Genomic DNA, 144,179 nt, shown 5'->3' on the forward strand with positions numbered 1-144,179 from the left:
ACAAACCAACCCAGACATCTCTTATCTCAAGACACCCACTGGCTTTGATGAATATTGGTGGATTCCTACAGTTATCTCACTTGGAGGAGTGGTCTGCTGTCCACGCTGAGGATGTCAATATTTGCTTTACAAATTTCTGATTAATACCTTATTACAGTAAGGGAGAGGGAAAATTGATAGTCATCTAGTCAAAGACTCTACTTACACCTTATTAGTCAAAAAAAGTTTTATTGACTTTGAAAAAACAAATCCTAAGGACATACTCCTTTTTAGGAGGAACACCTGACAATCCAGAGAGGTGACAACTAGGCAAAGTACAGTGCTCAGGTGGATCAAAGCTTGTGAAACGAGGCAGTCCTTACAGTGAGCTCAAATAACATATCTGATGAGATAATCAGTATTTAACTTATTTCATTACAGCATTAAAATATACAAAACTTTTTTACTTTTTAATCTTAATTTTTGAAAATATAAAACCTCCCAAAAACAGTCTTTAAAAAGAAGAATGTTAATGTTGGTTCTTGCCACATGTGCAGTTAGAATGCATGCAGCAGCCTCTCCCCTCTTTTTCTTGCTATACTAACTCCCAAAGCAAAATGTAAATGAACAATATTTAATGAGTGATGGGGACTAGAAAGGCAGGGAAGAAAAATAAACCCTAGCCCTCTCTTTCCTTCAGAACTGAGAGAAAAAAAGAAAACAGGGACAAATTTACCTCTTAGAAATAAAAGTGAACTATGTCAGTTACCATGTCACACAAAAAAGGCATCTGCCTACCTCTCATAACTACATCCAATACCAACCATTCCTAAAGGCAAATATTTTTACACTTCAACTCAGAAATTAGTGTTCGGTTTATCTCCTCTACCCACCTCACAGCTCCTACCACCACACACTGAAACCTTACCTGTCTATCAAATCCAACAAATTCCCTTCAGCATAAGGGCACAGAACTATAATAGTCTTAGAAAACAAAAGCACACCCTGACAAAGCAAGAAGAAACACTGAGCAAGCAAACACACTGAACAAATAGCACTGTACCTGTTATGCACCTTGCAACACAGAAGCAAAACTCCACACACAGCACCCAACCCCTACTTCTGCCGAAGGACTCCCCAGTTAAGAGCTCTCAATTACCCCTTCTGGTTACCACCCACCTGTGCAGCCAGCTGGTGGGACCTGTGGTGGGTTTATCACATGGCACACAGGCAGTTCTCGTTATCCCAGGGTATTGTTTTGAAGACTGCTGCTTGCAAAAGCACTTCCAGTGTTGTTTAAGAATGCTAGGATCTTTCTGGAACCAAATGTGTAGTTTTCTTACAAAGCACTTGGAAGTCATTGCATTTCGACTGCAAAACGCACGATGACTGCTGTTAACAAAGTTTAATGGTATAATACAAACCCGTCAAATTACAGAAGTGCTTGCTCCCTGTCATAGTCCTCTAGCACTGGAAATACATGCATTCTCTCTTTTCCATTTCTGCCAGTTTTGTCATTTTAAGAGTGCCAGCTATTTCTTCAGAATTTACAGGAGTGCCACTAAGGAGCAAAAAGGAATACAGGTGGGAAGCAGAGGAAAGTTCCAAGTGACTTAGGCCATGATTAACCCATAGTTGTTCTTTTTTTCCAGGTGACTTAGTCCATGATTAACCCATAGTTGTTCTTTTCCCACTTTATTTTCCAAATAGTATATTCACAGAGGATTCAGAATTTCATTATTAGACCATTAGTGATTGAAAAAAACAGTTGTGTTGAAGTTTGGAGTAAACAGGGAGAGGGGTAGTGAGAGGGAGGGAAGGGTGAGAGAAGGGAAAGAGGAAAGGGTAGAGAGAGATGGAGAGAAAAATTCTGGCCATGCAGATGATTAGAGGGATGGCTGAGAGAATTGGGCTGTTCAGCCTGGAGAAGAGAAGGCTCCAGGGACTTCTAATTGAGGCCTTCCAGCACTTGAAAGGGCCCTAAAAAATGATGGGCATTAACACTTTAGCCGGGCTTGTTGAGATAGGACAAGGGTTAATGGTTTTAAACTGGAGAAGGGTGGATTTATATCAGATATAAGGAAGTTTTTTTACAATGAGGGTGGTGAAACACTGATTGTGGTGCCCAGGGGTGTTAGATGTCCCACGCCAGGAAACATTCAAGGTCAGGCTGGATGAGGCTCAGGGCAGCCTGATCTGGCTGGAGATGTCCCAGCTCATTGTAGAGGGGTTGGACTAGATGGCCTACAACCATCCCTTCCAACCCAAACTGTTCAATGACTGTTCTTATTACTGAATACTAATTTCCACCATTGCCTCATCCTTGGCCCGTTATCTTCAATAACTTGACAGTTTGAGAAAATGGTCGGAGGAAATGCTGGAGGGCACCAGAAGATTCAGAAATTACTTGGCTTGTTCAAGCTAAGTGATGGATTTTTTTGTTTAATAAAAAGATGCCTGATATAGCTATTGCAATATGAGCATTTACCAATACATGGAGAATGGGACTTTTCATGCTGGCTTGTTTGTTTAAAATGTTTTTTTAAGTTTTAAACTGTTTTAATGAAAAGAATTCAAAACAAAGCCAAATAAACTAGAAAAACTTTTCTTAAAGTCTGACAAAGTTATTCCGTGTGTATTTTCTGACACAAATTTGGAGTAAAATTGCTTCTCCAGTACCTAAACTTTCAGCCTAAATAGCTTTCCTTTTGTAGAACTGCTCTGCAAAACCTGTAATCTTGAAGCAATCTCAGAGGAACATTTTCAATGGTTGGAATTCAAAAATTATGCAGGAACTCTATTTAAATCTTGCTAGTAAGCAATATATTAGCTAGCTTGAACTTCATTGTTCAGAAGAAACATATTAAAAGAATTAACAACTAATAAAATTAGTTTTCTCAATGTCTTTCTATTTTCAGTAACTGTAGAGCCACCCACAAATAAGACTGGATGCTCAGGGGAGCAGAGTTCTAAACAGATTTTTCAAAGCTATTTTGCCCTTCCTGTACAGAGCTGTCAGTGTAGTGCTGCACGTTTTTGATAGCAAATGGAAACCCAAGTTACTTTAAAAATTTCCATTTTTCAGTCCTTACACAAGAACTGTCTCCAGAACCTCACTTAAAAATTACTATCTAAAATGTATCTTAAGCATTTTCAGTTCAGCCTCTTCCCATGAAGTAAATCACTTGCCAGGGAATACCTTGTCTGTACATATTAATCCATAAAACAGCAAAGCAGCTAAGAGAACAATCAGCTACCAGCAATACTAGTTCTTCATGACATATGTGAGACAAGTTTCCACATAAACACATTCTTTTTATAAACGGTCTGAGAATTGTCACAACAAAATACAGTAGCCATTTCACTTTTTGAAAGGTTTTTTACTTTTTTAAATAGAGATCAGTTAAGGAATTTGCCTCCTTAAACCCTGAACGAACTTAGTGGCTCTGGAGCAAAGAAACAAGTTCTTAAAGCATCAAGTGCTCATCTATGCTGGTCTTTTCCTGAGGATAAAAACAAGTTCTTCTCTCCAAGACCTTGAACTCCATGACGGTTTCTTCTTCATCCCTCTAAAATGCTTACCTCAAACATAATTTCTCTTCACAGGGAAAGGCTAGTAAAGCATCAAACATCACACCTGAAAGTTTGTCTTGAAATTCTGCTACTGTCTGCTGGGAGGAATGTACCACTTAGTAGGAAAGAGAGCAGCTTTCTCCCTGATGCCCCTTGACAGTGGATCCCTGTCTTTGTTGTTAAAGCTTCTCTTTAATAGGCAGACATTATATTCATTTGAAGAGTACTGCCAAAGGAATGCAGGGACTGGTTGAATGCCAAGCCACAAGAAATGCTTCAGTGAACAATTCAAGAATGTAATTTATGAAAAAACCAACCACTTATTCAGCAATTACCAAAACAAACCCACAACTTTGCCCAATTATCTCTAAAAATATTTTGCTTTCCTTGACAGTTTTAAGTTCTCTGTAACAGTTTTTAGAGCCATATATACATTTGATATCAAAGCACAGCAAAAATAGTATGTGTTTCAATGTGCTGATTATACTACTCTGGAAAACAGCACAAGTTCAGAGAACTGAAATTCATGCAAATATGCTGGATACAAATGACAAATTCTCCTAAAACATTCATGTGAAAAAAGATTTTTAATTTTCGCACTTAAACAAAGTTTTGTTTTTAAAGACAAAAGCACCTTTTAGGAATTTTTTCAAGACCTTTTTTGATTAATACACCAACATCAAGAATGTGTTAGTCACTCAGGGATAATTTGTAAATATTAAAGATCCCTTTTCAAAAACAAGTTGGTTCCCTCAAAATCAGCTCTTAGATGAACTCAAAACAAAGGGGGATACTCTGCTCCAATCGTTTGCATCTCTTCTTCTGTAAGGTTTTTCATTTTTTCATGCAGTTCTCATTTTTCCTATTACTTTTTTTCTGATTGACAGTATTAAACCTGAGTTTTAATTCCTTCTTTTTCCAAGTTCCCAGTACTTCCAGAACATTCCCTGTGTGGCAATAAATTCCTGTCATGCTTTCTTTGAAGATGCACGTGTAAATGACGGACCTTGACAGGAAGGCGACAGCGGCACGTGCTCCTTCTCCTGGATATCCGATGATTTAAATGCACCAGTCAATCACTACAAACCACTGCTGCTGCCACGGGGCCATCCTGATACTCTGCTCCTTCCCTCCTCCCAACCCCGACAGCATTCACAGCTGTAGCTGGGGGAAGGAGCACACACAGAGGGATGGGCAGCCACAGACAGGCCACTTTTTCCACAGAGGTGCTGACTGAAGCTGCCACACTCTGCTTGCCACCTTTCCTGGTTCATGCAGCTCAGCAAGACTTGCAGGCAGACTCACTGACACTCAAGCTGCCTCAATTACTCTATCTTACCATGGGGAAATCCTCTATTATGGAAAGATTTACCCAGACTGTTTAGGGAACATTCCTATTCCTTGCTATGGAAGGACCCCTCTAATATTAGTTGTCTCAACCCCTTCTGGAACAAGCAGAAGCAATTCTGCCTGATGAACAGGCCCCATTAAAAGTCTAGAGATTCCATTTCAGAAAAGCCTTTCTTTACCTAAAGCTTTTACTTTTCTTACTGACTTAGCCTTATGCTTAAAGTCTTAAGACTCATACTGAATAGATTTCTTTTTATTCCTTCAGTTTGCTGCAGTGCAAGCAGTTATTAAAATTATTTGTAATACAGAACTAGATGTGGGCTACATCAGTGGCACTCAGAATCTTAGACTGACATACAAGGAAGCATCAGTTTTCCAGGTACCTGCTGGCAGTCCTAGAAAGGACCAAGCTTAGTTAGCCTACTGTAACATACTGCACATGGGTTTAAAAAAATGCCCTAAAATGGAACAGCTGTTTCTTTTGGGCACTCCCAGAAACCAACTCCAAAAGGTTTATTTGAGTTCTACACAAAATAAATAACTATCACAGTACTTAAGAAGCCCAAACACAGGAATACTATCTTCTGGTTTAAAAATATTTATTTAAAAGAAAAGGATATCTATACTTAGATGTCCAGGAAAAAAAAAATTCCTCAGTTTTCCCCCCTTAAAACCATTACTCTGCAATTTACCTTTCCCTAAGTCTCAGCTTCAATGTTTTATTTAAAAAAAACAAAACAAAACAAAACCCTGAATTTTCATTTTCTTTTCCTATACTACTAGCCTGAGGAAATTAAGTCTCTTTCAGCAAAAAGTTGCATGGGATGCAAGAAGAAACTGCAATAAAATGTACCCACAATATACAAGTATAAAAATATTTTGCTTATGATTCAGTACTATAATTTAATAACTTTTTGTTGTTTCATAGGTATCTGGGAAAGGTACAGACACATGTCCTGATCCTGTTACAAGAGGTAGAATGCCAGCATTTGGTACAACATTCCAGGAGAGAGTCAAGGTGATATTCCTGTTTCCCCTGCAAAAGCAACGAAGACTGTCAGCACAAACACTCAAGCAATTTAATTAATAGTTACTAGTATTAAATACATTAGGATATAGATTGTTTACCTGGTTGAGCAAAAACAAGCTTTTAAATTTTAGGTAGTTACTGCCCACTTCTTTTTTTTTTTACTTGACTCCTTTGGAGTTGAGTGCATCACAGAACCAATTCTACACACACTGAAGGTAGAAACCCAGAAGCCTATTGCTCATAACAACAGTGCATCTCCTAGTCTACAGAATACATGGGGTATTTTGTATCCCAAGGCCATCTTCTAACAATCAAAGATGCAACAGAGATGGAGGACTATCAACAGAATATAGGTATCTTACCACACGAATGAACGCACGTATGAAATGCAAAATATGTAAGTAAATCAAGATACAATGAATAACAGTAATAAAACAAATATGTACTTACTTGAGACCATTTCCATCATCAAAGAAAAAGTACTTTGACTTCATGTCTTTTAAGGACAGCCTTGGGTTATCTCCTCTCAACATGATCTTGTCCCAAAGGACCACCTGATTTAGGGCCTAAAATCACAATTGTAATTGAGCAAGGTACCTTACCAGACCACATTCAGACACCAGACTTTCATTGCACTGTTCATCTAAAACCCCTGAAGTACATGCTTGCAATACATAAATAATTTAACAAAATAATGCTTCGCAATGGGGTAATGTAATACTACCGCACAGTCAAGTGTGGCGTGGAATATACGGAAACAACAAGGAACATCTTAAAACACAAGAAAAACATTTTTAAAGTCATATGCATTAGTAGAATTACAAAGCATGAAGATGTTTCCTTCTCAATTGCAAAGGTAAGTCACTTTTAAAGCAGCATTCAGACCTTGTTTCAAATAAAGAACTTAAACTGAGTTATCATGACTCTGCTTATGTATTTAACGTTTTTCTAACTTTAATGGAAATCTCTATTTGAATTGCAAGCACACCCCCCCAAAGAAATTATGAACAGTTGAAAAAGTGAGATCTGAAGTTCTTACATTACTGAAACTTTATCCTGTTCTTTTAAGTAGATGCTAAACAGTCTTGTTTAGTACTTTATGGGACAATTTAGAAAAAATACTTCTCAGTATTTGTGAGAAGCGGTGATTTACATAGAAACAAAATCTAAAATATGGAATAATACAATAAAATCAGTAGAAAGGGTGTTCAGCTATCCAAAGGTAGCTCAGAAGCAACTGCAGAAATTTAGAAAAAAAGTAAAAGGGACAGAAAAAGTGAAAAAAATCATTTACAGTATACTGCTGTAAGTATACTGTAACACAAGGCATGTGCTATTTTTCTCCCATTCTACTGGGCATATATCAAATTAGGTTTCATGGAGGTGAACTTCCCAGCCTACAGCTAAACTGTCAAGAAAATAATCATGAAGGCCAGTAAAAACATCTCAGGCTAGTAGGAAATGCTGGTGGCATTAACTCTTCTCAGCAAAACTACAGAATGTTTAAAAATAGCTGCAATACTAAAATGGGTAATTGCTTCAGACTTCTTTTTAATACTTACATTGTTTTTCGTTGAATATTCTGCAGACAAATACAGGAACAACTGTTTAACATTCCAATCAAATATACTCTGCAGATGTATGCAAGTTAAGAAAAATACCATACTGTACTTACATAACCTTGTTTTATTTTTACTAGAGCTAAGTAGTTTATAATCATAATGAGCTCTTACCTTTCAACATACCTCATCTTACTCATTAAATCTGAGCACTGCCAGCAGTTTGAACACATATTTTAATCATAATAAAGTGACAGGTTTTTAGGTGGGTATTTATTTTTACTATTTATGAAACCTAGCAGCGATTTCTTCTCCAATAATTTAAGAGATCTATATTTGACACTGTAAATTAGTAACCAGAATCCTCTCTTAGACAACCTTAAACATAAAAGTCACAATAGAATTCTTCCATAAATATCCTCAAGGCAATTTTTTATACTATCAGAAAACCCTCGTATCCAAATACAATAACGTTAAATAATATATAAATACATACATAATATATAAATACATTTATATAAATAAATGGTGAAGCATAGGGAATTCAAAGAGCCCTTAATGCCCATGTTAGAGAAATTAGAATATAGGAAATATTTCGTATTGGAAGGGACCCTCAAAAATTAGCAAATTCAATTCCCTGCTGACAACAAAGAAAGCTCATTAGACTCAAATAAAACTGCTCAGATTTTTCATCAAGAGTAAAGAACTGATGACTGCCATTTGAGACAGTATAATAATGCTGGGATTCTACAGAATTGTTTATTTAACCATAATGTGTGACTGCTAAGGAAAATACCTTTTAACAATAGAGATTAGCTGTAATATTTTATTTCCTAGTCCTCTTTTGTATTCTATTTGCCATTATCTCAAAGAATAGATTCCCTGTCCTGCCTCAAAATCTGTTTTTTGCTTCTTCCACTCATCCCAAGACATGTTTTTAACCTATTAATTCAAAGGGCAAGAAAGGAAAGAAATAAATATTTAACTGCTGTCACTGCAAGAATAGGTGGAAATATTTTACTTGAACAATTTTTGTCATCTGGCTCAAAATATCAAACAAGATCTTGAAGTTCTCCTTGACAGGATTTCTTACCATTTGCAAAACTTAGCAATGAACTGAATAAGCGTAAAGGAGTTTGTGAAGACTATGTTTCCCTTTCCTTTGCCTACTTCCTTCTTCTAACTGCCATTTTATTTAACTTCTCCCAGGGCTAACAACTTCTTTCTGGCAGTTGAGACAGTCCATGTACCTGTATCTCTTTACAAATTTTGAACAAGAAAGCCCACCAGACAGCTGCATTTTACAGCTCTAAATATTGCAAGCTTCATTTATGCCAGGCATGAGACACTTAGTCAGAAATCTTTTATAAAAGGGCTGTAACTAGTAGAAGTCATTTAAACACAGAATCTTTATGCCCACCTATTGCAGACTAATCCTTAAGAACATTTCTTTTAGAGGTTCTGTCCTGCCTTGCTCTGCTTCTCTCCATACACAATGTGTACAAGTCTATGCATCTGCTTTAGAATTTCAGTCTCTAATTTTAGTATGTATAAACATTTCAGAGATAAAAATCAGCCTTAGGAGCTTACCTCTCTGGCTTCCAGTTGATACTAAAAAAAAATATTCTTATTCCTGTGCAGACAGACCTGCAAAAATCTGATTAGCCTGTTTATCCAGTGTTGGTATGAAGAGCTGTATTTTGTGTGATCTGCTCGCACAACAGAGCGTTCCTCAAAAGAGTGAAACCAAAACACAAGGAACCAGTGTCCTGCCTAACAGTGACAAAATCCAGCAGACAGGGAGAAAAATCCCAGGACTCTCAGACCAGCTGCAAGACATTTAGTGCAATCACCTGCACATGCCACCTATTATTTGGTACTGACTTCCACAGAAAAACTCTTTCAAGAGCCTAAATCCAGATTAGCAGGGAAGCAAAAGAATACAAAAGAAAAACTGCGAAACTGCAACAGCAATTGAGAAAGAGGCCAAAAAACAATGTGATAAATTTTTCAGTAAATCACATTTTTCCCAATGAATTTCATACCATGTAATACTAAAGATTAGAGTGTTTAACATCTAAGCAAGTAAAGGATTACAATGCCTTTTTTATTTTTAGAAGACAGGTACTTCTATGCAACTGTATCACAGTCAGAACTTTGAAAGCCTCACAACAAAATGAGTTTGAAAGGTGCAGTTCCTAGATTAGGTATGACATTCAAAACAATACACTATATAAACCCTACCATTAATTCACTCCTCAAACCACTGATACAAACTTCACTTAAAAGTAATAAAGTCTAGATGTTAGACTGCACACCCCTTTATTAGATCCAGTGCACTTCACAACAGAACCTGATTTTAAAAACGTTAAACAACTTGTCATCTACTAGATGACATTAATGACATGATTGGCATTAAACAACTTGTCATCTACTAGAGACAAAACAGCTGGTGTAAGTTCTATTTCACTGCCACAGCTATGCAAAATACTATGTTTAGCTGCTTTAAATCTTTATTTTAAGACAAATTGCTGGTTTTCCCCAAGTCCTGAATATCTGAAGATTATAAGGTAACAAAAATAGACGTCAAAGTGTTCTTATTCCAGAAAGTTTGCAAACCATTTTTTCCATTAAGGATATCTGCAGTAATGTCAAATGTGACGAATCCCAGATCACTTCTTTCTCTAGGTCCAGTGAAATCTTCTACATTTTTTCTAAGAGAAAACAAAACACAAACACAAGATTATCCTTTCTCATTATTTACACTACATAAATTATGGTTCTTATTAGATATTTCCCTCATGCAGTTTCTGTATTTTGTTTTAAATACTTCTGGTAAAATATAATCAACATTACAAACTAACACCTACCTTCTAGAAATTCTGGTGTCCCAATTTTAATTATGTCAGGCCTTGCCACCACAGTGTCCAAGACATACAAATAGCGTATTGACTTTTTCCTGTTAACAAGAACCTGTTTCTAAGCTGGACTACATTTTGTTTTAGTAAAATATGTTTTAGCATCCCCAAATATGTAAAATTGATTGGAATACCATCAGCATAGCATAGCAACCATTTCCAACTTTATTTCTAAATTATCCTTGAAAAACCAAAGGCTCTTGTGCTCCAACCATTCGAATACAACAGCATACGGGCATAGTTCACACAAGTTTCAAGACTTATTCCTGTACTCTATTTAAATAACAGCATGAAGAAAACAGTTATTTTCCTCTACATGCTGGAAAATGGTATCACTTTGAAAGGCTTTATAATAAACCTACATTTGGAACAATACCTCACGCTGCCACACTAAACCACAATAGAAAGAGCAACAGGGAAATAACAGATACACAGCAGATATTTCCATATGCATTCATAAAGCTTATCAACTTACCCAACTTACCATCTACAAAGAGGAATACCATAAGCAATTAGCCTGGCAATCAACTATGAACCTTAACTCCTCATGGAACATATTTTTTATGAATTATGAACTTCACAGTTATATTTATTCCAGTTGGGAAATTAGCCAATTAAAACATAATTTCATTAAAACTAAGTTTAGTAATCTCAAAAAACCAAAACAAACAAAAAAAAAAAACAAACAACTATACAAGTGAATAAAACACTTTTGGGATAGCAGTCAAGAAAAACACCACCAAATCTTCCCAAATTAAGCCTTGGTATGAATTTTCACTCCTTTGCAAAAAGCAGTGTCTTTTTAAGTAGTACACCTTATCAAGCATTTGACTTCACCTGTTAACCACTTTCAGTCAGGTGGAGCAGCAGGCCTTAAGCTTGGGATCTACAGAACTTCTCAGACATTCAAAGAAGCAGGTTAGGTATACCAGTAAAACCAGAACTGTCCATCACAGAAGTGAGTGGCAATACACACTTCACCCAAATTAGGCACTATTTTGCTGCCTTATATATATGCTGAGCTCCCCATAACACTCAAAGACATGCTTTTATGCCAATTTTATGCTGCTGCAATCCTCAGTGTAGGACAAATACAGGATTGTTTTTTTTAACCCTGTGCTATTAAACCAGTCTGACAGGTGATGGCAGTCCCTTTATTTGCATTCATCTGTCCTTTCAAGTCCTGCATCCACTGGTGCCACTTCCCTTAGGGCAGTTCCCAAAGCTCCACAGAACCATCACCAACTCACAGAATGACCTAGGTTGGAAGAGACCTTAAAGATCATCAAGTTTCTATCTCCCTGACACGGACAGGGACACCTTTCACTACACCAAGTTGTGCAGAGCTCCATCCAACCTGGCACTAAACACTTCCAAAAGCGGGCAGCTTTAGCTCCCTAATCTGGGCCAAGAACAACGAAACAAAAAGCCATGAGCTGAGTTAAAGCAGCTCAGTAAAGTGTCCTATGAGGCAGATTCCCCTGAGGAGCTCTGGTAAAGCACGACACGGCAAAAATGGGAGCAAAGACCTCCCTCTCTCACTGAAGGCCCTAACAGCTGCTCAAATGCTTGTGAAACGACTGTCCTCCACATCACACATACTTAACTCAATGGAAGCTTTCTGTAACTAAGTCTCAGAGAAAAAAATCCCCACCCCGAATCAACACCAAAACTGGGGGAAAAAGGTCTCCCAGCACAAGTTCACACCAGTTCATTTTCTGTGTAGGCAACATGTTTTGATGAGGCATTGTGTCCAGCACCTGGTGCATTTCGCAGAGAACAAGGCACCCCAACCACTGAGCTGCCATAGGACAGAAAGCACGCTAGGTTATCAGTGGAGAAAATCAAGAGAACTACAATTAGTAGTTCTTTTCTTTTAATTAAAAAGAAAAAGGTACTACGATCGGATGTCCATAGAACGAACTCCACGTTCCGGTAGGTCTCTGCCTGTCCACAGCCGCGGGCGGCAGCTGGCTCGGCTCGGCTCCGCTCCGCCCCGGCTCCCGCCCGGCCGCGCCGTCGTGGGGCTCCTCCATTGGCCCGGCCGGCAGCGCAGGAGGCCGGGCCCGAGCGCCGCGCGAGGAGCCGGGGCCGGCCGCCCCTCACCCGCCCCGGCCCCTGCTCTCGGCTCCCGAGCCCTGCGCTTCCCCAGCGGGCAGAGGCTGCCGCCCGAACCGGCCCTTCCCCTGCCACTCCCTTCCCTGCCCCCGCCGCACTCACAGCGTGACCCGGGAGACGGCGATGCGGACGGGCACGCTGCGCTCCTTGAAGGCGGTGGTAATGAAGCAGCCGAAGGTGAGCGCCGCCATCACGCTCAGCGAGAAGGCGAAGAGCGAGTTGGCCCGGGACAGCACCGTGTTCATCTCCCCGCTGGGCCCGGCCGGGGCTGCGGCCGCTGCTCGGGCGGGCGGGGCGGGCGCGCGGACGCGGCAGGAAGCGGGCGGCGGCGGGCGAGGGGCGCGCGCGCGCGCGACCGCCGGGAGGGGGCGTGGCCCCCCGGGAGCCCGCCCAGCCGGGGCGAGGCCACGCCCCCTCGCCCGCCCAGGGCCCGCTTCCGCCAGGAGATGGGCCGGGCTGGCGGCCGGGCCGCGCGCGCTATGGTGGCCGTGCTGGGCCCGGCCCCGCGGTGTGCGCTCACTGCCCGCCCGCCTGCCGCCGCCGTGCTCCCGGGGCACTCCTGCCTACGGGGGAACCTGTCTCTCTGAGGGATTTTTGCAGTCTTACAGAAAATCGTAAGTAAGGTTTAGGCGAAGGCTTGCGTTTTCACTTGATGTCTGTATCTTGCTTTCACCGGCGCTGTGATTTGCCATTCCCTCCCTTGTTTCCTATAGGATGTTCCTGTTCATTCCCACCTTGTTGCACACATGCTCAGTACGTCAACCTTATTGCCTAGAAATTTCCTTTAGCAGCTGGGCTTTTTCCTGGAATCCGTTTTTTCCCCAGGTGATCACACACACCGTTGGCAGGGTGAGGCAGCTTTTCGCCTTGCCCCGCCAATTTGGTTGAAATTTCAATTTAAATTGGCACCAGCGAAGATCACCTTATGTAGTGAGGTGATTCCTGACTCCTCCCGGGGGCCCCTATTTGGTGCCCATTTCTGCTTCCCGGACTTGCAGCATTATCATTGTGAGAACCAAGGGGAACGAGAGCTTTTATAATGCTTTGGGGTCAGATTTTTTTTTTTGGTGTTCCCAAGTGCTGTATTCGTCCGTGTTAACCACGGCAGGCCCGATTAGCGGGGGTTTCTCGGGGCTGCCCACAGGTGTCAGCAGTGATGCAGTTATATTTCATTTTGCTCTTCCCAGCCCTAAGGCTCCAGTGCTGCCAGTACTGGGAGTAGGAACAGAATGCAGGATGTCTGAAAGGCTGGAAGGCTTCGTGGTGACTGAAGGGATAGGGAGAAGAAGGTGGCGTCTGTCAGGCCATTCTGAAATACTTGTAATTCTACATTAGTGCTGTTTCTTTTCCTCCCTGTAGCCAAAAGGCAGGTCTATGAATCAGGGAAGAAAAATCTTTGCAGATAAAGGTAGGAAATGGAAAAAGATCATACTGCGGCTTTTTGTTTTCCCCCAGACTGAGTACCTGCAGCACATGTCTGGTTAGCCTGTAGGATGTGAAGGTACCTATGGAGACATTCCTCTGGGGACTCTGTGTTCCACTATGCAGTTGGTTTCTGTGTGCCTGTGCATTTGCCACATTGAAATCAGTCACAGGCCCAAAGAGAGTAGGCTCCTTTCTGGTTTGCATTTCATAATTCTTGACCTTTCTGATATTTTGTAAGAGTTTCAGCAGCCCAGAAAGTTTCTTGTTTAAAGATTTTTGTTGGCTTGTTATTATTTTATGCTATTCAAAATATTAATTATTGTGATGATTTATGGTCTGGAAGTTGTTAATTGAAACCTTGGATTACTCATACTGAAAAGTGGGTACTTTTCCCCAAAATATTTGAAGACTTAGAAGCGTTAAGGAAGTTTTTGCAGTAAGCTAGGGAGCCTAATCATTTTAGAAGTCATAAAATGTCTTCTGCTTTCAAAAGGATAATTCAAATGTGAATAGCATTTTTTTCCCATATCTACAAAAAAAAGGCTTAAATCACCCTTGTTCCTGCTTTTAGTGCATGTAGTTGCTACTTAAAGAGTTTTTCTTACTAGACATCTGTTTAATTAAAAAAATGGCCCTTGGACAGAACTTACAGGAGTGAAGTAGTGAAATTTCCAAGGCACTGGTTAGGTATCTGCAAAAGACCAAAATCAAAAGACTTAGCCAGATTCATGTTTTTAAGGTAATGGATGAATACGGCTATTGCTTGTGGAGGTTTGGATTTATTTTAGTACAAACCTTAAATATATGTCACTTAAAAGCACAGTATACAGGGGAAGACAGATGGTGTAATTTATTCAAGGACTGATCTATTACTGTTTCAAAATACAGAAACCTATAGCTTTTTAATGATTGGCATCTTGCAAAATCAAAACAGGAAAAAATTTTGAAACAAGGCAGTTGTGGAAGAAGAAGGGGAGATAATTATTCACAATAGCTGTTTGCTTGTAAGTTCTAGGTTCTTTGAAAGATAAAATCTGATATTTTGTGAAGAACAGTGACGTAATATTAATGTCAAAAGTCGCTGTCAGCTAAATAAATTGTGTTGCTGGGAATTGAGCAAATGCTATAATTATGGGATCTTGGGGAAGCAGAAAAGTTTGGGAGTCCATTTCCAAGGTGAAGTGGAATGGTATTCATTACACCCAAGCAGTATCCTTAAGCCCAGACCAGCAAGCGCAAGACATGTCAGTGTTCAGGCTAGCTTCAATTACTTCAAGAAATGTCGTATTTTTCATTGCAAACTTACTGAAAAAATGCAGAGATAGGAGTGGCAGCAGGTCTGAAATGTAGAATTTCCCATCCTTCTCCAGTCCTTACCCTAAAATTATCTGACTTTGAAAATGAGTTTTTGTGCACTCTTTGATCTATTAAACATGTGTTCTTTTTTTATAGTGCTGGCACTTCAACAGGATTGATCCTTGTCAGCAGCTGATGATTAGTAGTCTTTTGAGAGAGAGTAGCTTGCTTTCTTTGGTTGACATGTTTCTACTCTGATCAAGTTCAAGTTACCGAGCAATTCCTTTCATCATCTGTAAACAAAATAGCAAGTGTTGACACTGATCATCAACAGAGATTGCTATGAGTTCTTGGTTTTCCCAGTGAAGTCATATTGGTTCTAACATGGCACACATAGATGGGAGCTTTGGGGTGGTTGACACTTTGGAGTGTATGTTGTGAATTTCAAGTGAAAGGGAGGTGTTAACTTCAGCCCAGCACCTTTAGTTTTCTTGGGGCTTAAGTTTCTGACTAATTTTACAGGTGAAAGTTTAGATACCTGTGGCATCTTTGACACCTAAATAGATGAGGACCTTTTTTCAATCTAGGGGCATGTATGTACTTCCTGATTTTTTTACCATAAATGTCTAAATACTTCCTTGAATTTTTCCTTTATTTTTTTAATTAATTGCTGAAATGTTAATTCTTTAAGAGTCAGTAGCAGCATATAGCCTCTTAGGCAGCTGTGGGTAGGAAGATGAAGATTAAAATAAATGTGGCCACAATCAGATGTCTCTTGCAGCAGCCCCCTTTCAGTTAACACCTCTTCTGGATGGCTCATTTTTACAGCTGGTGTGGAAAAGCTGTGATGAAGAGAAGAGGCTTTTTGGACTGCTTTTGATTCTAATGTTCTTTTCACCTCCATTTTTTTAGCGTTGGATCTACACAGTATGCAGAATAAGAAGATAAAGAAGAAATTTTCACTTGCCTTTGTAGTATTATTGTGAGTCCTTCAGCAAGAAAACCTTGGGGAATTTCAGAATGAAGCTGATATTTTACAACATTGTCTCATTTAGTGGCATAATATATGGCAAAATAAAAGCTGCATCACAGAGTGAAACAAATATTCTTTGCCCCAAAGTCAATATATTTTGGAGCCTAACACAATTAATTTTTGGCTTCTGTGAGGTTTGCCCATTCCATAGCCTGTGAAGCCAGGTTAGGTAAATTCATTCAAACATTACTGATTTAGCTTAACCTTTCTCACTTCATTTTGCTTTGCATTCTGGGCAAGAAGCCCGAGTTCTACTGATCCACCTCACCCAGATTTTAACCTCATTTGCTCAGCCAGTTGCAAGCCTTCATCACAAGGTATTTTTATGTCTCTTGTAAAAGCACCAAGCAGAGACTCGTCATGCCTCAGCTTGAAGAAAAAGATGTTTTACTAGCTCTGTCACAGTGATATCGTTTAACCGATACCAATTTTAGTGGATGGAAGAAGCCTTTCTGTTATGAGCACTAGCCATGGGAATCAGCATATAATGACATAAGCTTGCAGAATAAACTTTTAACTCTCTACTATTTGACTGTGTAATTTCCTCTTATTAACAACATTCTTAGGCACCAAAATACGCTTTACACAGTAAGAAGAAAAATTAAACCACTTAACCACTTTTACTTAGTCAAGAAGAAAGCCTGACAAAGTTTGAATCAAAGTAAATGGGTGATTTCACTGTTTTTAGAAACAAAAATTATAAAAAGTTAAATGGTTAAAGAAAAATCTAGAGAGCTTGTAACGTAGAATAAAATTAACAATTTTGAAAGGAATTCAAATTGATGACAGAAGTTTCACAGCTCAAGGATTGTTTTTATTTAGAGGCATCTATTTAATAAGAAACTGTGTCTTTTTGCTGTTCATTGAGGAAAAGATTAACTGTAAAAACTGTAAAAATACCAGGTTTAGTTACATGAATTTAGATGAATAAGGTGGTTGCACTGCCTGCTAGAGAATTAGCAAATTTAGTCAAGCTAGTTGAAATACCGAAAGCATAGCTCCTGTGGTACCACAGTCCTAAGGAAGAGGTTGAATTAGTTGCCAAAGAGGGAATCTCTGTTCTCTAGACATGGTTGGTAATGAAAAAAATCACTTGGACCCAAGAAAGGAGCTATACAAAGGGAAAGAGGTGAAAAATGAAGAGATTCTTCCTATGAATCACTGGTACAGCTGTATCAATACATAAAGCCTCAAAAATTATGCCTAAGTGTCCTTCTGAAGAGGCAGCGTGCATGTGCATTTTGACATATCTCTCCCCTCATAGTTTGCTACAACATTTTCCAGGGTGTCATTGCCTGTCGCAGAATGGGTTGTAAGGGGTGGGTGTGAGTGTTTTTTTCAGTGTAAAGTCCAGCAGGTTAGTTTTAACTTATCAACAGTTTGAATTGCCAGGTTTTGAGCTGAGGAGTGTACCAATACACATTTTTTCCTGTTGATTTCCAGGAAGGGGAGAGCGCGGCAGGAACATTTAGCTGAGGAATGGAATGGGCAGCTGGAGGTGGTAACTTTTTAAACTTCTGGGGAGCAAGATTTGCTAGAGTTTGTCTGTCAGCAGGCTGTGTGTGCCTGCTGTCTGACACGTTTCTGGGTTTAGTAATATCTCTAAGTACACACATGACTTATTTTTGAATCTTCTATAATACTCTTAATAGTTGAGTTATGTTAGGTATCCAAAGAGGACTGCAACAAATACTGTAAATAAACTTACTATGTTTCTAGCAGAACTCAGATTGAATTTACTTGTAAGCTTGTTGGTCATACCTACTTCCCTTCTGGGTAGAACTTAGCTGTCAGTGATTAGATGGACTGGTTAAGCATATCAAGCATGTTCATGTGATAATGTGGCAGCAGAATTGGTTGATGCCAGACTTGTAGCTGAAGGGGTATCTATCCCCATTACGAGAAGCAGCTGTCCAGTGGTGCATAACAAAGGGATACAGATTTAACATTAGTATGTTATTTTTTCATGAACTGAGAAAGAAAGCTAAAATTTCATAATCACTTAAGTATCTTGAGTTACTTTTTATGCTTTTAAATACATGTTATATGGAGAATGTCAGTTATGTGCAGAGATACTGATTGATATTTAATCCCTGACCAGTAATTCCATTCTCTGGAAATGCAGACATACAAGTATGTAAACTAGAATTATTTTCTAAGATAGGAGTAGTATTTTCCACTACTAGGAAAGGCAGAACACCTCAAATAAACTATTTTGAATTCATTAAGAGTTAGCAGTAGAATAAGCAATCTTTTAATGATGTTAGAAATGAAAGGTTGCATCATTCATGTACTCAAATAACTTGATTTGTATAGAGCCTAAACTGTGTCAGACCAATGATTTTAAGACACTGGAAGAAAAAAAGTACCATCATACTGCCCAAAGGCATAAATTTGAACTTTCTAGAGCAGTTCAAGAACTGGTGAAAATAATGTGCTACACCAAAATACAGAGAGAAAGTATACATGTAACAAGACTTACAAGTTTTTGTGCATTAAAGCTCTTTTAAAGGAACTGTTGTGCTTCGTTATTACAGAAGACAAATGGTGTCTAAATATCTTAACTGTTCAGTAGAGTGGGTGTCAAAAGCCAGAGCTCAACTATGAGAAGTGTTTTGAGACACTCATTTTTCCCTGTTGTGCCTCTAAAGATGTCATTGCACTCCATTTTGAAGCAGATTTTTGGTTAAAGTCTTTGGTTGCGGTATCAGGCAATATATTAGCAGGGATGATGAGAACTGCAGAAATCTGAATGAATCATAACTTTGGTTATGAGTTGTAACTTCATGCTGTATGGTTTGTGTAGATCCTGAGTAGACATGGCATTCAGTAAGAAAAGCTGTAAAAAGCAGATATGAGCCTTTCATTTGTTTGGTTTATGGCGTTGTGTCTGTTGTAGTTAGCAAGATAACTCTCAGGTTTTTGTGCTGGATAGTATGGCTTTGTCAGGATGCTCAAGTAATTCTGTAGAATTCTTAAGGATAGCAAGGGGGTGCAGTGAAAAAGCAGTTCAAATCTAAACCAAGTTTCATCTTTTCTGGATGAAAAAGTTTGTGTTCTCTCATTTTTATCTTTTCATTCCCCCAAAACAGTAGCACAGAGTCTGTACTTCAGCCACCTGTTCTCTTCATATTTTATGAAGAGTCGTGTTTGGGTTGTATTAATGGGCTTGAGTTCCTGTTTAGAAAAGGATGCAGCAGCTGCTTGATGTTTTCCAGTCAATCCAGCTTCTGAATTTCTTGGAGCTCTCAGGTAAATATGACATGTTTGGGTTTATTCTCTATGCATAAGCATAAATGCATGACATCCTTAAGAATGATATTAATGAAAAGAACATGTAATACTTTTTGAAGATTGTTTTATGGTATGTATGCCTTTTTTTGTCTTCAATCCAGTGTTAAGGTAACATTTTGCATAATGAGGAAGTAAATTTTGCAATATTTCCTCTGAGTCTAGATTTCTTCAGTTCAAATACTTCAAATATAAAATAGTAAAAATTGCTGAACATAGATCAAGGAGGAAACGACATAGCATCTGTCAGTTTAGATAAGTAGGTAAAATTTTTAGGATTAGCATCTCATACACTCATTAAAAATTAGCTGATCACTAAGCAGGTCATTTTTCATGCTGAGTTAGACATTTCCTTTTCAGTAGCTCATGCTTCTCTTCAGTCTTTCGTGAAGCAATGTATGCTTACATCTGAAACTCAGTACTAAAACTTGATTTGTTACTGATTTTGTTATAAAATCTGTTTCGAGGGCATTGCTTTACAAATTTCTACTGGTTGGTTGCCTCTAATGTATAAAATAATAAATTCTTCAAAGCACCTAAGAATTCCTGTTCCTCTGCCTGATATCTTAAAATCTTCTGTTATACCTGTTATTAGACAAGTTTCAGGACCAGGATGACTATCAACTTCTTGTGTATGTTTAGCCATCTCTTATATGTGGAGAAAGACATGCAGATGAAGTGTCATACAAATAATTCCTTGAACCATACTTCATCTTTATCTCATTTTTAAAATAAACTTTTACTTAAATTTAAACTTTAAATTTTCACTTTCAGACATTTATATGCATCACCAAAATACAGAAGAAAACTGTTAAGACTAACTGTAATGGAATTTGTGCTGTGAATATAATTACTCTTTCACATCTTCCATAATTTAATTTAAATATATTACTTTAAAAATATAAATAGAAGGAAGTATGTTTTCCAAAAGCAACAGCACAAAGAAATCATATTTCTAAGGGTTTTATAGTCTTTGATGTTAAAAAAAATACCTTCAAAGACTAAATATTCTATAAGTTGTGTTAATTTTCTTATGAATCTTGCCTTACTGAAAATTAAACACACCCATCTTCTTAAAGCATAGATGAAAAATTGCCAGAATAAAATAGTTTATGAATGTGGTTACATAATTAATCATAGATGATAGAGCACAGGTTTGTTTGTTGGTTGGTTGTTTCTAAAAATTACTTCATTAGGTTGAGGGTAGATTATACACTAGATTTTGGACAGTTCGAATTAGCACAAGCAGGTGCCACTGCTGAATACTTTATTTCTGCACTTGGCTGCTACACAGCGAGGCATTAACGGCCAGGCTACTTTGTCTGAGCTTTGGAGTTTGAAATGAACCACTTTATAGTCATTATAAACAGCAGTACTGCTATCTTGATTATACAGATTATGTTCTTGAGAAATGATAACTGACCAAGCTAAATTAAAAGGGAACTCTAATACCATAAATTCCAGCATTTGAAGTTTCTTAAGTGGTTTTAAAATTAGAATAGTTAATTGCCAGAAATGGCGAAGCATTTTGGAGGAATCTTTACGTTGTTCTTGTTTTATTTGCTGGAAATGTGCTAGTATGTCAAGGTAAGGGTATGCTTGTCTGCCACAGTATTACAACATTCTTAAACAAAATAAAAATCCAAATATTGTTAATCTGCAGTGTGGCTTGTTGCCATTTTCTTGTGTGCTATGATAAAACCCTAAATGCTAAAATAATTTTACAGCCTATCTTTTCTGTTGACATTAAGTGAATGAACAGTCAGGATTTCATTTTATTTAGGTTTATAATCTGAATTTTATATTAACATAAAAAATATTAAATACCTAATTAGTTATTCTTTTCACCAGGGCATCTGAGTGGTTTTTTAACAGCAATGAAGTTATCTTTGGAATACTCCCCATTTTACTAGTGAGGAAATGAGGCCAGGAAATTTCATTCCCAAAAGTCAAAACTACATGGGAAATGTGAATATCCACATTAAGCTACTGCTCTTTTCAAGTGTTTTGATGTCTTTATGATGTTGTACATTTGTTACATATGGTGCATTTCCATTCGGAAGCTCTCATTATTCTGCAGTGCTGAAAGATCTGATTCAGTTACTTCACGTTGCCACGCAATAGAAAATTTTGGACACTTTACATCCCACTTTTTTCCACTCCTTCATGGCATTGCGTTGACCGTCAGATCCTTTATTTACTTACATATGCTTTTGCTTTCTGGCTTCCATTACAACAGCTGTAGCTTTCTGTTTCTGGTTTTCCCAGTTTGCAAAGGCTTCCTCTCAGCTACACTTGTGTGTTCGGATCTCAGCACTCACGTTGTTGGTTCTCCCAAAATGCCATGTGGGTGTTAACTTCTAAGCAGTTGCTCAGTTTTCATGACTGGCTTTCATAGCATGGCTTTGCCAATTAGCTGTAATGGTAATTTCTCTAGCACTTTAGAACCCTTAGATTAGGATAGACTTGGTTCTGTGCAGCTGGGAGAGTTTCCAGCTAAGCTGACACATAAGAGTTATAGAGCTCTAAAAAAAGAGAGAATATTGTGAGAGTAATAATTTTTCCAGCTTCTGATGGGTATGTGTGAACTGGAATTCTCAAAACCCATGATTTCATATAGTTTTTCATCCTTATATAGTTTACCACTGATGAGGGAAATTTTTGAAAGGACACAAGGCAAGTTTTGATACAGGAATAGCCTTCCTATTCAATTTTCATGTTGTTCATAAAAGCAGTTTTACAAATCCATGAGGTTATTTGAAACATCACTTACAAAATGCATATTAGCCTTATTGTAGTTTTAAATTTACTTTTTTTGAACCTTAATGGAAGAATTCAGCTTGAAGAAAGTGATCTAATAATTGAGAAATTTATTTTGTGATTTATCTACTGCAGTTATAAGAAGCAGGAAACGGTATTGTAAGGAGAAGATGAATTCTGAGCACTGCTAACTTCTGCTGTTGTTTATGGTAATTGCTATTTGGAGTTTTGCCTCTACAAAGAAAGGTTATTTTGTTCATTAAGAAAATGTGGGAGAAGTCTAGGTAAGAAAGCAGATACTAGATGGCAAAATATGAAAAGAAGGAAAAAGGGTCAGGGAAAACACTGAATGGAAGAAAAAACTTTCCATAACGTAATTATGGTTTTTCCTTGTTCTGTGTGGTAAATTTGTAAAAGAGGTCCATAAGATGGCTGGGGAATTCTGTGGACTGATCAAGTTAGGCTTAATAATACTAGTACAAATATGGAAGAAGTAAGAAATTCCAATATTGGTTGTGCTACTAATGAAAATACCATTTCTATTAATGATTGAAACAGAAATTGGCAGTGGTAGCTCAGAACATAATGCCTTTTATACTTGTGGAAAATATGACACCTCAATTCAGTGTCGGATAACAATGTGCCAAATATAAAAAGGGATTTTCATTTGGCATTTTAAGTACTCATTCCCTCTTCTGATAATGGTATGAGGAAAGCAGTTCCTATTCTGGCTGGATGAGGAAATGTCTATAAATGAAATTTAGTAAAAAATTTCATTTTTTTTTTTTTAACCAACTTATACAGTTTACAGTGGAAACTCTTTTTTAATTGTCTTTTGTTATGATTGACTTTTAAGTGGATTAAATTTTTTCAAAGAAAAATACCCAGTGCCTGTTTCTCTCAAGATAAGCACAATTCACTTGCTGTCTGTTAAAAATCTTGATATTTATTTCTGAGAGCGTTTCCATTTATCATTGTCTTGTCTTCATTTATATAGGTTTGTTTGAATTTAGTTTCCAGAAAACATTATAGCTTCTTACTCAAATAAATTACTCTGAGAGTCTGAGGAGAAGAGGTGCCCTATTGTTTCCACTTTCAGAAATACAGTTTTGTATTATAGTGCTTAATATCTGCTATTCTGTTCATTGAAGTCAGGATGATCTGTGGATGCAGTGACATTTGGATCATACCCTTCTATTCTGATGGACAGCTGCCAACATTCTAAAACGTTTTTTTTTTTCCCAACAACCAAACAAGAGAATCCAGGGTAGCATAGAAAGGTTTAGGATCACTTCGGCTAGAGCATTTTAAGTTATAATTTAAGACACTGATTTTTAATTTAGAAGGAAATATAAAAGTTTAGAGCAGGACCCTTTCTTGTGCTGCCATGGTTCTTTACTTTAGGATTATAATTCACTTAGAAATCTGGTTCTGTCCTGCAGCTCCTCAGTTTGTATCATGTTGCAACTCAGCAATTTACTGAGCAATTACTCACACTAATGGAACAACTTGTGAGTGACTGCTGATGACTGTGAGTAATAGCTTTATGGTATAAAAGCAAATTAATTCTTAAAAAAATGGAGGAATTTAGATTCTCCACTCTAAAACTGGCCAACAAATAAAGCCTGTCATGTCATAGGTTTAAAATAATATAATGCAGTGCAATGAAATACATATAATAACTATTAGAAAATTTCCATGTTGTATATTTAGCATTGCTTTTTAATTAATTTAATTTTAAATGCTCCAGGTCTTATGCATAAAAATACCTAGATGTTTGATTTGTATTGCCTGCCCTGATATTGTTTTTTTGTATAGTGCTAAAGTCTTTATATACTAGATACTTTTCATTCAGTCTGAACGAAATAATGAGACTGTCTAAACTGGTATATATTAAATCTCTGTTTATTTATTAATGTTTACATCAATTATTTACTGGTATGATTCTAGTTTTTTAAGGAAAGATATTAGTCTGACATAAAATGAAATATCAGAAAAGAGCAATTGTACTTAAGCAGGAGGAGAACATATTTTACCAAAAACAGATTATCTGAGTTACGCTGTTTAGTACATGAATTCCAGGAGCTTATAATAATATTTCTGAAAATGTATTTTAAACATGTAAGTAAGTGAATTAGAAATGCAGAATTTGGAATGCAACAGACCTTTTAAGTGGAACAAGTACAATCCAGGATCATGGAACCTGCTGTCCCACATGAATATCACCAGGCTAGCGAGAGCGGTAGTGAACTCAGTACTATGTACAGTATAAATAATCGTCATATTTTGAGCAGCAGGCATCATGACCAGCTGATATTTTCTTTCCTCAGGACCAGTTGTTCCCAAGAGTGCATGGCTAGAGCCATATGATCTTATCAACACATTTGAGAGCCTGACCCAAACACTGACAGAGATTTTGCTGCAGCAATGACTGTCATAGAAGAAAGTCGCCCTTTTGCACAGCAGTTATCCAATGTCTACTTTACTATACTTTCACTTTTTTGTTTTAAACTTTTTGTGAAGATCAGCCTTGCTATACTTAGTCATTTCTACATTGTGAAAGGAAACCGTAAGGAAGCAGCAAGGATAGCTGCTGAATTTTATGGAGTTCCTCAAGGACAAGGTATATTTGTACATACTCTGTTATCACTACTGTTTGGGGATTTTGTTGTTGAGGTAATTACTTATCTGCTAGCCTCATTCACATTCAGTTTTTCAAGTGATATGTGTGAGTAGGGTTTTTTTTCCTGTAGTTGTTGCTGTGTTTTGTATAACAGAAATTACATGTATGAGTGTTGTTAGCTCATGTGAGCTTTTTTTTTAACTTCTTTTTTTTAATTAATTTTAAATTCAGAATAAAACTGAAATATTACAGCCAGTTTTCTGTTAGGAGGGAAGCCTATATTTAAAATGGCTGTATGCAAATAAGATTGCCGAATACTTTCCAATCTGGGAATATTTTCCCAATCGCTCCTAGTTTTACCCAGCTTACCATGCATAGTTGAAATTTTCCATGTTTTGCATATGATTATTTTACACCACTCTAATGAAACTAGTCCAGATATTTCTGACAATTATGTCTTGATTAAGGTAAAATTTTCTTACAGTATTTTTAATTCTTTGAGAAGATGTAGTCCTCATGTACTTTGAATAAGTTGTCTCTTGGCACATATCAGAAATCTTAGAGACATTTGTCAGGGCCAGCTTTTGGGCATGTGTGTGGAAAACCCTTCCAGTTTTACTGGATTGAAAGCTCTTGTGAAAATTCCTTTTTCTGTTCATGTGAGCAGAGCTCTAGCACTGTTGCCCCAAGCTCACCTGTAGTGAGGCACCATTTTCATTCAATTCTTCTTTGGCATTACAGAGCACTGTTCTAAATTGTGGCATGTTGGTAAATGACTGAGCCCTGATTTTGGTCAACTTGGGATCCCTGCTACCCCACTTGTCTTTATTGTTGTTCCTTGTATTCTGGGATGGCATCAAGCTGAGTTAGGCAATGGAACAGGAAGACTTGTCTTTCCTCTTACTGCCTTTACTGCTCATCCCTAGGTACCACAAATGTGAAGACATAGCCCAAGTTAAATGTAAAGGGAGAAACTATAGAAATGAGCCAGAAACCGTTTCAATCTCAAAAGATTTTTCAGTCCTCAATGTTGGGACTAAAGCTAGACATTTTGTGTGAGGGTGTTAAAATTTGCAATCCAGAAATAAGGGCTTAAATGCTAAAGTAGGAATTAGCTTACTTTGCAGAAGATTAACTTGAGATGGATTTATATCATGTGTTTTCTGCACGAGCTCTGAACCCCAGGGTTTTTTACATCTGAGTCTGTTAATTGACACCATTTGAACTACTGTGCATGTGTGTGTGTATGTGCAGATACATATGTGTGGGAGGGTGTGGGTATGTATGTGTATATTCACTACAATGGAATAGCACGAGCAGAGACATAAATATGTGCAGAGAATGGGGAAGGCCTGACTTGAAATCAAGATTTTTTTTTTGCCAAGAGCTGCTGGCTAACTCTAAGGCCGCTCTTTATGGGAAGACTGATATATGAGCTGGGCACAGAAGGAAAGAGACTTGGGAGAAACTGGAGAGAAAGGAATAACATGCATCAGGCTGGAGAGTAAAGTATTGTCTATATTCTATGTTCTATGTCTATAGGTTCTATGTTGCTGAACCAAGGAATCTGTAATTCAGTCATTCGTCAAAAGTCTCATCTATTATCCCTAAATAAATATATTTTTAAGCATTCTAGTAGCTGGCCAATGCAAAAGATGAAAATCTATCACTCTTGCAGGTTACTGTTTTGGTCAGGCAGCAGAGGTTTTTATTGATTTAAAGGATCAAACATATGGTAGATTTTCTAGTTTTCTGCTTGTATTATTAAAAGAAAATAGTTAATGCAACTGTTTTGTGTTAAATCATACTTTTTACAGTTCAACATCAGTGTGCCTTCATTTTTCACTGTCCAGCCTGTAGTGATTGTGCTTACAACTGAACAGTTGTAAGCACATGTTCAGCTAGTGTTACATAATCTGCTATTCATCCATTTATTGTGACTAACAGCAGCAATCCTTGCTCTTTGGGATGCAAATATTTCTCCTCAAAATTATTATTTTATCTTACCTTTTCTGTATTTTAGTTCTATGTCTGTGGAAGGAGGCATGCTAGTGTCCGAAGTCACAACTGTGTCATGGGGTTTGATATGTTGGTGTTGGTGAGACACAGCAATGCCTCAGTAGAGTTTATAAAATACATGTAACAAAATGCCATGTTAAAAGTGGTATCTACAAGATGTACAGCAAGTAACATGAAGCATGAAACAGCTTGAAACATTACTTTGTAAAATAAAATACTGTGTATCCTCCTAATTAGTGATCCATTCTGTGCTTTTGTCAAGTAGCAGAAAAAACTTTAGCAGAAAAAAGCAACACAAAGAACCACCAAAATTAATAACTAGCCTAGCATCTCTCATTAGCTAATCAAAGTTTATAGTGTTTTGATAAGTAATTCAAATTAGAGGAAATGTTTATTTTTATTTTCTAGTTTTAACCTGATTAAATCCTCTCAAAATTGTTAGCCCTAGCATTTTAGGTTTGCTTTTTATAACAGAAAATTACTTACTGCTATTATAATGGCTTGGCTAGGACAGAATGCTGTAATTCTGAAGGAAAAAGAACCTTTGCAAATAATGTGCTGCTAGGCACAGGAATTATTTAATACTTTCTAAATTGACCCCTTGAGTTAAAATAAGTCTTTCTTTTATGAAGTCTGTGCAATTGAGGGTGTTTCAGGTACAGAGGAGTAGTTTTTTGGTGTAGAGGTCAGTTCAGGAATTGAGGCCCAGGGATCATACATTTCAAGGCTGACTTGCTTTGTTTTGTCACTTTTTCTCTATTAAATATAAGGAGACAGCTTTGCCTGTGTCTTCTGCTTTGTGTGGTCTTGTTGCTGAATGTTAGTAGTGAAACAGGTCATACTTTGTTCCTTAATATTTCAGGAATATTTTCAGTTTGATAGTCAGCAATCTGCACTCCATTTACCCTCTGGATCTCAAGTGTATATGAATGGCTGGATAATGTCACAATAATTAATTAGAAATTATTAAACTGTTTGTGTGGCATTGAAATAAAGGAACTACATCAGTGTTCAGCATCAGCTAAGACCAAAAATGGACATGTAAAAGCTCTACTAATTATGTTGTATTAATTTCTTTATGGAAATAGTTGAAAGGTACCTTCAGAGGTCAATTGAATGCCTTAGGATCAAGTATACATGAATTATCTGGGAAATGTTTGGCTTACCTGTTTTTAAAATGCTTAGTAATAGTGATTTCTGTAGCATTCTTATGCAACCAATTGCAGTTTTTCTGTTCTCCTCACTAGACTGCTTCCCACTTCCCCCAAGACTGACCTCAGTCTTTATTTCTGCAAACTAAATACATGAAATATGATTGTTTTTTCCTTTGTTTATGAGAAGTAATCAATTTAACCACTATTATCATGCATTTTCCTACTTCTGCTGTTTTTTTCCTTTTCTAGGATAAAGTGAAAAGGATTTAACTTAGTCTGTCCTCCTAAGTCTTATTTTCTAGTACCTGGAGTTACTGCAGTTGCTCTCCCTTGGACTTGTGCCAGTTCATATATAGTTTACAGACATCTTTACTGATGTCTAATTTCTCATGTTAAACAGAGTGCTCCAGCTGAGACTTTATGAATGTAACCGAGGGAGCTATTAGTTGTATACAAGTAGAACACTTATGTCATGTGCCATGTATATGGCACCCTATGTAATACCTCCTGGAATGATGCTGCCCCTCAGCAGTAAAATATAATGGATAGAGTCTGTAGCCTGTAAACCACATGTTAAAACAAAGTCACTGCATTGTGCATTTGCTTTTTCCTCTCTAAGTATAGTAATTTGTACTGGACTTCTGCTAATTTCATGCTGTCTTGGCATCAGACAATTTCTCAGTTTTACTTACCTGTTTTGAATTGTTTCCCTCTGAGCAGTTGTAGCACCTACAGTTTGGCGTTATCTACTGCTTGCATAAAAATAAATACATCATTCTATACATTAAAAGCTTGAATAGCACCAAATGTAGGACAGAATTCGGCAGTCTTTTACATTTGCTTAAAGTGAATTGAAAACCTGTGTCCTAATAAGCTATTGGAGTTGATTTTTTTTTTCAGTGAAGTCAGTGGTATTAGTACCATAAAAAATTAGATTAAAAAAGATCCATTCTATTATAAAGGTGCTGTTTGGTGTATTATTTTTAACTTTGGCACTGTTTTTTTAAGCACTTACTCATATATGCTGGCCCCATTGATTTGAAAGGGACTGACTAGTTGTTTGGAGCCAACTGCTTTGCAATCAAGGACTAGAACTGTGTTGGAAATGGGTTGTGCCTAGCATTTTTAACCTGTTGCATTGAAGTGAACATTTACATATTCATTCCATTTGAAACTTTGCAAAAGTCAACATTTTATTAATTTCTTTCTTAATGCATAAAGTTGTAGCAAGTATGTCTTTGTTCCATTTAAAAATTCTGTGCCCTGAAAACTGATACTATAAACTAACTTGAAAATTAACTTTGGGTATATTTATCTCCTTCTCAAGCTATGTGTAATGACAGTGATCTGCTCAGAAACATTTCTTCTCTCATGGTATTTCCAGATCTATGAAGAGTTAATAACTCAGCCTTTGTACAGCTGTTGCTGGATGAACACTAGAGGGTCAAAAGCAGCTTTTACATTCTTCCTACTGTACCAAATTACTGGTCTATATCATGGATGTGCTCTGTGTATAGGAGCACTGGGTTGGAGCTTCAGATGAGTTTTATAGTTTAGTTGCTTTGGGATGAGGTAGTAGCGCTATAGTATGAGGTGATTTCAAAGTTTGTGTGTCAAATCTAAAGAATTAATCAAGTATCAGATGTTTTGAGTCTGTAACTCTATAAACTCTGCCAACAAATACTGGTAAGATCTTGGTTTGTATGAAAGAACCTATATTTGTTACCACAGATAACTAGAAGGAGGCACAATTCCCACTCATAAACTTTTTTTTAAGGCAGAAGGTGTCTATTTTATCAAAAGTAAACCTGATACTCAGTAATTGTCAAAATGTATTTAGCTACAAGCAGAAAGTGATAGAGAGTAGTGTTCTTAGGAAAAAAAAATTGCAGAGATTAATGTAGCATAAACAGCAATCATCTAGTCATGTACATATACAGATACCTGGGGTCTGATAGACAAGCTAAGTAGTTCTGAGAATGTAAAATAATTTGTCTTAAATATCCTATTTTTAATGATGTCATCTCTATTCACAAAAACGGTATAAAATGCCACTTTATCCATAAGTGTATGTTAAAGTTATTTGAAAGTAGAAATTGTGTTTATAATATGCTTCTTAAAATACATACTGTTTTGCAGAACAGGAGACCTGAATATGCTCTGGTTCCTTCTAAGCTTAAAAAAATCTACTCTTGAATCACTGTAGCAAATTTTGAGCTACCCATCTTTGCTGTATCTGCCTTGGTCATGCATGGTAGGAAAGCTCAGTACACTAGTTAGGCTAAATTAAGCCATCGACAGGATTGTGGTAGCTCAGTCTACTGGAGTCTCCGTCTTCGTCCAGACTGGTAAATACTGTGAAGTTTTCTGTTTCCTTTTTTTGTTGCACACTGAGAACTACTTGGGTAGTCCCAAGAAACTGGTCCTTAAAATACAGCTTATAAAAAAGGCAATAATGCTGTATTTCACTGTCAGAGATCTACTGTTTGGAAGGCTTGTAGTGAATGATTAGAGCAAAGTTTTCATATTTATTTTATCCTAACAAGCTGGAATTGATAATGCCACTCAGCAACAGTTGTTAGGTAGGGAAGATAGGCATGAGGCATTTTCTCAACTTGCATTCCACAGAGATCACAGTTCTATTAATAAAAGCCATACAAGACCTCTCTTAGCTTCCTGGATACAATAGAGATTCATTTAGCAATGATAGGAATATTGTATGGCATACCTATTCACCATACCACTCGGTGTAAGACACCACATTTAGCATTTGTTTTTCATTTGCAGCACGTACACTAATGGTGTAAAAATGCTTAAGATAGCTTGAATATTCTTTTTTTTAAATTTAGAAGGGGGCGCTCTTTTGATGGACCTCATCACTTTCTCTTGTAGGCCAAAAGTATGACAAATGACTGCCAAAGAGGAGTCATACTTCAAAATAAAGCAAATAGGGCACTTTCTTTGAAGGAATAAAATGAGACCACATATTAGATAAATATCAGAACATTCTTTTTCGAAGAACATGCTCTACCTTAAGGAGGTTTTGCTCAAGAGTTAATATGATACAACTAAATCAGCATGGCCAGAGCTCTGATTTAGTTGCAGCAGCAAAAAGCAAGAACATCTCTTGGCAAACATGTTACTTTTAATTTAAAATTTTCATTTTTTACCTTTCTCATCTTAAAACTTCTGAGGCCACAGAAACTTTTAGTGAGTATGTATGCTGGAGCCTGTTTGCACACTTGCCTCCCTGAAATAAACTGATACAGCCTGTCATGTGTATTTGTGTGTGGTTTTTTACTCTTCTGTGTATGTCAGGATCTCCTTGAGGCCCACCAATTGCATTTTTTATTGGTTTCATTCAGGTGTGCCTCCTTGAAACGTATTTTTTTCGGAATATGGACCTTGTCACCAGCCTAGGTCCTATTTGCTTGCTTGGAGTGTACACTCTAAACTCAGATGGAAATGTCCTTCATCAATTGATTTCTGTATTTTTATGTGTGAAATGAATTGTAAGCTTATGAAATAATATAAGTACAAAATTAACATTATGAACTCTGATGTAGCTTAAAACCTGGGGTGTTAAAGGTGCACAGCAATACGACTGAAAGGCAATCCTGGAGCAATCTCTGCAAGGCTTTAAAGAGAACTGGTGTTAAAGAAAATATGCAGAAAACTGCAGTATTGGCTTCAGGCAAGCTCAGTTGTACCATCTGCACTGGTCTTTCTTGCATTGGTGGGGTATAAGGCAACAGGGGAGGATCAAAATAGCATAGCTCCCTGAAGGTGGTGTTCCTTTCTTCAGCCACTGGATGCTTATGGCCAGGGTTTTGCTCTTCACATTCCTCTCTTGTAGGGAATCTTCTCAAACATTTGCAATGCAGGCAAAGAGCGAGTGAACTTCTGCCAGTTAGATGATGATGGCTTGGGGGGAATTGCATAGCATGCCTAAGTACTGAGCTCTGCTCATGACTGCAGCAGAGCTGGCTGGTTGGCCATAAATCCTTTGTGGCATGCTGCATCTGTTGCACTACTGGATGTTACTCTCTGCCATGCCTAGAGTCTTTCTGGCAGTAGGTATGTTCTCTCTCTTTATCACTGTTCTATCACTGTAATTGATTGAAGATTCTCTCTGAGGTGCCCTTTTCCACTCCTGTGCTGACTGCTGGTTTCATGCCTGTGTCTGTCTTTCTGTCAGTATCTTAAGCTTAAGCCTGCTTGCTGACTGATTTGCTTAGGTTCCACCCCATAACTTCTGTGATTTAGTTTAGTTTACTTATTAGCAAGTACTCTATATCTTCTGCCGCCTTGTCTGCATGAAGAGTCTGATAGGTACACATTGCAAACAAGCCAAGAAATGTAATAAATGTATCATTATTCCGTGTTTGACTTCTGGGAGGCTGAGACAATGACTTTGTCATATCAGAACTTTAAATCTTTTTTCAACCTTCAGTTATGATTCCCGGCATCCAAGGACACAAGGTGTAACAACTATATAAATCTGAGGAGAAGAGGTAGAAAATTACTAGTCAGCCAGCCATGCTGTTGTTATCATCATCATCATCATCATCATCATCATCATCATCATCATCATCTTCTATTACTATTAAAATGACTACTACTGGTATGACTGTTTTATATTTCCAGCTAAGAGACAGTGATGAGATTGTATTATGAGTATGTAACAGACTTTTTCAGTGCTTATAATGGTGTAAAGAAATGTTTCATGCTTAAGTAACTAGTGACTGTTAAAACATTATTTACCTATCTGCTGGTATTTGTCAAGAGGACCAGTTGGTGACCTGGATAAGGCCTAAGCTTCTGCTGGTTGCCTGGTGATGACTTATATCACCATCATCCTGGTCATGAAGTATGGCTTGATGCAAGAATCTATTTAACAAACAAATAAAAAGTTGTTCCAGGCCTTTCCCTGTCCTGCTCCTAGAGCTTTAATCCCTGTACTTTTGTGGTGCATTTATGTTCCTTGGTATTGAGCTGGCACTGCAGAATGTAACAGTGGCCTTGCAGGATGCTGTTTTTGTCAGTAACCACAGTTCCTCAGTCCTTCCTAAAATTTGCTTAGTCTTGGTAACTCTTACAGGGAGGAATGTTCACGATTTCTTCTGGTTCATTTTTGGCAATGCCAAATGACAAGGCCACTCCTGGGGTACTGGCACTGAGCCATAGGGAGCCTGTCTGTCATTTCAACTTCATGGTTGCAGGGTGTGGATCACACATGAGCAGGAAGAGTCAGTTTCTAGTCCTGTTCCAGAATTTAGTGTGGCAGGCTCCATGCAGTCACTGTGACCCCATAATAATCCTGGTCATGAAAACAGAGTAACCTGAAAGTACAGAACAGTTTGGGAAGCAAGGAGGCTCATCAGTTTGCTGGTTTGAGATGGTTGCACACAAAATGCTGATCTGTGACATTTGAAAATGGTGCAATTTTGTGCAGTTTTCCTTAAGATAAATTACTGTTATAGGAATTTGGACTGTAATGCATTGGACTGCATCATGTGTTGAAAGATCAAGGGGGGTTTGGGTATTGTTGGTTTTATTGACACTTTTTTTCTGTGTTACCACAATTGCATCTCTATTGCCTTAAAAATAGTCTTGAAAATAGAATGAGTTCCCTGCTGAAAGGGAGGAAAAAAATTTGCTTTCTTTTCATTCCCACCTGTTAAGGACTGCTGCCCTTTTAAACTCAGAACTATGTGCAGACATGGAAATTTTGAAACTGTACTGATATTTCCTTTTACAAAAATCTGGGATAAAAAGACTTTTAAAGTTTCCTTTAATACTTCTTCCTCTGGGTTATAAGTTTGAACAGAACTAATTATTAATCCAGTGTAACTTAGTGCTTTGTATAAAGCTTGTATGCTAAATTAGGTGAGAATTCCAAACCCATCCTTACTCTCAGACTGTAGCATCTGCCACTTCCCCTGGCTGCTTTTTTGAAAGTAACTGCTTCTATGAGTGTCTGTGATCTAAATGCTAATTGCTTGTTTTCCAAGTCAGGAAGAATAATGGTCAACTGTAATTTTTATATGCTTGGACACCTACTTAAACCAGACTTCTGTTAGAGGTTTTCTGGCAGGTTTTGGAAGTGTTTCAATAACTTCTATAGAGAAAAATCTGAAGAACAGAATCTCATAATCTAAGCCTAAGTATTTTTGTGGTTTTGAATGTTAATGGTTTTATTACCTAACAAAGTTGAAGGATACTGATTTTTTTTTTTTTTTTTTTTTTTTTTTTTTTTTTTTTTTTTTTTTTGCTAATGTGGTCCAGGGTATAGACAGTTGACGTGAGAAAGATCCCATAGAAATTCCATGTCAGAGGTGCAAGTGAAGTAGCATGGTCTTCAGCCTTACTCCATGGTTTTAACAATGTTCATTTCCTCATCTAAAGTATTTTTTTAACATAATTTCAGGTGGTTTTTGATGCTCTTTTAGTTTTTCTTGGTTTTTCTGTTTGTTTGTTTGTTTTATCTTGCATTTGTGAACTTTTTAAATAAGAATTTTTAATAGTTTTTGCCTGGAGGTTGAATGGTTGGGCCTAGCAGAATTTAGTGAAGAGTTCCTTCTAGAGTTCTCAACTGGATAAGCTTTGCCTTCTTTAAAAATCTGTATTTTTTAATGCCCTCTAGAGTATTCAAAGTAACTCAATGAGTTACCCAAAGCATCTGTGGAATATCTCTGTGTAATAGAGATACTTTTCCTATAAGCCATACTTTGAAGGGGGAGGGTTTTGGGGGTGATCTAACTGCCCTGGCAGCTCACAGCTTCCTGTGCAGTTGTCTGCACGAGAGAGCAGGTGATGGATGCTGACTCCTGTGGGGCTCTGCCTCTTTGAAGCCATGGCAGCTGTCCGTGTACCTGCTGCTTTCCTTGCACCACTCACCCCTCTCAGACTGGTAAGAGGGAACAGAGACTGGAATAAGTGTGGCAAGCATTTGTATGAAGTACGTCCTGTACAAAGACACAGATTCATTCTCAGCTGACAATCTCGCCCACAGAACTCCTACCAAAAAATGTAGATTTTTTTTTCTTGCCAGACCGCTGTCAATTCCTGCTCTGAAGTCCCAGATGCTTTGCTTGATCCTTATCCTCACCATCTTGTCCTGAGAGTCCTAGAATTCCATTCCAAATGGAAATTTAAAACTGAGATGAGCCTCAGAGCCATGGCAAGTGCAAAACCCATGAGTGTTGATTTCTCACAGGAGAATAATGCTGGTATCTTCCTGCACAGGCACGTGTGTTCCTGTACAGGCACTTACATCCCTAGGATGCTCTCCTGTTAATTCCTCTTCCAGTATTTATTTACTTGGAAGAAAGCACTACAAAGTAACACATAATTCTAGTATTAGAGTTGTACAACGTCCCATTTATAATGAGCCCTTTTGTGAAAGCTGTTTCAGATTTACACGCAGAGTCTCTGGGTATGTTGAGGTGTTTGTATCAGTCTGGGAGATATTCTGACTCATTCAGCTAGATAAAACCCGAGGAAAACACTTGTCTGAAAGCAGCCTAATGTCTGTGAGATTGCTGTTTTGTTCTGTCTTGTGAGAAGAGCAGTAGCCCACCTGCTTTCTGTTCTGTGTGTAGCACCATTCCAAGTAAGACAGTTCTCATGTGCTGTAATTTCAAGGTAAAATTTGCAGCTGCTCCTTCTTCCCCTCACCCTATCTAACTATAATCTTGCCTCTGATTTTCTCCTTAAGAAAACCAAGAGGGATATTGAAAATTTCATTAAATAGCTGAGCATTATAGAATTTTAGGGATTAAGTTTTGTCAGGTACCTGAAAAGAGTAGTATTAGTGAACCTCAGTAATGTTGATTTGCTTGTTAAAAATTTACAAGTGGCTAGTTTGTGTATCTGTAGAAGAGCATAATGAGGAAATTCTACAAGGAAATGCCAGGGAGGTAAAGGTGATATTTTAACATGTTATTAGTACAGAGAAATCACTGTCTTGAACAATGATGGAATTTTATCATGGATTGTTTCTCTCTGCAGATTTCTGTTGTATAGTATCAGCCTGGTACATAGTAATGAACTGAAAATTCTAGCATTCCTTGGTTGGTTTTGTTACTATTTTTAAGAAATATTGATCTGTGCTTCTTCTGACAAGACTACAACCTTATTTTCATAACAGGATCAGACTTTCAAATTTTTTTCTTTTTTATTTTTTAGTGAAAACATTCTTTTATTCAGGACTTAGTTTCTGTTTACATTCGTAGGATGATTTGCCCCCTACTAAAAAAAAAAAAAAAAAACCAAAAACCAAAACCAACAAAACAAAATAAAAAAAGCAAACAACAAATCACAGAAAACCAGGAGTGTTTCATAGTTTCACGGATTCTCCTGAATTCTAAAATCACTCTTAACTGCACATTACATATGAGTAAAACCTGATGCAGCAATAATTGTTGTTACTATTATTAAATTAATTTCCATTCTGATAAAATAATTTGGGTTTTCTGTTTTAAGCTGCTTGGTATTCAAGCAGCAAAACATTTGAACTCTTATGCTTTAAGAATCTGTTTATTTTTTGTGTTAAATGATTAAAAAATTATCACTTTCTTTCCATTTAAATCATGTAAATAGTTAAGACTCATGCTGTAGCTAAGCTGATTCTTTCTCTGTTTTAAAAATAGAAAATGCTGGAGCAGTCCTTCCCTTCCCCCACTCTGTAGTCACTAGTCCAAGCTAGTAAATGTTACTGAATGGATTTCAGTGTTGTAGCCATTCTACAGTAAGTACAGCAAGATCCTTTGTGAAAAAGCGAAAGGAGGAAAAAAGGTAGTAGAAATCATTTGTGGATGTTCGTCAGACCAGAGCACCTGCACCAATGACAGACAGGCTTTCCTCGAGAAACAAATCATGACAACAAACACTGCTGTGCAGAGGAGCCAGAATCTCCCCAAAAGACGCCTAGAAAGTCTAGGGGAGTGTCCTGCAAAACGGAAAGCTAGCTGGGGTATTCTGACCAGCCAAGGTTAGTACAGCAGCCATTTCAGAAACCGGGTACTGAAATAGGCTGAGCTGACCCAATTTATGATGGTCTCACTGTAAAACCGATTTTTTTTTTTCCCTAGCTGTAATGTAAATGCATGCTTTTGTTAGTGGCACTTTATTGTCTTGCATGGGTTAACACAAGGGTACTGAGGCTATTTTCCATCTTTCTGCTCTCTTATCAGCTGATCTAAAATACCATTTCTTGTTTATCTGCCCTATTTGTTTTATGCAAGTGTTTGAGGCTTGGCTTTCCCTGACTTTTGCTGTCCTGTCACAAGGTAACTGGATACTGAAGGTTAATTATTTACTACGGGGAACCAGGGAATGAAAGGAGGTGGAGGAGTAAACTTTACATGTAACTTTATGTGTAAGGAGTCTATAGATAGCTGAAATAGGAGGCAACAGAAGAACACAGGTGACAGAATTACTGTCCTGTACTAAGATACTAAGGACGAATATATAATTGTAAGGCTTTGCATAGAGAAGTACTTAGGAGGTATTTAAGTTGCTGAGCACTGACATTTTCAGCAATGAGGAATAAACTCTGTTAGAAGTGTTTAGGGCTCCTATTGCCTGTGTCATATTTTCCTGTACTTTTTTTTTTTTTTGTAGTCCAAGTGTGTAAAAGGGAGCTTTGAATAATTGCAAGAGTCTTAACAGGATTTTTTTTTTTTTTAAAGAGTGATCATAATTGCATTTGGTATTGATGATATTGTAAGGTTTAGAGTGAAACAAAAAAGAAATTAAGGAACTCAAACTTGAAATTCATGATAATATGATATAAAATTAAAAACTGAAAATGTTAAAATAGTCAATGAAAGGAGTAGACAGGAGAAGTATGTTGTGCATAAAGGAACTTTGAATCTACCATATAAAATACAGCTATATGTTATTGCAATCAGTTATTAAAATACCTTTGATAAATTCCAGCATTGGCGGTTTTAGAACTAAGCAATATTCAAGATTTTAAGCACCATTTTCCTTATCTTCCAAGTAACCATTTGAATGCAGTGATACTCTATGGTTGTTTTTATTCATCGGTATTAATATGCAGAGCATCTTTTGCCCTCATATTTTTCTCTGGTTGAGCTAAGATTTCCCCACCTAAAGAAAATTTTATTTATGGTCATCTTGGCTCGTTAGGTGAGTCGTTTCAAAAGAACTTGGACAATATCCCTCAACTGAAAAGAAATTTCACAGGAGTTTATCAGTGTTAGTACTAGCCACTTCATTATATGGTTGAAGGTTAGGCTCTCTTGCTCCTCTTACAGAGAAATAGACACCATTAGTCTAGTTTTGAAATTCTCAGAATCTAAGTAAAATATGGAAGGTAAAATTTTCTGAAGAATCCATCTTAACAGGGTGTAGCTACTTAGAGCCTCTTGGTGATTGCCATACTGGGAATATACATTTATTGATACACATCCTGAAGTACTGAGAGACTTCTGTCTCTCACTTAAGCACTTAAGGCTTCTGATTGTTGGAGTTCACTTGAATAACAAGTATATATTTTATCAAGCCTGAAGGATCCTTTTTTTCCTTTGTCTCTGTTTGATCCATGGAGATATCCAAACCTGACTTGCTCTGCAGGCACCCTTACAGAGCAAAGGAAGAGAAAGTCATACTGCAGTGCAGTCTGTAATTAAATAGGCAGGTTGGAAAATGGACTGAAAGTGATCCAGAGGGTGGAATGTATCATAAGATTGGATAGAAGGGTGAAAGGATAGAGTCAAAATGGGAAAAAGCCTTCAGCCTACTGGCTTGAGGGGCCACAACTCCAAAATCCTGTGGATGTGACAAAAATCACACACTGGACCCAGCTTTGCTGAACAATTTCTTGCTGTTCATAAGGCTTGGGATTAGGCCCTGTGCTGCATTCACTCTCAGGCAGGCTGGGAAGATGCAGTGAATTCTCAGCAGAGTTTGGGAAAAATTGCTTGTACTCTGGATTAAGGCTGAGACTGTGTTTGAGGAGCAAAATTATTCTAGACTTAAATCTTCCGAGTCTGAACTTAGCTCAGAATGTCCATATGCCTTTTCTGCCACCTTCTAGTTGGGAAGGGGACTGAAAAACCCTTACTTTGTTTTAGTGACTTGTTCAAGGAAATAGTAACAACCAAGGATTATTACCAGCTGCTTCTCCTCCTCAGGTCAAATCTGATGTGGTTCTAATAGATTACTGAATTTGGAGATTTATGTGATTTTACATCATGGTATTCTAGCTAGGGCACACAGACGTTGCAAGCTACTTTAGGTTAGAAAAATATCCAGACAGTAGTTGATGCTTCAAGAAGATGGAAAAAACAACCGGTGCCTGAGCAATGGACGTGGAGCTGTGGTTGTGCTTTCGTGTGGCATGAGAAGGTGCTCCTGACATGCTCCTTTCCACATGTGCAAGGCCAAGCAGTGACTGCTGCTGCTCCTACCCTTGTCATTGCCACCATCTTCACACAGCATAATGCTGCTTCTGCTGGGAGCCGAGCAAGCTGTGCTTGGAAATGGCCTGTTGTGTCCTTCCAGGCTTCTTTATAGAGCTCAGGTGACTTGTGTTTCTGTGTGAGATGTGCAGTGCTAAAGTGTAATGCCAAACGCCCAAAATGTTACATGTGCCACACTGATTTGAACACTCAGTGCATTATACCCCAGTATATGACAGCATGGTCACATACTGTGGTCTTCCACAAAGCCCCAGCCTCCTCAGCTGTACAGCATGGATGATGTTCTTAGAATGGATTAGGTTTAGAGCCAGAAAAAAATATATTCTATGTTTTTCTGTTTGATGCAAAGGTTAGAAGGAGTGTGGTGAATGGTAGGTAGAAGGTAGAAGATGTTTTAATGTCCCTAAAAGTAAATTCCATTCTTGTCTTTGCTTTGGCACCTATGTGTTTTAATACCAGTTATCTAGTGTAAAAGCTTTTTGGCTGATCATGGTTATTATTATCTAAAGCTGAAATTTCAGAAGCTCAGAGCTCTCAACCATAATTAAACTGTGTTTTTAGTGTACACTTTATATAAAGAACTCAGCAATAAAAAATAAGCAGCTGTTAGAATGATTTTATAATTCAAGCATTAAAACTCTGTCTTTTAGTTCCTGAGTTTTAAAATAGTATGAATGGATGGTGTTCTGATATAGGTTCAGCAGGGGAGTTGAAGTATTCGTTACTGGGACAATACCATGAAAAAGGCAGTGAAAAATTAACAATGTTACAGTGAGTTTATAGTTTGGATGACATGTCTTAAAGAGATCCTGCTGGATATGGAGATAGAAAAAATTTCGAATACTAACTCATTCACTGAATGCAACACTGGGATGGTAAAAGTAAAGTGTAGTCATGTGGTGCGGGTGCATTAGAGACAGAACTGTGTGGGAAAGTAGATTTACTTTGTATGGTTTTTAGGAATAGGAAATTGTTAGCATTTACACTTGGAATGAAGACCCCAAATTGTGAAAGTCTACGTTATGATAAACATTGGAAAATATACTGGTTTGAACCATTCAAAGTTTTAATTGTTTGTATGCATATATATATATATATATATATATATATATATACGCTCACATATATGTAGACATATATATACACATATACACACACACATATATATATACATTTAGTTATATAGGTAGAGAATTTTCAGATTATTTGAAATATTGAAATGGCGTCTGTAAATGCCACTTGAATTACATCTTCTCTTTCAGACATTTTTAATACTCTCTAGCCTAAATTCTGATTCTCTTGGAGTTCTTCAGTGTCAACTATTTAAACTTAATTTATTAAAAAAAAAAAAAAAAAGTGGCTTCTGTTTTTCTGGTCATATCTAATCGTGGTAGTTAAGCATCATAGGTATATTTCTTAAAGTTTAAATCCTTCATTGGAGATTTTTTCAATAGTTTTCAACATCAAATATCAATTAAGTAGTTTACATGCTTCTTTATCCTACAAGGGATTTAGACAAATGAATAATCTTGTAGTGCCACAGTAGAGATCTGTTAGAATGTAATTAGATATACAAAATATCGGACACTTCCAACAACTGAAGTGATTCTGTTATCTTGGGATTTTGATGTTGCCAAGTTTTTCTCTTTAGTTATTGATCCTGTCTGTTGCTTCAGTTGCCAGAAGCTGAAGCACTCAGAATACATCTTAAGAAATAAAAGGTAACAGTGCTTGTCTAAATACATAGCATTTGTTGGTTTTGCAGAAATAAATATTAGCTACAACGTTTTCCAAATGCTCTGTGTTTCTCATGTGCCAGTAATGACCTGTGTCAGGCTTCTATTTTCAGTTCTTCTTTGATGATAGTGCTTCTGATGACTGGGACTAAATCTATTTAGCCATAGAGCAGTAATTTTTTAAAGTGCTGAGCTCTGGTATAAATACTCTGCCAATGAAGTCAGTGCGAAGAACTTCATTCATTGCAGTCCTCCTTTTGAAAATCTTACCTTTAATGTACTTTTTATACTGAATTGGGGGTTGTTTTGTTGGGTTTTTGGGGTTTTTTTGGAGACATCACAGATTTTTAGAAATAAATATTAAAGGAATGATATGACTGGAGGTAAAGTCTGTTGTGAAAATATTTTTACTTAGTATTTTTCTACTATGATTATAATTGCAGGAATGACTTATAGATAATTGCAGGTAGATGTAAAGGGGTGAACTCTGTAGGGCAATGTGAAGAAAAGAATGTGAATGACTTAGAAATTAATAAAAGTCAGAATTACAAGTCCCTATTTTTGGACATTTTCACCGCTGAGAATAGCTGTCAATGCCCCAGTTCAACAACCAAAGAATATCTAAAATATAATTGAACGAATAGTGAACTACTAAAAGAAAATCACAGTTCAGGTACAGCTCAAACAGCGTTTGAAACATGTTCAGAATATATTTGCTTTTCTTTTCTAGATGTATTATGAGCAAGTAGTAAAATATCATAGGGACATTTGGCAGTGTTTCCCTTAAAATCTTTGTACTGACACCAATTTTTGAGGATACAAAGCTGTATATCTTTGCATGAGGTTAAAAAAGGAGTCTCTCCTGCAGTTTATTCATGTCAAGGTTCTCTTGATTTCACTGTGAATTTCTCCTGTGTTGAAATTCCAGTTAATTTGTCTTGGAAAACCAATGTACAGATACTGGCCCTTTGAGAAGTTGTTATGTTAAAGAAAGAAATGTGAAAAACTGACAAAAAAGGGCAGCAGTCCTTTAGCATAAGAAACTGACAACTTGTACACAGTCATATATTCAAAGCTGTGTTTGCTAAAGGCTGAAAGTTCGTATTACAGGGAGCTTCTGAGCTCCAAACATAGCTGGAGTGTTTTAAGAGCAGGTCCAACTAGCAAGAGCAGGGGTTTTTTATTATTATTATTTTAATTTTTTTATTTTCCAGATTGAAAGAAATGAGTAGGATTTATAATGGCAGTTGGCTGGAAGTGCCATGGGGAGATGGAGATTTAGGTATTGTATAATTGTAATTTTTTAAAAACTTTATTATTTAATGCAGTGAATATATTTATTCTTTCTTGTTAATGCTTACAAAGCAATGATGCTTTGTGATAGTTTACCCTTCTGATAAACTATACATCAAGAACTTGGAACTAATGTGGCTTCTGTATATAATCAGAGATGCTTTGTGTTCAGCATTATCAGAGACATCATCAATAGAGAATGAATGCATTTTGAATTTTGGAATGGGCTATGTTTGCTAATACTGCTGTTACGAACAATGAATGACAGTATCCCTGTTTATGTTTGCTAGTGACTTCTAAGTGAGAGACATTGTAGTTTGTAGATTAACAGAGGGCAGTAATCTAGGCAAAGAATTCAAGAACACCTTTGATGTTTATTTATGGTAAATATTTATGTTGAATATATTCTTGTCCCTGTGCTATTTAATGATGAATTACTGTGTATATCAACAAATCAGTTGGAATGTGAATTTTCTTTTTCCAAACTTGGTTAGCACAAAATAGTTCTGCAATATTTTGCTTTTAGATTTTATTTGTAATAGAGATGATACAAATATTTTTCGTTTTATGGATTTATCAGAAACAGTTGGCTCCTAAATGTCTCTGCCTGAAGATAGGGATGTAAGGTGGGTCTAGGTGCAAATCAGAGCTTTACAACAGGATCTGGCATCATTTGAATATCAGATATCACTGCTTTCAGATCCTACCTGCATCTTTGTTTTGTTTATACATGGCTACAAAAATGTCTGAAATGTAAGTGCATTTAATGGGCATAAAAGCTTCATAACTCTTATGATTTTATAAGATGTTTTTCCATATAATCAGTGAAGCGTCTTTTTTTTTCTTTCTTTCCATTGAGTAGGATAAACTGTCACGAGAGAGACATTCTCATCTATAGAGACAGGGGGACAAAAAAACAAAAGCAACCTCTAAATACAGGTTTAAATTTAAGGAATTGTTTTCACAGCCAGCAGGAGAACTTAATGGATCTAATTAATTTAAATTAGAAGAAGTTGAGTGCTCATTGAGATACTACTGCAGAAGAAGGAAAACATTGATCAAAAGACTCATTACAGAGACTGATTACACACATACAAACCATAGTACAATAAATCTATCTGAGGTTATTGGTATGTCAGAGAATACTGATGATTTCTCAAAATTGGGTCACTTGAAGGTTTCTGAGCTCAAGTTTTTTTTAATGTGTAATACCCCTTAAAATCCCAATCAGTTTGTGTGGGGGTTTAAGTTTTCTTTTTGTTTGTGGTGAGTTTTTTTGTTTTCCTTTTGTTTGTTGGTTTTGGTTTTGTGGGGGTTTTTTGTTTTGTATTTTGTTTTGTTTTGGTTTCTTTGTTGTTTTGTTTTTGTTCTTTTATTCGGACTATTAATAAGAATTTCAAAACAACACATTAAATAAACCTGAAGTAAAAAAGTACAGGGAATAATGTGTGTGCATGTGTATGTACATGCACACACAGATGACCAGAGCATAGTACAAATAATTCTGACAGACTATTGGAAGCTGGATTTTCCCAATAGTCTATCTACTGCCATAAACGAAAGAGTTCAAGGAGCTTCACATATACAGGATATACTCTGACATAACAGAAATCTCACTGCTTTTTTAAAATCAAGTTTATAAAACCTTACTCATATTTTTAAACTTCTGTGATCAGCTTTATTTAGCCTTATGACAACCTAAATAATCAAATTTGCTTTTGTTTTGCCAAGTTTTTGATCTCAGTAGTACTCAGTAGTGCTGAGTCACAAAGTGCACTGTGTTCTCCAGGACGCAGTCGTACGTCTGTATAAGTTTTAGTCTCATTCTCTAACACCAGTAGGAAAATGGAGGTTCTGTCTGCGTTTTCCTATTGTGCAATGTTTCATATGTTTTTAACTAGGCCCTGAATTCTTTTCAGGTTGAGAAGCCTTAATCTTCTTGTCATTCTTGATGTGATTTGAGGAGGTTGTTTATAGTAAACAAAAGTGTACTTTCTCAAACAGGCTAGTGGACAGAAGGAGTCCAATAGGAAAGAGAAGGAGAGTCTATTTCTGGGGTGTAGCTATCTTAGAGCTTAGGCTGATGACTGCCAGTGATTGAGCAACAGCCTCCACATTTCAGGTTCATTCCGTTGTCAGTGGCTGGCTCTGTAGGCACACTCTGTCCATGGCAGAGTCAAACCTGCATGCATGGAAGAGTCATCCATCTGCCAATGTTACCAATTCATCATTCCAGGCTAATTCTTTACATTTCTTCTGGAATTTTGGGCAGCTTGATATAACTCGCTGATTTGTATTAGTATTTTACAGTTCTAGTGATTTTGTTCATAGAGGGATAAATACTGATAATTCATAATACATTTTGAAGATGTTTCTTCCTTGCACAGACTCTCAAAACTGATTTTTCAAAATTCCTGCCATAAATTGGTATCAGCTCTGCCTGCAGCCTTGGCTGGTTAGAAGGACCTGTCAGTGTGCTGTCTTCTAGAGGAAAGGGCAGGTCCTTCAGCAAGAGCTTCTGGATGTCTCTGGAAGCTGGCTTGGGAGTTATGGAGGATGATGTCTGTGAACGCAGGTTGTTGTTTGGTTACTATTTTTTTTCACCTTTCTTTTTTTGGGGGGTGATAAATAAATGAAAATAAAGACCAAACCTTTAAATTAAACATATCTAATTATTTTTAGGCCTAATAGTTTATGGAACAAGAATTTAGACTTTATATATTATTTCTACTATAGTATTTTTTTTTACTGTGATTGTCACTGTATTTATCTCCTCACACTTGTAGTACCTTCAAGCTAATCTCACCATACATAAAGATTCCCACATTGCTTTTCATATGCACGAGCTTCTTTGTGATTTCTTCAGGCAGCCTTATGACTGGTTTAAGTTCAAATAATGCCTATATTCCAGCTACAGAATTTTATTATGTGTATTAAAAATGAACAATGCAAAGATAGAAATGGACTATGGTAATTAATGAACTCATTAAATCAGATTACTGATATCAATATCTCAATATTTTGTTCTGTGGACCACATGATTTATTAGAGATGTTTACAGTTAATAATAGAACACTTCTTTATTGTTTAGAAACTGATCGTTTGAGTGTCTAAAGAGGAAAAATTAATTTCATAGGACATCTTACTTCATTCTGTGCATCGCTTTTTCTACTTTGATCTGTGCATTCCAAACCCTTTCTAATTAATATTGTTTATTCCATAAATGTTCTTACTGTATAGGTTCTTGGGCAGATCGCTCACCTCTGCATGAGGCAGCCAGTCAAGGACGTCTTCTTTCTCTAAAGACTTTACTGTCACAGGTGAAGGCTCTGTTTTTACAATTGCTTTCATTTTAATGTTATTTAATTTCTCAGCGTAGATTGTTAATGCAGATTTATTATGTTTGATTTTGCTTTTTTCACTTGCACTTTTCAGTGCAATACATACTTGGGAACTTTTCATATTATAAGATATAAGCTAGTATTTAAAATATTTCCTCCGGATGTTTTGACCCCCTCCCCCCACAAAAAAAACAAACAACCCCCCCAGATTGTATCTAAATTTATGTCAGTCTTCCCCTCTTGCATGGGATTAATGAAAGTTTCACTGCTTTAAGCCTTTGGGTAAATACAGCCAGTCAGTAAGATACTAGTTAACAGGAAGAATAACTGAAAGATTCTGGGTTTTGTACTGCTGTAATTTAAAAAAATAATTGCTAATATCAAAGGGAGAGACTGTAAATGCTAAATTTTGATATTAGAATATTGTCCTTTTAGCTAATTCAAAATTGAAAAATTATACTATAGAATATATTTGATGAAAGTCGGTAGATAAAATTGTTAGTTCTTAAAAATCAAACAACATCTACTGCAAAAAATTTAGAGGGCTTGGTGATTTTATCAGTCCAGTAAGTGTTTCCTTTGCTAAAATTTATAGCTTTGGATATTTCAGACCTTAATTCTCAGGATGATAGAATCACAGAAGATTTTCAATTCAGGTCTTTGTGGGATTTTAAAGATCACCAAGAGTGGAGATGCACCATCCATTCCCTTATCTGTGTTAGGGTTTCACTCCCCCAGTTAACTTGAAACTTGCCATGTTGTTACTTGGGTCCATTGCCTTTTGCCCTCTCATTGTGCATCTAAACAGTCTACATATTTTATACCTATTTCTGATTAAAAATAAATTCTCACTGAGGATTGCAAGTTGAGTTTTAAGTGTATTTAGAGTGTTGTAAACTATTCATTTGAACAGTAGTGTGAAGAAATGACTCTTAATAGGTTTTGTATGATCTTTAAATACCATTCACATCTATTTTAGGGGTACAATGTAGACACTCTAACAATTGACCAGGTAACTCCACTCCATGAAGCCTGCCTGGGAGATCATGTAGGATGTGCAAGAATCCTCCTTGAAGCAGGAGCAAATGTAAGGCTTTGGTTTTGTCTTCTTTTATATGAAGTCCAATTCTAACCTTGGCTTAACCGAGGAGGGTATATTCCTTGTTTTTAATGTAATTTGTCTCACCCTGTTGGCTGTGTTCATCTCATGTAGTTACACCATGTGAATGCTAGCAAATGAGAGTGATGGACAGCCACTGAGACAGTCATGAGTTGGAGTGAATCTTTTAGCAATATTCATTATGATATTTCTCTTCTAAAGTATGGAATGTATTCCTCTTCTTTACTGGGTTCCTCTTGCTTTGAGTGGCTTTGAGGAAACTGTGCTTTTAATCTTTAGAATGTCTGCTGTCACACTGCACATTTGTGCTCTTAAAATTCTTTGGTCCAAGTAGAAAAAGCACTGTCTCTTTTCTGTACTCATGACATAGGCTGTCTTATCTTTTATCCCAGAATGAAAATGGGACTTTACAGATCACTTTCAGTGCAATATCTGCTGATATCAGAGTTCAAGTGCATAGCTTCCCAAGTCTCTGATCTTTGTGATGGAAATATTTATTGTTCTTAAAATTCAGTTTTCAGAAGCATGTGGAATATGTCTGTGATATTATAGAAAAATGAAAAAAAGATATTTCCAAAAGCAATTGCTCCCTACTTCAGCTAGCACAAGGATTCTAAACATACAAAACTGTAAGATAAAAATTTCATTTTCCCACCTGGTATATTTTTAATATTTTTAATTGCTTTGGTGGGTGTGGGGGTTGCATGAAAGAAGATAGGCCAGAGTCCTGGAAGGAGCCTTCTCCTCATACCTGTGTTCCTTCCTTTAGTAATATTAGCCCTCAAAAAGTTGCCTACTCTGTCTCCTTACTCTCTCACACTGGAAATACTCAGTTGAAGAGTGAGGTGGCAAGGTTGGTATTAAAACAGCGAGCCTATGCTATTAACTTTGTCACCATGCTGTGAAATATCACTTGAACCTGGAGACTAAAACTAAAGAATAAAATGGCAAATAATCTTCAATTCTTGCCAGAGCTGTGGAGAGAAGATCCCTTTATCCCATCAGTAAGCAAAGTGTAAATTTTCTGTATGGGTGAATCAAGATCAGAGCAATGACTTTTGAAAATTATTTACTGCCCAGATGTCGATACTCTTTAGTATTCCAGGTGTATTTATCCAACATAGTTTAACAAGAATAACAGTCAACTAATTCCAACTGAGAAGCATGGTAAAAGGAAGCCAGTTTCACATGGGCTGGTCAGTTAACTTGTTATTTTAACTGGTACTTCTTTTTTTTAATTTTGTTTTTAAATTTTATGCAATTCCTAACTATTTAAAAATCTACCTTTCTTTCAATTCTTTTTGTAAATAGATTTTATATATTCTAGGTAAATGCTACAACAATTGATGGAGTGACACCTTTATTTAATGCCTGTTCGAGAGGCAGTGCAGCATGCGCTGAGCTCCTGTTACAGTACGGTGCCAAAGCTCAGTGGGAGTCCTGTCTGCCATCACCAACACATGAAGCAGCCAGCAGAGGTAAGAAATTACCTCCTCAATAAACACGGAGCAGTTGAGCAATGTCTCAGTAAGAGGGTTAGAAATGTGTGTGGTTTTGTCCATGAGACAGCGTACTGAAGCTGAGCAAACTGTCGTGCTTTGTACTGACAGGTCACAGTGAATGCCTGGAGGTACTGATATCCTGGGGTATAGATGTTGACCAAGATCTTCCTCATTTAGGAACACCTCTGTACGTAGCTTGTGTTTCACAGCAGATCCATTGCATTCGAAAGCTTCTTTATGCAGGTATGTAATGATTTAAATAAAAGTATTACTGGTCTGTAAGGTAAGCGTATTGCACTTGCCTTTGAAGCCAGCTGTGCTCAGACAACTGAACTGGAACCATCGCTTCCAGGGTTCTACTTCAAAGTGTGTGCTGATTCATGTTTTCTTACAGTTTACTATATCTTTTATTTTTTTTGGTGCCATAGTAAGCATAAGAGGAAAAAAGGAAGCAAGACCAATAAGAATGGATGTTCAAAATTTTCAGCACATACTGCAGCTTTATAGATATTAATTTTCTGTAGGAAAAGCAAGGGTAAAATAATGAGATTTGAGAAATTTTATATAGTAATCACTGAGATTTCAATCAAACTATTTTAGCAATGAAGTTCCACTTGCTTACATTCTTCAGCAAGTTCTGGTTGTTCTTTTCATGAGGCAGAGTGCCTGAGTTGCAGAGGGAAGAGGTGAGGTAAAAGGCATCTGATCCTAAATTTCAGATTACTTATTTAATCAATGGGTAAGAGATATTGAAGGCTTGCTCTGTTTCAGCACAAGTTCAGGGACACAACTGGCATAGCTGAAAGACAATTTACTGTGTTTCAGGTATTTACAGGCTTTTGTATCCTGGAGAACAAGGAATTGAAATGTTATAATTAAATGAATAATTCAGCCTTGCTATCATTGCACCAAAATAGTTTTTCTAGTTGATTGCATGCTATATTTAGAATTTAATCAATCAGTTAAGTGTTTCTCATTGAGTCTATCTCCTTGGATGATAAATTATCCTACGTCATGATTTTTTATGCTTAAGAACAGCAAAAGCATAATTAGCATATTTTGGGATTGAAATACTACCGTACAGAAAAATAAATAACAGAAGGGCATATTCTACATTTGTTGTTACCCTGAAGTATAAAAGGGTATGCAAATTGAGAATATAAGTTTTTACATGTTTTATCAGTTTGTGAGACTGTATTAGAACTTGAAAAGTGGATAAGCAGTGAAATAAGCAAGAGAATGGTACTGCAGAAGCATGCCCAAATTGTTACTATTAAGAACAGTGAATTATTCAGATTTCAGGTAAATTGTGACATTATAAACTTATTTTACTCAAATGGGCATTTAAAATGCAAAAAGTGTTGATTCAGGGAGTAAAGTTGGTACAAAAGGCAATTTTTGGTACCACAACATCAGTAAGAAGTTTGAAGAAGGCTGGATTTTAGTTGAACCAACAACTTGCCTGTAAGTGAATTTCTTCCATCTAGCTCATTTAGTTTAACTCTTGTATGGATGGTTTTCTTGAATATGAATGCATTATTGCAAATTAATTGAGTCCATTTTAATTTAAAACATGTTCACAATTACCTATTAATATAAAAGTCTAATAATTAGAACCCATGAATTGGGAGAATTAATTATTTGGGGTTTTTTTTCCCCTATTAGCTTTCTTGAATGTGTATATCACCTTAACTAAAATTTAAACTAATTTATAGATTAATAAATAAAGGCTGGATGGGATGGGAGTCTATCTCAAACCCTTTGCCAGCTTCAACCTGTGAAAAATTTTAAGGCATACAAGATTCTTTATTGAGTTGGTGTACTCACAAAAATATACATACAGAACTTCAGTTTAGTGATTTTTTTTTAAGACTTAAATAAGGAAAGTAGGTTTTTTATGTAGTACAGATTTTCTTAAATGTGTACAAAAAGTGCTTCTTTTGTGATTAGGCAATGGGGATGCTCATGCTACTTGACTGGTACCTGATACCTTTTTATCTGGTTGTACTTATATAATAAAACCTATGATTAAAAAACAAAACGAAACAAAATGATGTGATTTTTTATAGTTCTATGCAATAAAATTAATAAAGTGGCTAAATGCACTGAGGCATCCCAGGCCAGTGCTGGTTTTTGTTTGGTTTGTAGCCTCATCTTTCTAACTCAATGGCAAATTTAATTAATCTCTTACGTCTCTTTATGTGTGTCTACCCACCAGGTGCCAACGTGCAGAAAGGAAAGCATTTGCAAACTCCACTCCATGCTGCTGCCCAGCATTCTAGTACAGAGATTGTAAATTTACTCCTTGAATTTGGGGCAGACATAAATGCCAAAAATTCAGATTTTGAGAGGCCTGTTGATTTAGCTGCCCCAAGCAGTTTAGTGGAGGGATTGCTGCTCTTCCATGAAGGTAAGTTTTACATGTTTAAATTTGAAACTGCAACTTGTATTATCAAAAAAAAAAACAAACCCACCTAGAAAAACCCCAAACTTAGCAGTCCAAACAACCCATATTATAGAAGGTAACACTGTGCTGCATTAAATGAATATATGAGCATTCAGGTAATTTCCTTTCTAACTATAAACATACTCAGCAATATTTAGCCTCAGGCAAGAGCCCATTGACCAAGCAGTATCAGAATTTATACAAGCTGAAAAAGCATTGTTACATGTTTATTGGGTGTTTACACAAGTAGACATTAAAGCTACATTTTTATTGGTTTTTACAGACCTTGTTAAAAAGAAACAGAGTATTTAAATTTCAGGTTGAAAATATATTTCATTTCAGTCAGCTGTCATAATATTTTAAAAATATGTATTTTATGTGCATATAAAGCAAATTGTTTTGATTGTGGGAAAAGCATAAGAAGTCTAATTTTCTAAATGTTCTTTACAAAATTATAAAAACCTGAGAAACTGGAGACTAAAGAGTCTGTAGTCCCTCAAACCTCTTAAAGGTCTTTCTGCTTCAGAGAAAGAGAATATTCCAAAGGGAACTGGACTTGTTCAGACTGAACTATGTATAATGTAAAAATAAGCCACAAGAGAATGAAACTACTTCAATAACCATGGGGATCTCTTTAGATTTAACCTGTAAATAACACTGATTCACATTTTCCTCCAAAAAAACGCTCTATAGTCTGAGTGCTATTAAGAAAATTCCTCTAAAAATTGTATATTTTCACAAATTTACCAAGACTAGTAGTGTTTTTAAAAAAAATTACATGGCATGACACAGATACAGGTTTATTGTCTGGAGAAAATAGCAATGTTCATTTTGAAGGAGTGGGGGCAGAGTGATACAGACATTATAATTAAGTAGTTAGACCACTAAATATAGTCCAGGATCTCAGGGTATTTTGCCTGCTTATTCTTGTTGTAGTAATGCATTGGTAATGCAGCTGGCAGTGATGTAGCAGGTATGGAACCTGTGCTGTGAATAAAAAATTCCAAAACAAGTCTGCAATTTTTAAATTTATTGACATCAGATATTTCTGGGGAGTTGGTTTTTAATTTTAGAACACTGACCTCGTCTTGCTTTTAGTATTTCCCTAACTATTATTAATGTTTAAGCAACCCAAGTCTTCATCTTTGAGGGCAGAAAGGCAATGAAGGGAATGACAAAAAAGGTCAAATTTGCAAAATGTAAACATTTATTTATTTATTTTTTCCTTAGAAATCCCATTATTGTGCAAGGCTGTTGTAAATCAAATTGCTGGCTTTTATAGTTGTAAAGTTAAACTCATTTCTTTATTGTTTGCAGCCACACCATCTTCTCTTTGTCAGCTCTGCCGACTATGTATCCGGAATTACTTAGGAAGAGCTAGACTGCATCTTGTTCCACAACTCCAGCTGCCAACAATACTTAAGAATTTCTTACAGTACAGATAACATAGTAATTAATCGTTAGAAACTTAAATATAGCAAGTACAATTTCTTCTCTCTGTTTATTGTATGTTTTATCTAAAGAACTGCTGGGCGGGAAAAAAAAGCCTTTTGCGTATTGCTTAAAAAAATTGTATCTTTGACAGCTGGTGTTGGTAATGTAATAGTAATTGGGAGCAGTTCAGCAACTAGTGCCAAGGTGCTAATCCAGCTGAATTGAGTAAGTGTGCTGATACTCTGGGACATGATTGTATATCTTCATCTTAACCCTTAATAGCTTTAGTGCTGTTAACTTTAATTGTGTTTATGTTTTTAAAATCTGTTTGACACATCTGAACCACAAAGTTTCTTCATTATTATTTGTTAAGTTTGTCCATTTGGAGTCAGTATTTTATGTATTTCTAAATTTCTGTTGTTCATGTACCTAAAGATACTTGGTGATGGGTGCACTGTATGCATTGAAGGTGCACTATATGCATTGATAAAAATAATTAGACATCAATTCTTTTTCTTTATAAAGATAATTCATTAACTACAGTGAGAAACTTCCTTTACTCTTCCTCACTGCCTGTGCTGTAAATTGTAATTAAACTGATGTGAACATAACCTCAACTTTTTATAGAATTCTGTTCATTGGTACAATTAGTAACATTTCTCAGAAGCCTTAATGCAGAGATACTTTTGGTATCCTCTTGTAAAACAGAATTATATGGGCACTTCCCTTATCTTTTTATAACAATACTGTATCACAAGCATTTAATGGGTATATTAAATAATTCCTTGCCTCAGAGAAAGGCGTATTTTAATGTGTAGTATCTGCGAGCTTTCTGAAGGCATATAGTGGAGATGCGGATACTGAATCTTCAAGCTTGAGTTCAGGAGGTGAACACAAAGTTTCAGAAGTGTCAGTTTTCTGTATCAAGATGGGTACATCTCATGAGAGGGCATTCATTTGTAAACATTTACCCAGCTCCAAAAATCCTATTGCAAATTCCCAGAATACTCCAGCAGGCATTTCTGTGAAAAGATATTCAACTCTAGCCAGAGATGGAATGGTGACATGCCCAAGAGACATTAGAAAACCCTAAGGCTTTGCTCGTGCACTTGAATGTTTGATGATTGTGAACTGAATAGATGAAAATACAGCACTCCTCCTTTTCTTCTTCTCATTTGGTGTTCCTTTGAAAACATTATTTTTTCAGTGACTGATATTAAGTTCCTGCAAACCAAAGCACGGAACACATCTGAAAACTTGCCATTTGCCCTTGGTGATTCACCCTCTTCCATTCCTTTCAAGTGACTCCTTTCAGTATTTATATTTCTACTGGAAAGGTGCTAAGCGAGGAACTAACTATAGAGGAAACTTTCACAAAGAGGAATGCTTACTCAGTTACTAAATTATATGCATCTAATAAAAAATGTACCTGTCTTGTCACCATGTTAAATAACCACAATTTCCTTTTGTTCCCTGCAAAAATTCTAGTTAGGGGTCTTTTCTGGAGTCCTTGTAAAAGAAAGTCAAATGCAAATATGAGGAGCTGCTTTGGTGTCCATAACATCCTGATTCTGTACTGGGATGAATGTAGTGGGTTTTGTTTCCATCCAGAAAGTAGCAATTTGTGTTTTCAGGTACAACACCATTACTGTGTATTACTTGGACAAACAAGCCAACTTTGAACTGCCAAGCCAACCACAGCACTGTTGAACTTCTCCATGTGGAATGAGCTCATTTAGAACCTCACCTTCTGGAGTACACATTGCTTTTCAAGTTTGATTCGGACAAAGTGGCAAAAAAAAGCTCTCATGTCCTTTACACCTATATCAGTTTGGAGCAAACATAGCTATTCTGCAAAACACCTCTTTGGAACACAACTAGATAATGTTAAAAGTTTTGTGAGAGTCACATCAGAGTCTAAGCCATCTCATTGCAAATTAGTGTGTTCATGCTCCTGTGTCATTTGCAATATCTATTCCCACCATTCCCCTGATCCCTGGCACTATCCAGAGAGCAAATAAGACCATCTTTGTAGTTTACAGGTATTTGGTACTATTTTCTCTGTTATGTTATAGAATAGGAGACTAGTCAGAAGAAACTGGCTTGTGGTAATAGCATTACTTTGATCTCAGGTAAGAGACACTTCCATTTTTTGCTTCCAGATAATTATGTGAAAATTGAGTTCATTTTGGCAAGCTGAGCTGAGTTGGATGGGACATTGCTTCTGTGTGACAGGGACGAATAAAATAGGGAATGGATGTGGTTGGCCTGGCAGGACTTTGCACTGGAGCAGGTCTCTGGCAGATCAGAGCATGCTACTGCCACATACCAAAAACACAGAGCAGTGAAATACCTGGTGTTAGTGCTTGGTAAAATGCCTTCCAAAAATTACCCCTTGTTTAGCCAGAAATGAAAGGAAACAGGTTTGTTACTGTTCTCATGCTGTGAGAGCCCTATTCCAATGTGGCTCTGATGGACTGAATTCTTAGTATGAAATAAATGTTAAGTAATGTATTAAAATATTAGGACCCGGGATCTGAAGTAAACATTGACCAATGTCAGAACACTGTTAAAGAATATTACAATAAAGCTCTTATTAAATGAATTGCTATATGAGTTAAAAAGTGTTCTAAGGCATTTTCAGGGGAAAAAAAAGAAAAAAAAAAGAAAAAGAAAAAAAGTAGTGTAATATGTCAGTTTTGGAAAGAAATCCAACAGTGAAATCCTGTAGGCTTGCTGAAAGTATTCCAGAGACCCACAGGAAGCAGTGCACTGGTGGGTGAGAAAGCACATGGAATACAGGATTCTCCTTGTGGTTCTCCTGGGGCCTGTCCTGGGGCTGTGGGGCTGCTCAGTGCTGACCACAGCCAGTGCAGCATCAGTGGCCCAGCCTGGCAGGAGCCGTGCACAGGGTGGAACACACAGGGCAACATTCCAGTCCACACCAGGGGTTTAAAGTGCCAAATCTCCTATCTCAGACTGCAGCTGCCAGTGAAGCTGTCTCTGAAGCTCATAAACACGTCAGTACTGTTGAACAGATTATTTTCATAGAACAATGGATTTGGTTTTGCAGGGATGTTGAACGTAACTGAGATTTAATACTAATTGGAAAGCACTAGCTGTGTAGCTTCAAATGTTTTTTCATTTAAATGGAAACATGACTTTTACAGAGGAGTCAAACAGTCTTTTGAAGACAAGTATTCTTTAATATTTAGGGGGAGATATCTGTATTTGATTTGCCATACTAGACAATGATGCTACATATTAGCAATCTGAAATTATTTTTGAAAATGATGAATCAGTTGACAGGTGGAACCGCAGCTGTAACAGCAGACACAATTACAACTTTTTCTATATATTCCCCTCTCTCACCACTGTATAAACAACTCTAAGGAAAATGCAACCTCATGTTCTTCACAATGACTGTTACCTGATGGATCCCCAATATAAAGAATGCCCTTTGACTTATTTTTTGTATTTTAGTAAGGAAAGAATTCTTAACCCTCACTCAGTAATTTAGAGGGAGTAAATTTGCCCAAGATTCTATGTTAAGGCACAATTTATGTGCAACACATTGATGCAGTAATACTGCATATTTAAGATACTTTAACTGTAAAATATTAGTAAAAATCCTTATGTTACAACAAAATATTTAAAATATATTAGAATGGCAGTTGGGTCAATGCTTCAGATCCCAATCATCAGTCATGGGGCTGCGTGTTCAGTTCTTACTTTTGCTCTCCACCTCTGTATCAACAACTTTTACATACCAGGTTGTATGATTTATGTGCTAAAAGATAGATAGGCTTTCATATGACAGAAGCAAAATCAGATACTGACTGATGGAAAATTCTTTCAAAAACTATGAATTTTAATTTCTGAAACGGAATTCTTTTTCTGCAAGTTCCAAAGAGTAAACAAAGGAAAAAACATTTTCAAAGAATACTTGCAGGAAGTAAAAGATTCAGTTCCAGCAACCAATTAAAAAAAAATGGGGGTTTTAGGGTACAAAACAGCTGTGTTCCCTCCACCCAATATATTCTTAAACCAGACACCCTGTAATAATACTCCAGAACATTGCCAGAGTGAAATTTTACCATTTTAAAGAGGGAGGGAAAAAAATCCAGGATTTTCTTTTATTTCTAATCTCCATCCCAGCTTTCCAGCATGGTGGCACTGTTTTGTCTATAGTTAAATAAGGGCAAGGCTTACCTATATTGAAGACTGTTTGATAGGATCTGCTAAATAGAGTTTTCAGTTTTACAATAATTGCTATAGAAATAATTCTGCCAATTTTTAACTGCAACCTCTTAACATTTCATGTAACTATCAGGAATTTAAATAAATTTTAAAATCTATTTTAAAGCAGCAGCAAAAAATATAAGAACAGATGAAGCAGAATTCTGTTTATGTGTTATCAGTTAAGCTAATAAAGAGTATTGTAACAAAGGCATCTTTTCTACAAGTGAGCAATTCTGATTATAAGAATTATTAATAAGAATAATGAGTATAATATTCACCTTATAAATAATACCATACTATACAGAGCTTTCAAGTTTAACCATTTTTAGTATTCTATTGCCAAAACTGTTTTTCCATTTGAGCACAGGTTTAATAAATAAAAATATATATGCACAAGTATTTACTTCTGGTCTGCCATACTATATGCATGTTTATAACTAATACAAAGTATAAAAAGAAAACAAGCATTTTAAATGTACATAGCATAGTTGAATAATTTCAGTAAATATGCTGTTTGTAAAAAGAAGTTTATAAATAGTTTTAGCCTTTAGTGAAAGTATAATGGGGGATGCTGCAAAATATGATCCTATTAGAAAATAGAATTTAATAATCTAGATAATCGAAATAAATAAATAATAAATAGATAATCTAAAGAAAACACAAGTGACCTTCTATTTGAACTGCTATTAAAGCACAATAACAAGGGGATGAAGAAAACATCTACTCTTTAAATTTTACTTTTTATATAGAACCCTGTGTGTAAAAATTAGTTGAAATTAAAAAGAGGGACAGTGTGAAACAGCCAAAATATTCCAGTCATTCTAAAAACAGTTTGCAGTTGCTGTCAATAAAGTAATTCTATTATTATATATTTAAAAGAGTGTTTATGGGTTTCAGAGTTTTTTATCAATATTTTGGTAACACGTAGGTAGTTGCTTACTTTACAATGTATCTATTCATAGAGTTGACAAAAAAATTGTCTGACCACAACATCCTTGCTAAAAAAAATGAAATGGCTATATATGAAATTAGGACTTTTTCTTTGGATTATTAAATAACTTCTTTTCTTTGGATTCTCAACAAATATTTGTATAGAAATCCTTTTGTTCTCATTTTACAATTTTCAAAGTTCAAGACATTGACCTTCAGGAAGAATCAACTACTACCTTTCAGTCCCTTGACAGTCAAGGTTAAATCAGCATTAACCCCCAGAGCACTATTTTAAGCACTATAAAGTACAGAGGAACCACCTCATCAAAATGGGTTAAGTCGTATTCCTGTTCCTAGTGGTGAAAATGGATTCACTTTGGCCCACATCAAAGCATCGTTCAAGGAAATAGCAGATTTTCCATCTTCAAGGAAGAACACAGGACCCTGTAAAGCAAAAATGTTTGGGAAGGGAAAGAAAAGAAAATTATGCATGTATTGTGTAAAGGCCACAACCGAAAGCAGATCTTATCTGAGAAGAACATAAAAACCTTGTTTAGACCTATCCACTATGTTCATACAGAAATTTTTCCCTACTCATTAAAACTCTGATAACAGCTACACATAATGAATTGAGGGCACTTATGTTCCCAAATCAGTCAACCCAACCTTTCATAATATTTAAAATTTTAGTTTGAGGTGTTTTAATGTTATTTTACATGTGTTTGTCAACTATTCTAGAGTTAAATTTAGCTTGAATTAGAAATTGAGGTAATAAGCATTTTTCTTCAGAATACTGTCGATACTCATCATGTCCATCACTATTTCTGCTGATCTGTGCTTTTTCATGTCCACAAAAACACCCTTGATATAATGGCTGCATGAATTGTTTTAAAACAGTGTCTACATACAGTCTGCAGAATAGTTTGAAATATACCCTATGAAAGGAACAACGTACTTGTTCATGTGATGGAAAAAGAGCTATTTGCTGATTTATTCATTTCACAAAATCTGCTCTCAAACCTGCAGTTCAGTTTCAGTGCTTTCCTGAAGAATTATGCTCTCCAAACTTGCTACATAAAACTTGTAAACCTATACAAGTAGGCTGCTCTACTTCAGTAGAGTTAATCAGTTACTGGTTTTGATTGTTGAGCTCATCTGCATTCCTAAAGCCATGGCTCCTAATGTAAACTAATCCAGAAAGAAGGATCCTGTAGATGACAAGCTGGTGACACCATATTTGCTATTCTTGTTGAATGCATTATAACCGTGGCTGTTAGCAAATGTTGAGAGTACAGTCATAAACAGAGACCACTGATCTAATCTGCAAGTGTTGAGAGCAAGTTTATTTAGATTAGTGGTGAGCAGATGAGAATTTTGTTCACCTCAAAAATCCCACTAGCTTGTAAACTCCAACACTTGTCACAAAACTATCCGTCCTGCTTAGTCCCTAAACCACCCTTGTTACTCTTTGGGCTGACTGACATCTTACACTGGACAAGGGAAACAGACTCAGCATCACCTAGGAAAGTAAATTCTCACTGAGGCATTATCTGGAGTCAGGAGTAGTGTTTTAAGGATTTTTCAATTTTCTCTTTATTAAAATAACAACATATGCTAAAGAGGTGTTATAAGGACTAATGTGTATTAATCGTAAAACTCTATATGAGTGATGAATAAATATATCTGAATGGTCTTCTAATATCTGGATTTAATTACTAATGAATTCCAAGTTTTATAGTATGCATTTCCATAGTGATAAAAACCAGAAAAAGTTTAGTATGTGGTTGAAGAAAAATAATTTCCCGGCTTTTATTCAAGCTGTGTTGGGGGAGTAGCCAATAAAATAGATGCACTTTAGACACAACATTTGGCAAAGGAAATTGAAAGGTTTTGAATTTGAGAAATGACAGCTATTTGATTGGACAATTCTCTATATAGCCTTTCCTATATAGCAGATATCTCTGCGTGTCACCTTTAACTCTGCTCCTGTGATAAGAGGGTAAACGTGTTTCCAAACTAAGGGATGGGGGAGGGACCTTTGATTTATGGCAACCTCACAAGTATTTATCAGCAAGAAGGAACACTTCAGCTCTCTGAAACCCTACCTGGATCTTTAGCCCTGTCAAACAAGAGGTATGAACATCTGAATGACTAGGAAGATTTGATCCAGTGACACAGTCTGGCCCAAGCATTCCTTTCAGAGGCTCCTCCTGAATTCGCGATACGAGCAGTGAATACAGCGCTCTCTGCGATTCAGAGGGCGGGGTGCATGGCAACTCATCTGTAGGCCTAGGAACGTAAAAGAAATTTGGTTTTCAACTCCGCTGCCTACTTTGTGTTATAAGTTAAGACCCGCAAAGCACTGACATTCAGACTTTACATAGGGAACAAATTTACAACTAAACAATTAATACTACTCACTAGTCTCACTCACGGTAATTTTATATTTTTCCACCTACTTGTTTGATTGTGTGCAAGCTCTCCATGCATCTAACTCCTCAGAAAGCTGTTCAATTCTCAAAGGTACTGATACTTCCCGTCTTTTTAAAAGCTGACTGAAAAGGAATGCAAGCAATTGAAGTCCAAATTAATCCTAATAATGACCATTTTCTTAGAAGCAAAACATGATAGACAGTAGCAAAGGAAAACTATTTCTGATTGGATATGGAATAACTATGGAAATCAATTGATCCTTCACAATATATGCTGTATTTAACTTTAGTAATACTCACAAGTTATAAAAGTATAGCTTTAGATTTAAATTTTATTTTCATTATCCCTATTTACACCTTATTTAATTCTATGTATTTTTTTTAATTTGAGGCCATTCTGTATTTCAAGGCTATGTGTGTTTTTATTTCTTAATATTGTCAACTTTACTAAAATTAAGGATCTGTTTTGCCTACATATACCACATATGGTAAAAATGCCATTAGAGAAACATGGCTCTCTACAGATTTTGGAACAGCCTTGTTTCACTTGCAGAAAACAGTTTCAAAGCCCTTACAGAGGATGCATTTTTTATGTGTCAGAATATAATACAGGGGGCAGTTACTACCTGACCTAATGCAGCCATCTTTCATTTGTATTGGGATACCTTAAAAATGTCCTTAAAAATGTTAAAAATGCTTAAGCATGTAAATTGCCCACTTTAAGCAGGTAACTGTCCAGTTTAAGATGGGCTAGAAACTAAAAATCGATGGATCTTGAAGATATTGGGCAATCCACGAACAAAACTTCGAGCAGTATTGTTCTGTGGTTCTTTACATAATAGGTAATTGAAAGCTTTACAACCAAAAGCAGCATAAAACGAGTCTCAAAGACTGCTTGTTACTAGTCTATTAACATCCATATCAGAATAGCCCTCCTGTACAAGCTTGTTTTTCATCTTGTTGTTTCTTTAGGTTCAGAAAAGAGAAAAACAAACCCACAACAAATGCTCATTTTCCCTTTTCCCAATCCTCTCACCAATTTTCACACGTTTTAATTTTTTTGGGATGGGATGTGAAGAAGAGGAGTCAATGTATGGTATATATTATAATAAGGACTGAGATTACTCAGAGTTAATGAAAACAGTCTTACCTTGTATACTCATACAGTGCAGGTACAATGCTATTGTACTGTCTTCTGATAGCAAGTAATGCACCAATGTAACCACACAAAATCAGCAACTCATTTCGAAATCTGTAAATGAACAAGTATCAATCATGAAAAGCAATAAACATTTGTTTATTAGTTTACAAGACCTTTTAATGTGATAGAACTCTAAATAAAACTGCCCCAAATGTTAGTGTCGAATTCAGTTTTACCAGGTTTCCCCAACTTTTTTCTCCTTTTTGTTTTTCACACTTTCATATACTTGTGTAGGCACCTAGGCCTAGCTTCAACCATCCATCATAAAGGTGAAACAGACCTATTCAACTATTTTAGAGTTAATTCTGAGAGTGGCAGCCCAACACTCCTTACACTTTGACATAAAAGACCACATGGTTTGTGATACCACTTCAGGAAACTGAAACCAGAGCTGATCAAAATGAAGCTCTTCACATAAGACCACCATTGATTTACACATTGTAAATACTCCAAAGAGACAGAAGCAGTAAAATATCTTTTTTTTTTTCTTGCTAATCCGTCAACATTTGGGAGAGTCCACATTTATTCTCTAGACTGGAAACAAGTGTGTTTGGTGGATTTTTTTTTTTTGTGTCCCTATTCTGTTAAACAAAACAAAACAAAACAAAACAAACAAACAAACAAAATATACTAACACTGTGCATATATATATATATATATATATATACATATATATATACAATCTGAAAGATTCCTTTAAGGAAAGTTCTACTTTTCTAAGTCAGGAAAATATACTCACTCACTACACTTAGGCAACATTAACTGTTCAGTCCGTATGTAACTTAGAAGATCAAGATATGGAAAGACTGAATCTAAAGTCCAGTCTGAGCCACAAAGTTGTTCTGTTGAAAAATAAAATGAAAAATATCTCATGAGGCAAGTTATACATATGACTTTTGCTTTAAAATTGTTCTTCATCCAAGTACCTACCTTTCACATAATGAATGCCAACAGGGAGAGCCTTTTCAGGTTCTGTGCTTAACAGATAGTACTTTATTGTTTCAAATACATCCCCATCTGCCTGAATTGTCTCTGCCACTTGCATACATTCTTCCACATCAGGAAGATTACACTGGAAAACAAACATTTTGTGAGAAAATCATTGAAATATTCAAACACTTCTCTAAGATGCAGAGAAATACTGATGTCTGCACAAAACAATAAGAAAAAATTCTCTCTGAAGGAGTCATTGAAAGGCACACTTGCATATAATGCACATTAAGAAAGTCATCTCGACCAGAGCAACACTTGAAAAGGTTCTGTAACTTTAATTTAAGCAGTACCAGTTTTCATTGCTAATGTTTTTGTGAAGTTTTTACTACTATTTAATAAATGTGCAGTCTGAGCCGCACCCTAAAAGAGTGCAACCAAAGCAGACCCTTCGGCTGCTGAAGAGGAAAGGAGGCATTTATGGATATTACAGACATAAGATATAAAACAATTCAGACTATAAAAAGTTGATCTGTGAAAGCTGATCTGTGAAAACATGATTAGGCTGCACATCTAGCAGGTTATAAATCATATTGACAGGTAATTCTGAAGATCATAAGCTACTTCAGAAAGTAACGTGTCAGGGAAACAGTGGACAAAGGATAGAAATAAAGAAATTTGTTGTACAATACTGAAAATAAAGACAAATTCATCCTATGGTTTTATATGGCCTTATGTTTTTTGAAATTAGTAAACAAATCAATAGAAAACCTTATTAGATTCAGGTAAGTTCTTTACGTGGTACCTTTTCATGCAGGTCATTTATTTCTGCTATGCATCCAGGATAAAAAGCACATAGTTTTACTAACTGCAGTTTATTATCAGGAATCATCATAAGAAGATCAACTGCTAAATCCCTGCACAAACAAAAAATGACATGTAGTTACTCTTGATGGTTTGTAATGGAAGGAAACTATTTTACATTCATTTTTATAAAGAAGAGTTTACTGAAAAAATACTATTTCCAGAGAAGTGCACAAGCAACATCATTCTCTAAGACTATCTCTGTTCAATAAATGAGGCTTCTTTATTCATCTCTTTGGGAAAGTAATTAATTAATTTTCCATTACTTTAGTTGGTTGAATTAAACAGCCATGCAATTCTTAAGCATCAGAACCATCTCGAAGTGGAATGGAAGAATATGCGAGCAGGGATGGGAAAGGAGAATAGGAACCCTCAAATCTGAGAGAAGAAAAGATGTTAATGTGGCTCTGTGTCATAAACCATCCTCAAAATTCCAGGCTTCTAAAGCTTCATGACATCAGTGTAGGACATCTCTTGGTACTGTCCAGAATGGCTTGGAGCTCATGTGACATTGAAATAGAAATTACATGGGAAAATAATGTGATACCTATTTTTGTCCTCAAAGGAAAACTGTTTTAGCAAACTGACATTTCTTACATTTTCCTAAACTTTTTACCATTTGTTACCCTATCCTTCACACAACAAATAGCTGAAGGGAACATAATATTAGGAAATTATTTGGAAATTGTTCTATTTAAGTTTTAATAACTGGTTATTCTGTGACTCTTCTATTCATGCAGACATAATTTCTCCTGTGAACCTTAAGACTAGACTTGCCCCTGTGTAAGGCAAAAAATCCTACTGATTTCCTCTGGATTTTCAGAATGTTGTCATAACTTAAAAAAAATCAAGTAAGATATTATCCAGTATTTGCAACTGCTTTATATCTCACTTTCAAGTATTAATCACAATTGAAAATTAGGACACTTAGAGAAATTTGAAAAGCTCTTGACTTTATTAAGAGAAAAAATAAGCTTGAATTTTCTCAAAGAAAGCAAAATACCTGTATCCAAGTGAGGGGAAGCTAAAAGGAAGACATTGAAACAGTATTGAACAAAATTTTGTATTATTTTACAGAGAAAATATCCGATAGAAAAATAATTAAACTACAGCAGCAAATCTAAGGGTCATCAGGGCAACTGTCTTCAACAACAACAGCAAAGCTTTTTATTTTAAGCCTTTTGACAACGTAAGGAAAACCATGCCAGAAGGTCTTTCTAAAATCTGTGATATTATCACTGCGCAACAGCCACTTTTCCAAGTTTTCTTTCATGCTTTTCCCAAGCATTCTTTCAGAATCTAGTATATTTCACAGGTTCTAAAGCTATTTTCAAGACTGCTGACTCATATATGCTAATCTTTATAAGCAAATTAAACATTTTTAAGTAATTAGAAATTGTCTTGTCGAAAAATCAAAATCCAATATTCATTTGAAAAAAAGGAATTCAAAGAAACACTCATATAACGGCCTACAAATTGTGGTACCTGGAATGATTTTTAAGAATCAAACTGAAAAAACGTTGATTATAAAGATCAAAATGAGGTGGCTGAGTTTGCATATACAGAATTCAGTTTCTAAGGTAAAATATGACTAGCTTTTTTAATAGTAGAAAGTTGCTTTTGACAGTATTTAGGTATTAAATGCAAATAAAAATGTGTCCTTAAACAGTCACACATTTTTTCAAGGCTCTAGATTTGGGAAAGTACAGGAATGTTTAGTTTTAAATTAGTTTTTGGCTTGATTTTATATTTTCGAGCATTTCTAAAAATAACCAACCAAAACCCAAGAAATATTCCACCAGTAATTGATTTCGTTATTAACCCATCAGGATCCTTCTGGTATTCCTTTTGCTGTCTACAATTAAGTGCTTTTCTACAGTGAAATGTTTGCAACTGATGGATATCCTTAAGCATAACAACCAGTAAAAATAAAAAGGGAGCCCTTCAAATAACAGAGACCCTTGAACTCCAGCTTCCCAAAACATGATCTTATGAGTACAATTAACCAAGGGAATAATGCTGTATGAAAATCTCTTTATTAAAAAAACAAAGATAATAATGAATCTCTGATCTATTCCTACGGAATATAAAAAATACGCTGCAGTGGCTGAAAATCAGAATCCAGGATTACAGGGTGCTCAGTACAGTGCATGAAACTCATTGACAAATTCAGATGTATGCTTGGGCAATATGCAGTACACATACAATATGCAATATACAGTAAAATTTAAAATTTTATCATGTATACCCATGTAGATTTCAGTGTACCTATGCTGTAAGTTTACAGAAGCTTTATGGGCATAAACATAAATGCCATACCATCATAAGCACTAATTACAGCCCTGAGATCAGAATAAGCTTTTGTTATGGAACTGGAAAATATATATACTGTTTTTTAACTCCTCATCCAGTGCTTCCTATTGGAAGCTACATAAAAAATCACCCTTCACAATGAAGGAGCTTCAGACATCTTAAAAGCTGCAGATGGAGTTGCCAAAACAACCCTATTAAGACTGGTGCAATGCAGACATGTTAAGCCATTGCAAAATGAAAGCAGCAAGTCACCAGTTTCTTATTTTATCTTTTTCTAGAATGCTTCATTGTCTAATGAAAGCTAAGTGTTCTGTAGAGAGGAGTTCCACTATGTTTCTCTCAGGCTACCTCTAGATACATTAGCAAATACTAACTGCAGAAAAAAACCTGATCCTTAACTGTTTAAGTACACATTTCCTATGAAATGCTAATTACAAACCAGTTATACTGCCAAATACAGCTGCCAAATACAGCTTAGGAAGGTTTTGTGCTTTTTCATTGTCATATGAAAAACAAGAAGTTGTATTCTTCAAAGTAAAACCACTACAATGAGGAAAAGAAAATACAACACAGAAGGCCTCCCCTATATGCAAGAGAGAAGTTACTTCTGCAGAATTAAATAGTAATCCTGGTTCATCCTTAAATCATTGCAGGAGTCTTGTGTTCCTAATACTAATAGAAGATACTTTCTCAGACTCATAGTTTTATATTTTTCAATCAAGTTCTTAAAAGTCACTTCACGTGTTCTACTTGAGCTGTTCCTTTTGACTTTTTAACTCAATTCCAGCCTTACTTTTTTTTGAAGCATTCTTTTTACTCAGTACAAACTGGGACTTGATAAGCTACCTATTACCCAAGCAGCTAGAGGTTTTTCTCAGTGGGTTTCATACACTGACAGTGACTCCTCTCTCATTTACAATGCATAGGGAATGTATTTTGAGATTAAAGCAGAACATTTGCATGCCATGTACTTCAAAGGTCTAATATAGCTTATATACTTATATACTTATTCAAGCAGCACTTTTTATTCTCCCTTCCCGTGGTGTTTTGATCTCTACGAAGTTTCACAATGACAGACCTTGATTGTTTTGTCAGGGAGAAAAAATTTAAAAATCATCTTTGAATTAAGAAATTCTTACCATGTTAATTCTGCCATACATTTTCTTGCTAGCAATTCTAGGGCATAATGTGTTGCTTGTGCTGCACCCTCTCCCAAGACAGTACCCACACTGATTGCCAACTCCAGTTCATTTCCACGGATCAGGTTTGCCATCGCAAGCTTGCTCAATGAAAAAATTATATCATTAAGGGACATGAGCAGTTTTGCATATTCATCATGTTGAGCAACTGACATTCATTTATGAGACTTTTTACAGAAGGACAAAATGTGCAATACTTAAACTCAATTATATGTATTTTTTGTCTCTTGAATGAGTAAATAATTGTGCACCAGGTGTTAACGTGTTTTTAAACAATCAAATAGATTTCCCATAGCAGAATCTCCCTTTATTCAACTGAAGAGATCACATAAATACGATACCTAAAATGCATGCTAGGAATTCCATCAAATCTTAAGGACACTAGCATTCAGAGCATGTATTTCCCCCTCTCTTTCAATGAAAGGAGACTCAAACCCCCAGGAAAATGGGAAGCATTGTCCTCTTCTTACTCTCTAGGCAATCATAGTTACCGATAGATATAGCAGAACATCAAACCCTATGAGACTGCACAACAACTGGAAATGTGCCTATTTAGAAATACAGGCATTAGCTGATTCTCAATTTCTCTCAGAATAGCTTATTGCAATGGAATTATGTTTATTTGGGGGGATAGAGGAAGAAAAACGTGTTAAGTCAGCAACACCAAAATTCAGATAAAATGAGGAAAAGAAACAATTTCTAAAATGACAAGCCAATTAAAAACATAATAAAATATTTCCTATATGTCAGTTCTATTTTTGTACCTAGGGGTGGGTTTTATTTTTCCTCTTTACTTCTTAATTTAGACTGTAAATTCTTCAGGGTGGATGATCATGTCTTCTTTAGCACAATAACTTCCAGTTCTGAATGGGTATTTTGAGTCACCAAAACCAGTAACACATATATATATATATCTAAGGTACTTAAGTATCTTATGTGTCTAATATAACAAGATATTGTAAATAAAATTCAGCAGCAACATGCTACCTTCTGTGCATAAGAGAAACCTTGAATTTAATACAATCAAGGGAGTTTTGCTACTAAATTTAATACTATAACTATCTAACTCTGCAGAAATATAAAAAAAAAATCAAATGCCAAATACCATTTTAGACCGTGATACCTAAACTTCAAAACATGTGTGGAGATGTAGAAAGGAAGTCAATGTTGGCTTTTTCATCAGTAAAGAAAAAAAATTACCTCTATATTTTCAACAGCCAGATGACAACATGCTGCAAGCACTGCATGGCCATCCTGGAAATACCAATCTGCCAGTTCTTTACTGACCTTCTGCAGGAGACTGCAAGAACAAAAAATGAATTCTACAAGGTCACTTTAAGGTTGGAGTGCCTCGGGTCTTAATCTATGTAAAATTCACCACTTAAATTATGCAAAATGCTTCTGTACCCTAAAAGTTACTAGATTTGTCTCACAGATAACGACATTACTAGCTTGAAAAATACAATCTGAGCTTCATCCACTACTTATGTTGCTGCATACTGAGGTGGGTCACTTACCCAAAGTTACCATCAGTAGGAAATGTCTTTTCAGATTGACAGAAGAAAAATCAAATATTTGGATATCCAATCTGTACCTGTAAACTCTGCACCAGTCCTTCTCTTAACTGCTCAAAACCTGCTCATGTAAATGAAATAACTACATAGCCTCCAAACAGGTTTTATTACTACACCTATAACTTGATAGATGTACTTGTAATTCAGTTTTTTGAGTGCCGTTCTAGACAAGGAGAGGTGCATATTTGAGGTTTTTCAATGGGCATGGGCAATGAGAATCATAGAATCATAAAATGACTTGTGTTGGAAGAGACCTTAAAGATCATTCTCTTCCAAGACCCCTGCCATGGGCAGGGACACCTTTCCCAGGACTGGGTTACTCAGAGCCCCATCCAGCCTGACCTTGAACACTTCCAGAGTTGGAGCATACTCAGCTTCTCTGGGAAACCTGTGACAGTGCCTCACCACTCACACAGTAAAGAATCTTTTCCTAATATCTAAACTTACTCTCTCAGTTTGATTTTTATTTCACATTATCAGAACCTTCACTGATGACAAACAGCAAAGCTTCAGGAGGAGATTTTGTGTAATAACAGGGGATCACAGATACTTGTTAATTCTAAATCTTACCAGAAGTTCTCATTTAATATGCTATATATATTAGTGCACAGGACTGCATCTTAAATATCAAGCAAGTGAAAATGACAATTGTAATTATAATACGTACATATAAAAAAATCCATGTTGTGCCAGGAGGCACAATAGGGAAATTAGTGTAGCATCAGGTAGTTAGTAACTTTACTAAGTATTAGAAGATGCAATATTTTGCTGAACTCTACACTGCTGATGCCAAATTAAGCTACTACACTTTATCTCCCTTAATGACTTTACACTCTGCAGTAAGATGAGGTTTATAGATATAAACTGGAACTACTTACTCATTATAATCATCTGTATTGTTTCCACCAGAATTTGAAGTTCCGCTTGTTGTGGAGAGTGGTAACATCTGTATATTTCCTTCACAAGCTGCCTGGAAATTAATAAAATATAGATTAATTATTGCAGAATTAAAACTTAAGATGAAATGGAATTTTCAATAACAATAAAAACAATCCAAGATCTATAAGAAATTTCTAAAGCCCCATTATAACAAAGAAAATGTTTGAATGTTTAAATTAATAAACTTATTCAGAACTAAATCTTAGCCTAGTTTTATCTAGCTATACAAGAATTCTACCAGAGCACAACACACTTCTTCCTTCCTATGCATTTGTGCAGGAGTTTGCAGCATTTGGATATAATGGATGGTGAAGGCTACAACCTTGATTTTTACACCCCAAGGAGCAAGCAGCTCTGAGGGAAGGATGAAGTCCATAGATACTTCTCAGCAGGTGTACCTGCAAGTCTGGGAACATTTGGCATATAGTGGCTTAAGGTGAACTTTTCTTTGTATCTGGCAATAATGAATTTTTAACATTAAATACAAAGAGATCAATGTGTGCTAAAATAAAATCAGTTGACAAAGTGGTGGTTGGTCAAGGGTTGGACTCAGTGATCTCAGAGTGTTTCTCCAACCTTTGATTCTGTGATTTTTTTAAAAATTCTTTCACATGCTTTAAGATGTAGTTGGGATAATACCATTAAACCTCAGGGCTTGGTTACAAGGGAAGGTAAATCCTGGCATTTTGCTGTTCATTGTTATCTTACTAACCCTTTGAGACAAAGACTATTCTGTGAATTGTAATATCTCTGCAATACCTCTCTTACATGAAAAATTAGGATCTCTTGGAAGCTTTAACTTCCTTTAAAGTTCAAGAATTACAGCTTTTTAAATCTAAGCATGTGTCAAAGTTAGCTTCTGTTAATTATTTAGCTATTTAGCTAAAACATACTGATGATTTTTCAGTAGAAATTCAAGAGAAAACAAATCCTACATGAAGTTGATGTTAAGGGCAATACTGGCTGTTGAAAATCAGGTTCCATTTCAATTGAAACTGAACACAGTTTTCATTATGGTCATTTGGTTGCAGTTTAGAAAAATCAGTCTTTAATTCTGTAAACATGAGATACCTCCTTCTTATGATTTCTGTATAAAAAGTGGTCAATATCACTTGGAAGTAAAGACTAAGGCATCATTATTCAGCTATTTTTCCTTTTAAATACACATGTCATATTCTGAGTTACAAGCTAATAGATGAATAAATGTATTTCCCACATTGGTATATATGTAGCAATACCTGTGCAACAAGTAGAGCCTCTTTAAGTTGACCTCTTGAAGTAAAGAAAGAAACCAGTTTCTTCACATCTCCAACAGCTATACAGTATGGGATGACATCATCATTTTCTTCCTGAATTAACTGATCAGCTCTCCTAATTAAATGAATAAATAAACAAGAAAGATCTATGTGTATGAACAATCACCAAACTTATCTATATGGTGTAGGTGTTAGATGAAGTGAATCAAGTTCATTGAAACCCATCTGCCTTTCCAGACTTACAAACTGTGAATACTGAAGAGTTTATGTTCAACCCTTTGATTCTTGTACACAAAGTTATTGCTGAAATCCTCCACAGTTCTATCCCAAAGCTCACTGAACGAAAAGTAACATCACTTAGTATGCTGTAACAACAGACAAGAATATCTGGTAATAGTATCCATCCTTCCTACTTGTCTGTGTCCTTTTATGGACTGAAGCTACAATTTGCCATTTTAAATAACTTACCTTTGCATTAACTTCCTCCAGTATTTCATTGATACACCAGGTGCAACTGAGAGAGCTTTGTCCCACTAGAAGAAAGCATCAATACATTCAACTTTATAATTTCCATTTGAGAAACAGTCATATTTTAAACTAATGTAACTTCTCTTCCATTAAAAATAAATTTGTCAAGAGTTAAATAAAGAATGAGTTATGCCTTGGACTTCATTTGTTAAAAATAAGTGTAACAAGATTACTCTTTCGGGCACTTGTGACCCATTCATTGCCTCCCCATCTTTGCTAGGGTAGCTGGTTTTCAGAAATCTTCATATTTTTTTGTTCTTCAATAGTGTTCTGATATTTTACCTCTCCAAGTTCTACCATTAGCTCACAATATCGCTGAATTTGTCCTAATCTTAAATGTATTTCTGCAGCTTCTTTGAGTCTTTCTTCTTTGCTTGGTGCACCAATACCACCTCCAAACTTAGACATCTTTACTGTTGTCAGTTCTTGTGCCTTAGACTGAGGGGAAAAAAAAAAAAAAAAAAAAAAAAGATTAAGATGTTTTCTGTGATGAAAACAAGTTTCCTTAAGAACGGACCATTGCCAAATATTACAGTGGAATAAAAAGGATATAATTTAAGAAAAAATTATTTAGAGAAAAGGCTAATTGGAAGAAATTTCAATGAGATTTTAGTGAACTGTGTTTATGCTGTTAAAGTAAATGTCTTGGTGTTTTGTACATATACATTTTCCTTGATTATCTTCCTATAATAACTTAATTTTTTTTTATTCTCATATATGGGTGAGATGTCCCTCATAAAAATCTTGATATTTTGAAACTTTAAAAAAAATTTTGAACATAAACCATACAGAGCTGAAAACTGTACATATTACCATTATAGTGATGTCCACATAATGAAATAACAAAGACAGCAGGCTTAACTGGTAGACAACAGGCTCTGTGGTCTGATCTGTCATGCCCCATTTACCTTATGTCCAAGAAATGATTTATATTTCCAACAACTGCAATTTTTATATTAGTTGGGAAGATAAGACTAAATTTCTTCATTTGGCAGAGTCTGAGAAACAAGCTGCAACAGAATTATATGCAGGGGGAAAAATAACAAAAAACCAAAGGGAGATTCCATTTCAAGAATTCTCAGTTGAATTCTATTATCAATGCACAATGATGGCATTTGGCTATTCATGACTTTGCAGTACCATAATGAAAGATGGAGAACGAATTTTGAACATTCTTCACCAAATTAAACTGCCATGTAGATCAGTGGTAGCTCCCAATAATCTGTTTATTTAAAAAACATAATACATTATTTTTTTTTCCTTAGCAGCTCCACATTTTTTACTATTTTCACGCTAAAGTCTCTAATGCATCCTCTCTGTTTCCTAAAAACAAAAAAAAAACAGAGTTGCTCTACATCTTTATTTCATCCTGAAATGTGTATTTGCTGCAGTGCCATTATTTAGTTTCCTAAGGAAGAGAGAATATTATCAGTCCTTAACAAGCAGTCAGCATTACCCTACCCCATACTTTCTCCTAAAGCTCTTTAATAAGATTCTGAGTCAGCATGAAGGGGAAAAAAATGCTTTTATTTAATGTGAACACTTAATCCAGGGCCACAGAATGACCAGCAATCACTGTAGTTACTCTAGGTCACCAGAGTCATAAACGCATGAAATAACATTGCAGGGATAAACAGACTGCTGGCACTGCACAAGTCAAGATTTAATGTCTTCTCAGGCTAACTGGCTGAGAAAACTGGCTTTTTGGACACATGGGCACACAGACAGAATTTCATAGGATTAGCAGAACAGCTGGTATTATTGCAGTGAACAACACTAAAACACTTTCATAACTGGAGAGTCATAAGGAACACAGGACACTGTTAAAGAGCCTGTGATTTTACAAAAGAGACAGCATATAACAGCAAACAACAGGTGATACCTGGCAAGCATTAGTCCTGGGGCTGGCAAGTGCATTCCCTGATCTGTACCAGTAGATCATCTTTCCTCTTATTTACAATCCAGTCATGGGATGAGTAGGGATTCTTTAGTACTCCTAAGAACTTCCTAACAGAATGATGAATCTGCATATTCTACACAAACTTTGTATCCAGTTGCATATTCATAAATGCAGCTACTAATAAATTTATGGCCTAGTACTTGAATTTCCTGTTTTCATCCGAGTCACTCTTAAGCTGCATATCTGTATTAGTGACAGGTTCTTGCCATTCTTTCCTCTGAGAGCTACAGAACATATTTCTGCTGACTCTCCCCCATTTTCAGACATGAATTCCCGTCTGTACATCAGAACATAGCTACACACTTCATGTTTATACAAGCAAATAATTTGACTTTACTGAACATAAAAGCACAGTGTATATAAGGTAAGACAAACTCACTTCAGAGTTGAAACTATAGTGATGATTGCTTTGCAATTTCTTTTAATTATTTTGAAAAATGCTTTTCTAGTTAATAACTGTAACCTAGCATTTTAACACTGACTATGCATGAAGTCACACAGACTCAGCTAGGTACTACTGTAACAGACTAGTATTGCAGTGAAGAACTGGTATTGCACAAATATCTTTGGACATGAAGTTGTGGCCTTTTGTAAAACATTGACTGTTATTTTTAAATAGTGACATACAACATGGATTAACTACCATTTTCACATATTGTTTGTGCTTCACTTACCAGTCTAAATCTAATAAGGTGTTTCATATGCATAATTCCTTTGCAGTAGTTTTGTGGAAGCAAACTGTCATCCTGTCCTTTTATTACAGCAACCAAATCCCATAAATTTTTGCTGCCTCCTGGAGGCTAAAATTGTTAGGGAAGAAGAGTTTTATTAGAGATATGTTGAAGAGAGAAATTTGAACTTATAAAGACATCGGAAAACATTTGTCAGTCAAGAAATATATTTCAGATAATTTCAATATTAGAACCTTTATTATGAAAACTTGAATTGGTTCAAGATACTACAAGTCTTTCAGTCTTCTTGAAGGCTGTAAAGATACAGTGAGATTCATGAACCTATTTGGTTTTATATGGACAAAGCTGAGGGTTTTCCCTTTTGTTCTCAAAGAAATACAAGATATCTTGTGTCTACTGCTGGCACAAACCAACAAACAGCTGCTGGCATGCAGGAGCTGACCCAGGACTTGTTTGCCTCCCTGTAAAGCAAAGGCATGGGCCAGGTAGAAAAGAGCTTCAAGGTTTGACTGCCACAAACTGTTTTACTATCTTAATAGTAAATCTTAAAATACACAAATATAATATAATATAATGGTATATGCACAAAATATTATTTTAAAAAAATAAATAGATTTTAAGCATTCCTATTGGTCTAGCCTTTGAATCAATCCTTCTGTAGAAACAGGACAACAGTTTTAACACTGAATGAAATCTAGAAATGAGTGAGTATTCAAAAGCTAAAAAAAAAATCATTAGACCTTTGAACTACAGAATAACAGGATCACAAGTTTAGAAGTCCAGTTATTTCTGAGCTGGTAAAAAGCATAAAATCCTACTAGGGAAACTTACCTTCCTTCCCCCCATCCCCCAGTTCAAAAAAGGAAAAAAACAAAAAAAACCAAAAAAGCCAAAAAAAAAAAGGAAAAAAACCAAACAAAAATCCCCCCAAACTCTCTCTTTTTCTGTTCACTAAAACTCTTATTAGACTCTGTATAGTTTACCACAATATCTCATTTTCTGGACTTAAAAAACACTGAGCATACCTGATCAAAAAACCTTTTTTTCTTGGAAAATTCTAGTATTCTTAAAACAATTTTACTTTCAAGTCAACATGGGAATTCAAAATTTATAACTTCTGTAAAGCAAGGAATTCCATAAATATATTTTTAACAAAAAAAGAAAATGTCTAAATTTGAAACTGAGAAGATTGTTTCGTAATTTCTAAATTATACACTCCAGTTTAGCTAGAACTCAAACCAAATATTTTGGATGAACTAGGTATTTTTAGAACAGTGTTTTGACTTAAATTATAACAGTGTTTGACACAAGCTCCAGTAGTAGTAGAACCTGTAGTTTCAAGTCCTTTTGTCCTTGTTCTACCTCAAGTGCAGCTCCTATTCACGTTAAGAACTCACAGGAACCCATATTTTTAATTCATTTGCACTGAGAGGGAAGCAGTTTATAGAAAAATATGATTGTGCAATGGAGAAAAGGCAATAGGTGGATACTGAGGCATGGGTCATCTGGATCTACAGTTCCTAAAACACGAAGAGCAGTTTGGGCACAGACACTTGGGACAGTTCAAACCTTATCAGTAATGAGGGTGTTCTTTTGATTAACTGAATGATGAATTAAAAATTTAAAAACTCTAACGCAGTTTGTTTCAACACATAATTTCATTTTCTTCAATAGCAAATTGCTGTCAAATCAGCCTTTCCTAGAGAAAATCATAATATTTCTAAGGTAGTTCTAGCTAATCTATTATTTCTTAAGATAGTTTGCTTTTCACAAAGCTAAATTAGTGAAATTTACACAACTGACAAACAATGCAATCATGGACATTTTTATATGCCGACCTGTTAAGAAATTAACCAATTCCTGCCTATTTTCTAAGCTCCCTTCAAGAAAGAGCAGAAAAAAAGGGTAGAGAAAAAAGAAATCTCAGTTTTGGAGACTGACTTCAGAAAAGAAAGTCATGCACATTGACAATATCCCTAAATTCGCAGAATACTTACTGAAAAAAATTCTGAAAACCACCTTAGTTTTTTTCCTTGAGGATTTCCTGACAATTTTTCCAATTCTTGTTTAATATCCCTGGAAACTTTACCACACAGCAAAGGAGAAGCTCCAGACTCCACAGCACGATCTAAAACACACAAAAATTAATATATGAAATTCAAATAAAAAACAACCAAAGGAATAGGAATATTAACATAAAGAAAATTGAAACAATGGTTTATACAATTTGCTTACCTGTATTGCCAACAATATCATCCCAACACCTGTCTGTTATGATATTTATTTGTAGAGGGTTTATAAGAGGTGTCAATGACCAGAGTCTCACAGTGGAGTCACGAGAGCAGGATGCCATAGTAAATGGACGACTAGGATGACACGTTAATCCTAGGAGAGGGGATATTAAAAATGTAGTCAAATAGGTTTATCTAATAACCTGTCTGATTAAATTACTTTACAAATTTCAAAACACATTAGAATGCCTTTCAATACAGAAATAAAAAAAAATAATAGAATAGATTACCATATACATCTGCACCATGATCATAAACTGTGTCCAAACATGTTCCATCTCTTGTGTCCCAGACTCGAATTGTATAGTCCCAACTGCCAGATATTAGAAGGTAAGGAATTTCAGGATTCCACATCAGCCCCCTTACTGGAGCTGTATGTCCACTAAGAACATTTATACAAGCATCTTGTGTATAATCCCATATCCGAACAGTACTGAAATGGGAGAAAAGAACAATCTACATCAGATCACCTATTGAAATACAAAATTATCTCTCTACTTCAGCAATATTTTAAGCTTCAAATTTATCAGAATATTTATTTGCATCACAAAAAGGCTCAAAGATTCGTAGTGAAAGGGGCTAAATCTGGCTAGCAGCTGTTCACCAGCAATGCTTCTCAGGGTCCACTTCTAGGACCAGTCCTGTTTAATGTATTTTATTGTCAAGAAGTTTGCTATCAAGTTGTCTTCCTGTCATGAATCACTACACTATAAGGTAATAGATTTTGCTTCAAGCATAAACCTCTAATGAATGATAATGGGAAAGCAACAGAAGCCAATACTCCAAACTTTACAAAATATCTTTACAAAAATATCTTGTAGGGAAGATCTGCAGGGCAGTGGCTTAGAATCATAAAAAAAATGCTTCCTCCTGCTTACCACAGACTGATGTGTTCTCCCTCAAAAGCAATGACATCAAACAAAAAAACCAGAAGTATCCAACACTCATTAAAATTCTCTACAGATTCTATTTACGTATACTTTTGAAAAATATCAAACAAGAGGAGGTCTTGCACCTGTTTCTTCAGATGTAACGTAAACATGTGATATCCTCCTTGTGCTATTCCTTGCAGTAACAGTATCAGGCACTGACCCTACTCTTGGGAAAACATTTGGGAACTTGCACTACTACAGCAGTTGTGACAATTTCAGATAATGATCCTGCTGCCCAAATACTATATAAAGCTAAGAGCAAAGCTAAAACCTGGATCTGAATCAAGCAAAGATTTAGATTATCAAGTGTTGACCAACACCATTACAAATCAAGATGTAAGTTTCTTCAATAATCCTGCTTGACGTTTACATTTTCTAATAGTTCAGAAATACTCACCCATCATCAGAGCCACTGCAGAGGATTCCTTCTCTGAGAGGAGACCACCGTACATGAAACACCTTTGCAGTATGCCCAGTAAAAACTTTCAGTGGTTGATCAGAGCTGGTTGCCAAGTAGTAAACACGAACATTTTTATCTTCACAACCAGTAGCTATCATATCTCTGCAAAATAAAAACAGCAAAATCCTTGGTCACAGAGATGATGAATGTTTTTTTGATTAAAAAAAAATATTATGTACAATTTATGGCTTTTTTTTAAAATAGCAAACTTTTTGCTTCTCCTTCATCTTTTCAAGATGCAGCTATCGATAATCCAATTGAAAAATCTAAATCAGACAAAACCTGATAAAGATCCATTGGTTGCAATGGGGAATGTATTTGCACTAGTCTGACTATGCACCAAATACAAAACTATTATTAATTTGAATTACTATATATTTTATTATTTTTTTACAAAAAGCTCTCGTGTCATTATTAGGAATTATCTACAAAATTTACACATAATCACAATGTATTTAGTTGTCTGCTACATCTTCACCTTTGCAGTCATATATATATATATATATATATATATAAAGACACCAATCTAAACCCCTCTTTCCTGGTATTGAATGTCTGCTTTTTGTCCCCCCATCATATATTCAGCTAGATATTTTTTTTTTTCCTCTCATCAATATTAAATAATCCTCCTTTGAAAATTAAGAAAGTTCATGGTGGTCAATGCAACATACTACTGGGAAGAGAGAGCTGCTATAAGTATATCCTACTTTGGAGCAGATAATTTCAGTGTTTTACTATCACAGTGAATATCACATTCTAGATAACTTTGTGTTACTTTACTGGTAATCAATTTAAATAGCAAATATTGACAATTCTTTGGGTTAATTTTTACTTACTTGTTGTTTTGACTCCAATCACAGCCAAACACTGCAGCTGGATGCTTGTACTTGTGAAGAACATTGCCATCAATGGTTCGAATAATACTGAAACCAAGTACAATGTGATATATTATAAGGAAAAATACATTCTGGGTAGGCTATCCAAAATTAACTTTTTATTCTGTGCAAATAAGCCAGAGAGAAAAGAGATATACACAAAGAACAGGAGAAACACACATAAACAATATCAGCCCCTCAATTACAACATTTATCTGGATGTTGTTCATACAACATCTAACTTGATTTCAGTATCTATGTTTCTTAAGAGGGGCTTTAAAGAAGTTCACTGTGGTACATCTTTCTTGAAAGGATCCTCATAGCCCAGAATCAAAGCTGTAGTCATGCCTTTAAGGTAGAAATAGATCTTTATGAATTAAAAAGAAAGTTTATTATTTTCTAAAATTTCTGCCCATTATGTTTGAGCTGGAATGACAGGTATCAGAGGAAACAAATAAAGAAGGATTTTTAAAATGTGCTGAAACACAATATATGCAAAATTGGTTTCAATGGATGCTCATGTGTTTTTAGAAACAAGGTATTATACTCCTGTGATAGTGCATTTGTAATTATTTTATTCTAAAATTGTACTTTTTAGTCCTTGAAACAACAAACTAAAAAAGAAATTAAAATTAAGACAAGTAAAGGTGGATGGCTTTTGAAAATGTCCTCTACAGATAAGAAACCTAGAACTATGTTCTTGTCCAACTAAAAATCAGTATTTAGTTTTGCTATCACTGTGTTTAGATACTACTCCTTTTGAAAACATTTCCTTTCTTTTTTACTTAAAATCATGAAAAACATACCCTAACAAGTACAGAAGACTAATATAATTTTTGTCCAGTAAGAAAAGTTTTTAAATTAATTAATGAGAGTACTATCAAAATTTATGGACTTGAGAAGTGCATTTAGCAATTTTTTTTCTTCCAACAACACTCACCAAAATCCATCACTGCTGCAGGTTGCTATTCTTTTGGAATCTTTATGACTCCAGGCAATGCAGAAGATTCCATTCTTTCCATGCTTCAAAAAATGCAAAATACCTATCAATAAGAAATAATTCACCCCTTTTTCTCTCATCTATTGACTCATCTTTTCTACTTCATTCTCCTATGAGCTTCAGCCCATTTTCTCCCAGTACAGTATACTGTACAAACCACATTATAATGAGTACCCAATATAAGCTGACCATCAAAGTCCAAAGCACTGGGACTATGGAGATAGGCAGTAAAACTGCTGTAGCCTCCAGGATTTAAGAGAGAAAACCAGGTCAAGCTGAAGAATGAGCAATCCATAACTATATAAACCAGAAGCTTAAATAAAGAACACTGTGGACAATCAAGAGGGACCTCTGGGCCTTAGGATGACTGCTCAAGGGATGTGAAGCACAAGCTGGGTTCTCTTCTGTCCTGCCGGTTGCAGGGAATTGTTGCGTCAAGAAACAAGAGCATCATACAGATGAACAACTGGATTTGATACTGGTGTTACCAGCACAACTTGGGGGCTTTTGATCACGGGTCAGTTTATACAACACCAAGCCTGCTGGCAACAAATGGGGTTCAGCTGTCTCAAAGGAAAAAAAGGATCTTAGTACAGATCATAGGGCTCATTGTGAGAGCTTTAAACTAGTTCGGAAAGAGGCTAGGGCTAGGCTTGTCAGAGAGAATGTGTAGGGAAGAACAGAACAATAGGAACCACTCTAGTAGCATAAGGAGGCTTAAGAGGCAGTACCTGGAGCACGCACAACCAGCCAAAGACCTGATCACTAGACTGGACTATGGGGCATCCCTTTTCACCTCCACTAAGATGGAGGTGCAAATACTTGTGTAAGGTGCCTGTACTCAGTGATCTGTGTGCAGTCACAATCCTTTGACTGCACAGTGATTACAGAGATGCAGTGGGATAGCTCACACTGCTGGAATGTTGCCATGAAAGCCTACACACTGTTTAGGAAAGACAGGCCAGGAAGTCACATTGGTGGAATTTCCCCCTGTGTAAGGCGGCACTTAAGTATCAGGCTCTGTCTTGGGGTAGATGATGGGCAAGTGGAGAGCTTATGGTTTGCATAAACGACACTGTTGTAGCTACTTGCTCTAGGCTGCCTGATAGGTAACAAGAAGTGGATGAAGCCTTCGACAGCCAGCTAGAGGCAGCCCCAGAGTCACAGGCACTGATTATTGTGGTGCACTTTAACTACCCTGACATCTGCTAGAGAAGCAACACAATGAAGTACAAACAGTCCAAAAGGTTCCTGGAAAGTGTTAATGACAACTTCCTGTCACAGGCAGTGGTGGATCCCACAAGGAATGTTGTGCTGCTTGAACCTCATACTAACAAACGGGGAAAGCCTTGTGAGAGATGTGAAGGCTGGAGACAACCTTGGCTGTAGTGACCATTGAGACTGTGGAGTTCAGCAACAGGCAGGGTGGAAGCATGGCAGCAAGATACAATCATGGACTTCAACAAAGAGACCTTTAGTCTCTTCAAGGATTTTCTTCAGGGATTTTCTTCAAACAGTTCCATAGAAACATGCCTTGCAGGCAAAAAGGGTCCAAGGGAACCAGTTGATAGTCAACAATCACTTCCTCCAGGCTCAAGAACAAAGCACCCAGATGAGCAAGAAATTGGGTAAAGGGAGCAAGAGGTCTACATGAATGACCAAGGAGCTTCTGTCAATACTTAAGTACACATAGAAATAGGAGAGAGAAGTAGAGTGAGGCCTCTTGGAATTAATATAGAGAGGTTGTCAGAATAAGTAGAAATCAGATAAGGAAGACAAAGGCTTATCTGGAATTATATCTGGCCAAGGATGTCAAGGACAAGTAGTGCTTCTTCAACTCCATTAGTAACAACAGGAAAACCAAAGATAATTTAGGCCCATTACTAAATGGAGGGGGGACCCTGGTGACAGAGGATGCAGAGAAGACAGAGTTATTGAACACCTTCTTTACAACTGTCTTCACTGACAAAACCAGCTCTCAGGAATCTCTGACTCAAGGGACCAACACAGAAGAATGCTGGAAAGAAGACTTTCCCTTGATCAAGAAGGACTGGGTTTGAGAACACACAGACAAACCTGACATCCCCAGGTCCATGGGTCCTGACAGGATGCATCCACAAATGCTGAAAGAGTTCTGGTTATCACCCCAGTGAGGCTGCTCATGGTCATCTTTGAAAAGTCATGGCAATCAGAAGAGATGTCTGAGGTGAGGACTGTAAGAAAACAAATGTCACTCCAATCTTCAAAAAGAAAGAGGAGGACCAGGGAGCTACTAGTCAATTAGCCTCACCTCAATTCCTTGTAAAGGAGATGGAGTGCCTCATTCTGGAGGCCAGCTCTATCCACATAGATGACAAGAAGGTGATCAGGAGTAGTCAGCATGGATTCACTAAAGGTGTGTCACGTTTAACCAGCCTGATTGCCTTCTATAATGACAAAACTACCTGGATGGATGAGGGGAGAGCAGTGGGTATTGCCCACCTTGACTTCAGCAAGAATTTCAACACTGTCTCTCACTGTCTCTCTCATAGTCAAATTCAGGGAGTGTGGATTGGATGAGTGGACAGTGAGGTGGATTGAGAACTGACTGAACAGTAGATCCCAGAGGGTTGTAATCAGTGGCACAGGGTATAGTTAGAGACGTATCACTAGACGTGGCCCCCAAGATTCAACACTAGGCCTAGAATTGTTTAGCTTGTCCATCAATGACTTCATGAAGGGGCAGATGCCCCCTCAGCAAGTTGAGTGATGACACAGAGCTGGGAGGAGTGGCCAATAACCCAAACTGCTGTGCAGCCCTTCAGAGGGACCTGGGCAGGTTGGAGAGCTGGGCAGGGAGGAACCAGGTGAAAGTCAGCAAAGGCAACTGCAGGGTCCTGCATCTGGGGAGGGAATAACCCCGGGCACCAGACAGGCTGGGGCTGAGCTGCTGGGAAGCAGCTTGTGGAGAAGGACCTGGGGATCCTGGTGGACACCGAGCTGTCCATGAGCCAGCAGTGTGACCTTGTGGCCAAGAGGCCAATGGTGACCTGGGGTGCATTAGGAAGAGCATTCCAGCAGGTCGAGGGAGGTGATCCTGCTCTTCTGCTCAGCACCAGTGAGGACATACCTGGAGTGCTGTGCCCAGTTCTGTCCTCAGAACAAGAGACATGGAACTTGTGAAGAGGGTCCAGTAGGGGGAAACAAAAAACGATTTCTCTTAGAAGAAAAGGTTGAGAGATCTGGACCTATTCAGTCTTGAGAAGTCACAACTGAGAAGTGACCATCAATGTCTGTCAGTATCTGAAGGGAGGGTACCAAAGGGATGGATCCAGGCTCTGCTCAGTGGTGCCAAGCAACAGGACAGGAGGTACCAGGCAGAAACTGATGCACAGGAAGTGCCACCTGAACTTGAGGATGAACTTTTCTATTGTATGAATGACCAAGCACTGGAACAGATTGACCTGAGAGCTTCAGGAGTCTCCCCCTCTGAAGATATTCCAGAATCATCTGGATGCAATCTTGTGCAAAGTGTTCTAGGATGACCTTGCTTGAGAAGGGAGGTTGGACCAGATGACCCACTGTGGTCCCTTCCAAACTTAATCATTCAGTGATTCTGAATAAAGGGCAGTCACTTGTTGGAAGAATGAAGTTAGTGGGCATGAAAAATTGTGGTATGAGAAAACTTAATTGGGACGTGTATCAGGACCAGTATTACAGAAAAGATATTTGCTAGCACAAATGCAAATGTCAGTATTAGAATGCCAGAACTCCTGAAGGTAGGTATATTGGTTTTCTGCTCATGCCTCTCCTCACTCCCCCACCTCTCTTCTTAAAGAGCATCCCCTGTACATTGATGCAGATCCTCTACTTAAATAATTATGTCTGTATAATCTGAAGATCACAGCTATATACTAGGAAAACACAAAATACTGTAAAATACTACAGCATAGTATTACACAACTCCTTCTCCCAATAAAAACTATGCTTCTATTTCAGGACTTAAAAATGCCTGGATAAATTTCAGGTAATAAAAGGCAAGCCACTAAATGAATCATACTGATTAGTGCGCTGCAGAATTGAGCTTTAAGTACTGAAAGTTTTTTCTGGCCTTTATGTTTGGAAATACAGAACAGAGTTTTCATTTTGATGCTGAATCTGTATGTCCATATAGGCTTACACAGTTAAGGAATCAGCTATGCTTTTGCCAGGTATCCCTATGGGACCAGTTTTAAGATAATGGAGTCCATCCAGTGCTTCACCACTCTCATATCACAAATCTGGTCTGAGGAAGCAAAAATAATTCTGCCACACAGGTAAACTGGCACCTACCTAACTCCATAGATTTTTGTACTATAGCACCTTTTAAAAACATATGTACTTCAGCCATCTCTGTTTATGGACACTAAAGGTAATGACTAACTTATATTTCATACAGACAAAAAAAATAGTATTCTCATCTTACCTCACTGAATCTGGTTATCATTTTGCCTTTTCGAACATCCCAGATAAAGCCACCATTTCTGGATGTTCCACCCGCTATGCAGTTCAGATTTCCTTTAAAGAAAGATGTTTGCAAAATATTACAATAATTATAAAATCACAATATATTTGACAGTGGTTCCACTTTAAATTGAAGAAATGTAATGTGAACATAAGACATCAATGGAACATGAGTTTTCTATAGTTTAAGACCAGCATTTCCTACTAAGTCACAAACATCAATTTCAGTGAAAGCCTGATCTGTTTTTCTACATTCCTGTTTTGAGGAATGGTCAAATAAAAATTGTATTGCTGTAAAAAGTATCTTAATGCCTGCTGAAAGTCTTACATATAAGAAATTAATGATCAGGATGCATATGACTCAAACTGAAAGAGAGGTAACTTCAATGTTTCAAGCTAAAAGTTGCAGCAACTAGAGCATTTTCCTTTAAAGTTCTCTATATATAAAGACAAATCATAAAAATGAGAGAGAACATCTAACAGCATTTTCTTTTGCTAATCCTGCACCACTGCTGCAACTAAGACCATCAAGAATGTACCTGAATCTATAACCACACTCTACAGGGTGGAAAATCTGAGTACAAAACTCCACAGTGAGAACATGAAAATTCAATTCAGGTCTAATCCAAAAGTTACCAAATTCTCTTCACCACAGTGACTCTCTATCCCAATAAAGCAAGCAGATTTATAAGAAAGTTTTGACTGTTATTTTATTCCAAGCTTCAGAGGCAGAAAAGACAATTATGCAGGAGGAGTCTAGCAAGGTAAATATATAAAATGGGAATAAACTCAAGTAGGAGAATGATGGGGGAGTAAAAAGGAGTAATCACTTTTTTCAAACATCTTCTGAGACCAAACAAATGGTGGCACACATTAGATTATATACTAGTAACAAAGTACAGGGCAGACAGAAGCTGTCTGGGAGTAAGGTGAAAGAAGGACCAAAAGCTCTGGCTGGGAGGGACAGGAGGCTCTGGACAGGATGGTAAGAAACACAGCTGAACCATGTGTTTCAATTTTTTTTTTTTTTAATATTTCTTTAAACCAAAAGCAGCAATCCCACACCCCTCCTGCAGCAAACTACTCATTCAACATGAGATACAACTACAAATTGAATCTAAACTTCAAAACTAAATAACCAAGCATAAGCACTGTATTTCATATTGCCATGATTTCCATATAGCAAGATATATTATTTGTGAAGAAGTACAAGGTGCAAGAGACTCTCTGAAATAAAAAAGTGCAAATTTATTTCACATATGCAGATTACATTAAGCTTCCCACCACAATATTTTTCTCCTGTCATTTATTATTTCTTAAGAGTTTAAAAGTGCAGCTGACAACAGAGAGATGAATCATTTAGATTTTTTTTTAAATACATCTGCTGTCCCAAGGAATAAAACACAACAGGGAAGTCAACCTATTGTCAACTATTGACAACTATCAATAGTGTCAAGAAGTGTATTTTCAGGTACATCAAAGGGGGTCATAGAACAGTTTTGAAAACAAAATTTCCCAGTGACTCCAGTGATTTGTCTAAGCAAAAGTGGATGCTTTGCAGAAAAGATAGTTCCTATTCTAATAAGGTTGAAGCAGAGTTCTTCACTGATTAGACTCCTACACAAAGAAGAAAAAGAGCTAAATACATACATTCCACTATTTCAGCACAAAATATAATCTGAATTCCTTTAAGTACCTGCTTCTCATGCAAAGTAAGACATTTTGTCATCTGCGTAACGCCATGTTACAAATGTTCCAGAGATTTTCCTCCCTCCATTCTAAGTATGAAATACTGGGATCATTACTCAGAAGGGTAAGCTTGAGCAAGGTCTAAAGCATTGAATTCTGCTGGTTTCACAGATAATTAAGTTTTGTTTAAACCTTATAAGATGCCTTTTTATATAAAACTAGTACTTTTATATGACAAATTCTGCAGTCAATGCTAATTCAAAGAACATTTAGACATACAGCAAAATATTCTTACCTGGAGCCCAAGATATGGAATAAATAACCCCCTCATTACCAGGAGATGTATAAACCGCTGATAAAGTATTTATGTCCCAAACTTTTATTGTGCCATCAAATGAAGCTGTAGCAAGAAGATCAGGGTTATCAGGTTTGAATTTGCAATCAAAGATGGTCTCAACATGTCCCTTAAATGAAACAAATATTTAATCCATTTTTATTACATTTAACTTGTTTTCATAGTCCAACTCTAGATAAAACTCTAAAATACATTGTATTTAATTTACCTGTCAGATCAATTAAGAGTTACAAAACCCCTTTATATTTAGACCTATCAGTCAAAATCAAAAGGCATAAAGTAACTTGGACTATAACATGCTCTTTCATGGATTATTATTAAAACCAGAAAAATTATTTCCTGAAACTCACAAAGGGTACACAATACCAGGAACTTGTTAGCATTTTCTGTTGGAACTATGTTGCTAAAAACTGAATTTTAAAAACTAAGTGAAAAAAACCCACAAAAAACACCAAAAACCCCCCAAACCCTTAATTTTTTATAACAGGAATGGTTTTTCCCTTTTGGTAAAAAGTAGCTGACTGAAAAAATAAAACTCTATGTTGAGCATGTTTTACACGTTGTCTAGTACCCCACTGGATATTATGTGTTTCTAGATACAGTCTATGCTCTATTGCAGTTTAAAATTCAATCCATTAGAGATTTCATGTATCAATTGGTTGTTTAAAAAGACATGCATTTGTAGAATTTAAGTTGGCAAATATATGAAACACTATGAAGTGTTTATATATGAGGTACTATGTAAGAATTTTTTTAAGCCTCAGTTGCTTTACAGGATCAAACCCAATAAAAATGGAAAGAGAAAACCAACCAATAGCCTCTATTCACATGAATATGGGAAAATATGCATTGCTGAAAATTAGGATTTTGCTTGTTTGGAGTTTTTTCAGTGAAAAGGGAACTTGGAAAGAGGAAAAGAGAAATATCCTCAAGAACCTAAATAAGCAAAAGCCTGGTGAAGAAGAGGGTAATCTAATATGTGTTAAACCTATTTCTGAATTTCAGCTTCAAAGAAAATGCAATAATTCTTAATAATGTTTTTGTAATGTTAAACTGAGTGCATTCACCATATAGCTCTCTGATTGGACTCATTATACTGAATTATAGAAAATCCACTAGAGAAAATTTCTGAGAAGACCATCAAACTACAATTTCAGTTAAAAAATAAATAAACAAAAAACAAGTCCTTATATTTTTTATTTCTGATTTAAAACCAACCATCAGAATATTTCCGACAGAATTCAGAAATTTCCAATAAAAGATTACTTTAAACTTCAGAACTGTCATTTTGTTTCCTAGAAATTTAGGCTCTTTTTAACAATAGAAACTGCTTTAAAGTACTGCAAAGACTTCATTCTCCAGGTTTTGCTGCTAGAGGAAAGTGCATAAGCCAAATAAGCTCTCTATTCAAAGACAGAGATGAACCATACCAAATCTCTAAGGAAATCCCACTTTTTGGCTCCCATGTCATAAAGGCCCACTCCACCATCCATGAAGCAACAGACGGTATGACCAGGAGGAAGAGAAAATGCTTGGTTTTGAGTTAAAGTTGGAGGAGGAACAGCCTCACTTGTTGAAGATGTATGGTGATTTTTAGTAGGATACTGTGATGAACATGCTTAACAATATAAAGAAAAAGACAAAGAGAGAAGATTATTTCTTATTTCAGTAATAAGTAAAATTATAAAGAGTAAAATGCTTGTATTCTAATGATATTTGAAACAAAAGAAACTGAGAATTCCTGTATGAAGCCTGGCCTATTAAAGGAGGACCTTATAAAGTGCTTGATCCTTTATACATTTGTCTAATCCACTAGCAACAGAAGGTACTTTAAGAACTAAATGGCTAACCAACCCTACAGGGACTGATCTGGACATAACAGGACTCATAAATAAGATTTTCTTAAGTTGCAGGTATTACAATGAGTAACAATCAAAATTACACTTACACTTTTTCTTTGGAGGAGAACTTAGCACATGCAAGCCATGAAAACCAGTCTGCTTCAATTTAAAATTATCTACAGGTGTTGTACGTGAAACATTCCAAACACGTAACACACCAACCTGAGAATCTGAGGTTTAAAAAAAACAAAACAAAACAAAACACAGAGGCATGTAGTTTGAGGATGGATTTGTACAAAAATACAGCAGTGAATTAAACTTCAAGTCCTAAGAATAATTTTATAAGCAGGCACTGTCAGCTCAATAACACAGAATAGTTAGGATTGGAGGGGACCTCTGGAGATCATCTAGTGGTTATAACATCCATGGCATCCTATTTCACCATGGCCATATCTCTATTAACAACAATCATTGTTAATACTAGCTATTTAAACACATGATAAATTCTATGGAATCTCTCTCATTAGAAAATATTTATAATTAAGTCTTAGCTTCCTGATCCATTAGTTCAACCTGAGCCATAATGTCTATGGTGTAGAAAAGAGGCAGTAAATAGATCCTTTTTTTCTTTTAATTGCTTAAATATTTGAACTGACATCAATTAGCACGATGCATTTTTATTCCTATTCCCAAAGAAATTAATATATTTTTTGCTAAAGGGTGCATGAGGAAAATATTATTTAGCACTAAAAATTTGTAGAAAGTCATATATATATATGTAGCTAAAAATTTTAAAACATCTAAAATCTGCTCAGTGTAGTTTTATTATTTTCCAGTTTTGTGTTATGGGCTTTTTCTGTACAATTCATGTATGCATCTACTTGTAAAAAATTATGAAACACAAAAATCAAACTTGGAGTATCAATTTTGAAGACTCAGTTCTGGATTTGTTATCTTTGTAGAAATCAGGAAATAAAAGCCTTACCTCCAGTTATAAACATTCCAGGTGCACTAGAAACCCAGGCTAAACACTGAACAGATGCTGCTGCACTGGGAAAACTGAAAGTTGTGATACAGGACAGAGATTCAGAATCAACAAGTCGAACACCATTATGTAAATTAGCCACAAGAAGGTAATCATTTGACAAAGGGTCCCACTCCAGAGCTGTAACTGGATCTTCTTCATCTGTTCCTTCAAGAGACTCTGGTCTTAACACATGTTTCTGATTTTTAGAACCTTTAAAGTGCACAAGAAAACAGGTTATTTAAAAAATAAATCAAATATATCCTTTCCATAGTTACAAGGTTAGCTAACTTACCTTTTTCCTCTGTCACTGAAATTTTCACTAGCCTGCTCTGTTGTCTGCACCAGTGAAAGTAATGCAGCTATCTTTGCAATATTAGAGTACTTCTTTTCTATCAGATTTGACTCTATGTTTAATACAGCAGAAAACAGGAAAAGCTCTCAGGCTCACAAACATAATTTTATCAGAAAGGAAAATATGTTAAATCACAGACATTGTTCTAAGAATTTCTGTGAGTAAAAGTCTGCAACACAGCATAAAATACAGGGCATTTGAGTTTAAGTAAATCTGCACACCAGAGCAAATACAGGCAAAATAAAGGCAGTTTGAACCAGCAAAACTGAGGCAGTAAAGGCTTTTCCTGAACAACTGCCTCTAGACTTTTTTTCTTCCTTAAAAACTATGTGTGCAGCTATGAATTACTTATTCTAGAGCCAAAACAGACCATTAAGTATCTAGTCTGACACCTACAAAAAACATGACGCTTCATTTCATGATCCATATTATCAAAATCCACATTTTTTTAATATCATACTTATCTCCCCCTTTTTATTTTTACAGAGAGATTAATCTTAGTTTTATAAGACAGTGAACAATGTAAGTCTGAATGAAATAGATCTGTAATTTTGAAGTTGTGATCTTATACAAAAAAAAAAAATAAAAAAAAAAATTACTGTTTTTATAGAAATAAGGAAATGACACCTTCCATTAATCAGCTTCAATCTAATTTTCAATTTTGGTACTGTTTCATACACATTACATCTGGGGCAACTTCATAGAATCAGTTACCAGAAATGGGAGAAATAATTTAAGACTGCATGACAATTAACAGCATAAACCAATTTCTCAATTCCATTTTTCAGTCTTCTGAAGCACTGGGAATAACAGCAGAAGTATGATAATTGCTTTAGTTTGCCAAAAACTTGAGAACTCCCACTTTTTTAAACAGTGTCACTTGCCTACATTACAGCTCACCTTTTTGTTTTACTGCAAATCAACACTGAAATGAAAAACAAGAAAAACAAGAACAGACAACAGAGCAGAACTGTCATTTTTCAGTTAGCTATACAAGAACTAAAGGCAAAAAGTCCTCGAGGGACTGAAGCCACCCATATTCAAACACTTCAGCCCAAGAAAGCACAATCACCTGGTGGGAGAGTATTTGACAGTGTGTATCTAGGAGCCATTCAGTTTTACCTGTGTTTCAAAAAAAGAGTTTAAAAGCAAACCTCATGAAAACCCTAACTGCTAAATTTTGTTTTCCATTAAAAGAAGACATGAACAGTATGAATCATGCAACTGAGTCACAGGCCATTTAAGTAAGCTGTGCTAATTTTGAGGACAAATGAAAGGGGAAACATTTTGCTCTATATGACTGCATTGAATCTCCCTAAAAATTGGGTATTAATCTTATATTCTTGCATTAATTTTATTTACACTAAATGTTCTGGTACAATAATTCATAGTCTAGAGTTAATAAAAAAGAAAATACATCCACGGCAGAGAACACTAAGTAGATAACAACAGTGAAAAAAACTTGTAGTCTGCTACTTATGCAGACATTTTTCACACAGCTGTGTACAAACTTTCAAATTTTATTTCTCTGTTGGAAATGGAGAAGCTTATGTATACTGAGTACAGGAAACAATTTGCATATTTTTTTAATTTTAAAATTGTTTTAATAAACGTGTAATATTACAATAATAAAGAAAACTGTCCTAAATAGAGAGAAAGGCAGCATTCTTGTGATAATCTAATCTAAATTTTGAGTTGATGCAAATAGTTTTGTCCCCAGCACTAATGGATAATTTTCCTTAAACAATTTTTTAAAGCAACTTGAATTGTGGTACATACAAAACTGCCACTGCCCAGATTTTTTTAGCTTATATTATATTTTCATTTGCAGAACATATTTTTGATATTTTAAATATTTTTCTTATTATTTCTGTTTTCATATATCATTGTAGGAAGACTTCATGAAAAGTCTCAGTCTGATAAATACTTAGATGTTATATCAAAATTTATTTCCTTTTCCCAATGCCAGTGCTAATTCAGTCAGCACTACAGAAGCAAGGGAATACATTCTCTGTGACATCCTGTGTGAAAACTTAGTAGAGTGAACTGAAGGAAAAGAAATTTTGCATGGCTGTTGGAAAACAACTCTAAAATGTGTAAAATGAACACATTATTTAAAGAACAGTTTATCTCACAAAGTTGAAAATCAATTTTTATTCAAGGAAGAAGCAGCAGTCAGGAAAAAATTGAAATAGTATATTACAGACACCTGCCTTCAAAGAAAGCAATGAAAACAAGTGAAATTTTAACTTCAAATGAGCCTATCAACATAACACCTGCTTAGCAGAGAACTAGACCTTTTATAAACTATGCACAAATGTGTGTGGTGGATTTCAGACAACAAGAGATAAATATTTTCCTGTCTATCCTTTGACAGAACAGAACCATGAAGATAATATTAAGTGTGACATGATTCTACCTATAAAACCGTAGAGGATTCAAGAATATGAAACAGAGAACTCCTGAAGAAATGCAAAAGTAAGAAAATAAAAGATTCAAGTCTTTCCATTCAGAAGAAGAAACTTGCAGGAAAATATCATTCAGTAGAAGATCATGGCTGTTATTATTCTCAAAAAAGAAAAAAAAAGTGTTTATTGCTTTATTGCTGCTGTCAAGAAATTGCAGTCCTATCTTAGTCACAAAAGGGATGAGTCATAAAGAAAATGCTCTGAATTCTTTATCTAAGAAAACATATTTTTGTGATATGGAAGGAATAGGAATATGAATCAAGAAAAAAATGCATATATGTAGCTACATCATAGAATCTAACTAAAAAGTGCAGAACTACATGCATAAAGATAAACATGTTATACATACATAAAACTAAATATTTTGCCATATGAGTTTTTTACCTGGTTGAAAAAGAGATAGGCTTCCATCAATATGTCCAAATACCACCTTTCCTTTTTTCTTTGGATGCCATCTAAACAGACTGATATCTGACAAGAAACTATGTGCTTCTCTGTGCACAGTTACCCCGCTGTCAGGTCCTGAGATAGTCCAAATGTACAGAGGACCTCTGTGGGACACAAATGCAACTGCATCACCTGCATTCCAGCACCAGCCAAGGGATGCAGGAATTCCTGAAACATAATAGTTAAGCCTTGTAAGAACCAGGATACAAAATTCAGTGTAGTATTCCTTCACCCAGTATCAGCAATTGTCTTGAAAAACAATAGAAACAATTCTTCTACATAAAAATTGCTAGACTGAAATTTAGAGAGCTGTGTGAACATCTTACAGTGTAAAAGTAAACTACAGACTTCCATAGGCAGGGAGTAAAACTATTTCCGAAATTACTTTTATGCTACTTTGATGGGTGTTATTTCACGATACCTATACTTCATCAGTGCTAAAGACAATCAAACATTTGAAAGAGGGTAAGCCAGATCCTGCCAACAATACTTTATTCATTCAGAATTTCATTCACTACTGTTTTACTGAAAGTTATTTGCTAAGACATTAAAATACTGAGAATTTCAAAATGTCTTTTTTAGCAAAATACAATGAAATTTAGAGATAAATCTAACAGAAGCAGATATTTGTGACAAAATTTGAAAGTTAGCTCCATAATAAAAGGCAACTTTTGATAGCTTTCTTCTGGATACATGACAGTTTTAATTCAGTTGTTTAACACCCAACTGTGGGCAGCCCCATTTAAGAATTTTAATCTTAATGTCTCAAACCCTCATCATCCTCATAACTTAATGTGTGCCTGAAGGAATAAATGACAGTAAGACATATTCCTCAAGCTGAAAACTTAAGACTGTATTCAGACTCTTTTATACAGCAGTGTAACATGGAATAAAAGAGAAACCAATAGAAGGTTTGAATATATTATCTTAAATTAGTTTCTAAAAATATTAAAATAGTAAGAGCAACTCTTTTTTCATGTGTTGTTATCTTGGTTTGAAACCCAAGACAGTAGTCATTGGCTAGAGTAGATTTTTAAACAAGCAATGTACTGAAAATACTATTGAAAAAAGTATTTATTGAAAAATAAGTACCAGCATTTATATTAATGCATTAACTAATACAATATCTCTTTAAGAATAGATTAAATCACTGTGGAGTTTTCTTTTGTGTGACATGCAAGATCTAAAAGATTTCCAGAGGTATCCCTAAATGCTCTGGAGAGAACAGAGTAGGAAGTCCCAAAATAGTTTATGAGATCCTGAGATTCTGGCTGTTCTTGGCTTGCATCCACTTTCCAAGGAGGAAAATGTAGGAGTCAAGGACACCTGATGAGATTGACTTTAAGAACTGAAATACAGTTACTGGTTTTGAAGGAATGGCATAAATCAGAACTGGGCAGGGAAATGCAACTGTAACACAGGTGCTTAATCCCCTAGATTTGTAATATAATCTCCAGCAGTTTCAAGGCCTGAGACAAGAATCAGGTAGACAAACTGTAGGGCATTTAAACAAAAGCTGTTGTTCAAATTCACTGATGATTTATACTTGAATCTGTTAAGTCTAGCTTTTATTTGCTTTCACTTAGCTAAAGTCATTGGGAAATTTATTATTTAAAAATTCAATTATTTACCCTTTTATACAGTGATGAAAATAATGTTGATTTGGGGTTTTTTTCCTCTCCTGCTCAATAAGAAATCATTAGCAAAGTTAATTCTCGAACCAGTCAACTTCTTTAGAGAAAAAGAATAATGTCTTTCTTTACCAAATACAAAATGGTTGACAGCAAATTTACTCAAACACTATCATTATTTCCTAGAATGAACTGTAACAAATTTGACAAGAATATTGTCTTAGGCAACTGTTAAAACTCCGGCCTACCGACTATAGAGTTTACACTACATCAAGTATTTCTCATACCCATGGATCAAGCTGTATGGATAAAACAGATCTCTATTTCTAAAATACCTTTTGTATTTTCCAGCTTGGCCACAACTTTCTGTTCATTCACATTCCAAATGATCACTAAACTATCTGCACTGGCACTTGCAAACACGTCAGGATTGTGGGGACACCAAGATATGGCTGTGATTGTCTTCTTATGCTCAGACATAATCGCATGGAGCTTGAATTCATTGTATCGGTGATCCAGCTAAACAAATAGTAAAATTAATTTTAAAAATAGTTTTTTGTGAACTTACTTTAAATACCTCTGGGTTAGAGAATACTTCATATAACAGCATTAGATTTATGGATTAATTTATTGTGCATTTGACTGTTGCCAGTACCTCACGTCTCAACAAAATAAATTCTCATACATTTGACTTGGAAAGAAAGGTTGCCTAATATCCAACTATCCAAAAAACAGTTGTATGTCTAGATTCCTGTCACTTATAAATTATTACATTTCATTTAGAAGTGTACTCAATCCTAAAATACTTAATTTATACGCATGGTAACAATCATTTAGTAATCTCCAAGGGGGTAAACAGGGCAGAATAGAAAAACGATTTTGAAATGCTTTTCATTCTTTAAATTACTTAGTAAAGTTAAAAATATATATTAAAAGAATGCCCCAACAGGACACAGTAAGTTTTGTTCATTTTAATCCTACTACTAGTATAACTCTTAAAATTAAAGTAAGTACATCCTTTATTCACTCATATATTTCCCAATCTGAAAATTCTATGTCATAGCATTTCTGTTTTTCAGTTAGGTGCTGATGTACAGCAACTAGAAACTTCAGAAGAACAGAGTGCTGAGGAGATCAGGTTCCAAATTAAATAAAGGTGGGTCACTGAATCCACAACTCTGAACCATTTTAATGTATTGTGCAAAAGACTATCTAATACTACAGCTTCAAATGAAATTGTGGAAATGCTTCCTTTCTCCCTCAGAACCCAGTCTTCTGTCACTGAACTTCACTTATCTCAAGTGTTTGCTGCACTGTAAGCTGTATTTTAAAAATAATTCTTGGCACATACAACTTCAGGGATATCTTGAATGGAATACTAAGCTTTACATAGGTATCTTCTCAGCAGCAACCATACTTGCAAAAGCATCGTAGAAACATTTGTTGAAGGGTTCAAAGTGAGATCAACAACAATGTAAAAGTGTAACTAATCTCATAAACAAGAATAATCTTACCTGATAAATATAAACAGCGAGTGTAGCACAGTAGGCAAATCTGTCCCCACTAGCAGCACATATATCCTTGTTCCATGGCTGACATCCAGCAGCTAAAAGTCCCACTTGTTTCACATGTGACATTTTTGCCTTTAAAACAGCAACTCATTAGACTCCAAGATGTTAGAATATTAAAGAATACAATAATACATGTTTGTTCCCATAAATAATTCATACATGTCTACTTAAAAAAAAATATAACTCACCTGAGGTACAAATGTATGTATCTGAAGAAAGAACAAGTACATGTTCAGAGGCTACAGTGCTACACAAGAAAGGGTGTCTAATACCATTCACAACAATCCATTTGGAAGAAAAGGAGGGGAGAGGGGAGTGCCCGTAAAACCTAGAATAGTTCTTGATTTGTACTACCTGGAACCGTTCATCCTGTCCATTTTCTTCTGCAGGCTGGTTCAATACTTTCTTTATTACAGTTTAATGCCTTCTCTGCTTTCATATTCACCTTCCACTGACAGCCAGACAAAATAAACCACATACTAATAGTTTTAAGTAAAAACAACATGTAGAAAGACCTTCAAACCACTTGCATAGAAAATCTCTTTGTCATATTATCCTCCTTATTATCATCATTTCTGGAGAAGCATTCTAACTTTTCTTAATAATTACTGTTTAACAAAAAAGTTGAAGTGAGCTGTGAAAAATAAAAAGCAAATCTTAAGGTAACATTACTGTGCAGCAAGCTAGGCTTTCTATGTCCAAAACTAGTCTCACAGTACCAGCTGTGCTCAGAGTTAGAAAACTGACTTCAACATAAAAATGCAAGAAATGCTTTGCTGGGCCAGACCAATTATTTACCTAGCCCCCATTTCATTCAGGATAATGTCAACATGTTACCGAGTAACAGGAAGTCCCAGGGTCACATTTATGCTGTGGATACATTAATGGACTGAGGGAATTTAGGTGGAAAAATATTACATGGAGTATGGAGGACATCTTTAGGTCAAAGAGCTAAGACTATAAACCTGAAAGAGGAGAGCTATGTTAAATTCACCAAGTGTTAGGTACCATTTCAAGCTCCACAAAGGAAAGGCAATTAACAAGAAATGAGACTTCAAAGGCAATCAGGTATTTTGAGGGAACAACTATTGATGAAGTACAAGGGTTGGTTATGTAATGCATTGCTATGTAACAGTTTAGCACAGATCTGTTGCTGTAGATCACATTTGACCCACTTGATGACAAATATAGAGGGGGAATTATTTTTCTGGATGAGAGTAGTATTAAGGCACATACAGAACAAACTTCATACAGGTGTTGAAGCAGTGATCTACAGCACCCAAAGGAGCCTATTTGTCACTATTGACTAAAACCTGGTTGCCTAAATATTATCAAAATTGTATTTTAATGCATTTATACAAGGGATAAAAACAAAGTTGAATGATTAATTTTATTTTTATTTTTTCTCCTTTGCTTAGTGTATCTGCTTGGCACATAAACAGTAATGAATAATTATAGGTAGCAAATTCCATAACATCATGTTTCTCTCACTTTGGGAAGTGTGACAGAGAAAAAAAAAAAATTGAGAGCAACTTATTTTGGGGTCTTCTTTAGCAGAAGATCAGGATCAGTTGAATGTTCGAGACTGATCATCTCAAAGATATTACTGACCCTAGATTAAGAGCTTAAACATTCTGAGTGAATACTAAATGACTGAAGGAAATTAAATGCTCACATGTAACCTTTGAAAATTTTGGTAAAAGAGACTGCAACAGCAGAACAGAAATCTACAGAAAAATAAATTATGAGATACAGCTTTGTTGCAAACCAGTGCTATGACTATTAGACTTCCTATCTGTCCATAATACTATTTTTTCCAACTTCTGCAGCTAATTAGAGATTCCTGACATAGCATTTCTAAAAATTTTATCATCTTGAAGATCCTTGTTCTCATGTTCTAAATGATATGAGAGAAATGTATCTAATTGTTTAAAGAAACAATGTCATTAAATGGCAAAAATAGCCTCCAAATTTCTAATTTTGTCATTTAGTGTTCTTTACTGCTCAGTAAAATCACAAATTTCAGACATCCCTTCAGTGCAATTAAAGTATAAATCACACATGCAGATAAATAATTGTATCTGGGTCAGATAGAAGAACATACTTTTTCTAGTTCCCATGAAAAAATAACTGGCACCATTAAAAATCACTTCTTCTGAAATTAAAGTCCCCCAGCTGATTAGAGACAAGTATTTTGTGAAAGCACAGAATACCTGAGACTAGAAATTTTGGTTCTGTTCTTGATTCCAGGGAAAAAAATGCTTAAAACTCTAGGTGTGTCAGCAAACTGATAAAGAACATTAAAAAAAAAAAAAAAAAGCCATGGTGAAATTGGAGAGAATTAGCTGTAAAATATTATATTATCATAGGTTAGTTTTCAGGTTTACCACCTGAAAGCCATCAATGTAAGACTGTTAAAAGTTGATAACTATATAGAACCTAAGACTACACAACTGTTTACTTCAAAACAATAAAAAAATCTTCTTGCATTGTACAGATTGTACAGATACTCCTTTTTACCTTCTTATATAGGAGCTAAAAATTCCTGATTTTCTGAAGTTTTAATTTGTAAGAAAATATGACTTAAGCCTTGTTTAATTTGCAGTTTGATTACAAGTAAAATTAATCATAAAGCTAAGATCTCTTACAGATTCTAAAACAGAACTCCACAGATTTTTCTCTCAGAGTAACAACAGGTTTGTCTTGTAGGATTCTGCAGTGATTTCTACAAAAATGCTGCTAATAGATGAAATTTTTTTCAAATTTAGATGAAAAATATTGCTTTGTAATATATCGTTATTTCACAGAGTTAAGAATTCATGCTTAATAAGTATTCTTAAACTTTGACTAGATTTTCCCTATTTAAGTATATGTAAAAAAGTTACATATACAAAATATTGAGCTTTACTACAGAAAATAATTGGCATTTTATTTACTAATGTGTATTGTTTTAAACTTGTTATTATTTCCTGCTCTTTGCAATGATATTTCACTAGAAACAGTTTTTACAAGGGGAATTTTACAAGAGGAAACATTTGCCTTGAAATTCAGTATGACAGTACCCAGAAGCAATGACAATTATGTGGAATACTGACTTGCTCTCTCACAGGTATCATGTCTTAAAGCAGTTCCCTGCACATATTTTCAAACATTATAGATTTCTGTTAAGCATACTTAACAGAGGAAGCAGAGTATACAATAGACGCATTCATCAGAACAGCCTGAGTAAAATGACAAAAATGTAGAAATGCAGCATAGCAGAAAATATGTATGATTTCACACATGGTGCATTTTTATACAATGGAGATTTTTTTATACTTTGTAAAAAGGCATTATATTTTGAAATAAGGGATATACATGTAATTGTATTTGACCATTAAGTATACAATAAATAAAAACCCTGTGCATGTAAAAAACATATGCCACATTAGGAAAGCTAGCAGTGTGTGCTCATAGTTTCCAAGGAGATGAAGGAAAGAGGGAGGACAACAAAACCCTTTCTTTTCAATTGGCAGAAGCAGCAACATTCTAGGTCCTTCCCTGTTGCTTAATATAGAAAAAAACCCCAACAACCAACCACATTAAACTGAAATTTGGTATATCATAAGTATAATTTAAAAATAACAACTGAATTGACTAGATACATACCATGGCTTTATATCAATAACTTAAAGATAAATGCCTAATAATCCCTACCTTAGCATAGATATCATTTTTTGCAAAGCACTTTAGAATTTCCATGTTCATTCCAGTACCTTGCTGGTCCCAAAAATGGAAAATATTGTTCTGATTGTAGAATGAAATCACTTTACTTGACAGATAGGAGGAGCTAAACCTTGATGTTCACAGAATAATGCAGTTACTACAGGATGCAGGAGAAAAGACTGAGTGTTGTGTCACATCACACACAAAACTGCAGTGTCAGTAGCCTGGCAACTGCAGCTCTTTAACAGGCACCATTTTAATTTTAATGTAACTCCTTTTTCTCTGCTTCAGCCACTCAATTATTTCATCGCTCGCTGTATTTCCCAACTGCACTACAATAACATTTGTAGAATAATAATAGCTCTTTAAACCCATCACTTGACATGTTCATTATCAATACAGTGCTTGCATGTTATCAGTATCCATGTCTAACCATCAAACAGATGCCACGTGTGCTTTGATTGTGGTCTACGTGGTGTATGACCTATCCAAATGAGTCCAAATGCAATATGGCATGCATACAAAAGTGGATATACAGTAGCCTTATGTTAATCAATATGCTTCTGTGTATACAGAGTGTAGATTCTCAACAGCTACAAGCAGTAAAGTGTTAGTGTCCTCTGCTTCTGTTCACTCTATTTTTATTATCTTCCCATCAGTTTTGTATCTTTTCTTATGTGGAAAGCTTGCTGTCACTCCTGTATGTTTGACATATAAAACTGTTACATTTCATCCAGACTACTGCCCTGAGGTATCAATATTTTTGTCAGCAAATCAATGTTAACATAATAATTAATAAGATCTTCAGTAATATAAAGACATTACATCACATTATATCTCCTTAAAGACATTGGGTATATTTACCCCGCTTTGGGGGGAAATCAAATCCACTGGAGATGAAAATGTCCCCTGTGAACCATAGAGTTTCAAATTCATTACCCTATCCAGTGGGACCAGTTGGAAGCACCAGACAATGGACACTCATTTTATCTTGCTAAAACATGAAGATCTTTAAACTTATGAAGAAATCTTGGCATGTCTGCAAGACAGAGCAGAAAATGACTTCTGACTGATAATGTCTGCCTCAATAGTACTGAGACTCATGTAAAAACACAAACATAATTAGCACTGGTGTTCTTCCATTGGATCTGGGGTACACCAAGCACATTATAGTCACGTTAAATTAAATTCGCATTAATTTGTCCTGACCCATAAAGTAAGGGTTATTGGAAATACTCTGGTATATATGCATCTTAAAAGCCAATAGACAACTTACAATAGGAAAACTCTGACAGAACAAACAAAAGTTCTTCCTACTTTGGAATACTGCAAAACACTTAGAAATTTTCAATCTTGACATGGTGTACTAAACTGAAGTTACTAGCGCAGGTCTCCGAACAGTCTGAGACAACACACACTACTCAATCAACTGCTTCTGGACAAAAGATAAACAAAGTCTGACTATAACAGTAGTGACAATCACAGTGTAGAAGAATGTAGATAATTATGTAGGTTTACACAGGTACTACTCTACACAGGTGAAGCCCTTCATACTTTTCATGAGAATTCTTCCAAGGTAGTCTACTGCTTATTAAAGTGCCAGGCTGGTTGCTAGTTTACCACTAAGCAGAATAGTTTGCAAAAATTGGAAAAGTGTTTTCTAATTTTGTATACAATTCATGGCACAAAGGCCGTGTACAGCTCCCAGATAATGAAAAGGCTAACCATAGTAAGGAAGAGGGTGCCTTGGACAAGGCTTTGAATTTCAACAAGATTCCTCAAAAATACCATAAGCTTTGGCTAGACTCTTGCAACCAGAATTTGCAGATGACATTTCCTAACCTATGACAACCTAGAAAGTGGTCAAAACGTGTGTTCACTTATCCAGACACTGCCCAGGAAAAGAATACTCTTGATTCAAAAGATTATTTGAAATGAACAAGTGTTCTACTAGTGTTCACAGACATTTTAAACCTCCACAATAAACTTGGACCCAAATCACTACCAGAACTGATTTAACCACAGGATCTCTGGCTTCAAAAGGGAAGAAGTTGTGGACCTTTCCTTAAAGTTTGAAACTTGAAATCACAGCCTGAGACTATTTTACAGAAACAAACACTCAAAATAAAACCCAAATATATTAATCCAAGACAGATTCCCTGCCTAGAAAATATAAGGCAATAACTTTAAAAAATCGTAACATAGTAAATCTTACGAAGTAGTGGTTTTGACTGTCTTGACTACACTACTTGTACATTTAACTAGAATACCCTTTATTGTGCAACTTTAACATGATAATCAAAGGAGCCATACTACGTTTGAAACCAGTCATAGAAAATGCTGACATTTGTAACTATACATCACCAGCAATGTTGGACTACACACCTAATCAATATGAAACCACCTTGCAGTAATAACAAAGCCATTATCTATGGAGTACTGCTTAATCATAGCTTGCAGATAATGTGAGTAATACACAGAATATGTATACAATCATGTCTGATCACAGTATGAAGCACCTAGGAGTCTGCATAAGAGTCTGCTCTCATCTTCCAATCCAGAGCTACAACAATCACCAGAAGATCACTTTTCTGCTTGCAAATTGCCAAGACTGTTCTGATTTCAGATAAACTTACGTCTTGACACATTTCATATCTGAATCCCTGATGACAGCTATTAAAAGGTAATTCTACATCCAAAACATCCATATCGTGAGTGACATGTAAAATGAGAACAGTGGAACAGTAGTAATACCTGCCAGATTTTTATACTCATGAGCACATAGCTGGCATTATCCACCAATACAAGATAACAGAATGAAAGAAGCTGCTTTCAGTAGCACCTCCCGCATACTAATTCATTAGCAGACCATATAGTGTGAAAACAAGAAGAAACCCCAGAAGTATAAGGTACCATAAAAGAGCTTAATACAGTAAAAGAAATGTGACCTATATTCATTTCCCACCAGAAATCTATGAAAGCAGCTGTAGACATGCAGCTGATAAATGCTAAAAAAATCCAAGTTATCCTGCAAATGTTGCTATAGTAACAACTCCTCCTCAGAAAAATATTAATAAAAACATAAAGCTATCCAAGATAGAACTTGGAAGTTACCCTATTTTTTTATCCTGTTACTAATTATAACTATTTTATTTTAATCCATGCATGGTATGCCTTCTAATTCAATAAAATGAAATGTTTTCTTTCCATCTCATTGCATATGAAAAAAATACTACTTGTATTATGCAACCTAATTATGCAACCTAAAAAATGCAAGTAGGTGGTTGTCACACTTCCAGTACCTTTTATCCAGCTAGCAACATTAATTTTCAAAAAGCTCATTTTGAATATGCTTTATTTATGATTCGAGACCCCACTAAAACTACTAAAACTCTCTTCCTAGTACCACTATAGAAATACTACTTTTGATACTATCAATATAATAATAAAGAGCAGCTTAACGAAGAAAAATATAAAAAGTAATACAAGAGAAAATATTACTTTAAACAATTCTTACTCTTTGTTGTCCTTCATACCAATCATCTTCATCAAACCAGTGGGAAATATAAGTCATCCAAGCCATGAAAGCAGGATACACAGTTGAAATAAAAAATACAGAACCTAAACACATATAAGTACGATAAATCCTGTGCTAAAATTTACTCAACACTACAACAAGCTACTCAAAGATCAGATCTGCAGTCTGTGGTATGATTTGAGATTATTGTTTTAAATCCATAAACATGTAATCTGAAATACTTTTAATTGCAATTTAAATGTTCTACCTATTGGATTTTCTAATGGAAAACAGAAATCAACACTAAAACAATTAATAGATTATATATCCCAGTATTTAAAATTAAAACAGATCAGTGCTTCAAGATTGATTTTGCTGTGCTTCCGAGCTCTGAAAATGAGGTGCTATTTCAGTCATTCTTATCTGTCTCTTAAAAAATTACTTTCCTTTTTAAAAAATGTACAGTCTACAAATTGTAGTTCAGTGCACAAAAGCTTGTACCAAAATGTAAAATATCCTCAGAATCATGGGGAATATTTTGTTTTGGTTATGTAGGGAGTGGTTTCAATTGACACAGTAGGAGGGACCAAAATTATTGCAAATAACAAGCATCGGTTTAACATGTTTTTTTAAGGGGGGGGGGGGGGGGGGGGGGGATATCCGCAACTCCATTGTTCACAGCCAGCAGGCAGAGCCTAAAGGGCTTAGCTGTAGCCATCAGCACTGGCTGAAAAATGTGAAAAGCCTAATTTAACTAATTCATTGGAATGGATCTGCTTCTTTTCTCTTCCCCAAAAGAGTTTAATGTATCTGACAGCATTTATCACTTCCGCAGGTAGTATCCTTTTTCTGGCATGCTTCCAAGATTCACATTAGATTTAACAGTGCATTAAGCCAATGAAAATGAAAGGTAAAAAGGAACAGAAGCTGTACTAACACATTACAGTACTGCAGCAATATACTTCATCAGCTGTGCTGCTTAGGAGACATTATCATACAAATCTTCCTGACCGCATGGTTACAGCAGCTATCAAATCCTCAACAGAGATTGTGCAGACCTAAAATAATTCCCCAGTTTCTTAAGAAACCTAGGATCCAAGACAATCTCTGCCTTTCTATACTGACTTAACAAGCTGTTCCCCACCGTCTGTAATATAATAAATGCAAAAACTAAACAGGAAAGTCCATTGTTTAACCAAGATATAAACAAAGCAAAGTAGGAAAAGAACAGCTGGAAGTACCAGATACTAACTAGTTAACATTACTTACCATTTCCACAGAGCAATTCTGTGTCATTACCTGTCCTACCCCAGAATGTGTAGTTTCCGTTAAGGGTACTGGATAGGCAGGTGACATTCTCCAGGGGCATAAAAAAAACAACAATACTTTTGGTTCCCAAACTCATAGTCAGAAATTCTGATGTCCAAGGAGGGGGAAAAAAAAAAACAACCAAAAAAACCACATACAAATCACACAGGCAAAACCATCAATATTTAAATCAAGACACCCAGTAATAGGAATTAGCATTCCAAGGTTACCAGATTTTCTGTAGTTATACAGTCCTCCATGTAAATGGATGCAGACACAAGAATATACAGAATAAATTCCTACAATATTGCTGAAAATTTTCAAATTACTTGCTCTTTGAGATTTCAGCTCAAACATTAACTGTATAAAGTGCACAGAATAGCATAGTCTCATAAACTGCATGAGAAACATAGGACTAATTCATTCGCCTTGAATCACAGTGCTGGAGAAATCCCCCAACATAACCCTGATCTGAGTAAACAATAAAAATGTTACTGATGTACCACTTCTCTGAACAAAAATTTTACAAACTGTTAAAACATAAATACATTATTACTGGTTGTTACACATGAAAATCAAGCTTTCAAGTAAATTGATACTTGCCGATCAACAAATTCCTTTGCTATCAGGGGGTTCTGTCTTTTTTTTTTTATAAGGGCACATAGTATCACTGAGAATCTTGATCAAAAAAATTACAAGCAGTTCAATACTAACAGTCTTGTTTCTCTTTTATGCCTGTAGCTGTTCCAGCATCTATGTAAACTTGTTTCTCTTTTATGCCTGTGTATTGGTTTTGCAGGCATGGTTTTTGGTAGTGGCATTGAGGGGACAGAGGTGCCTTCTGTGAGGAGCTGCTGGAAGCTTCCACCATGCCCTGCAGAGCCAATCCCCGATGGCTCTGAAGATGGACACGCTGCTGGCCAAGGCTGGCCCAATGACAGAGGTTGGCAATGCTCTGTGATAACATATTTAAGAAGGAAATCAAAACAAAGCACGCACAGTTTTTACTAGTCAGAGAAGAGGAGGAGGCGAGAACGTGTGAGGGAAACGACATGGGGACACCAAGGTCAGTGCAGAAGGAAGGGCAGGAGCTGCTCCCGGTGCCAGAGCCGGAGATTCCTCTGCAGGCCATGGTGAGACCATGGTGAGACCATGGTGAGGCAGCTGTGCCTCCACGGGGGATGCAGAGATCCACCCACAGCCCGTGGGGATCCCCAGGGATGCAGAGATCCACCCACAGCCCGTGGGGATCCACAGGGATGCAGAGATCCACCCACAGCCCGTGGGGATCCCCAGGGATGCAGAGATCCACCCACAGCCCGTGGGGATCCACAGGGATGCAGAGATCCACCCACAGCCCGTGGGGATCCCCAGGGATGCAGAGATCCACCCACAGCCCGTGGGGATCCCCAGGGATGCAGAGATCCACCCACAGCCCGTGGGGATCCCCAGGGATGCAGAGATCCACCCACAGCCCGTGGGGATCCCCAGGGATACAGAGATCCACCCACAGCCCGTGGGGATCCCCAGGGATACAGAGATCCACCCACGGCCCGTGGGGATCCACGAGGATACAGAGATCCACCCACAGCCCGTGGGGATCCACAGGGATACAGAGATCCACCCACAGCCCGTGGGGATCCCCAGGGATACAGAGATCCACCCACAGCCCGTGGGGATCCCCAGGGATACAGAGATCCACCCACAGCCCGTGGGGATCCCCAGGGATGCAGAGATCCACCCACGGCCCGTGGGAATCCCCAGGGATACAGAGATCCACCCACGGCCCGTGGGGATCCCCAGGGATGCAGAGATCCACCCACGGCCCGTAGGGATCCCCAGGGATGCAGAGATCCACCCACAGCCCGTGGGGATCCCCAGGGATACAGAGATCCACCCACAGCCCGTGGGGATCCCCAGGGATACAGAGATCCATCCACAGCCCGTGGGGATCCACGGGGATACAGAGATCCACCCACAGCCCGTGGGGATCCCCAGGGATACAGAGATCCATCCACAGCCCGTGGGGATCCACGGGGATACAGAGATCCACCCACAGCCCGTGGGGATCCACAGGGATACAGAGATCCACCCACAGCCCGTGGGGATCCACGGGGATACAGAGATCCACCCACAGCCCGTGGGGATCCACAGGGATGCAGAGATCCACCCACGGCCCGTGGGGATCCACAGGGATGCAGAGATCCACCCACAGCCCGTGGGGATCCACGGGGATACAGAGATCCACCCACAGCCCGTGGCAGAAGCGCCCATGCCGGAGCAGGTGAATGCCTGGAGGAGGCTGTGATGCAGTGGGAGACCTGGTGGAGAGAGAGGCCCCCTGCTTCCAGGCTGGAGCAGCCTGTTCTTGGAGGACTGCACTCCGTGGAAGAGTGACCCACACTGCAGCAGTTTTGGGATGACTCCTACTCGTGAGAACAGACCCACGCTGGAGAGGTTCATGGAGAACTGTCTCCCGTGGAAGGGACCCCATGGTAACCCCCATGCCCTGTGTCCCTGAGCTGTTAGTGGGAAGAAGGAAGGGGTTGGGGGGAAAAAAGGTGTTTTTAAGAGATTATTTTACTTCTCATTATCCTCCTCTGATGTTGTTTGTAATAAATTTACTCTGTACTGTTAAGTTGAGCCTCCTTTGCCCTTGGAATTTTGTTTTTCTCTCCCAGTCCTTAATTCATGAACCCTTCATTAATTTTTCTCTCCTCTCCCCAGCTGTGGCAGGGGAGGGTGAGCAAGTGGTTTTTTGTGGTGCCTGGAGTTTGGACAGTGTCAAACCACAACAGCCTGTAGCTGCTCCACCATCTATGTGATCCAAGTTTTCTAGTCCCAATACCAACCTGTCAGAACAATGAATCTCCCAAGACAGACAAACTCCTTGTCTCACATTTAGTTTCAGTATCATTGAGAGTATCAGTGAGAGAGTAGCTGAGAGGGTGAGTGGCACTTAGCCGTTGGTTGGGGCATGACATACAGAAATAACAAAACATGTACAGGATGAATAAAACTACGTGTATTTAATATTATAATAAAAATATGAAACATCTCAAAACTTTCAATCCCATAAATTGTTGTAATTAATATTAATATTAATAAATGTTTTATAAGTAACTCAGTACGCTCTTAACCTAAATTCCAGTTGGTACCTCCAGTTAAGTGTTCTTTGATCTCAATTTAAGGACAACAAAATGTACTATAATAGATCAGACCAGAAGAGACATCTTCAGGGCATATACAGTCTTACAATATATTTCCCAATAAATTTGTTTACAATATTCTGGAAGGAATTAAAAAAAAAAAGACAAAACATCCTATTAATTTGATACAGAAACAGGTGTTTAATTCTTCAGCTGACACAAGAAAATGGCACAAAACTGTGTCAGGGCATGTTCAGGTTAGACATTACAAAAAGGTTCTTCAACGAGAGAGTGGTCAGTTACTGGGAGAGATTCCTCCTGAAGTTGTCATGACACCAAACCATTCAGACTTCACTGAGCATCTGGACAATGCTCTTAGTAATGTGATTTAGTGAGGAGCAGGACATTGGACTCAATGATGCTTACAGACCCCTTCAAACTTGATATATACTATGATTCTATGATCAAACTTGTGCTACAGACGTTTCACTGTCCGCTCTTTGGAACTAGGTAATCTCATTTTAGCCCATTTCAGATTGACTAGGCATAAATACAAAAATCCTAGAACAGTCAGAAGGAAAAAGTGGAAGGGATGTAGAAAATTACGATGCTTTAGCATATGAGTATCACAATGTGTCATTAAAGTTCAGCACTACAATAGTCAAGAATTACAAGAAACCAAATACAACCAACCCCCACCCCCCTTAAAAAACAGTGGCTGCTTTCTATTTGTATTTTATATGAAAATTGATCTTTTGGACATTCCAGTGCAGATATCTGTTTATTATGAGAGCAAGCTACTACCTAGCTCTTTATAAAAAGACGTGACTCTAACAATCTGCAAGAATATGTTAGAGAACAGTTGATCTTTTCAAATTTTTCCCTCACTTGCTCTTTCCCAACAAGCTGTATGGATTTATCAGGACAAGATGACATACAGAACAACCAGGCCACCCTACAGTGATTAGAATAAGCTGTTAGTAACAGATGTGCCACACTACCATCACCACCAGATCTACACTAGGCTGAGACTTTCACACAACCTTCTCACAAGCTACTTTTAAGATTGAGCTTTATCAGTTTATAGAGGAGATTAAGCTTTAGCTACCAAAAATAGCAATGGATTGGACTTGGTCATGTATCTTCTTAAAGATGTTGCAGAACTGGATTTTAAAAATAAATTCAATGAAGCTTGATAGATTTTTCCAAGAATATAAATTATCATCTCTTCAGAAAAAAATTTTAAGTTTGTATATATTTATAGTACCACTTTTACTGTGGCTTAGCAGACACCATTTTAATTCTGTGAAGAATACATATAAGAAATGGCAAAGTTAAATATCTCCAATTGTGTGCTTGGTCAAAAAAGACAAAAAGGGCACACAGTATGTTAACAGAGAAAAATTACAGTCTTATTTATAAAACTATATCTCCATTGAAATACTTGTCTCAGTTTCACAAGTCTACTTGTATAAAATTTGAATGTAGTCAACATTAAAGTGCCCCAGTTATGATTTAACTTGGCAGGTAGCTAACTCCACATGGACACTTGATGATTATTTGGTCTGTTAACTCACAGTTCATATGCCAAGCAACATATTGCATGTATATTTTTTTAGCATGATCACAAAATTTTATCTAGGTCTAACTAAGTCCTTCCATTCTAACATAGTCTTCAGATACATATTAGATTGTAATAAATTTAAAATGTAACAGTGCAAATCCCTGTCTGGAATTATAATGCATACATTACAAAGTAAGTATTTTAATTATACTGACTTTTTATTTTATAGTTGGCTGATTTGGATGTTAAGATAAATTAAATAATAATTACTACAAAGAGCATTTCTAAGGCAAATATAAGAAGTAACAAACACTCCCTCATGTACCAAAACTAATCTATGAAGAAAAAAGTGTCAGCCTCTGTAGAGCAAAAAAGACTACAAAGAGAGTAAACTGAAAGTAGGAAAAGAATTTAATGAAATAAAACAAATTCTTTCTAGCTGTGAAACTCAAGGTACTATTTAAAATCAGCTGTATTTATTAATGGATTTGCTGAGATAAGAAAGGTTGAACAGTCAAAGTAGGGATGACATCCAGCTGTATATCAACTTACTAATTTTCCAAATTTGAGCTAGTACTTAAAGCTGGACATGGGCAGTAAGAACTTGATTTTATCAGAAAAACAGGTCGACACCTGAAAAGTTTGTCTCTAATATAATGTTCTAAAACATGAGATTTTCTGTCCTGGGAAAATCTGCTAGGATTTAGAGCAGTCAGTTTAATAGGTTTGTTCAGACGCTTCAGAGCCACTCATGCCCAAATACCCATAAAGGCAAAACAAACCTCGAAAAGCAAACATCGCAACAAACCCCAAAATAAGAAACTCTATAACTGTAGAAAGACTGCCCTTGATTCTCTGGGGAACCAGAACTGGACACAACTACATACCTGCTCACAGCCAGCAGTTAGGTATAAAAGATGAGCTTAGGTTAGGAACAAATGATTAGCCCTTCTCAACACTGAGCTCACTCTTGACAGCAGAAGTCTCAATCTTTTTTTTCCTGAAATCTAAACCAATGTATGAAACTGATCTCCCAGATCTGATATATCCTCTTTCACTCAAATATTATCAGACTTCCATCACAGGTATTTTCAGATAATAAGTAACAACTTGGAAAAAAAAAAATAGAATGAAAATAGTGGCATTCATTAGTTCTCTTAGACCTTGATTAACATATGTGGGGGTAAAAAATAATTAAATATCATGAACTCTAACACAAAACTTCCAAATTCTTCTTTAGCCAGATTGAATAAGAGAACACAGAAGTTTAAAATCAAAGAATTAGGTTTCAGACTGTCAATAAACTAGGCTATTCATGTCTCATTAAGCATGAGGTTACAGAGCATGTTCTCTAATGGTACAAGTAAATGTCAATGATTACACCTAAGACAGAAACAAACTAGATCTTAAAACATACAACTCAAAGGGATGGGATAAATGCTGTGTGTTGCTCCCGTTCTCCCCCCTGCCAAAAATGCAAATAGAGGTGGTGGTTTTTAAGAGACCATAAAATTGAGTACACACTGTACAACTATAGTACATCAAGCAGAATGGAATCAGTAAAAATGAGAGAAAGAGGGAAAAAAATCTTACAAAATCAGTCTAACACTGGATGTAATAAACCATGGGGAAAGTATGAGCCACCAACAGGATGTAGCCAGAAGAAAAATACAGCATGTTAGGAAAAATACTCTCAACACAGAAGAAGGCCTAGCACCATTATACCAGTCATTCATGCACCATGTTTGGTTAGCACATTCAAGAGACATAGATTTAAACATTTAAATACAGGGGTTTGAAAGACAATGAAACAATGAGGCATTTATCAGATATATAGATATGTTATACGAATCAAGATATCATACATGCTAAGCAGCTGGGTTCAGATTGGTCACGTTGGCTAGAAGGTAGGTAAAGGCTCCTGAACCTGTGGCAAATTTATAGTTTGTAGAAGCATTAAGAAAAAAAAACTTCACTAAGCAGAGGAAAGGCAGTATTAACCTCATCAATATAAGATCTATAATATATAGCCCAAGGGAAAAAAAAAAGAGTACATCAATCCTTTTCCACTGCAACAACTGCTTCTGATAGCCTATACCATCAGTAAATAGGAAATTAGATACTGGACAACAACAACAACAAAAAAGATTCACCATCAACAAAAATCTTAAAAATCACAATTTATCAACTTGTTTACTTACACACAGTTTCCCACATACAATTAAACAAAGTAGTCCAAGTGAAAAGAATGTAAGAAGACTTAGAGGAGACAACAGTGCAGTCAAGGTCATCAGTATAAATTAAAACACCAACAAAGAAAGAACTGGAAGAAGCAAGTTTCCACACTTGCCACTGCCTTGAGAACTAGTAAAGAGCATTGTCAACAAATAAAAAGTCAGAAAAGTTCTGCGGGCCTTTACTGGCAACCAAATAAATCCCTCACATACCAGAAAAACCAAATCCTCCAACCAGTACTAGAATAGGACAAAGAATAAACAGCCCTAATGGATGCAGCCAAGGTGTACTTATAGGATGCAAGTGGAGAAAAGATTACCATAAAAGCTTCTGCCTTTCTCCCTTGCCCATAGTACAGCTCAGCTGCTGCCATAAATAATGGCTAGCCTGAGTGATGTGACCGAATTGCCTATACCCTACAGGAGAATTCATGGTTCTTGTAGCCACTTTCTGTAATTAAAATGTTATATTGATATTTACTTCTCCTCTTGTGATGCCTATATTTTGCTTTATAAAACAAATAATGTCAGTTACACAACATCACTACCAGGACTTGGTGAAGTTACTCTTACTGGCCACGTCAACTTTAATTCACAGACTGCAGGAAGAGGAAATAATGCTTTCCCTAAATTATAATCTCCTATTATCACTGCTAGAAATAAAATACTGACTTAAAAAAACATTAGGAGACTCACCAAGGACCTTCTTACATTGTCCTTGCTATGTGGGAATTTTCCTCACAGCAGATGATCAAATGACAAGTTTATTGTGTGTTATGGATCCTTGACCACAGCTAGAGCTACCCAAAGAGTCCAAGATTTGGTAAAGTAGAACATAGAGAATGTTGAAGCTGAGGAAGAAGACTGTAGATGTCTTACCAGGGAGAATAACTAATGGGTGAAAAAAAAATTAACAGTAAGTAAAACAATAGTCTCTTGATATTTTAAAATGTTTTCATTATCTGTATTCTTAAATGCAGACCCCATATTACCTTTGCAAGCTCTTTATACCACCATGTCTCCATATGGATTACAACAACTTGTTGAAGACGGCTACAGTCTTAACTGAAGCTTTTGAGCAGTTTTGAAATGCAAAATATAAATAATAACACAAAGTCATCTAGACTGATTTTTGCAAGGCACTTATTCTCTAACAGAAACCTTAAAATGTATCAATAACTTATACAGTTGTGCCTGTAATTAGGAAAGAAATGTCACAAAGGAAGTGTATTTTCCTTATTTTAGGACTGCAAAAAATAGGAAGTGCAAGGATTAGAACCTTGAACTTGTTTCAAAACAGTGGGAAACATGCCTTGCCAGAAATAACTTAAAGCAAAATAACTCTGTATTAAAGTTTCTTAGAACATCTTACTGTTTACCATGTGTTTCTTATCAGAATTCTTCCCCAGTTATACTCTTAGGAATAGCAGGTAGCTGCATAAAGTCACGACAAAATTTTTAAACAAGGTACAAGACCAGAAGGCTCAACACTCCTCTGAAAACCCTCTTGAATTAGTTAGAGAGATAGACAATGAAATTCCTAACCCATCAAATTTTTAAAAGACTAAGTGTGTGGCAATCAGAAAGAGATTCTTGAACCAACAGGGTTTAGCCGTCAAAAGGGACATTTCCAAGTGCTTATTTTCTATATCACACCATGGTTAAGCCCATTATTAAGAACAGTATAGTCTTTATCGACTCTAAAATCCAGGATTATGTTCTTCACTGCAGCATTGCAAGTAATTAAAGATCTTGCTCAGACTTTGATCTCATCCCTGCCACCTTCAAGCCTTCCAAAACAGTTTCCCAAATTGTTAAATGACCACGTCTATGTAAAACAACAACTTTTAAGACATTAGCAGAATTTACTGAACAGAAAAAAAAAAACCTTGAACTTATTTCTTCATTTGCAGAGTCCGCTGTCTTAAATTCACTTGTACAAGCTTTGCTTACTTAGCTTGTAGTTTGCTTTTGTACTTGAATGATTTTTTAAAAAATGCTCTAAGCTTGACTTTGCTTCCCCCTCCCAGAGTCGTCCCAGCTGGGAAGAGCATTTATAGTATAAACAAGCCCAAAGCTCTCTCTCCCTGCGGAGGGCAAGCGTTTGCCAAGCAGCTCGCTTCTTACAGACATTGCTGCCTCCGCCTTTTCTCGATCTTAGGTTCGTGTTTCCGCACAAGCACGTTAGTAGAGACACGCACACACAGCAGGACAGCCCCCAAAACAGTGAAAAATCCCGACAATACCGTCAGACGGCTCCTGGATGCTTCAGACACCGCCCGCAGCCCCGAGAGCTCCGCGGGGCCGCTCCGTCCCCGGAGCGCAGGTGGGCGCAGGGCGGCGGGGCCCGGCCGAGCCCCGCAAAGCCTCCCGGGCCGCGGGGCAAGAAACGCCGCGCCTGCCGCCCTGCCTGCCCGCCCGCCCGCAGCGCTCACGGCGTGGCCACGGCGGAGCCGGGCAGAACGGAGCCGGGCAGAGCGGAGCCGGGCACGGAAGAGCCGGGCAGAACGGAGCCGGGCAGAGCGGAGCCGGGCACGGAAGAGCCGGGCAGAACGAAGCCGGGCAGAGCGGAGCCGGGCACGGCAGCGCCGTCTCCGGGCAACCCGCGCGCCCGCCCCCGCCGCGCTCATCGGCGCGCGCGCCGCGGCCGCGTTACCGGGTAACGCGCCGGCCGCACGTGCGCCCCGCGAGCGGGCCGGGCCCAGCTGCTCTGCGCGGGGTCCCCGGTCCGGGCCGGGCCCCGGTGACAGCCGTGCCCGGGCCCGGTGACAGCCGTGTCGGGCCCCGGTGACAGCCGTGCCCGGGCCCGGTGACAGTCGTGTCGGGCCCCGGTGACAGCCGTGCCCGGGCCCGGTGACAGCCGTGTCGGGCCCCGGTGACAGCCGTGCCCGGGCCCGGTGACAGCCGTGCCCGGGCCCCGGTGACAGCCGTGCCCGGGCCCGGTGACAGCCGTGCCCGGGCCCCGGTGACAGCCGTGCCCGGGCCGGCCCTGCGCCTCACGGATGGGGGTCACCGCCGGGATGCTGGCCTGGCGCTTGGACTGCGTGGCCTCTGAGGGTCTCTGCCAACCTTCGTGATGCTGTGACTGTTCCGTGCGGGGGCGGCGGCTGGGGAGGGCAGGTTTCAGAGCTCGCAGGCCGCATTCCCCGTTACTGTGAGGGCACCAGGAACCAGCGCCGGGCGGGAAGGGCGAATTTTGTGCTTCCCGAGGGTCTCCGGGAGGTGCTGGTCCGTCTCCAGACGTCCCAGTTGTCAAGCCAAGCACTGTACACAGTCATGAATATTGACTTGTTTAGCTGCAGCTACGCCTCGTTCGCAGAGGTGCTCCGTGCTGAGGGACTGAAAGGAACTGCAGACTAACGCACTAATCCCATCAAACAGCAGTCCCGAAACGCATTCCGCCAGATCCCGCTCCGCCTGAGGTTATCACATAAACCACATATGTGGGTTTATGACTGACAGACACTTACTGGGCAGCATCCACTTGTTTTTCTCTTCTGCTTTTTTTCCTTCATCCAACTACCTGTTCAGCTGGATAGTGGCCTGTAGGGTGGAACCTGTTTAGTGAAACGGCGTTTTTCCTCAAATTATATTTCAACCAGAAGAATTTCCTGGTCCAACTCAGTTTATCACCTTATTATTGCAGTGTTTGTGTCAAAGTGATGCAAACAGTGGGAAGATACCCAATGAACTGTGAAATTACAGTCCTGAAGGTAGTTCTTGATTTCTTTCAATAAAGCTAACACAATCCACTGTACCTTACATGTAGACACAGTCAAATAAGAAAAAAATTATTTCTTACCCTGTTGTCTGCAAAAAAAAGCAACCTGTTGCTTGAGAAAATTCGTTGTACTGTGTAATTCCTAACAGATTTTTCTTTAGCAGAAGGAACTGAGAAGAAGTGGATAAGGAATCACTTTTTCTCTGATTTACTGGGCAGAAAATTTACAGTATGCATCACCTGCCAGCGAAACTTTAATTTGCTTCCTTCCTTTGAAGACTATGCTATGTTTTAACCTAAATGATCTTGAAGATCATAGCAACTATGCTTGGTCATAGTCTCAAGGTCTATCAATTTTCCATATCCAACAACAGTCAGTACAAGAAGTGGGTACAGACAGAGAATGGAACAAAAGGCCCTTAAGTCTTATACTTCAAGAAAACCACCTAGGAGAGGTAAATGCAAAAAAATATAAGAAAAAGAAATTTATTCTTTCACTCTTGATACTCTATCTTTTGGCAATTATAAACGATGAGAATTTTATACTAAATGTTGCATTCAAGGTCATGGTTATGTACCCTTCACATTTATCCACCATCCTAGACTTTTAATTTCCAAAACATCCCACAACACTGAACACTATTTTTAAAGTCAGCATTTGCATTTGTTATTTTTAAAACAGCCATCTGTAAATCCATGTGCTCCCTTTTTAATGATAGATAGCAAATAATTTTCTGTTCAATTTTTGTTCACTCATTCTTTGATAGCTCCTTTCAGTCAACCCTCCCACCAGTTGAAGAGATCTAGCCTATTTTCACTCTTAGATAAGATCTAGCTGATAAATGCAAATTACCACACTTGTTGCCTTTATCTTTTCTAGTTATACTTCATTCTTTTAGACTAGGGTGACTGGAACTGCCTAGAGGTTATTCCTAGAAAAGTGTCAGTCTGTGGATCAAAGGACCTGTTCACAGGACCATGATACAGTAAAAGGGGATGATTCAGATTAGAAGGACCTTCTGAGACAGTCTAATCAAACCTCCTGCTCAAAGCAGGGAGAGCTATAAGGACAGGACAGATTGCTAATGGTTTTATTTTGGCAGTCCTCCACTGAACTTACTCCCTTTTGTTGATACCTTTCTTGTGTTGGGGGCCCAAAACTGGAAGGAGTATGACAGATGGATGTGGCCTAAGAAGTGCTTAGTAGAGAGAAACAAGTTAAAGATGTAAAACAGAAAACAGTTTTAATCCTTTCTCTTATTCATGCTAAAATTAGAAACCTTTTCTTTAAATATATCTAATCACATTTGAGTGCATAAAGTAAATTTTTCTGGATTCTGAGATGATACTTAGCACTGCAATCTCCATGGTGTTTTATTTTAGTTACTCAGAAATGAAACAGAATTTTTACTATTAGGAGTCTCGATTAGCATAGGCATACCTAGTAACCTCTTTATGCAAGGTGTCTAGCTCTATCACACTACTAAGAATAAATCCTATTTTTTCTAGTTTCTCTGTGACTTTCAGCTCAAAAAATAAAGGTATCAAGGTGAAATGCAGTAGTTTATTGTCATCCATGCCCAACATACAGAGTCTTATCTACATCATTAGTTACAGTCACTAGAGCTTTTGAAGAATTTTTTCTTGTTTTTTGTCAGTCACTAAAAGCTAAGGGGAAATTTATTCATCTAGTGGTTTCTTATTCTTACCAGAGCTTTGTATTTTCTCCTGCACTCATGTTATTAAAGGAGGATTTATCCCAATTATGGCTATTCAATAAAACTAGTAGAAATTTAAATGGATTGAAAATGCAATTTCAATTTCCATCATATCAGAATCAATGAGTACTTAGAATTTTGGTGACTGTCATTCTGTTCCTATGATATGAGTGACCTCTGGTGGGAATAAGTAAATACTATTTTAATTTCTCACTAAGAATGGTTGGGGGTTTTTTCCCACTCATCATCCTATTCACTTGCTGCCTGGCATGGAACATATGACTTTCTACCTCAGGTTCACTGAGGTAGAAATTATATCCAGCAAATGAATTCATGGGGGACTCAGGCTGGTGGTTATCTTCCCCCTTTTTTTCTAAGAAGTCCTTACTGAAAGGTGTCAAAAAGAGAGAATACTTGAAAGAAGCTTAATTCATTGTGTTCATGGAGTTGTTTTATTAGGTGCACACAGTCTCTGCTGTGACTAAAATCAGTAATATTTTATAAACTATTTTAAGCAGAAGAATTGCCACCTTGGCAGTGGTGTTGATGTTTGTTGGTAGTTACAGCATTGGGATTGCCTAGAATTCATTTCGGGAAATGAAATACAATTAGTCCAACACTTGTAAATGAGATCAGTCCAACACTTGTAAATGAGATGAGTCCAAATCAGAAAGTCCCACTTGTCCTTAGTGACTTGTACAATGTAGACTTTGAACAGCCACTGCAGGACGTGAGGAAGAAGGTGACAGACCCTTCCTGGCTGATGATTAGTGGTAGTTTTCAAAAAGCTGTAGCCAGGGATAATCACTACTCTGAACAGGCTGGCAGACAGGCTCTGGTTACTAAGACTAGCATTTGGGTGAGATTTGCTTTGAAGTGCTGGACCAGTAGTTCATTACTGTTTTTTTCTTACAGGAATCCCACAAGATCTTCCACTGCATTGCACTGTGCAAGTGCTCAGTAGCTCAATTTCCTAGGGACTAGGAGTTTAGGATAAAATTAGTTGTATGCTCTAATCTACTGAATGTATTGATTAGAACATTGCTGACTGTAATGAGAATTTTAAACACCTATACTTAAACCATCTCTACAGTTTTAGTGGCAGCAGATGTTTAGGCGAGGTACCGCCTCTTTTCTGTATATTTGTTTGTTTGTTTGTTTGTTTGTTTGTTTGTTTTTTGCATATTGCAGAGCTACTGGCCCAGATAACATTATAACATTGAACCTGAGAAGGCCTGTGCTGTGCTGTGCTGTGCTGTGCTGTGCTGTGCTGTGCTGTGCCACACATCTCACCAGGCTCTAAAGCCTGTGGCTATAGAACGCTATCAGCCAGCTCACTGTGACAGAGGAGACTGCAAGTCTGCTCTCACTTGGCACCTGGTGGTTTTGCCATTACCTAGAAGTGCAGAAGGAAGTTTTCCTACTGATATCTTACTTGTTTAGGACTAGAAATTATGAATATAGTTATATATATGTAAAAAAATCCTGTAGTAGCTCAGATGACCAACATGAGCTAGTCTTTTTTACAGGCAAGGTCCTCATGGTGTGCTGCACACTGACCAGGGAGGGGCCTGTTCAATGCTGCTGAGCTTTGAGTGCTTAGCATCTAAAGGAAGGTAAGATTACCTGCACTATTCTCTATTTCTTTATTTTTTAGCTATTATAAAGAGCATTTTAACTTATGCTTTGCAGAGTTCAAGTGTCTTTCTAATTGGGAGCATAATGCAGTATCTCATAATGCAAAACACCTCCTTTTCTGATATTTTAATTTTTTTTTTAATATATACTGGTGAGATTTCTAGTCTATAGAGAAGAGAAAAAGAAGTAACCTAGAAACAAATATTTTAGAATCAAAAATGTGTTGAGGCTTCTCTGGTTCCCTTCTTTAGGTTTTGTACAGTTCCAATTGGCTCGACAAAATTCCTTTGAGGTAGAAAATGCAAGGAGCTGGCAAACGTAATTATTTGTAACTCCTTTTATTATAGATCAGAATATATAAATTTGATGCACTGGAATAGAGGTTCCCTGAGAACTTTATGCTCTTACACATCTGTATAGGAACAAGCTCTTAGCAACACAAGCAGTGTACACAAGCAATTACACAACACAATTAGTACACACAAGCCTTTTTGTTAAAGGCTACTAATGTAATGATATGTGCTCAGGCCCTGCAGCAGTAACTCCTGCCTATGTTTCGGTCTCTACAACCAAGATGTATAATTAAACCACCAAGATTCTACTTGAAATCATTATTTCCTTGTTACAATGTCTTCTGTAGTGGCCCACTATAACATTTTCATAGAATAACAGCATCATCAGGGTTGGAAGAGACCTTCAAGAACATCAAGTCCAACCAATTTTGCATCATTAAATACCAAATGCATGAACCTAAGATGATAAACCCAAGAATTAACTTTTTAAGAACTAACTCTTCTGGATATTATAAGATATGCTCAATGGACCCTTTGATGTAGAAGTACAGTGTGTTTTCTCTCTCAATTTCTTCCTTCTCCTTCCTGCATATCCTTCTTCAGAGATAAGGAGCTAACCCCACTAACAACACCTCTTATTTCACAGGTAGCAATATTTTGTCTCAAATACTTTATTTCATGTACTTCTAATAAAATTTTCTCATCTCACATTTAGTCTGTGAACACATCTCACATTAAATCCAGTAAATTAGGTTCCTTTCTTTTTCTTCTGAATATCTAGACACTATTTTGAATTAATAGATTAGGTATGAGAAGCTATGTGCTCTGAATTTTTTTAATAGCAATCAGGCAATCACTTCTTTTAGTTTTAGATAACTGCAAAAGCTGGGGTAATATCAGGTCTTTAATGATGGGCAACTTTTCTACTTGTTATTAGTAAGTCTGCTGGTAGAAAGGAAGAAGCTGTACAACTGCTTCAATAGCAGCAATAGTTCAAAAGCAACGGAAGATGCCAGCTGTGCCATATTTTTGTGTTGTTTTAAATCTATTGTTACTCATGCTGCAATTTCCTAACACTTCCAAAGAACTTTGATATTGTGGCACTGCTAAGGGCCAGATCTGCCAGCAGAAGAACCAGATCTATCATCTGACACAAAGACTGAAATCACCCCTTTGGCTGGGAAAGTCTGTCATGCTCAAACAGCAGAGGCTGGATCCAGATGAGATGGGATTAGGTGATTTCAAATACAGTGCTGTATCCAGTGTGAGCAGGTGTGTGGGCCATGGAGCTTCCTGGGGCATGCCATGGAATGGGGATATGCTGTAGGATGACATTACAGAGCATGTGGCATGTGTGGGCCAGAAATCACAGCTTTAGGAAGTGGAGACTGGAAATTGGTTGAAATCAGGGTTTTCTGTTTTTGCTGAAACTTCAGTTTTGTGCTAGTCCTGTTCATTGTGAGTGCTCTAAATTGCATAACTACATTCTGATCTCTTCCATCATGGTTTATGAAATAATTTCTTCAGTGTTCTTACCATATTCCCCCCTTCTGTTCTGCCTCCTTCTTACTTCTTTCAGTTCCTCACCTGCACCTTCTATCCTTGAGAAGCCCTTCAGTAACCAGGTACATAGTTAATTTTCTTTTAGCCCTCTTCCTACTGTGCTTTTCAGAGTGTTCAAATCTACCCCAATGTAGCCTCTCCTTAGCAGGAGATCTCTCTGCTTTTCTTTCATCTTCATCTACCATTATCTCTTGATTATAAGTAAAATCTGACAGCTTAAATAAGGGATGATAATATAGTCAATACACAGTAAAATTATGTCAGGCTGTGACAGTTCTGCTGAAGAATTAAAAAGTTAGAGTTCACACATTCTTTTTTTTTTTTCTGTAGAAAGACATTTTGAGCATTAATCCTTCATATGCAAAATATGCAAGATTAAAGAACAATTCTACTTAACTAGATTTTCTTTTGATCTTCTTTCCTTGCTCTTCCCTCCTGCTCGCACCCTGATGCCTTTCAAACTCTTCGGTTTTCATTGAATAAAATAGGATATTATGTTTCTTGTCAGGTGCTTTCATGCAGGTATAATTTCATAATGCTTTCTTATTTATCTCTGGAGGCTAAATCAGTCGTTTGCAAGAAAGCAACACAGCAGATGTAACTGGAACAGGACCAAGTTTCAAAACTGAGATCTTGTTGCTTTCAAATTTTGGAGCATCATGGCACCTACACAGAATAAAGATTATACTATAACTGCTTTTATAGAAGCAATGCATTTTAAAATCTGCCTTTTAGAGAATTTTATAGCAGTAAGATCCAAGTGTAATGAATCCCACCTTTCATTATATGAAACAAAAGTTTGGTCCCTGATTTCAATGGGAGCAAGATTGTGCTTGGACATACTTAAAAAAGAAAGATAATGTTTGTTTTCAACACACATTCAACATGATAGAATTTACTGAAACATCAAACATAGTGTTAGGAAAATACAGCAGAGCTACTATAGTAGATAAATGCATTGTATAATTCATAAAATATAATGCAACACTGAGAAAGGGTCATGCCCATTTTTTTTAGTCTGCCACACTTGTTAAATAATGGCAAATATATATACTTGACTTGCCTAAACAAATTAAACATAAGAGTAATGTACCCTTCAATAAAATAGCTAATTCTTCCTTTTATAATGCTGAACATTTAATAATCCAGTGGATACACCAGTACATTCAGTAGAAGCCAAGTCTAGTACTTGTTCTGTACCAGATGATTTACAAACACTGTGATTGTTATAATGTCCCCTTTTGCTGCATAACTGAATCTTAAAAGCAGGTAGTGCATTCTAATTTTGCCTTTTATCTTGAAGTAGTTAAAGATTTTTTCAATTCCCTGCTGTTTTTACTCTTCCCCCTACCCACCCTCATTTTTTACTTTTTTCTTTGTTCTTATTCTGTGTTATTTTTACCTGTAGATCTAAAAAAAAAAAAAAAAAAAAGTGTTTTCCTCTCTGACTGCAAACCCTGAAACTTTCAGAGCATTTGTCTCCAGTAACCATCTCAATGGTTTTACCTGGTTGCTGAGAGACCCCATCTCCTGACCCTGCAAGTTCTGTTTGTGGAATTTGAGAGTTTCATTCAACACTGCTGAGAAATTACAGAAAATAGGAAGGTTGGCATTGTGGATGGAGATGTGCTTTTGCAGGAGTATTTGAGTATTCGACTGGGGAATCTGGAAGAGTACTGTTACCTTGTTTGTAGAGGAATCAACCCACCACGGAGAGTGGTGGGCTGGTTTTCAGGATTTTGTTTGTTTGTTTTCTGGGCTTTTTTGTTGTTGTTGTTTGGCTGTGTTTTGTTTTGGTCTTGGGTTGTTTTTTAATGGCGAGATCCTAGAGGGATTTCTATATTGCTGGTGTTAGCTGCATGGCAGGATGTTGTTTTGTGAGAAATGGTCCTCGACCCTGTAAAACACATGGGAATGGTAGTAGTTCTGGCTGCTCACCAGCTCTGCACCTCATTCAGGCTTGTTTATTTACTGCACAACAGAAAGGTAATTCACATTTGGTTTGCAGCATACGCCAGTGACATCACCGATTTGGCTCTGCTAAACAGCCTGAGCAGATGGCTGCCCAGCGCCAGCTGTTTCTTCAAGGCTTTCTTTACAATCCGGTCATGTTCCGATATCAACAATTTTCAGACCAGCTATTTAAAAGATGTCCCGAAAGAGAAAAGAGAGTAAAGAAAAAGCCAGGAGCAAGGTGAAAACCCGCAGGAACATTCTCCCGCGGTGGCGGTGGCAGGGCGGAGCCGCTGCAGCGCTGACGTCATGCTGGGGGCGCTGCCGGGGAGCGCGCCCAGCAGGGGGCGCCGCGCTCCGCCGCTGTGTCCGCCCTGGCGGCGAGCGCGGTCCCTGGTGCCCTGTCCCCCTGTCCCTCTGTCCCCGCTCCCCTATCTCCCGTCCCCCTGTCCCCTGTCCCCGCTCCCCTATCTCCCGTCCCCCTGTCCCCGCTCCCCTATCTCCCGTCCCCCTGTCCCCCTGTCCCCGCTCCCCTATCTCCCGTCCCCCTGTCCCCCTGTCCCTCTGTCCCCTCTCCCCTATCTCCCGTCCCCCTGTCCCCCTGTCCCCGCTCCCCTATCTCCCGTCCCTCTGTCCCCCTGTCCCCTCTCCCCTATCTCCCGTCCCCCTGTCCCCTGTCCTCGCTCCCCTATCTCCCGTCCCCCTGTCCCCTGGTCCCGCTCCCCTATCTCCCGTCCCTCTGTCCCCCTGTCCCCTCTCCCCTATCTCCCGTCCCTCTGTCCCTCTGTCCCCGCTCCCCTATCTCCCGTCCCCCTGTCCCTCTGTCCCCCTGTCCCCTCTCCCCTATCTCCCGTCCCCCTGTCCCCTGTCCTCGCTCCCCTATCTCCCGTCCCCCTGTCCCCTGGTCCCGCTCCCCTATCTCCCGTCCCTCTGTCCCCCTGTCCCCTCTCCCCTATCTCCCGTCCCTCTGTCCCTCTGTCCCCGCTCCCCTATCTCCCGTCCCCCTGTCCCCCTGTCCCCGCTCCCCTATCTCCCGTCCCTTTGTCCCCCTGTCCTCTGCACTGCGGCTGCCCCAGGGATGCGCGGGGAGCGGGGCACGGCCGTCAGCCGGGGAGCTGCTCTTGAGCGGCACCGAGCGAAAGCGAGAACCGCATCTGGAAAAATACTGCCTCTTGGCGTCCTGCGTTTTCTTTACTCTGTTTGATTCTGTCTCTCCCTCTCCAGTAGCCTGTGGTAGATATCTCTTCTTTTATGGAAAAACAAAACAAAACGTCGCCCCACCCCCTCTTCCCCCCCCCCAAAAAAAAGAAAAAAAAAAGAAAAAGGAAAAGTAGGGATTACGTCATCTGTTTTTAAAGTGAGTGGAAATCCTTCCTTGAGGAATGAAGGGAGATTGTTTTTCCCGCAGCCGCCTGCAGGTGGAGAGCTGGAGGATACAGAACACAACGCAGTTCCTAATCTCAGACAGGAATTTCTTGAAGTCACATTTGTCGGTCTTAATTCAAGACGCCACTCCATCATAAAAACAGAAAAACACCCTTTTTTTTTTTTTTCTCCTGATTGATTAGACCTGAGCGGTTTCGGTTCACAGAGGAATGCAGTCCGTACGAAAATCAGTGCTTGCATTGGACAAAGCCGAAGCTTCTATCAGCTCCTCAGAGAAGTCCCCCTGTAGCCCCCCTCTCCTGTTAAAACCTTGCCGCATAAACCCAACACAATTGCCACAAGAAATAGTCCTGGAAGGTGTTTGTTTCTTGTCTTTATAAGCACATGGAACAACCCAGTGATTGCTTCAGGGCTGGGTAGACAGTGGCTCCACAAAGTTGCAGTAATCAATTTTCTGGTAAAGAAAATGAAATATACTGCCAGTAAGGAGGGTAAAGGGAGCATGTTGAAGAAGGCTTGTTCCAAAATATTGCTTGTGAAATATGCAATGTTTTGGTGATCTTTGAAAAGAAGAATGCTTTTGAGTATGAAAAAGCCCCAAACACTTTTTGTAATATCATCCTGAGTAATTTTGTGTTTTGTGAGAATCCTGTGATAGTGAAACCGATTAGGATATTTTCAGATAATGCTTTGATACTGTGTGAGAAAGCTAGTGCAATCACTGAAATTATTACTATAAGGAAAGAGGATGATAATAGCAAAAATGTATGAAGGGACTGGGAATAGGAGAAAATACTGATAAATACTAAAAAGACTTTGCTAATGACTTGTGTTTAAAAGTCCTGGTTTTTATTAACACAACAGATAAAATTTCACAGGTATCCTAGGTAGGCATTGTTTATTTATCCTGAATATGGATTCATTTTATTGAAACCTTTTTGGCTTTGCTTTTCTCTCCCAAATCACTTAGATTCATTGGCAGAATCCCCTTATTCTGAGAGGAAAATTTTTTCAGGTGACTTTTAAAACTATAATTATTTCAATAACATAGTAAACATAGTGATTTGATACTTTTCCTCATCTTTCAGTGTAAAAGTTCTATAGGTCATGGGACATGGCTAGTCAGCATGTTTTGTAGGTATAGACTTCTGCATTCTCTTCTCTTCCAGTTGTGAAAATGCAGTTGGAAAACTAAATCCAATTTTTCTTAGTAACCTTTTTGCTCCAAAGAAATTATTACCTGTCCCTACTGTTGAAGGTGTGGCTTCAAATGCAGCAAAAATTGGTGAATGTAGTCACCATGCAGGACACGGATGTTGAATTTATTGATGATTATAATGACAGTTTTCCTCACCCAAGTGATTCTAGTATGATGAGTGTTGATGAGATCCTGTCACTGGTTCTACTAGATTTTCTTCTTTTAGAAGGTGTTAGAGCCTATGCAGTAGGGGAGATAAAGTAATAGGAAGTACATTTTGAAGCAAAAACTCCAGGCAGAAGTAGCAGAGGAAAAAAAAGTCTCTGACTTTCAAAGTATTGCTCTTCTTATTTTGTTTTATGAATATTTGCATTGGTGCTGGGAGGCAGACAGAGAAGTAGCCTAGGGAAACACTTAACTGAGAATTATGAAATTGAACTTATTAGACCAAGTGTTTTCTTAAAAAGAGAGGTTGAAGTGTAAGATTTATCTGCTTTTGTGTTATTTGGGTAATGATGAGAAAAGGTTTTAGTTTGATCTATAGGATTTTTTCATTTCAAAGCATGATACTGATCAACAATTAAATACTTCCTGTCCAGGTCAATGTCTTTCATACCAGAAAACTGTCTGAAAGTTCAAGTCTGTCTGAAAGTACTGATATTAAGCATGGTATCTGAAATGTGTATTCATCCTTTGCCATGCCTCAGAGAATGGCATGTCCTTGGACCAGATCCCCTTCCACAGTAATCTGAGAAAAGTGTACTTCCTGAACAGTTCTCTTATATTAATGGCCCAGTGATGTACCAAATATTGACAATGAGTGTCATAAATTGTCCCTGTCTGAAGGCAGGTACAGTTTGCTTATAGATGGCACAGTTAATATACCTACTGTTTTTCCATTTTAAGATTTGAAAATCTTAAGGTGTTGTCTTTGGGCCTCTGGTCACTAGGCTCCCAGACCTCTGTGCCTCCTGGGAAAGTCTGGGGTAGAGGAATGCTAACTATGTGAGAGGAGAACTGAGTTAAATGTTCATATAAGCAAACTGAGACTGCTGGGTGTGCATCCAATATTGCTATTTCTTCTCTTTCTTTAAAGACTATGGTGATTATGAGAGGTCTTCAGTAACTGGAGAAAACTAGTTAATATGCCCACTTTCAAGAGGGAGAGGAAGGACATTCAGAGAACTGTACGCCACAAAAATCTCATCTCAGTTCCTGGGAAGAATATGAAATAAATATTCCTGGAATTCATTATTAGGTACAGCAAGGTAAATAATGTGGTTCATAACAGCCATCATGACTTTACTGAGGACAAACCATGTCTAACCTGATACCATTCTGTAATGAGGCACCTGTCTCTGTAGATGAGGATACAAAAGGTAAACGATTTTGTTTACCTTGACCTAAGCAAGTATTTTGACATGATTTCTTAAAGCATTAGGGACTTGCAGCCACAACACAGGTGAGAATGCAGCTCCACTGTATGTCTCAAAGGACAGATGTACAGCATGATGCCTAAGGAGTTGCTGGACTTCAGAGGCTGATACTGGTGCAAATATTGCTTAACATTTTCATCACTGACTTGGATGATGGCAGGGAAAGTGTCCTTTCGTTTGTGAATGACAGCAAGATGTGTGGCAAAGTGAGTCAGCCTAATACACTGGGCCATACACAGGGCTAGCATTCAAAAGGGCCTCAGCTACCCTGACTGTAAGGTACCTGGTGAAATTTGGTAAGAACACATGCTTGGGCTGGCATAACCCCATGCAACAGCACAGGCTGGTGAGTGACTTGTCCGAGACAGCTCTTTCATAAAAGACCAGCGTCTGAGTGAGAATTTAAACGTGAGTCAGCACTGTGTCATGAAGGCTGTCTGCCTGCTTGGTGGCCACAGTATGTGTAGCATGCACAGCAAGGGAAGTGATTCTTCCCCCTCATTCAGTACTTGAGTTTGCACCGGGTGAGTATGGCTTGGAGATGCATCCATCCTTCCCCCACACCCATCAGGAGATTGCTAAACTGGAACATGTTCAGCAGATGGCTACTGGAATAGCTAAGGGGATAGAGCACCATGGAGATTTTCAGCTGTTGAAAACACAAGAGTTCTTGTTTCATAAAGGGATAAATATATACATTTCTTTAATACAGAATGGATCATTAAAAATGGTGTGCTTTTAACACCTAAGATTATGTGGGTAGAGAAGTTCTGGAGTGAAGACAAAATGTAATACCTAGGAAGTAGTTTGAAAAGAATACTGTTCTTTCCAAACATACAAAGGTTAAATAAAGTAAGAAAGTAGTATTGACCCTTAGTCTACCGATTTGCATTACGAGAAAGATTAAAAATAAACAGATTAAAGGAATTTTATGATTGGCTTATTCACTATTCTCCTTTTACACTTATTATAGTCTGCTTTGGTTTCCATAGCTACTACTTTAATCATGATGCACAAAGCTATTTCTAATTACAGTATATGCCAGCATAAAATTAATTCTTTGAGTATCTCAAGCAAAAAAACCAGCTTGCAGCTTGTTCTTTGACATTTTATTATCACAATTCCTGAAGTAGCACACTAGCACATCATATTTAGTCTGTTCAATTTCATTAAAGAAAAGTCTTTAAATATATACCTGCTTAGATCTGTGTCAAGGGAGACAGATTACAGAAGGACTGTATTGTACCCAAGTCTGATGCATTAATTTCAAATTATATAGCACTCGTAAATGATCAGTGGCTATTATAGAAAAAACTTGTCTTACTGAACATCCAATGTCATCTAGTTCTGTTCTCTGTCTTTTATCAATGAGAAGTTTCTCTGACATCTTTAAATTCCTCTAAGGCAAATACACATTTTTTCCTTCCAAAATGAAGAGAATGAATTAGATATATTTTCTGTCTTGAAGAACTTGTAAGGACTTAGGTTCTGCAACTGAGTACAGGTGAACCAGACAAACAGTTCAGTGAGAAGTTATTCAAGTGCAGTGATTCTAGGCTAGATCACAAATTAATCTTCCTTTGAATTTGGTAGAAGTCTTTCTGTGAGTAAAGAATGTGAATTTTGATCTGAATACATTTCTAAGTAAGATCTAGAATTTTAAACTTCTAATACGATACACTGACTTGGCTTGATTTATGAGTTTTAACAATGTTTAATTAGTTGGAAAAGCTTATGTGCATATTTCCCTTCAACAGAATTTGGATCACGGAATACAATAACCAGTGTCTCTCCCATTTGCTACTTTCCATAAGCATCCTTGCTATATTGTATAGTGAACTCTGTCCTTTTAGAAAATGTACATTATATGCTTATATACTTAAAGATATACTTTATATATACTTACAATATACTTGTATTTCTTAAAAAAACTTTGCCAACCTTTATTGATTCAGTCACTTCTAGATTAGTTTTCACATGTACATCAAAAGATGCACTCATTGTAAGATAACCACTAGTGTTTCATCACTTGAAAAATTATCTATAGACTGAGGGTTTTAATTAGTTTTTTTTTTTTTTTTAGTATTAAACCCATCTTGCTTCACCTTCAGCCTTCATCTACAAACTTTCTAAGTTTTCTTATGCAGAATTTTACCTGCATGAGATGGCAGGTCTACTAGACTTTAAAGGTATCTTTTAACATTTTATATATATGCATTTTTGAGGTACCTTAATTCTGGACTTGCAGTGCACCAAATTAGAATATGATTTAACTGAAACATATATGACTATTTTGCTTTCTCATCTGTAAAGTATATTTTTTTGAGGATAAATACTGACATAATTAAAATACTGTTCTGTAAGCATTGTGTAAAAATTATCTTTTCCACCAGTACTGGGTAGAGCTGCCAATTTAAATTGACCTGGCAAGAAAAGGAACAAAGTTAAAAGAAACGAAACTAAACAACCAAACAAACAAACCAAATAAATAATAAAAGTAGACTTGCTAAGTTTGATGCAGAATGCTTGAAATGTTTCTTTTTTATGCTGTCTTAGCTGTTGGGCATCCTCATCCTGTTGTGATTAAAAAGTGCTGTCATAGTAAATTAGAAAGAGTAATCAATAGAAGTTGGCCTATAGCACAGCAATCTCCAACAAAGTCCAATCTAAAAACTCTCACAATTAATTATATTCTTTTATGTTTCCATGAACACTGTTTTAAAGTTGATAGGCATATATTTGTTTCAGAAACTATGGGGCCGTACTGATAACATGGAAGAGTTTGTTTCTCTTACTGGAATTAATGGTGAAATTCCTTGTAGAGTTTCCAAAAGGATTGTGGATGCTTGCCTCAAAATGCATTGACATATTTGAGTATATTGGTGTGTTATTTGAACAGAGTTGTTGGCCATCATTTATTATTGGAAGACAGAATTGATATCTCTTGTGTTACAGATTATAATCAACTCAAACCTTTTTCTGTCCTGATTCTTCAAGCCTAATAGATACAGCATAGAATAGTGCTTACATCCATTTGTTTTAAATGTCTTGAAAATTTACTTTTTTATTTCCCTTTCCAAATGATCTTATAGCTATCCTAGTGTATTTAAATAACCAAATAATTGCTAACTATTTCTCTGGCAAACTGGTGAGAGAGAAAAATAATACAGAAGATACACCAGAACCAGTGGATCATATGATCATCTATTTTCATTTTTCTTCATATTTAGTGATAGACGAAGTGTGAATTGATCCCACAAAATTAAAGAAGTTAGTGTTAGCCAGTTTAGAGTTAAAATAATATGACTTGTTTTGATAGTAGCTGTCCTGGTTTACAAGATATATATTCTATTACCATCTGAGAAGGGTGATCATCCTTATCTCTGTGGGAAGTATCTTCTGTTAATGGGCCATTCAGTCCTACTGTATAACTGATAAGATTACATCATCCCATTGGGAGATGCTCCAGCCAGGAGGACGAGCCAAGCCTTTCCTACCTAGATAAAAACTGAGGTTTAGAACGCCAAAGGCAGCCTTTTTCCACTGGATTCCAGAGGAAGATCCAGGTTTTTATCCACATCATTGCTGGACACTTTGGAGGAAAACTGCACCAGCACCCTGACTGACAGGGTATCAGGTTGTATTCTGCTCTGTCAGTGGTTTTATTTTTTATTATTGCATGTATTTTGTTTTTCCTTTTTCTCTTCCCTATTAAAAACTGTATTACTGACTTGAAGTCTCACTGGTTTTGCTTTTCAAACCAGTACAGTAGCTGAATCCAGTGAACTTTGCCAGATGCAAGGTGGCAGCTTCTCTCTGTTTGCAGGCATTCGCTAGCCAGGCTACTTCCCAGTGAGCACACACCTATACAGACGCGACCACATGTATTGCAGGGACAGCGAGCCATTGCAGACACCTGCAAAAACACACAGAGCATTCATAAACATGAACGAGATCCACACAAACCTAATGACCAGTAGCTTGTCTACATGCATTGGGTGTCTTTGATTCCCTGACTTCTCTCCATTTTGCTGGTCTTGTTGATTCATCTTGATCCTCCCTCATCTCCATCCTTGTCTTCCCCAAATTAACAATTTTTATGTAATTACTTCTACACAATGGGTCACCCAATCACTGGTTTTACACTCTCTATTTGGTAAAATCAGACCATTTGGTTCATCTAACTGGGCAGATGTTTGGTATTGTTTTGTCTAAAATGGTGTGTGTGTGATTGTTATCGTTGCTATTTGGAGGAAATAGGCAATTACCTTAACAATGGGAACAAACTTTGGTAACAATTGGATTGCTCATGTTATAGTTCAGGTTTTATCAGCTTTTTAAGTGAAACATTGATTAAAATTTTATTCTAAAAGGCTTTGAAAATGTTCTGTTTGACTCAATTAATTTTGGTGCTTTGTTCTCAATGTGAACTGCAGTGGTATGATTTTTTAAAAAATATCCAATGTGTTTGAAATACAGTGTATTCTTTGTAAGCAAAAAAAAAAATTACTGTTTAAAAAGCATGAAATGCAGATGTTTAAAATTACGCAAAATGCTTATTTTGACTCAATGAGTGTTCCGATGGATGATGATGATGCAGACATTTAAATTTCATAAATGGTTGCTTTTCAGAATCACTGTTAATGGAACTGAAAAAATATCAGTACCTCTCTATTTTAGCCTTGAGCAGTACACAAGGTCTAGTTTGAGATTCAGTTAGGAAAAGAGTTCTATGAGGGGTTATATATATGTTATTAGTAACACATTTAAATTCAAAATCATTGTAGAAATAATCCACCCATTCAGTTTAGTAGTGGTTATGTATGGATAAAAAAAATTTAAAGTGGGAATTAGAAGGGCCAAATAAATAGCTATATATATATATGTATATATATATATATATATATATATATATATATATATATATTAGAAGGGCCCAATAGATATGCTTGTAGATAGCAGGGAACGTTTTAGAATGTGGAGAAAAATAAGTTGAGCATTCTTAAGCAAGTTCTTGTTGAATGTAAAAGGTAAGTATTTTTGAAAGTGAAAAGTCTAAACACATGAAAGAGGAAAAGCTCAGAAGTAATATTGCAGTACTATATTTAATTCAAATGAAAATAATTTGAGGTTACTGTGTGCACGATGTCCCCTCTCTCCCCAGGTTATTGAAGTTGTAGGGATGACACCAGGAGGGAACTCATAGACCACTGGAGTATAAAATTTGAACTCGACAAAAATGGAGCTTACAGTTGGCAATGGCACACTTGAGAGTCTCCAGGAAAGGATTTAGGGACAAACAAGTAATGCAAATGTCGTTTGGGAGTCAATTATAGACCACTTACCAGGATGATGACACCAAGGAGTTATTCTTCGAGGAACTAAGAGACACCCCCAAAACATGTGCCCTTGTTCTTATGGAAGACTTGAACTTGCCAGAAATTAACTGGGAGCATCACACAGCTGGCACAAACAGGTCTGAAGATTCCTAAGTCATTTGGATGATAACTTCATGGTCCAGGTACCAAGGAAGCAAATGAGGAAAAATGCCCTAATTGATTCGTTGATGTTAACAGAGGAGTTCTGATGAGTGAAATGGAGACTGGTGGCTGTTTTGTCCACAGTGACCACAAAGCAATTGAGTTTAAAAGCTTTGTTGACAGAAGGAAAAGTGCCACTGTCAACAAAACTTCAATGCTGTATATAAGAGCAGACTTCAGGCTTCTCAGGGAACTAGGGTGTGAGGTTCCCCTGGGAAAGTGCTTCTGAAGATGCTGGGATCCATCAGTGCTGGTCAGCTTTTAAGCAACACCTTCTTAAGGCACAGGACCTGGCAATTCCAAACTGTCAGTAGTCAACCAGGTGAGGTGCAGAAGACCTGCTTGGCTGACCAGGAATCTTGTTTTGGAGATTATGACCACTGTGAGTGGCAACAACAGAACTGGGCCGGCCAGGGAGTTTGTAGCATAAATATGGAGAGAAAGGAGCAATGGAGTTGCCTCGAAACAAAGAACTTTTAATGTAAAAATAGCAAATATAGAAACCACACGGTACAAGGGCAACCTCCAAAGAGCCTGAAACCCGGAAAGCACAGAGGTATATAGACAAAGTAGGGGGTACAGGATCCCATCAGTAACGAGGATAAGGAACAGAACCATGTGTATAGCTGGCCACTAGCCAACCATATCTCAAAACCAAGAACCACACCTTTTTTGTAGTAAACTAGTTAACATATTAGTTCCCATGAGACAACTCTTCTCTCTATTCTCTCACAACGAAGGCAAACTATGTCCTCCCTCCTTCTAGGTGTCTCCTAGGGTTTGAAGCTGAAGCTGTCTGCATCTGCAGGTGAAGCCAGCTCCCTGTCCACCTCAATTTCCACAGGAGATTAGGCAAAAAAGGAAAGAATATGGCCAGTGGAAGCAAATAGAGGTGACATGTAAGGCACACAAAGATGCTGCTTGACAGTCTAGGGAGAAAATTTGTGTGGCAACAGCTCAACTGGAGTAGAAGCTGGTGAAAACTATGGGGGATAATAAAAAAGTTTCTAAAATATATTGTCAAAATGCAGTGCAGAAATTGCATCAACCCATCACAGGATGAGGATGGTAACCTCACAGCAGAGACACTGACAAGGCAAAGATGTTTAATGCTTTCTTTGCCTCTGTCTTCAAGATAATTCCTGAGTTGTGGGCATCTCAGCATCCTGAGCAGGAGGATCATGGCTGTGAGAGTGATAAACTCCCAACTGACCCTGAACTTTTATGGGATTTGCTGCTCCTGCTGGATCCCTGTAAATCTATGGGGCCTGATGGGGTTCATGTGAGAATACTCAAAGAGCTGGCTGATGTCATTACAAGGCCTCTCTGGATGGCTTTTTGAATGGTCTTGGGAAACTGGAGAGGTCCCAGTTCACTGGAAACTGGAGACAGTAGTCCAAATTTTCAAGAAGGGCAAGAAAAATGACCCTGGAAATTCCATGCCTGTCCATCTCATTACAGTGGCTGGTAAAATTATGAAGAAGATTATTCTGGGAGGTATTGGAAATCACCTAAAAGATAACAGGCATTAGTTACAGCCAACCTGGCTTAATTAAAATCCTGTTTGTCAGACCTGATTTCCTTTTATGACAATGTAACCCATACAGCTGACCAGAGGAAACCAGCTGATGTGATCTTTTGGTATTTCACTAAAGCTTTCTGTACTGTCTCTCACAGTATCCCTCTGAACAAAATTATTCAGCTGGGTCAACACATCATGTGATGGGTGAGCAAATGTCTCATGGGTTGGGCACAAAGGAGGTTACTGTGATGTGATAACATCAGGTCAGTGACTAGTTGCTGCAGGGCTCCACTGTAGGGCCAGTGCTCTTCAACATCTTCATAAACAATTTGGGTGCAGGACTTGAAGGCATGCTAAGTAAGTTTGCAGATGATAGTTAATTTGGAGGAGTTGTTGACTCCCTTGAAGGCAGGGAGGCCCTGAAGAGGGATCTGGATGAAATAGAGGTCTGGAAAATCACCAGTTGTCATGTTTAACAATAGCAAATGCTGGATTCTGCACCTGGGAAGGGACAGCTCTGGATGTACTGATAGATGAGAGAACAAGAGGCTGGAGAGCAGCACTGCAGGAAGAGATCTAGGGGTCCTGATCAACAGCAAATTGAGTCTCTGTCCTGGCGGGGAGGTGGGCCACCCATGTCCTGGGGGACATCGGGTGCAGCATGGCCAGCCAGGCAAGGGAGGGGACTGTCCCACTCTGCTCTGCACTGGGGCAGCCTCACCTTGAATCCTGTGTGCAGTTTTGGGCACCACAACGTAAGAAAGATATTAAGCTATTAGAGAATATCCAAAGGAGGACAACAAAAATGAGGGGAAACAGAAAGATCACTTGGTCTGTTCAGCCTGGAGAGGAGGAGACTGAGAGGAGACCTCACTGTCATCTATAGCTTCCTCACAATAGGAAGTGGCAGAGCAGGTTCTCATCTCTTCTCCCTGGTGATAAGTTACAGCGCCCTAAGGAATGGTATGAAGATGTGTCAGGGAAGGTTTAGATTGGATATTAAGAAAGGTTTTTTCCACCCAGAGAGTGGTCAGGCACTGAAACAGGCTCCCCAGGGAAATGGTCTCAACACCAAACTTGACAGAGTTTGAGATGTGTTTAGACACCAGGCACACAGTGGTGTTCTTAGGGCTGTACTTTGCAGGGTCAGGATCCAGACTTTGATGATCCTTGTGGGTCCCTTCTAACTCAGGATATTTTATTATATAATAAGGCACAGCAATAACATACAAAGCTAAATGGTTGCAAGTCATTACTAACTCCATTGTTACATAATCTACAGGAGCAAGATTCCGCTCATTGAGGAACATTGAAAAAATCAAAAGAATTGCCTCAAATAATGTCTAATAGGTCTTTAATAATGAAGATAGTAATTAACTGCAACAATCATAGAATTAGTTGGAGACTGCTGAAACCTGGAATTGTTCAACTGGTAACTGTGGTGTTTTCTTTACGACTGAAGCCAGCCTTGGTGGTGCTAGGTAAGCAGCAGATAGCTCCCACAAATTTTTTAGAGTGCTACAGATTAAATTTGAAAATTCAGACTATATGAAGGTATAGTCCTTATTTTGCTTCTAGAGGTGTCTATTAATGAACCCTTTTATGACAGGTGAATATTGGGTTATTAAGATGTTTTGATTTGATCCACTAGGACTATTTTGAGTGGGTTTGTGTTTTCTTATGCTGACTGAACTTTAACTAAACTTTACTGTTCAAGGGTGGAAAGATATTTTAAAGATTGAAAAAGACTATAAAAATTAGGCCAGCAAAGGATATGTCTAATTTTTTCATAAAATGTGTCCACTAACTTCTAGTGAATTTATATTTTGCATAGTTCCCAGCATGTATATCTTTATACTCCTTCAGGAGGTACCTTATAGCCTGTATAGTGAGCTTAGTAGCAGCTGTGAAAGAATTTTAAAATCTGTAAGGAAGAAAATTAATTGCTAGTTTTGGTTCTTAAATATTTGAAGTAGCAAAAGGAGATCGAGGTTCCAAACCATTTTACTACCCACTGGATTGTAAGAGAAATGTAAAAATAAACCCTTTGGGTTAACTTGGCCATGGAAAGCATAAGAGAGGATCATTGAGGATCATACAGGGCATCTAAAAGCATAGCTGCTGAGACACTGATCTTGGGGAAAAGTGAGAAGACAGAGATCAAAATACAGTCTGAGTCGTTGATAGGATTTGGGCTGTGGGTGGGGTATCTCTTTATTTCTGAACATCAGTTGTGAGAAATGAGGAATGCCCCATCCAGAGAATGCTGCAATTTGATGATGAGGATGCATCATTAAAACAGTATTTGAATGTCCTCAGGCAGAAAAGGAAAATTAATTTGCATCTTCCATTTCACAGGTAAGTGTTCTTGCATTGTGCTGTGATGTAAATTATGTTTTCTTTTTTCTCCACCTGCATTTTACAAAATAATATTTATCTCCTAATTATTGAAAAAGAAGCAGTTGGCATTTACAGTCCTTCTGATACCTACTTTACTGAAGTAATGCCAGAAAAGGGGTGGATTTTTATATATTCTGCATTTCTTAGTCTTCCTCTTGATTAATCCTAGACATCCTTCTGATTGATGAACATAGTATTATTTATATACTTTAAAATATCAAGCCTTGTTCCTGGAGTCCTCTCATAGGATCCTAACTATCAGACTTGTGACCAAGCAGATAAAATTAAGGTAACTTGTAAATGCCTGAATATTTTCTTGTATCTAATTCTTATCAAAGTATTGAAAAGATCTGAATGCATATATGAAAATTTAACTGCACACTGACCTCAAATCAGCAAGAAGCAGGAGACATGGGAGTTACTTGTGTAAATAGTTTTTTCTTATTCTAGTGCTGCTCTCTGGGAAAGTATTCAAGCCTCAAAGAAAGAACTATTTAATAAGAATCCTTCCTATTGCCATTGAGCACACACACTTCCATTAATTAACTGGCTAACTAGGCCAATTTTCCCTTTTCTTGTTATATTTTAAATGCATTGTTTTCATCAGTTCTTTTTAGGTATTATGATGCTATATTATAATAGGATATTGATCAATCATCACCTATTACTCTTATTACATGCATCAGATCTAGATGGATGTACTGAGCCTCATCCAGATGTTAATGATTTTAATTCCTGTTGTGTCCCTTGCTTGGATTGACAAATGTGTGGCTTGCTTCTGAGTCATTTCTGCACAGAGCATACAGGGACCATCATGCTGAACACATCCCCAGTCATGTGACTGAAAAGTCTGATGCATGATTTATCTTGAATCATACCCTGTATTTTTCTGGAACAAACAAGATATATTTGCAACAGCCAGGAGCATAGCAAACCTCACTGGTTTTCTAAACTGACATTGCAGTAAGCTCTTTAAAAGAGTAGAAAAGTTAAAGCTTATCCTAGCTTGTGCCAAGAGATTTAGACTGCATTCCCAGTCCTCTTTTCTGTCTTTTTACTTTATACATGGGCACAGCTTAGCCTCCTTGCTTGTTTCACACACATTTTCTTTTCTGGCTATGTCTGTGGTTCTGGCTGCATAATGCAGATATTGCTTATGTATTAGGCAATCTGTGAGTTTGAACCGAAAAAGATGCAAAATCATTACAGTCTTATGGTACAAAGCCTGCCTTGAATTACTGAGGCTTTTTTTTTTTTTGTTTGTTTGTTTGTTTCCCAGACCTCTGGGGAAAAGCAGGTCTTCATATTCACTGTTTCTGTAGGCAAGTTCTGGATTGTTCCCTGGCTTAACCTGGGATGCTGGCCAGAGGGTCTGATTCTCACAGGCCTTAGGAAAGGAGTTTAGTTATTTAAATGAGGGAATATTCTGTAGCTATTAATATAAATATGTAACATTAAAACAAAGTCTGAAGCAACAGCTCGCAGGTGACTTTAGAAATCTTTTGTATAGGTGCTTTCTGGTTTTATTAATTTTATTTAAAGGCTACAACATTTTTTAGAATCTTAAATGCCTTATTCTTTAAATAGAGGTTTTTGAAAATTAATATTCCTGTCACTAGAACAGCACTGCAAACAGAAAACAGTCATACTGCCAAGTGACAGTGAATGCAACAGTTGCTTTTGGAACTGAATAGAGTTCTTTTGATGTGGTTTATACTGTGAAACATCTAAAAATGTTATGTACTTTTCCACACTATATCAGTAGTAGTAAGAGTATGTCAAAATATACAGCTTTAACATAAGTGGCATGTTTACCTACAGATTTTACTTTTTATGCCCTAGAGTGCAAAGATAACTTTTTTTCCCCTAGTGAAATTCAGTAAGTGTTGAGTTGAAATTGTATTTATAATAAAAAAATTATTTCAGAAACTACTTGTCTGAAAAGAATAAGCATGTTAATTTTAACTACTCACAGTCAGCTAAGTTTATTCCAAAAGTAAAATAGAAATTTTGGTTATTACTCTACTATTTCTGCCTTCCAGGCAAACTAAAATAATTTTGTTCCTTCATATTTTGAAATTACCACTACCATTGCATTCTGAATCCTAAGAAAATCTACAAAGACTTACTCTTTAAGATTAATTCATCCACTATTTGAAAATAGTGACTGATATGTATTTTTGCTCTTTTAAGGAAGGATGATGAAATGGCTTTAGCATGTGGTGATTCCTACTATGGTCTGTATGTATGTATGCTATGAATTGTATTGAATTGTATTTGATTGGAAATATGCAACAGCTTATTTTCTTTTTAAATCTATAGGTGGAAAATTTCTTTGGAACAGGTAGGCTGACATAGATACTAGCAAATGTTTATTTTTCTTTTGTGTATGTGTGAATTGCAAGATTGTTGTGGTTGGTATTTATATCTGATCCACACTGCCAAAATATTTTATTTAAATGTTAAATTTCTTCCAGTATTTCTCATCATCTCTGCATTGCCCATAGAACTATTAGCATCAGAATGCTGCATGTTCAGATATTTTTATTTCACTCTCCAATGGATATCTGATATTAAAAAGTATTCCAACAGCAGTCATGTATTCAATATCAGTCCTGTTTAATACTTTTATCAGTGATCTGGGCAAGGGGATTAAGAGCACCCTCAGTAAGTCTGCAGGTTGGATTGATGGGCTGAGGACAGCTGTACAAGGTTCAACAAGATCAGGTGCTGGGTCCTGCACTTGGGTTACAACAATCCCCTGCTGCTTTGGGAATGAGTGCCTGGAAAGCTGTCTGGCAGAAAAGGACCTGGAAGTGTTGGTCAATAAGGGCAGAACTTATATGTCTGGTATGTGGACATCTGGAATTTCCTTTGGCCTCCCATAGAGTAATAACACATTAGGGTTTTTCTTGTATTTTTATAAGGTGGTCTAAGTTTCAGTTATGTGTATGTTCTGGTAAGTTGTTTGTGCCCATTATGATTTTTTTTTCAGGTATAGTGCATACTTAGAACTATAAATTCGATTTTTACTTACTAATCTTAGTACTGCTTTTATACTTGGAATTTTCTCATGGATCATCTGAGACTTTGTCAGGAGTCCAACTGGACACATGAGTGTCAGATGCCCACATTTCAAAATTTGGTGGCATATACTGGCCTGAGAGTCTGCTGTCAGAAGGTGCAACTTTCAGGCTATGCCCTGTTTACTTATCATTACTGACTCTACAAGATAAAGACATCTTAAAATAGTCACTATTTTAATTTAATCCTGATACCTTGCTGCAAGATCCTTATGGAGAAGGTACTGTGTGCTGCCAGGCAGTCAGTACTGGTGAGCAAGTAAATGGGAGCAGGCAAAGTACCACAATCTGCTGGGAATTCTCAGTGCAGACATTCTCATGAGTTTTGACAGTACTTGCATATCAATCTCATTAATTTTCCTCATAATTCCAAGTACAAAGAGCTACTAGAGCAAAATAGTGAAATTTTATTCTAATTTAGATATCTTCTATATAAAAATACTGATTAAAAATCATAAGCAAAACCCAGACCATCTCCTAAGAGAAGCTCCTTTTTAACATATGGCAGGTTAACATTTTGTCTTTGTTGCTTGACTAGAGTTCTAGCATCTGTATCTCTGGCCCAAAGGCCTTATCCTTTCCAGGAATGGTCTTAGTCCTATACCTGCTTTTATGTAGCTGAATTAAGACAAAACAGATGGCTATTTGCAAAAGAGAATATAAAACTGCATAGAAATATTCTATATGCTCTACTGCTTCTCATCTTGTCTAACACAAGGTCATTTTGTGATTTTTTTCCTTTCCTTTCCTTTTTCATTTCCTTCCTGAGGACGAAAATGTGCCGTGGGTTGTAAAACTCTTAATTCCCCACCCTTAATGGCCTGATGAAAGATTGAATAATCCTCATGCAAGTTAGAACATTAACATGAAGTCTCCACAGAGGCGGAAGGAAACCAGGAAAGCCTAAAAAAGAAAGATCAACAGCTTCTGATTAAACAACATGTTATTTTAATTCTGTCTTGATTTAGCGGATCAGTTAAAATCGGTGGATTTTGAATAAAATCTCTTCTATGCAGTAGATGTAGCATGTGTCTGATGCAAGTTGATATTCAGAATAGAGGTTTATCATCCTGGGAAGATGTTTACTAGTTTGGGGTGACCCAGCTTTTTTGATTCTTAAGGGATAGAGCTTTTACATTTAATGAGCTTGAAGATCTTTATGCTTAATTGATTAGTTAGATTAGATTTTTAAAGCAGTAGTGCATGAATTTCTTAGCTTGAAAAATTATTTCTGCCTGTGGTCCACGGTATTTTCCGGTTTAACCGTGGAGGGTGCAGAACTTTGTAGTCTAATAGTGTTTTCCTTTTTTTCACTTTTCAACTGATTATCATCCTCTGTTTTAATCCTGGGTATCCTGATCTGTTTTTGTTTTAAAATATCGTTCAGATTAATTATTTGCATGATAGATTATCAGTTGAAAATAGGAGTCAGTGAAAGATCAATAACCCCAGTGCTACACTGAATAGAGTAAAAGATGTTTACTAAGTAATATACTTGTTTATGTTTATCAGGTAGTGTGCTTGGCATCTCATCTTCTAAGACCTGTGCATTTCCTGATAGATCCACCTGAGAATAACCTGCAGTCTGTGTTGCTCCATATTCTTGGTATTTTGTTTTGAAGACTGTAATACTTTCATCACCAGTTTTTGTTAGACAGGCTTCTACTCTTCCATGGGAAATGGAAAATATGGCAAAATAAGGAACTTTCATTGTGGCCGGTTTCACTTGCTTTTGGGGATTAGCTGGGGCTCAATTTTGAATCCTAGGATTGAAACTGAAGACATTAAATACTGATATTTTGCTCTGTAGTTTAGGGAATAGAGTAAAATGGTTGGGGCTTATCTGATTTGCTCCAAATCAATCATGACTAGCCCTACTGAAATCAATGTGGTTAGACTAGTATAAAATCAGTGTTGAGTGTGTGTCAAATTAAAGTTAACAGAATTTAGAACTGAGCGCAGTCACTGTAATTTCTATAGCCCAGTATTTTATTTTATCTTTTACTATTGCATGGAGCATCACTGAAGTCTCCACAAAGACTTCCATAGGACCTCTATGCCCCGCTAAATTCTAACTAAATCATTTTGAGAAGGAGTTGACAGAAGACCTTGTTTGTAAGCCCTATTCCACCTACTAAAACCAAAGCTATAAATAACACATCTTCTCTCTGCCTGCCTACTGGCATATTTGCTGACTTTCCCTTTCTTTCTCTTAATAGGCATAATTTCTTGTATGATATATGAACAATGAAGACAAGGCATTTTTGGAAACAAGTTTTGATAGCTAACATTTTAACTGTTTCAGACTTCCGTGATGGTGCAAATTTCTCTCAAACAGCAGGTAAGTAAGTGGTGGTGCTGCTTTAAAACAAATAGTTCTGCTTAGAAATAAGACAATAACTGTCATCTAACTGCTATGTTTCCAGAAAGATGACCTCAAAGTGAACTAAAACTCTCTTGAGACAAGTACAAGATCAAGTTTTAATACTTTATTTATTTATTTTCTTGCGATCTTAGAAATTACAAAGCAAGTTTGCAGAAAGCTCAACGAGGGCCTAGATTGCTAGATTAAATGCTAACCTTTCAAGGAGTTTCAAGGAACAGATAAAAGAATGTCTTTTGCACTTGTGAGACATTCCTCTAAGATATAACTCTCCTGTTTAGCAGAGAAAAAGTAGTCACTTTTTCAGAGCCTGTGGCAAATTTCCTAGTTGTGAAATATTTGTTCTACCTAAAGATCTGCTAGATGTTCTGGAGAAGGTAGTTTGAAGATTTTAAATGTTAAAAGACCTAATTATTGCTTGGGATTTAATTATTGGAAATCTGTCAAGAGTTCCATGGCTTTCAGAGAGAACAATGAAGGTCTACCCATCCTGAATCTATTTATGTATAATAACTGATATTGTGTTACATGTTTATTATTTAGAAAGAATCAAAAATTAACTCAAGAAAAGTGTTATTGTTCCAGCATCTCTTGTAACCTCTAGGCTTAGTATGTGTACCCTTGCTTTTCACTTCCAAAAATCCTTAATTTCTCCATGTATTATAGCTAAAAGCTTCTTAATGCCAATATCTTAAAGCATTGAGGAAGTATAAGGAAGGAAGGGCGATTAATTTCTTCAGTTTGATGAGAAGGTTATTCTTAAAGACAAGAAAAAAATTAAATTCTGAATTGTCAAATATCAATTTTTTCTGTCATAATATTTCATGATGTAAATATATTTTAGGTGTTCCATGAAATGGAAATGTTCTAAGGACCTTGTAATCCAGAGTATAATTTTTAATATTGTGTAAGTAGCTGTTTTTATTTCCAAATGAATTTTTTTGGCTGTGTTTTAAATAATGAAGTAGCATCTAGTGAGGCAGAGCTAGAGATGCTTGTGAATATCAGTAAAACTCCCGGGATGTTAGAAGACAGGGACTGTAATCCCCCCAAATGGAAGGACAAGAGGATTTTTTAATTGTAGTTACTATATGGAAGCTCCTACCCAAAGATGTGTTAAATTGCAATATATACTTTGGAGATGGGAGTGCTTGCTGGTGGTATGTCATTCTTTCAGGCATATCTGTATATTCAGTTGCTATAGGAACAAGACTTTAGATAGAGTTAAGTAGAGAATAAACTGAGAACTTAATGTACAGCTCTTTCTGATGAAAGAGATGTCCTTTAATCCTCATCTTGATGCCATCTGGACTATTGATATTATTTTACTATATCACCCAAGTTTCTTCTAAAACATACTTTTGATCATGCTTCAGCAATAAATGACGAGTACAATAAACTACTTGAGTGAAGAAAGTGTTACTATACAGGGGGTGGGTAATTCACAACTGTAAGTAGAAGGCTTAATAACAGATCTCAATTTCCCTTTACATATGTTGCATATATGCCTGTAAAATCCCTGTGCATACAGGAAACCTGCATAAAATCTCAAATAACAATTCTTGAAATAACCATATTAAATTCTATTTAGTCTTCTGGTGGAAGTTAGTGCCTGGTCACTGTCTGTTTTCAAAGTTAATGAACCTTTCCCCTGGTTATTTTGACTGAATGGCATCAATGACTCTAGTTCTTTGTGTTCAAATACTGAACACAAAGAACTGATACTGAAGCTGATACTGAAATGCAGGGCTAATCATGAAGAGGAAGATTTCAGATGACATATTTAGATGTTTAAAATAGAGGAAAAAATAGTCAGAATAGAACTCTGCATCAGTAAAACCTGTATGGTGAGGATAATGATAGATTTAATGAACTGAGAATTTGACAGGCTTTAGAAAAGCACAGTGAAAACTCAGAACTGAAATGCACCAAAATATTTCTTTTGTTACAAAGAAACATTCTCTGGGTAATATATACTGCTACAAAAGCTTTAGATTCTTCTAAACACCATTTTCCCTGTTCTCAGTCTTATGGGTGTCCAACTGTGACCTGAAACTCAGTAACTTCAAGAAAGAGTCTGTGCTCTCTGCTGGATCTCCATTGCCTCATTTTAGTTTCTCTTCTAATTTTAGTATTTTCATTTTCATTTTCCTTTTCCTTTTTTTTATTTTTATTTTTATCATAGATAAGCAATGTTACATATCAGATAGTCTGTAATCTGTGCATTATCTGTTGACTGATGTTTTGGCCTTTAGATTTTTAGTATGTGTATGTATTGCGGATTCATTCTGCATAAAATCTCCAGAGACTCAAGCTTTTCTCTTCTTCCATACAATTCAAGCTTCCAACCTGAATGTCATTATTTTGAGATGTAACAGAGAGAGAAGGCTTTTCAGTTAAAGGAAGCTTATGTGAACTGTCTGCATTTTATGATATGATTTTTTTTTTTGTTTTTTCTTTCATATTTTAAATGTCTCTTGTGGCCTCAGATCCCCTTCTTATTTTCAATGACATGATGCAATGGAACCAACAAATTGAACTGAATTAGTTTTCATTGACTAGGACCAAGGATTTTTGGTGTACATCAGGGTGTGCATGTTACAGACATGACAGCTGGGAAAAGTATTTCTCCATAAATCTATGAAAGTACTGACTGAAGAAGGATACTGATCCTTATTAGATTGTGTTCTTGATTTTCTGAATGTGTGTGCCCACACAGCCCTGCTGAAGGCACTCTGGAGTGCCAACAGGAGATTAAAGCCTTTTACAAGTCTGTATGGCAATGGAATAATTACTGTGCAAAAAGATGCACTCTCTGAACAAGTGGACAATTTGAGAAAGGTGGTTAAAATCCCAGAACAGGAAAGACATAGTATGCAGTTTTGAAATGTCAGATTTGCCAGTCTAATTTTTTCTGTGTGGAACAGGTTTTATTCTATTTGTCAGAGTAACTTGGCTAGTACACATAAAGGAAACAGTGTGTCTAAAATATTAACACTTTGATGCTGTCTCGTATCAGCAAAGTAGACCGGAAAAAAGAAAATAGTTTCATCTAACCATAAGATAAGTGCAAAGATATTTGAAATGTTTTATTCAAAATAGATGGAATTTGTATAAAAAGGGTCTGATAATTGAAGAAGATACCGGAAGGCAACAAGTTAAAATCAGCAAACCTGAGGTGGTTTGGTATGTTCAACCTGGAGAGAGAAGCTTTTGGGGAGATCTTAGAGCTGCCCTCCAGTACTTAAACAGGGCCTACAAGAGAGCTAGAGGGGGACATTTTGCCAGGGCAGGCAGTGACAGGACAAGGGGTAATGGCATTTAGCTGGCAAGAGGGCAGGTTTAGATTAGATGTTAGGAAATAATTCTTTTCTGTGAGGGTGATGAGGCACAGGAAGAGGTTTCCCAGAGAAGTTGCGGATGCCTCGTCCCTGGAAAAGTTAAAGGCCATGTTGGACGGGCTCTGAAGATGCTGGTGAAGTGGAACAGGAGTTGGAACTAGATGATCTCTAATGTTCCTTCCAACCCAGACCATTCAAAGATTCAATGAAGTACACACGTACGAGGCACTGCACTTCAGTCAAAAGCAAATGAGAGTAGCAGAGTAAGTGGAGCTATCACAGAAAATGCTAATGTAATGCTGGGAGATGCTGAAGAAATCCTTGCATGAAGATCCCAAATGTGCTTGTTTGTCTTTAATATTCCAATATTGTGTTAGAGGGCATCAGTCAAGTTTTGGCCATTACTGCAGTGGAGTGATTTATACAAAATGTCAAGGCATAAAAGGGAGCAAAAGTAGTAATAAAAGGGTTGGATAGGAAGACTCCTCCAGTTCTCTCGTAAGAGAAGAAACAGAGAGTAATGGAAAAATAAACTATAGTTCATTAGAATAATGACTGTAATAAAATTTTCTCCAAGTTCTCCCCTCCCTCCC

At 37.0% G+C, this 144,179-nt stretch overlaps 3 protein-coding genes across 8 annotated transcripts; 1 reads left to right on the top strand and 2 right to left on the bottom strand.

The window, feature by feature from the left end:
* Nucleotides 1-5,484: 5,484 nt before the first annotated feature.
* Nucleotides 5,485-12,844, bottom strand: SPCS3 (signal peptidase complex subunit 3). Its single transcript, XM_062493601.1, has 5 exons — nt 12,630-12,844; nt 10,132-10,205; nt 7,495-7,571; nt 6,383-6,498; nt 5,485-5,938 (listed from the first exon to the last, which is right to left on the bottom strand). Exons 1-5 carry the CDS (start codon nt 12,770-12,772, stop codon nt 5,806-5,808), a joined length of 543 nt encoding a protein of 180 aa, XP_062349585.1. The 5' UTR covers nt 12,773-12,844; the 3' UTR covers nt 5,485-5,805.
* An 11,915-nt stretch (nt 12,845-24,759) lies between these two features.
* Nucleotides 24,760-52,481, top strand: ASB5 (ankyrin repeat and SOCS box containing 5). 2 transcript variants are annotated; one of them, XM_062493602.1, is made up of 7 exons: nt 24,760-24,955; nt 45,851-45,930; nt 46,931-47,038; nt 48,399-48,549; nt 48,682-48,816; nt 50,792-50,983; nt 52,337-52,481. In XM_062493602.1, the coding sequence occupies exons 1-7, from the start codon at nt 24,760-24,762 to the stop codon at nt 52,462-52,464; spliced, it is 990 nt and encodes a 329-aa protein (XP_062349586.1). In that variant the 3' UTR covers nt 52,465-52,481. The 2 variants fall into 2 exon arrangements, with proteins under 2 accessions (XP_062349586.1, XP_062349587.1); XM_062493603.1 differs by lacking the exon at nt 24,760-24,955 and adding an exon at nt 42,359-42,599.
* A 5,468-nt stretch (nt 52,482-57,949) lies between these two features.
* On the bottom strand, nt 57,950-102,270 carry WDR17 (WD repeat domain 17). Of its 5 annotated transcripts, none has more exons than XM_062493604.1 (30): nt 102,157-102,270; nt 94,878-95,006; nt 93,699-93,882; nt 91,670-91,900; nt 88,424-88,675; nt 87,546-87,668; nt 87,028-87,215; nt 85,538-85,706; nt 83,516-83,607; nt 79,012-79,094; nt 78,033-78,119; nt 77,134-77,298; nt 76,035-76,237; nt 75,749-75,898; nt 75,511-75,641; nt 73,496-73,621; nt 71,144-71,299; nt 70,802-70,866; nt 70,316-70,448; nt 69,017-69,108; nt 67,765-67,864; nt 66,505-66,644; nt 64,056-64,076; nt 62,994-63,105; nt 62,189-62,330; nt 61,998-62,100; nt 61,208-61,309; nt 60,085-60,180; nt 59,731-59,914; nt 57,950-58,069 (listed from the first exon to the last, which is right to left on the bottom strand). In XM_062493604.1, the coding sequence occupies exons 1-30, from the start codon at nt 102,268-102,270 to the stop codon at nt 57,950-57,952; spliced, it is 3,993 nt and encodes a 1,330-aa protein (XP_062349588.1). The 5 variants fall into 5 exon arrangements, with proteins under 5 accessions (XP_062349588.1, XP_062349589.1, XP_062349591.1 ...); XM_062493605.1 differs by having other exon boundaries at nt 62,994-63,126; nt 102,157-102,222; XM_062493607.1 differs by lacking the exons at nt 77,134-77,298; nt 102,157-102,270 and having other exon boundaries at nt 94,878-95,000.
* Nucleotides 102,271-144,179: the final 41,909 nt, after the last annotated feature.

This window comes from Cinclus cinclus, chromosome 5 (assembly GCF_963662255.1).
Source record: "Cinclus cinclus chromosome 5, bCinCin1.1, whole genome shotgun sequence".
NCBI classification, from domain to species: Eukaryota; Metazoa; Chordata; class Aves; order Passeriformes; family Cinclidae; genus Cinclus; species Cinclus cinclus.

Bases quoted from the DNA above. Each gene is read 5' to 3' on its own strand.
- SPCS3 (XM_062493601.1), bottom strand. From the start codon at position 12,772: ATGAACACGGTGCTGTCCCGGGCCAACTCGCTCTTCGCCTTCTCGCTG. The intron at 10,206-12,629 runs GTGAGTGCGGCG...GTTTTCTCTTAG, and splicing joins GCCGTCTCCCGGGTCACGCT to AAAAAATGTAGAAGATTTCA. The intron at 7,572-10,131 runs ATATCCTTAATG...TAACTTGCATAC, and splicing joins CACATTTGACATTACTGCAG to ATCTGCAGAGTATATTTGAT.
- ASB5 (XM_062493602.1), top strand. From the start codon at position 24,760: ATGACTGTCATAGAAGAAAGTCGCCCTTTTGCACAGCAGTTATCCAAT. The intron at 45,931-46,930 runs GTGAAGGCTCTG...CATCTATTTTAG, and splicing joins TAAAGACTTTACTGTCACAG to GGGTACAATGTAGACACTCT. The intron at 48,550-48,681 runs GTAAGAAATTAC...TTGTACTGACAG, and splicing joins ACATGAAGCAGCCAGCAGAG to GTCACAGTGAATGCCTGGAG.
- WDR17 (XM_062493604.1), bottom strand. From the start codon at position 102,270: ATGTGTTTAGGTTCTGTATTTTTTATTTCAACTGTGTATCCTGCTTTC. The intron at 83,608-85,537 runs GTAAGAATATTT...CTTTCTTTAAAG, and splicing joins TTCCATATCTTGGGCTCCAG to GAAATCTGAACTGCATAGCG. The intron at 63,106-64,055 runs GTATTTTGCTTT...TTGTTTGTGCAG, and splicing joins TTCCCCTCACTTGGATACAG to GGATTTAGCAGTTGATCTTC.